Source organism: Eulemur rufifrons, chromosome 7, assembly GCF_041146395.1.
Source record: "Eulemur rufifrons isolate Redbay chromosome 7, OSU_ERuf_1, whole genome shotgun sequence".
Lineage (NCBI taxonomy): Eukaryota > Metazoa > Chordata > Mammalia > Primates > Lemuridae > Eulemur > Eulemur rufifrons.
In genome coordinates, this window is record NC_090989.1 from 267,636,206 (window position 1) to 267,758,101 (window position 121,896).

Here is a 121,896-nt window from a genome sequence, read left to right on the forward strand (position 1 = left end):
AATCCTCTTCTTTAACAGGGCAATTTATATACCATCCATATTTATTGTGATTGCTTAAGTTTCAACTTCTTTCTGCTACCTTATTTTGGTTTTGGTTTTCCATGATTTTTTGTCCAGTTTGTCGCTGAATTACCAAAGTTGTCTTTATTCCAGATTTTCTTTATTTCTCTTTCTTCCTTCCTCTCCCTGCTGCTCCCCCGCCCCTTGTGTTTATTGATTTGGACGTCATAGTCCTATTTCTCATTTCTTACTTATTACGCTTACGTTTTTAACATGTTTAAACTTGGGCAAGAATACATCTCTAACTCCTCACAAGGAATCCCCCCAACATAGTATTTTACCTCTACATGCACTTATATTTTCCTCATCCTCCTTCTATAATCTGTTCTTGGTTAATATGATATAGAATATTTATTTCCAGCTTTTTAAACATTTTTTTTCTGCATTATGTTTTCTGCATTATGTGTTAAGAGCTGCCTTGAGTTTCACGGCTATATTTCTAGTTACTGTTTAGACTTAATTCTATTTTGTTGGGTTACTTTCTCTTCCTTTTTAAATTCTGTCTAACGTCTTCCTTGTTTTTTTCCTTAATGTTTTTCAGAAAAGGTGCTGAGGTGGCACCAGAGTCTTTGTACATCTGAATAGGTTGTTATTTTTCTTGTGCTCAAATGACGGGTTGGTTTGCAGTTGAGTTCTAGGTTCAGAATCCTTTTTCTTGGGATCTTGTAGCTGCCACGCTCTTGTCTTCTGGCTCTTGATCCGCAGGTGAGAAGTCTAATGCTGGACTGAGTCTTGCTTCTCTACAGGTTTTTTTTTCCCCCTTCTGTGGAAGCATTTAGGATTTCTTCTTTGTTCTTGAAGTTGGGAAATTTTATCAGGACATGTCTAGGTGTGGATCTTTTGCTCAGTACTTGGAAGTTTTGCTCTGAAAATTCGAGCCCTTTTTCCTGTTTTGTTCTCTGCTATGGAGAGATGAGTGACTACTGGGTCAGTATTGGGCTTGCAGGGTAGGGAGACAGTGAAGTTCTGGTGGGCCAGGTTGCTTGGGATGCCAAGTGCAGCTGGACAGATGGTTGGCCTGCTCTGGACTCTCTCTCCCCATCTGGAAAAGGCAGATGAGAACAGCTGTACCACATAGTGCTGTTGGGAGATGAAATGGACACAGCTCACAAAACATTTAGGACAGGGTCTGGCATGGAGGAAGTGGTCAATAACAGGAACTGTTCTTTCTGTAATTCCTTGCGGGTATCAGAGGTGGAGGAAGGAATGGGCTTTTGAGCTGGACTTTGAGGGATGGGCAAGATAAGACCTTTTCTGAGCCTCAGTTTCCCCACTACAAGTGATGGAGCTTGACAGGTTAATAGGTAATAGTGCTCCTTTTTTTTTTAGCTTCATATAGAGTAGTGGCTTGATAGGAGATTATTTCTCCTCAATCTTAAGGCTCTCTTCCCCTCCTGCCCTCCTTTTCTTTTTCCCCCATTGTATTTGGTCTTTCTGGTTGGAGTGACTTTGTTGAAGGTAGGATTCAGGGGTTGAAAGAGCCTTTTACTTTGCCATAGACAACAAGCTGCGAACTTGCCCACCTGAGCCTGTTTTGATTTAATAAATGAAAAGTTAGATGGCTCTGTGCTTGGTCTGTATCTGGCATGCCTTCTGGGGTTTTCCTCTGTATCTGTAGCTACTGTGTTGGGCTGTAAGCTTCCCAGTGTGCCCCAGCTCCTGCATGCAGTAGGTGCTCAGAAAATGCTTACGAAGCAGAAGATGAGTGAATGCTTCATTTTTCCTACATGGAGAAATGATTGCATCTCACTTCACTGGGCAGGTCTCCTTTGCATTTGTTGTTTAATAAAAGATTTTATTTGTGGTTGAATGACAATCCTTTCAGGAAAACGAGAAGAACTGGTTTAGAACCATTGTGAAACTCCTTTTTAATAGCAGCAAGACAGGGCCCTGGCAACTTCAAAAAGGGCAATTAAGAAATTCTTGTTTGCTCAACAGAAAGAGCCATTTAGGTGGTTCCACGGGTTCCTGGTCACCCCAAAGTCTCTGTAGTGTTCAACTCCCGGTGAGTTCTTTTTAGCCTCTAAAGTAATTGGCAAAAGTGTTATTTATTAATATTGAGAGGGCTATTTGGGGTTGGTTTCTTCAAGTTGACAACTGTTCCAGTTGCGTCTGGAAACCAGGAAGAGAAGAAATTCAGCTGGGGGGGAGGATGGGATAGGGTGTGATTTCCAACATATCTTGTCTCCTTTTGGCCTGGTTGACAGAGCGAACAGCTTGAGCATCTCTCCTTTGTCTGGACTGGTGAGACAAGCAGGGTGCCATCCTTGCCTTCATATGGCCCAGAGCAGGCGTGGGAATGAATCATCGCAGTAACGTGTGGGAGGTGTGAACTCTGCTCCCTAGCCGGAAGAGCTGGAAGGGCCCAGAGAGCTGTGACTGGGAGAAGAGAGTTGGGTGAGGAGGAGCCGGTCCACAGACCGGAGTAGGGCATCCTGGGCAGTGGTAACTGCGTGTGCTGAGACTCGAAGCATATGCCATACACGTGGCAGCTACATGCCCTCCGTACAGTTGGGGTGCATCAGGCCCATGAGCAGCAGGGCTGGGGAGCGCCCCTATGTCCCGTGTCAGGGGAGCGGTTGCCACTCAGCCACAGCTGACTGTTGCCATGGCAGAACACGGGCCCGGTGTGGCCAGATCTTCTGATTTTCTTTTTTCTTTCAAAGAGAAGCTCTAAATCTAGAGTTTTATGTAAAACTTCTGAAATTTCAAATCATGACAACTAGTTGGAAAAAAAAAGTTAAATAATGTAAAACTCCCAAAACTCCACTGCAGGCCACTAGCTTGTGAAACCTGTTTAGGGGCTGGAGAGAAGCGAGGGTGAGAGGGACTCGGGCCCCGGGTCTGGCCTTGACCGTGCCCTGTCCAGCCTCCCCTTCGCCAGTGTTGGGAGGGCGGGTGCAGGGCCTGGCCTTCAGTTTTGAGATGGAGTGCAGATGACTCTGCGGAACTTTGATCTTCCTTGACCCCACTTTATTATGATGCAGAAAGTGGGAGTTAAAAGAGGTTTAGGTTTTTAGGGTTTCTCCTTTTAATGTCTTTTTCCCCCCTTACTAAGTCTGGATGGGGAGTGTGACGGATGATAGCTGAGGCTGGATCACCTCTTGGAAGCTTTAACCTTCTCTTCCCCTGCCTGTGCCTGGCCTCGCACAGTCTGATCCCTCATGGAATTTCTCCCCTTTCCACCTTCCTCTTCTGGTTTTTTGAGGACTGAGGAGAGGCCAGATCAATGCACTCTTGGCCTAAACTGGCCATCGATGTAGACTTTTCTGCCTTACTAGCCAGTGAATGCTCTTTGTCCCCTGGAGAAGGTGAATAAATCTTTTATTTAAAATTCTTTGTTCTTAGATGCATAACACAGAGCTGTCCAATAGAAATGTCATACAAGCCACATGTATTAGCTTTAAGTTTTCTAATAGCCACATTGAAAAGGAAAAAGACACAGGTGAAATTTTAGTAACATATTTAATCTAACCCATTATCTCTCAAATGTTACCAATTCAACATGTAATCATAATAGAAATCCTTATTAAGGTTTTATACGTTTTTAATTTTGCACGAACTCTTCGAGATCGGTGTGTGTTTTCCCTGTGGCAGCCCATCTCAGTTTGGATATTAGCCACATTTGAAATGCTCAATGGCCACAAGTGGTTAGTAGCAACTGTATCAGCTGGTGTGGCTGTCACAGGTGCACGTCAAGAAGTGTGCAGATAGGAGACATTGTGCAGGCCACGTATGAATCAGTTAATGAAAAGGACATGCTTGATCATGCTTCCCCCTGCTCGAGCCGTGGTCAGTGCTCCATTCTCTCCCGGCTCTGTCCCCTTCCCGGCCCCCTCTCTCATCCCCCGTCCCTCTGTCCTGCTAGGCTGGCCTTCTCTTCCTTCCTCAAACATGCCCAGCGCCTCCTAGCCTCTGAGCACTCACACATGCTGTTCCCACTGCCTGGATTGTGCCCCCTCCCTCGTCTCCTCCCGTTGCTAGGTTTATGCCAAACCATTTTTCAGGTTAAATATCAGTTTCTCCGAGAGGCCCTTCCTCACCTCCCTGTCTCTGACTCCAGACTAGATTACGTTTTCCTGTTTTATGCTGTCATGGGGGAAAGAGAGGGGTCTGTCTGTTCCTTCCCAGCACCTGCCACCATGATGGTTATCTAGTCATCCGTGAGATTGTCATTTAGCATTTCTCTACCATGTTAGATTGTGTGCTCAAGGATGCATGGGCCATGATGGTGTCGTTCACTCATTTTTACCCACAGTAGCTCTTATAGTGGCTACAGAAAATAGATGGTCAGTAAACTTGAAATGAATGATGCAGGTCTGAGACTCAGTCTTGTAGAGTAACCCAGGCCCGTGGGACCCCCAGAGGACCTGGACCCCTAATGGCGAGGCCAGGGCATCAGCCCCCGTGGCCAGCGCTGGGTCTCCCACTTTGTCGTTGGCAGAGTCAGCCTCTCCCTGTCCCTCTCTTGACTGGTTTTCGGTTGCCTGTAAATTATATTTTTGGTGGCTGTTAATAAAAATATAGGGCTGGGGGGAAAAAAAAGACTTCTCCTAATAGAATTTTATTAAATGGCACTAGTTTAAAAATGTCTCGTAAAAAGTTAATTAATTTGGGATTTGGGGATGAAAGGCGTGATATAAATGTCAGTTATTATTATTACAATTTCAACCTCACGCTTATGCTCTTGATCCAGCCCCTGATCTGGAGTCTCTCCTACTCCCAGGGACTGGCGGCTGCGCCGAAATGCCGGAGGCAAATTTGAGCTTTGGGGATCCGTCAGGGACAAAGAGGACCTAGCCAAGTTGGGCTGTCCTGCCTTTTCATCTAGGATAATGCAAGGCCTTGCCCAAGAGTCAGCGCCACTGTCGGGGGCCGAGAGCTGTTCGAGCAGGATGGTCTTGGCGCCCTGCCGAGCTCCCTGCTGAAGCAGCCAGGAACATCAAGGTCACGGGTCTTAGCCTGGTCACAGACCCGGGATGTTCCAGCTGCCGGGACTCCGAGATTGTAGCCCACTCTCATTATACAGAGAGGGAAACTGAGTTTGGAGAGGGATGGTGGCTTGCCTAACCCAAGGTCACATAGCAAGTTAATTAAATTTATGGAGAAAAAGGCAGTGAATGCAATTAGTGAAGTGGGGGAAGCCTTCAAAAAAGAAAGGGGTCAGGCAATTTATTGGTGACAAGTCTAGAAACTGTTTTCCAAGGAAACGAGGAGTCCTGGGACTTCTTGTGAGTTCACAGAGACAGACAGCCCTTCACTCCTTCAAGACGTCCCACCTTCCTTCCCCTGATGGCAGACACTGTGCCTAGAGGGAGCTGTCAGGCCTGACCCAGTGTGTAATTACCAACGCGAGGTGGGGGGCAAGCTGGGATGTTAATCAGCGTCTCAGCCGAGGAGTGAGTATCTGCACGCTTTAGTTTCCTCGTCTCTGAAAAGGGTATGAAAGTACCCCTTGGAGGGGTGCGGTGAGGACCAGGCGGATGGGAAAGGGTGCATTTATGCGCTGTTAAGTGGCAGCGGGCAAGCTGGGCATCTCGCGCTCTTAGACTCAGCTGCAAGGGCGCCCAGTGGTCGGCTATTCCAGAGGCCCTTCCTGGGTGTCCGTTCCCTCTGCAGAACCCCCGACAGGCGCCCACCTATTTCCAGTGTTGGGTTCACCCGCTTCTTCCCTGTGACTCGTTCTGTTTTCAGTGGTTCCAGGGAGGCCTCCTCCTGGGGGCCGCCTTGCTCTATGTTGTGGGCTGCATAGACGGCATCTCCCCTCTCCCCTTCTCAGCGGAGGTCTGTTGCTATCTAGCGCCACCACTGAAATCGCCTACACACAGCACCCGCTTTGGAGGAGGGGCTCGGGGAAGGCTTGCGATATGCAGCAAGGATGCACGCTTCTGCCTTTTTGGCTCTCTTGACAAAGCTTCTGTCCTGGGGCTTTTTAGTGAATCCTCCTCCACTGGTCGGTTGGGAATGTCCAGAGGATTTTGGAATCTGACAGCTGGATCTGAGCCTGGGCTCCTCTCCTTGAGCAAGATACCTAATCTCAGTAATCCTTGGCTTCCTCACCTGGACAGCTGAGCTGCAGAATACCTGCTCCACAGCATTACTGTAATGATTGAACGGGGTAATGTGCATGAAGTCCTTAGAACACTGCCGAACACAGTGATGGTGGAAGTAACTAGATACACTCAGGACATGCAACAACCCCCAAAGTCCAGCATGACACACAGACCCCTTCTGGAACCTTCCAGTTCCCACAGCCAATGCCACCATCAGAGTTTATTAAATGACTGTTGGATTGAACTGGACTGCATTGAGAGTTCTGGCCTGTGTTTTATGAAACTCAACATCAGGCCCTCGGGAGGCCCCTTGGGACCTGGCTGGCCACGTCCCCCTGAGGCTGCACGGTCCCTGCTGTGGAGGCTTCTGAGCACGTTCAAGTTCTCAGCCTTTTAGAATGTGAACGCAGCCAATAATGGTCTCAACTAGAAAAACAAGTGCTGCAGTTCTATTGTTATGTTTTATTATAAATAAAATTTTTACTCTCTTCCCCTCCCCCTTGTCCCTCTAAGGAAACCACAGCTGCCTGAGACTTTGAAGTCCTCTCAGTGGAAGGCCTGGGGGAACGGGAGGGAGAGGGGAGGTCCAGGCCACCCCTTCAGTCTCCATCTTGTCGCCCTCGACAAAGAGCATCAGAATGGCAGCTTGTTCCCCCGTCAGTGCGGAGCCGGGCAGATCTCGTGGAAGGAGATGCTCCCGGCCTCTCCAGGAGCAGAGCGGCCTCCCCCACCCTCATCTTTATTGGATTTCAATGAGTCTTTCTGCTCTGGGTCATCCATGCAGGGGGACCTCATAAATGGAGCCGTGGAATTTTCGCTCCCTTTGTACTGAGAGCCTCAAGCACACTCCATCGCCATTTTCCAACCCGGATGGGGAAGGCGCAGAGAACCCCGCAGCCTTGATTTCTCCAACGTGGCCCTGGGATCTGGGATGTTACAGCTCGGTTCATAGGCACAGGCCAGTCAGAAGGTGGGTGGGGAAAGAGCGGAAACGGCCTCTCCCACCACCGTGGCACCGGAGTGGCGTCTTTGCGTGGAAGTACAAATCCTCACGCTTTTCTGTGGAATGTGTCAGGGCCTTAAAGAGAATTGCTGAAGCCCCAGGAATCACAGCTTTGCAGTTGTTGGATCAGAGGAGGGGTCAGAGGAGGCATGTGGCTGTGGGTGTTAGAAAGTTCTAGAAAGATTGGAGAGGTCTTCTCCAGCTGAAATGTTTTCCATCAAAACTTAGTTGATTAAAAGGTCACATGTAATTTCACCACACCCACCTGGTAATTGCCAGTTAGGTGCCTGTCCTGTGCCATCCATCCATCCACATACCTTTGCGTGCCCACTGTGTGCCAGCCATGTGCCAGCCACCTGTGCCGGGGGAGCAGATGGGAGTCCCTGATGCCATCCTGGTGGTTACAGAAGGCGGTGCCTGTAATAGCACAGCTGTGGCCCCCTGCAGATTGAGGTGTGTACCCAGGGTCGGATCTGTTGACGGCATTATCTCTGCACTTACTGGCTTGGTAGGGGAAGCTTCCTGCTCTTCTGCATTTTGGAACTGGGAGGTCTCTCTGAACTCCTCTTTCTCCCCCAAGACGGGGAACTGAAGGACAGTGGGTAATTGATCTCTGCCTATTTTCTCAACCTCTGAGTGGCAGAAATAGAGTCTGGGGTTCAGGCTTCCCAGTCGCCCGTCCAGATGTTGTGAATGGGTTGATGGAGGGGTGAGGCCACGTGGGGTGGCCATGATCACCCACGAGGTTGGCTTCCTTTTGACTTTTGCATCGGAGCTTCACTTCTCCCACATGGAGGAAGCTGCTGGTTGTTACAAATTGCTGCTTGCATTTGGAAAAATACACTTAGAGAAGGAGCATTTCTATTGCAGCCTTCCATTGAGGGCGAGGTCTTCGTGGTGGAAGTCCTATCGCTCAAGAGATCAGTGGCAGAGATGGTCTCTGATGTGACGAGAACCTTTCTGTCCCCACCATCCCTCCAGACCCTTTCCCCCTGTGGTCTGGAGTCAGAAGTCATTTGTACAGTCCCTCAGAGGTATTTGGTTCTTCCTTACGGCTGGTTCCTCCACATCTTCACCACAGGATCGTCCAACTTGAATGCCTCTGTTGCTGAGGTGCTCACTACCTCTCAATCAGACTCTTTCCCTGAAGGAGGATGTGCCTCTTCCTCCTGAGCTCAGAGCTACCTCCCTTTGATTTCTGTCCCCAGGGACCATGTGCTCACCCCCCCACCCCATAGTGAAGGGCAGGTCTCTGGTCCCACACGGGTCAACTCTGTCAGCCGCCACCACGCTGGCTCCGCCTGGGAAAATACTGCCCGCCGATGTGTTAAGTGTGTCACTGCCAATAATAGTGCGAAGGCTCCAAATCTGAGGGCCTTTCTAGGATCGTTTCCTGATTAATTAGGTCACCATCTCCAAAATCAATTTCCAGTGAAGTCGCGCCGCCTGGTAGCTCCGTTCCCCGCCCAGCCGGGTGAGGGAGTTGGCAGGAGCGGCAATTCCCCGGCCTCCGGCGTGGTTCAGGCCTTGTCTCTACCTGGGAAGAAAGTCGCAGCACACGTCTCTTCTGTGATTATCCTGACTTTTTATTTTATCTGCCCCCCTCAAATCTTCCATTAAACCCCCATAGATCCTGCTTCAAACAGGCAATTAGACTAACAACGTAATTATATCCCTCGATGCTAATTGTAACTGGTTTAGGGGAAAAACAAAGAGAAAGAGGCTTCAAAATCTCTGAAAGCTAAGAGCAGCGGTTCTAATTTCCAGGTATTTCTCTTCCCTGTGTGTTTCTTTGAGAGCCCTGGTCGCCGGCTGGCTGGCTGGCGTCTCGTCGGTGTGGCTTACCTTTGGCTCAGAACACTTGAGGACGGCCTTACTCCCGTCTCCCCTGAATGTGCGCTGGTGGGCACCCTGTCCCCATCCCTGCCCTTCCGTGGCTTCCTGCCTCTGCTGGCTCTGACTGTGTCTCAACTCCGTTCACCCTGTTAGAGGAGTTGCAGGTGCTGGAGGAAATGGCATTTCCTCCCGCTCTTGCTGGCACTTCATCATCCCTGGTCACCATGGATGGATGATCCATGTGATTCTCCCTTGGAGGGATTGGGGGAGGCTGGGCAGAGCTGGACCTGGTCCCAGGGTTAGAGCCCAGGGTTGTGTGACAAGGATGCTGGAGGGACACATCTCCTCCCACCTTCCTATTCTCAGTGTTTTCCAAGTCTCTTTTGGGCGCCCGGTGCACAAGCTTTGGTCTCTGTCTCTGGGCTGCCCTCAGTCTGGGGAAGGAGGCCGGCAGGTTGTTGAGCAGTGGGTCTATTGGGAAGAGTGTACATCAGGGTGAGATGGGAGGTGGAACAGGGCAGGGGGGCATGTCCGAGAGGTTTCCTGGTGGAAGACGTGAAATATGGGGAGAGCTAGCCAAGCAGTGGGCGTGGGAGCAGGTCCAGGAGCCCTGGTGTGGCTGGAGCATCAGGTGTGAGGATGGCCATGGTGGGAGCTGTGGCTGGAGCAGGGCAGGGGCCATGTCGCAGAGGAGGAAGAGGAGTGTGGTTTTCACCTAGGTGGGAAAAGGGAGTCAGTGAAGTAAAGGTTTAAGCAAGGAGATGACAGAGTCAGACTTATGTCTCAGAAAGACGAACACGCTACAGATGGCGGTTGTTGGATGGGAGGGGGCTTGAATGGCAGCTAGAAGTCTTGTTAGGAGGCGTAACTACCTGCCGTAATGGGGCTGGACTAGCTGTGTGATTTGGAGGTGGTTGCTTAACCTCTCTGAGCTCCCTTTCCTCACCAGATTAAAGTGAAGGCATCCATATTTAACTTCCCATGATGTAGGAGGCATATCAGAAATAAGGTCTATAAAGGTTCTTGCTCAATGTCTGTCATAGAGTAGGCATCAAAGCAGTACTTCTGAAAAGGGAGCTTATATCAGGGTGGCTTGGGGCACTTTTCCAAAATACACACACCCCTCTCCCGTCAACACTAGCATTTCCAGAGGAGGGGAACTTAGGCAGTTATATGTTGATGGGTCTCTTGGGCACATGGTGGCTTTTCAGGTTTCGTGACATCACCCATTTTGGAGTCCTGTTCCAAACCTTGCCCTCATGCCTCAGGAGAACAACTGTGGTTCTGCGCCATCTTCCTTTCCTCAGAAACAAAGTTTCCCAGTTGGATGATTGAATGTGTTGACATGTTTCCCTTTGGGCAGATGTACCTCAAGTTGCCACTTTGAAGCCTGGAGTGGAGACTTGGTCATCTTTCAGACATCAGTGCGCTTGGAGCCCCACAGGCTTCTGTGGCACCCAGCCTGGGCCGTGACAGTGCCCGATCGGTATTCCAACCCTGGGTTGGCCATCAGTTATGTGGACAGGGCGTTTCATTAAAATTTCCATTAACTGTTTTTTCTTTTTTTAAGCCAGTGAACAATTTATAGATTCATTAACTTTTTACTACACGTGTGAAGCCAGGAAGAGGGGAATAAAGGAAATGAAATATTTGGTCCACAGCATTTCACTAAAAGATGGTGGCCCTTAAATATGGAGGACAAAAGCTGGATCATTAGGGCTGGTCTGAAGAAGCATTTAGCAAGCACTGGGATCCTCCAGAAGGATCCAGAACTAGAATATCCTGGCAAGGAACACTGCCTCTTTCCCCACCCCTTCCCTGCACACCAGGTAGCTGGTCTGTCTTTTTCCTCAAAACTACTGTTTTGTTTTGTTTTTTCACCAAGTGTCTGTCCACCCTCTGACAACAGCCTCATTCTCACCGGGGGGTCACCACTTTGGGGCAAACTCTGACCATGACTCTGAATATATTTCCTTATGTTGAGGTGCAGTCTGACTCCCTGTAGCTCTCATTTCATTTCCTTTGGGGAGGGACGGCATGATGCTTGAGTGCATGGGATTTGGGGCCACATGAGCTTGGCTTCAAATACTGGCCCTTTGCTTACTGGCTGTGTGGTTTCCAACAGGTGGCTTCACCAACTCTCTGAGCCTCGGTTTGTTATCTATAAAATCACAATAGTTGCAGGAACTCTGGGCAGTCCCAAGAAAGTGGCAGTGGTATTCTTCCTCAGACAGTTAAGTGGTGAGGATAAAATGGAAATGGTTTACTAAAGATGCCTGACCCACATTCACTTCCCAGACTGCGGTGCGGTTGGACTGCTCAGCTACACATGTTCTCAATTGAATTCAGTTCCCTAAAACAGCAAGTCACGTCTCAGGACATCAGTTTCCCCAGTTGTAAAGTAGATGAATAATCCCTAGTTAATGAGGATGTTGGATGAGATCAAACACATTTAATGAGCCTTTTAGAGTTGCTGGCACATAATAGTATCTTAATACATAATAGCAGTCATATATCTATTGTGGTTGCAACTACATACAGTATAAAAGCTCCATTCCCAGGGTCTACTGTATTAAAAAGGCAATAGGCTTAAAGATTACTTCCCCCAAGAGCCCCTTAGAAAGAGAAAATCTCCGTGCTTCAAGGTATTCTGAGGTCATCTTGTTCAGCTCCCAGGTGGAGCTTGAGTGCCCTGAGTGTTGAACTTCCCACTGGCTGAGTGTGCACCTAGGCCCGTCCTGAGGACAGATGGTAGATGTGGGTCTTTGTAGAGTCACAGGTCTTCAATCTGGAGTAGGGTGGAACTCCAGGAAATCACCTTGTCCAGATACCTGCTTTTGTGGATGTATAGCATGAGTATTTCAGAGTATGAGTTTGTCCTCAAAAGTAGTGATAATGGAAAGCTAAGCAGGAAAGAGGAAAAAAAATCATCCATTAGTGAGCCATTCAGGGCAAGTGCTTTTGGGGGTGCTGTACATGTGTGTGTAGTTGTTTGTTTCTATAAACTTTATATAAGTTGTATATGTAGTTTTGATTCTGTTCTTGTCACTTCAGTTTAGTACGTATTTTTTATGAAGCGCTGCACCATTCGTGGGCACCCACTCTAATGGCGTTGTATGTAAATATTTGTTTATATTGTTGTGCATATTGGTCGTTCCCAGATTTGTGTTATAAATAATGCAGTGGACATCTTTGTGCATGAAAGGTTCTCCTCCTTTTGTACAATATTCATAGAATTTGTTCCCCAAAGTGGAACCACCAGGCCACGGGCTGTGGGAGTTGGTAAGGCTGTTGTGGCAGTGTCGAGTTAAGATGAGAGAAAGGTGGCAGGGGGTGAGAGCTGAGGGTGCACAGCTGCTTTGGAGATTCTTGTGCAAGAACCCCTGTGGGGGGCAGTGAGGGTTGACATGGCAGTGTGACCGTAGCGCTGCCTCCTCATCCTCTGCATTAGCTGAGGTTCGTAGCTACTGACTTGTTTTATTCGTTTAAAGACTTTGGGCCAAACCGTGAGTTGGTGGCTGGAATATTAATTTTTGCATGCCTGGCCAGCAGTACATATTTGGTGCCCATGATTGTAGAGCCCCCAGCTGGACCCAACAAAGGAGGGATAAGGCCAACACCATGAAAGGGGCTTACAAATTGCGTTCAGACACGTGATGTGCATGTTACTTCCACTTCCAGGCCTTTATTTTCCCTCCGTACAGCAGGTCTTCTGGCTCAAAAGGCTGTGTACATCGATGAGAAAGTCCTGTAGTTCATACACCGAAGGCATTCAGCAATGAAGTCAATCAGAACAGGAGACTCAAGCGTAGCTTTGAAGAAAGTGGTGGTGCTTGCCTGGTACAAGGGAGGTCAGTGCTTTGGGTATACTTCTGAGAATCATACAAGGTTTTCATATATCATGAGCCATGTAATTTTCTGTAATTTCCCAGTTTGAATTAAATGTGTGCATTTTCCGTGTTCTGCATTGGCTGTGAAGTTTGCTAACTATGGGTGTTGTGATGAGTTGACTTTTTGAAGTAGGCTCATTGGTGATGGAGAAATAATAAGGATGGTAACGACCAAGATGATGGTTGAAAGAGAAGTAAGACATGGGATCTTGGGTGGGGAAGGAGGTTGGTATTTGTCTTGGAAGAAGACATAGGTGTGAATCTCAGCCCTGCCGGCAACTATGCGTCTTTTGGGCAAAGTCACTTAACCGCTGCTTCCTCCCCTCTGGAAGGGAAACCATGAGTGCTACCTTGTGAAGAATTAAATGAAGTAATGAGTATAAAAGTCCTGCCAGTCACTAAACAAACGTATGTGGGGATTGATAGGTATGGTATGTTATTCTATCACCTCACCCCAGACTCAAGCTTCTGGGAACCTGAGTCGTCTTCCCCTTTAAGGATGCTGTGTAGATGCTGTCTGTGTGCTGGGCTGTCTGGTGGGCACAGGGAGTCCAGAGGCACGGCCCCTGCCCAGGGAAGATGGATGGTCCAGCTGGGAAGACAGGTCATAAAAAGATGACTGAGTATACCAGCTGGTTGATCAATATCGTTTGAATGGCCCAGGCAATAAGTGCTTTAAGAAAACAGGGGAGGGAGATCGCCCCTGTGGCCTGGGAATGGAGTCCTGAAGGAAGGGGAAGGGCCCTTTCTGTCTTTGCAGAGTGTAGTTAAATCAAGCTGTTAGTAACAACCGGGACAAAGAGGTTCTCAGGGTTGAGTCTGTGTGGGGTAGGAATGCTTTTGCATTTTATGATACTGTTCAAAAAACAACAGAAGGTTCCAGTATGCATCTGGAGTGGTCTTGATGATGGAAAGTTCTAGGGTCCCAGGAGTGGGTTTCCCCCAGCCCGGCTGTCCTCAGACTTTGATATCCAGAGCCTCTGCTCCTGATCTCTATAGGTCTGGGCAAGGGATGCTTCCAGAGTGTCCACTGAGTGCTTGAGTCTTCTTGGGTGATGGGTATTCTGTCAATAACAGGTTCTCAGCAAAAGCTGGAAGTACAGTATGTCAGGGGCCACCCAAGCAACCGTCATGTTGGGGGACTGGGCTAGATGGCCAGGCTTCCATTCTTGAGCTCTGAGTCCTTTACACTCTGAGGTGCAATTCCACTAGGTAGTGCAAAGGATGGTGCAGTTTAAGGCAAGACAGCCCTTGCCCACGAGGAAGCTGGAGCCCAGATGGGAGAGCTGGAGCCCAGATGGGAGAGCTGGACTCAGGTGCACTCCTTGGTTAGCTGCGCAAGACAGTGTCATCAAGCACCTCCGCCCTCTGGAGTTTCCCACCTGAACTGATCTGTTGATGTGACCTCAGGGACATCTCTTCCTTTTCCCTGCTGTGCTCTGCACTGCGAGGAACTGCATTTCCTAGGTGCCCTTGCTTTCTGGCTGTCAGACAGTTTAGCCAGTAGGATGTTCAGCAGGGAGATTAGAATGAGAGAAGGAAGGAGAAGCCTGGGGTATTTCTCCTGCTTCATTCTCTGCCTCTGGTGGTGTTTTTTGTGTAGCTCCTGACCCTCCCGCTGTGGTCCATGCCCAGTGGGCAGCCCTGGCCATAATTTTACCTCTTGCTGGACAGCCTTGACTTCTTATCACATCATTGCTTCCCTTTTATCTTTGCAGGCCTATAGGTGGTAGCAGAAGCTTCCTCATAGGCTAATCCCTGCTTGCCTCTCTGTTTCATGTTTGGCTTTTCAAGTTTCATCACCTGTATTCTCAGATCCCTGTATTAAATTGTTTCTATTTAAAAGACCTAGAGTGACTTCTGTTTTTTCTGGCCCAGGCCCTGAAGGACATTCCCAAGTCAGACCCCTTAGAGTGTTTGGCTGTTACTACCCTGAGTAATCCTGTGGAAGCCATTGTGAGCTCATGGCTGCCCTAATGAATTCAGGGTACCAGATTTTCTTTCCCCCTTGCAAAGAAAACAAAATTGTAGAATAATTTCAAAATAGTCTGGCTGGCTTGATTTCTCTGCAGGCGCCCATTGGGATGTGTTAAATTTCTTCCTGGGCCTCTCATTTTGTAGGAAAATGAGTGACTCCTTCCTATCTGTGAGAGAGGAACTTTTGATTTTGAAAAAATTTATGCAGTTGTTCTCCCCCTCCCCCTATTTGCCCGGGCTGTTGATCTTGTGATATATTTATAGAGATTGTGGTTGGCTGACCAGGAGTTATTTTGCAATAGGAATTTGTAAGATTTCTACTTTGAGCATGTGTTCCAGACTTTTCCTTCTTAAAAAAAAAGAAAAGAAAAGAAAAGAAAACTTTCTTAGAACATCTACTTTGCCCTTCTGTGATTATTTTTCTTTCGCAACAAAAGTAAGCCCTGTGCTTTAAGCGTATTTTTTTCTGTGTATATATCTTTTGTCTCTGGTCTTCTCTCTTCCTTAACGTCTCTTTTTACTCCAAATTTTAAAAGGCCATAGCCTCTTCCTTCGTGTAGGAATGTTTTTGGAAGGGAGAACCTGGGAAGAAGAGTGCTTTAGGGGTTAGGAACCTCAGTGTCTCTGTCTGTAAAAGGAAGGTGCTGGACTGCATTGGAGGAAGGGGCACGTGTGCTACCATGCCCAGTTTTACCACACTCACTGCAGACATCAATAATCAATCACAGCACTCTTTCTAGCTGAGCTTTGATGTAGCTCCAGAATCCTTCATAACATGTTGTCCCAGGCAGCCACTATTAATTGCTTAGAAGAGGCCTTTCTTGGACTAGATGATTCCATAGACCCCGTTCACCACCATGGTTCTCTACGTATTGGCACTACAATTCCTTTAAGTTTTAAACCAGTGGACCTTTATGAAGCCCTAGCCCTGGGTACTGTGTAGCCATGGAGGAGCTCAAAAAAGCAAGCCACCCTCTTGGAGCCTCCAGTTTGGTTGAGAGCAATGTTGCAAAGAGTGGTGTTGTTCTCAGTTGTGCTCAGGCGTGTCCTTGGTGCTCTAGGATGTTGTCCTTGTGGTTAGGAAGACTTCCTGGAGGTGGTTAGAGTAGACTGCATTCTAGGCAGTGAGACAGCATGAGCAAAGACAGAGACAACAGAATCAGCATGTTTTAAACTAGGAGGGTCCTGAGAGTCCATCTGGCCAAAATTCTCTAATTTATAGCTAGGGGAACTGAGGCTCAGAGGAAAAAGGGACTTGCCTGAATTTTAATAAATGATCATTATATAGCTAAAGTTTATTACTGCTAAATCATTTTAATAAAAGATAACTATATGGGGAATATTTATGTAGCACCTACTATGCACCAGGCATTGCTCTGAGAGCTTTATGTATATTAACTGATTTGGAGCCCAGTAACCTTGTCAGGTGAGTACTGTTATCATCCCCACTTGACAGATGAGGAAACTGAGTCACAGAGGTTCGATCACTTACCCATTGTCATACAGCTTGTAAATGCTGGAGCCAGGATTTGAACCCAGCCCATCTGCCTGTAGATTCTATGTGGGAAACTGCCATGCCGAATAAATTATGCTGGAGTGATCAGAATAGGCTTGGCTTTTCTTTTTTAATGTATTAATTTTACTTACCACTATCAGTCTGATCATAATGACGTCATCCAGATCTGTGGCTCCTACAGTGTTGTTAGCACTGGCTGAGGTTCCAGACTTCATATCGTTTCATCCACCCAGCAGCCATGTGATGGGGGTGGGGGGGGCCATATCTCTATTTTACATCGTAGGAAACTGAGGCTCAAAGATGTGGTATGACTTGAGCAAGGTCCCAGAGCTACTTAGTGGCCCAGGGAGAATTTGAATCTGGGTCTGCCTGGCTCCGGATGTCAGACTTGGAAGGTTTCGGAGAGACTATCAGTCCCTGAGGGCCAGAAACTGCCTCTCCCAGCAAGTCAGAAGTCCTGGGGCCAGTGTGGGTCTCCAGGAGCGCGACGCTCTTGCTCCTTCCTGGTAAGGCTCTCGGGCATGCAGACGTTACCTTGGCCATCGCAAAGGAGGCTCGAGCCTTCGATCCCCTTGAGCAGATTTGAGGAGAGCCTCTTCCTCTGCTGCCTCACTTAAAAATACCTAAGAGGGCGACTTAAAACCCCCTCACCCAATTTTGAGTTCACCCCATTTGGAGTTTGCGACCCTTTGTATTTATAATGTTGTCTTCCCCACGAAGCCAAAAAGTTTTCTTTTTGTGTGACCCCCCCCCCCCCCGCTTCCTGCTGATCTGAAGTGAATATTTATCACATATTTAATGAGTAATCTGAGTCTTGGCTTGGTGAGGCTGTACCAGGACGTGGTTTATGGCTGATCTGGTTTTAACTCGCTCCAGGCGGTTTTCCCTGGAGTTTTCTGTAAAATCATAAACCTGGAGAGAGAATTTTTGCGGAATCCAGTCACATGACTTGCTCTTTTGTAAATTGAGAGATTAACTGCGTGACTGTAAAGAACCGAGATGCATTTCTTTTTTGAAAAGAAAACAGGCAGAGCAGCATTTATGCACCCGGAGGAGCGTGTCCACTCTGAGAGACAGGGAAAGTCACTCTCCAAGGTCACTCACCCTGCTGGTCTTGCAGGCAGGTCTTGCAGAGGGTTTAAACGTGTGGCTTTGGACTGGGAGCAGCTCGGTTGGGGGACTGGCTGAGCTTCTCCCAGGTGGTCCCTCGCCCTCCCCTGGACACGGGGGCGGCGGGGGGGGGGGGGGGGCTGGTGAGGTCCCCACCTCTTTGAGTTGTTGAGGACATTAAATGAGATGGTGCATGCCACGCCCTGAGCCAGGGCTGGCATACAGGAGGAGCTCAGTAGCTGCTGGCTGCTCCTGGATTGCTGGTATTAATATTATCCTCATTTGACGCCCTTTATGCAGAATTCGTAATCCCAGCTGGCACTGTGTAGCTGGGAAGGCCCCGTTCCAAGCATGACTAGCCCTCATTTTACCCTCACAACTGGGATCACCCCCATTTTACAGGGGAAGGAACTAAGGCCCTGAGAGATCATCACTTGTCCAAGGTCGCGCTAGCAAGTGGCGCACCTTGTGCCTGGCTAACTGGTGGTGACAGCCACCCCTGATTTTGCTGCTGGCTTCTTTCTTCCTGGTGTAGTCCTGGAGCCTGAGGGCTTTTTGACTGCTGGTCCCCAGGAGGGAGACCCGGCCTCACCCTGCCTTAGCTCAGACCTCAGCTGACCCTCCCTGGACTCTGACATCAGCCGCTTAAATGGCCTTAGTGCCGCTGTTACCACCCCCGCTGGCAGCCCTTTTGAAGACAGGGCTCTGACTGTTACTCCCCTCCCTGAAGCCCCTGATGGTAAGCGAAGGGTATATGGGAGTTCCTTACTATCTCTGAGAAGCTCTTTTGTACATGTAAAAATGACTTCAATATTAAAAGCTAAAAAAAAAAAAAAACCAAACATAACACCTCACTGGGCCTGATCCAGGAAAAACCTCATCTTTTTGAAGCGGAATTTAGAACTGTCTCTGATCCAGCCCAGCTGGGGGAATGGAATGAACACACATGAAACAACCAAAAGTTGTCGTAGCACCCTTTGGGTTCACGTGGGCTCCAGCCATGGTGGCATTGGTGCCCTGGAATGGGAACCGGGCTGTATTATGGCTGGGGAGCCCCCGTGACTACGCAGGGGAAGCTGCTCCCCACCTCTCTGAGGCCAGGACCCCGCCTTCTTTAAAGTTTGTGACTCAGGTCCCAGGTTTGCAGGTGAATTTTTCCTTTAATTCCATCCCTCCCAGGTGCCAGGTCTGTGCATGGAGGAGAGCAGACACTGCACACAGTCTAAGACTGGCAGAGGCTTCTCAACAGCTGCAGCAGTTTATTTTGAACAACAACAACAAAAATACCTGTGCCATTCACTGAGCGTCACACTGGGTGTTTGCCTCACGTTATCCCTGTTGATCCTTGCCGCTCCTAATAGCTCTCAGTCCTGGAGCTTTCTCTCCTCCTCCGCCTTCCCCAGACGCCATCCTCTCTTCCCTGGAAGAGGCCAGTGTCCTCTTGGATGGCTACTGCCGCCAGTCTGCATACTGCAGTTGCTTCAAGGGTGTGTGCGCCTTCCAGGGCTGCCATAAGCCTCCCTTACTTAGCCTAACTTACAGGTACATGCTAATTCCTGACTGTTGGTGATAGTGACAAAGACAGTGACGATGACGATGATGACAGTACTAAGGTCTGGATGCAGTCTGCATGGCTGCCCACCAGAGAGAGGACAAGAACCCACCTGTGCCGGGAAACTCACAGGGCTGTGCTGGTTTCGTTCCAGGGAAGCCTGATTTATTTCTTGACAATTGACCTCAGAGAGCAAGGGCTACTGAGGAGGGTGGAAGGGGTTTGGAACCGAGAGGGGTGAAGAACCTTGTCCTTTCCCCTAGCTTTTCCTTGCAGTTGGAAACCTGGCCTCTGGGGCCTCCCTCAGAGAGGCTGCCTGGACCTGGTTTGGGGACGGTCCCCCATTTCTGTTCTGTGGAGCACTGTGGCCACCCCACAGCAAAATAAAAGGCAGGGGAGGGAAATCAAACCACTGTTCCTTCCCCCGCAGAGCTGGAAGCTGCCAAGTCCAGATGGAGGTGTGAGCTCTGGCCTAAGGGTCTAGTCGGGAACTCCGTGTGTGAGCCTGGGCATATCGGGTGGGCTGGTCCTCCCCTCCAGAGGCAAAGCCTGGAGACTGCAGCCCAGCCAGGCTCTGTGACCCAGGCCTCGCAGCTGGGCAAGGCGGCACCCTTCTCCTCGCTGCCCTGTGCAGGGTGGGTGTTGCTCCCTGGCACCCAGCCTGTGTTAGCTTCACTTGCGTCTAGATTTTATGTCCCTCCCATTGAGGGTGAGCTCTGTGCTCTCTGTTCCAGGGCCCTGTAGTCTGTTCTCATTGTCAAAGATGCTCAGGAACCTGGACCTTTTCCTTTGAGCACGCATATCAGTTGGTAATTACAAATTGATAGCTTGAAGTCACTAAGTAGTCACCGCCTGTCCCATCCACTGTTCTGGTTGCTGTTTTGTCCCCAGTAACTTTCCTGGGGCCCAGCACATAGTAGGCACTTAACTTAGGCAATAACATAGTGGTATGGGAGTGAATGAATGAGGAGCCATGTCTGATTCATCTTAGTGTCAGTCCTCCTCAAGGATTAACTTCACTAATGTTTATGGAAAAATGGCGCACACCTATGTGAGCTCCAGTTCTTTTAGCCTAGAGGTCTTCTCTGGCAGCCTCTGCCCACCCCTCAAGCCTGGAACCCAGGGCAGTCAGTGGCTTTGAGTAACTGTGTTCAGTTGGGAAAGAAAACAAAAAATTAAATACCAAATACCACGTGTTAGAAATATATCACTGCATACGATCTAAGAGGCAAGGTCTAATTAGAGAATTTATCATATACTTAGTTTCCTAGGAACAGGATCCTCTTTATAACTTGCAATGCTATTGTTCAGCATTGGCCCGGTCACCCTTAAATGGTGTTTTTCAGGAACACCTGGTAAATAAATGCCGGAACTGCCTGTGCCCGAGTTGGGGCCCAGCAGTTAGATAGGAAAACAGTCCAAGCACATTGTTTGGGGCCAGGTTTGATTCTTTAGTCCTCGAGATGAAGGACAGGTGTGTAGAGGAAATGGCCGTGAACTGGGGGTGAAAAGACGTGTGAGCTCTGGCCAAGCCACTGGCCAGCTGTGTGACCTTGGGCGGGTCACTTGGCCCCTTTGGGTGCTTGGTTAATTCTTGGTCAAAGGGGGATCGTTAAACTGCGGTGTCTCCTCTGCAGGCAGAGCCCATTCACGGAACCACCCATAAAGTGCGGGGCCCACAGTTACCATTCTCATATACCGGAGAGTTGTGGTTCTGTTTTTATTGGTGCTAAGGCCCAGGATGTTTGGAATCTTCCTAGACTCTTTCCTACCCCACATTCGATTTTATCGGCAAGTCCGGTTGGTTCTGCCTTCCAGTATATTCAGAGCCCCGCCCTTCCCCACCACCTGGACGGCTGCAGGAGCCTCACTGGCCTCCTGCTTCCACCTCAGTCTCACGGTCTGTTTTCAACACAGCAGTCAGAGTGATCTTTCTAAAATGGAAGTCAAATTATGTCACTTTGCCAAAACCTTCCAGTGGCTCCCCAGAGGAAAAGCCAAGGCTGTTCAGCGGCCCGCCAGGCCCTGCACAAGCCGACCTCTTATTACTTCTCCTCGTCTGGTCCTCACTCACCCCACCCCAGATACGCTAGCACGCTTGCCATTCGCTCCTGCCCGGAGGTCTTGGCCCTGGCTGTTCACTGTTCCCCTGACACCACGTGGCCAACTCTCTCACTGCCTAGTGTTCTCCCAGTGGTGCCTACTCTGACCACCCTATGTAAAACTGCAACCCGCAGCTCCTCCCTTGTCCCCAGCATCGCTGACCACCCCTGTCCTTCTCTGTCCCACCACTCCCATAGAACTGGCCACTTCAAGCATGCTGTATGTTTTACTTTTTATCACCCCTAATGTTACCGTCTCCCCCCACTTGAATGTATATCCCAACTGCCTAGAACGATGCCTGGCTCAGTTCATAGAAGGAGCTCAGTAAGTTTGTGTTGCATGAGTGAATGACTTCTCCTTATTTGAATCTTGTGCTTCTGGAGGACAAAATGTTAGAGGTTAAATTTTAGGGATCCACTGGCTGTTGGAAGGGAAAAAGAGCTACAGATTAAGCTTGAGTTGTTTCATATCCACTGACCTTCATACACATTCGGGGACAGTGCCTCCCTCCGGCCTCCAGGTTGAACGCACTTTGTTGCACCCACCGCTGAGGTCGCGCATCTTCATGCAGGGTTAGTGGTACCAGTTGGTCATTTAAAACAATTTTTATATTTGAATTAACGTACATATATATGAAAAACACTCATATTTTGGTGTGATATGCATTTGGTACTTGTGAATGTAACAGTCGAATGAATTGGTAAGAATTAGTAAACTAACAAGACTAACAAGACTTCAAAAGGCGTTTGAGCACACGGAGAACTTCCCTGTTCTCTCCGGGTTCACGTTCATGCCTCCCTTCCATAAGGTGCAGAGAAGCCCAGGAAGTACTGATCCCTGGGCATTTGGAATTGCCCCCAGTGGATTTGAGGCTGTGCACCTAGAGCCCAGCACAGTGCTCAACACATAGTAGGTTTTCAAGAAATATCTGCTGAGTGAATAAAGGAATGATTGATTATTTAAGATATATTTCATCCAAGTATAATTGCCAAGACCATTCATCATTCATCTAAGCAACCTCATTGTCAGTATTTCCTGAGAAATAATCATAATTAACGGATTCAACCATATTTGCTTAATATTTGCCCCGTGCCAGACCCTGAGCTGGGTGCAGGAGACATGGTCAGATAGGGATGTGGTCTTTGCCCAGGAGGGACAGTGGACAGCTTGGGCAGTGACAGCCACTCCAGGAACCGTGGTCCCAGTCTCATATTGTTGGTGGGAGGCACTCATGGCTCTGTGTTAGCAGTGTTGGTAGAACAATGAACAGGGACAAATTAAATCTAGTGGGGGGGGAGGGAGGAGCCATTCAATTCTCCAGAGAGAAAGAGATTTTTGAGTTGCAGTGGGGGAGGGAAAAGGCAAGATCCTAATTATACTACCTCGGAAATGTGCTGTGCCGGGTCCATCCTGGGCTTGACTGGCTGAGGCGCCATCTTGGAAATGCCCCCTCCAAGATGGTGGCCCCCTCCATCCTCACAGAGCTGGTGGGGACCGGGAGGCCCCCACATTTGCGGTGACACCTCAGCCTCCCTGAGCCTCTGGCTCAGCTCTTATCTAAGAAAGGCATTTCATTCTTCGAGATCAGGCAGCCAGGACCCAAGGAGCTGTTTTTCCTCCATTGTGCAAGCATGACAAATCATTAATTTTTGATTGATTTGCTTAGAATTATGGGCGCCCCAGCATTCTTTCCGCCGCTGAACAGCTGTATAACAAATGAATATATCAGTGTGCACAAAAGATTGGAGATCTAAGAGAAGCAATTACATTGGCCACCCTCCCCCACCCTCACCCCTTCCCGGGCAATGAAGGGAGGAAATTTTTACCAGAAATTCCTCAAGTGGCTTAAAAAAAAAAAAAAATGCCTTTTTATAATTGAATTAAATCTTTATCTCTTCATCTTTTGCAGCAGGTTTCCAAACACACCGGTTCCCCCATGCGCTTGGGTTTTCTACCCATCCAGGAGGAATCTTTAATAATGAAATTTCAACTTGTGAATTAAAACCAAAATGAAAAAAAGGAAAAAAAGAAAAGAGCAAATTCCACCCCACCTTTTTGCCTTTTTTTTTTTTTTGGTCGCTGCTATTCCTTTAAGATTTTGGAACCGTACCAGTGCACTAAATGTGACCTCCATAACTTTTAAATTAAGAATTTATGCTGGCTTGAAATTTATGAAATATTTCAGCATGAAAGAAAGCCTTTTTCCCTCAGGAAAATTGAGCAATAAATCACAGCACTGTGGATTTACTGCCCTAGAGCCAGCGAGAGATAGGATTTTTTTTTTTTTTTTTTGCTTCATTCTGAAAAAAAAAAAAAATGTAATCATATAAGACAGCTTAGCTGCTATCCTCCCACTCTCTAGAATTTTTAATTTCAGCTGTTTCTGCTTGGATTTATTTCCAATATTCCTGCTCGGCTTTTCAATTTCCTCAGTTATTAAATTTTAATTCAGTGCATTAGCATTTAAATTAAAAAAGGGTTTATTTTATCGAAATCGTTGGCCAGCCCCCATCCCGGAGCACACGAATTGCCTGTTTCTGCCATTTGCACAAAATGTGAAATGCAGCTAATGTCTTACAACTTACATTTGCACAAATTTAGAAATAAAATTTCTGGGTTTGGAATAATATTTTCTTTCCAAGAAAACCCTTAATAAGAGAATGGAAAGGAAAACTTCACATTCATTTGGGAGGGAAGAGGAGGGTCGAATGAAACCAAAAATAGCCTCGCCCAGGTCCTGAGGGGAAGCTGGTGAATGAGGAACGGGTGGGGCTGGAAAAGGGGGGCGGGCACCCTTGTGGGGGGCTGGAGGGCTTGGATACCTTCACTGCAGCTGCGTAGGAGTAGAAGGAGGGTCTCCCTTGGGCCCTCCTTATTTCACTGGCCATAGAAGGGTCTGGTTAAGTTTGGGGTCAGCCCAACACGGGGGTAGAGATGGAAGGGAGGGGCAGGTGAGCTGACTTAACCCCCTGGCCCCAACCCCATATTCGCCTATGGAGAACCTCAGGTCCAGAGAGGGGAGAGCCTGTCTAAGGTTCACAGTGAGACCCAGACAGAGCTAGGGCGAGAAGCTACATCCTTTAGGATCCAGTGGCAGAAGACAGTGGTACAACAGCTCCTGCGGTAGGGGTTTCCATTACTTCAGTGATTGCTGCATGGCATGGGCTTACTTTACTTACATTATTGTATTCAACATCATCCTGACTGGACTGTTGGAGAAGGCCTTGGGGCTGTGCTGCTGGGCGCACGTGAGATGCCAGCTTGTAGCATGGGATTCTTGGCAGGCTCTGGGGCAGAAGACCCAAGGTCCAGTCTAGGCTGGCTCTGTGACTCGTTCCTCTGCTGTGTAATCTTGTACATGTCATTCTGTTTTTCTGTTCCTCGGTTTCCTAGAGCCAATAAATGGTGGCCTCTATAACCATATGTAGGGTTGTTAATGATTATTATAATTATTACATCCGAGCCCACACTAAGTACTTTTGCATAAGTTACTTTATTTAAGTTATCTTGTTTAAGTCTCACCCCAGTCTGGTGAGGTAGGTCCTAGGATTTGCATCCTGCCATTTTGTAGATGAGGAAACTGAGGCCTTGGAAGTACAGATGACTCGCTGAAGTTCACACAGCGAGAAAATGGCAGATCCAGGACCTGAACTTGGACTGTCTGACTCTAAACCCTGTGCTCTTAAGCTTCAGTTCAAGTTGAGAATGAGATCAGCTTACACCAGGTAAGGGTGAGTTTGTGGTTTAGGTCGAATCATATGAAATGGCTGATGTTAGACCGTTTTGGCTGCAGAAAGTGGCAACATCAGAGGTTCAGCTTAATCCACACAGAGGAAATGGCTCTAATATATTTGTGAGGATGCAGACCAAGCCAGCCTGGCATCACAGGGGTCTCTGCCCTGGGAGTTGGTTCTCCTAGCACTTCGGGCTTTGGCCCTGTCATAAGACGCCATGATTGCCTGTTCTGTGACAGTGACACATGCGTCCTGGGCATCTCCCACTCTGTCATCCGCCAGTACCCCAGTGAGATGACCCTCATCTGCCGGGACATCCCACACCTGCCCAGGTAGAACACCTTCCTCCCGTCACCCCACTATACCCCAGCCGCCACCTTAGGCTCCGCAAAAGGATTTGTGTCTATAACTCTTTGAATATTTTTAGCATTTTGTCTTTGTTTTATAAAAATGAGTGGAAAACAGAAATGAGTGCAGCTACCAGTGATGCACAGCTGAAGTATCACCCCCTCAATAAAAGAGAAACAAAGGTGGAGACTATTGGGTGTGCTGAAAACGGGGAATCTTTTGCCCACTCTGTCACGTGTTCGCTGCACTTGAGCTGGTCAACTCTGTGTGAAATTGTGAGGGAAAAGGACAAAAAAGACAACTGAAAAAGTACGTATGAAATGCTAAAAATACACACCCAGAATTAAGTCTGGAAGGTGGAGAGATCATTTGGGATTTTGTAATTTTTAAAGCTCTCTGGGGCAGCAGCAGTTCCACCCCCACCACTTCTGCTTATGATCCGAACATGAGAACAACTTCTGCCCGTCCGCTTAGCCTGGTTTTCAGGAATGCAAGGTGTCGGGAAGGCTGTGATTGGTCCGTTCCTTTCCTCTCAGTGAGGTGATAGCAAACTGTTTGCCGCTTTCTCGGTTCTGCCGTTGAAATAATACAGCGGCATCCCGTTAATTTCCCCCTCCCAGGCCTCACGTTTCCCCCTCCTAAGTCTTTAACCTTTCCGTTCCCCTCGTGTGGGAAGTGGGGACTGCGTGGTGTCACCGTTTCCCGATCGGCCCTCCCAAATGTTAGTGGGGGATAAGATAGTCCAGAGCTGAGGAAGGGGGGCTTTGGAGTGACCCAGACCACGGCTGGCAACTGTGAAACTTTCCATAAATAATTTAAGTTCTTTGACCTTCAGTGTTCTTAATCTGTAAAATGGGGATATTGTGTGTGGGGGGGGCGGCCTGTGGTAAGGATTAAATGACACAAGGCATTGATGTCCCTACACTAGGGCCTGATGGGACGTTCTCTGGGTGAGCATATGTGAATACCCACAGGGGCGTAAGGCGAGAGGGCGGGGTGGGGACTGCAGAGAACCAGGTGTGTCAGCTCTAACTGCCTGTTACCGCGTGTGACTGGGTGTCGCTGGGTTATCCAGTTTTTTAAGAGAAGCTGGAAATCTGGCCTTTTTGCGGTACGATCCTTTTGTTTCCTATGTTGCCGATTGGTTCGAATCAAAGCCTGCCATCTGATCTTGCCAGTTTGCAACTTCTTGTAAGCACTCATCAAAAGGTAGCTGCTGTTTTTATTTTAGATCCTCAGTCCTTCATCTGAAATCCTGAGATTTGAAAAGCATGAAAACAAAAAAATGTTTCGTAAGTGATGAGGCAGCAGAACTTGACCTGAAGGGAGACGAGGCTAGTTATCATTGTCACTGTCGTCATTTAGCCCAAGTAGGGTCACCTGGGCACGTGCCTCACCACAGAACTATCAATGTGCTTGATTACCGGAGGTTCCGCAGTCCCCGCCAGGGTTGTTTCAAAATATAGGACATATGTAATACATTACCTTTCTGAAACTGGAAGAACTCTGTATTTGGAAACATGTGCACCTGCCTGTCAGACCCGCATTGTCTTGTGATTCTTATTATAAACGTTTGGACAAAGCCAAGGAACACATCTTCAGCCGGTTGGTGGGGGGGGCACGGATGTAGACATTATTCCTGTGACTGCGGCTTCCTTTGGCCTCTGCCTCGAGGTCCCCCGGATACTGGCCTACAAGCCAGGACCCCCAGGTGTTTGTTTTCACGAGACTTCAGGCTGCTCCCCTGGCACTGAGGACCTCAGTCTCTTCATCTGAACCAGAATTTTATGATTTCTGAAAATTTCATTTGGTCAGCCTTCTCTCCCCCTCCCCCCATGGCCAAATAAAAGAGATTAAGACCCAGCGCTCTCTTGCCTTCCCCTGCTCATAGGGTTGGGGCACAGAATATTTTAACATAATAGGATTTTTCCCCTCTGGTTGGTAGGAATAAATCTGCAGCTACTGTTTTATTGGAAATCCCAGCTGAAAATAAAAATGGTGCAATTCAATCTCAGATTTAGCTGGTTACTTACTTTTCACTGAGTCCCCAGGGCTCTGTGGTTGCTGGGTTTGTGTTGGCAGTGGGTGTTCAGCGGGATTTAAAGAGCCAAGCAGATGGGGTTGGGGGAGGTGTCCTGACTCCCTGTTACCACTGGGGGCAGGTTTTTCCAGCCTGGAGGCATGGGGCAGGGGGCTGTGGCCGGCTCGCCCCTCTGTCTGAAGGTGGGTGTTCAGCGGGAGCTTGGTGGGGTGGCAGCGGGTGGAATCTGTGCACCTTCTGCCTTGGCTGATGCAGGTGTTTCTTTTGCAGGCTGACGGAGCCAGTGCGGCTGGAAGGAAAAGCACTCCAAGCAGGTACACCTCCCACCCCCAGCTTGTGTCCTCCTCCCCGGCCCAGGCCTTCACAACCAACAGCCACTCTGGTCCTCACCTTCTACTGAAAGGATGGATGGGCCAGGCCAGCTGTCTTGGCTGAGAAGTGTCCACACTTCCCCTGGGGACGTCAAGTCGTAGGCAGCGTTTTCCATGGGCCTTCTGTAGGTGTCTGTGACAAGAATCCAAGGACGACTCATTCCTGAACTGGCCTTGGCCGCTCAATTTGGGGAGAATTTGGGGGCAAGCACAAGACCAGGCAGAAAGACCTGGGCTTGAATTTCAGCTGGGCTGCCGCATGGTGAACTCCAGAGGGAGCCAGTCCCATCCTTGCCTGGAATTCATGGGTCCGTGTGCTTGGGTTGTGAGCTCCTCTCCCCGGAACAGAGAAGGGGGGTGGGGTACCCTGATTAGTCACACCGGAGGTCTGTCCTCACCCTTGGAGCTGGCATGAGATGGGAGAGGGGAGGTCCCCACAGGAAAGCTGGGCTGTTGTTAGCAAAAACAGATGAAAGAGATACCAGACAAGGCTAAGCTGTGGGTGTCACCGCAGGTGGCACAGGTGGGTACTTGGTAAATGTTAGCACCAGTGCTGCTGCTGCTGTTCCATTGGGTGGAGCAGAGCTGGAGTGGCCGTGTGACCCTTATGTGGGGCATTGGAGGCGGGAAGAAGGCAAGGGACAGATGCGAGAGATGGCTCCCCAGAACATGTACATAAAATCTGGAATAGGCCCTAGGGGTCACCTCTTAGAGTTGAGGGTCTCATTGCAAATGCCAAGCAGAAGAATTTGCCCTTTAGCTTATGGAACGCTAGCTCTTTAAAATGTTAATAGATTTTTTTTGTGCGTGTGTGGGAAAGAAAAGGGTTCTTTCTGTGGCCGAATAAGTTCAGAGGACAGTGGGTTAAACAAAGTCAAACAGGTTCCTTTGCTGTGGGACTTTTCAGAGGCTTCAGTGTACTAATGTGCATGCTTGAGAACATCCAAGAGGGAGATGAGAATGTCACGCTTCTCAGCCTTCTTAACCTTGGGACCCTTTTATTGATGTTCATTCCATTGAGCGAGTGTTCCTTGGAACACACTTTGGGAAACTATGAAGAGGTGTTGAAGTTCTTTGAGCAGAAGAGTAACGTGCTTGGCTTTGTGTTTCAGGAAGATCCCGTCAGCCATTTGTCGGGTGGATTGGAGGCCGTGACACCAGGCCGGAGGTCCCTGAGACCCCGCATGGCCTGGCAAATGTTTTATGCTTTACAGCCATGTGGTCTCTGTGGCAGTTTCTCAGCTCAGCCGGTGTACTGCTGACGTAGCCATAGATGACATAAATATGTATGTAAATGGCTGTCGTTTGCCAGCCCCCGGTCTACTCTACCTCCTGCCTGAGAGCCCTTGCAGCTGCTGTTCCCTATGCCTGGAATGTTCTTTCTCTGGTTTTCCTGTGATTCGTGCCCTTTCGTCTTTTGGGGTCTCAATTCAGTCATCCCCTTGGGGGAGCTTTCCCTGACTCCCTGTTTGGGGGACCCACCACCCCATTCTGTGGCCAGTGGCCTTTCCAGCCTGTTCATGCTGTTTAATGATTCCGTTTATTTCTGTACCTTGTTTCCTGTCTCCCTGAGTGTGCCAGCTCCATAGGGTGGGACCATGGCTGTGTCGTTCGCTGCCGTGGGCTGGGCCCCTAGCCGGCACTCTGCACTTGTTCGTGGGGTGGGTGCACTGGATGAGAGGGCCGGTGTGGGAGCGATGTAGGAGCAGGCAGTGTGGGCAGGGATGGAGGGGGAAGAGCCCAGACGGAGGTGAGACAGTGGCCGTGGGCCTGTGGATGTTGGCAGTGACCCACCCAGCAGCTAGCCAGCATCTTGTGTTTTTCTCCTGGGCTCCTGGTAGTGGGATTCTCTGTAAGAACTGTGTATGAGGCTGTGGCGGTCCTCAGACTGGAGGTGTCGGGAAGCATTTCTTGGATCAGAACATCAGGACTGGAAGGGGCCTCGGGGTTTGTCTGGTTCACCCTCTCATTGTACAGTGGGAAGATCAAGGCCTTGCAGAGGAAAGGCTGTGCACAGGGTCACGTGATGAGCGAGTGGCTGTGTCGGCCCCTGAACCTGCCACAGCCACTTCCTTCTCCACTCAGAGATGCTGGGCCCCAGTGAGGGTCTCCCAGCCTCTCCCACCTTCCTCCCACGTTTACTGAGGACCTGCTGGGGCAGGCCCAGTGCTGTGGGCCCAGATGGATTGGATGCTAATTTATTCCTCCAGCAGCCATTTGAGGGTCCTTTGTGTGGCAGGCACTGTTCTAAGTGCTGGGTCTGCAGCAGTGAGCGGGAGGCAAAGCTCCATCCACCCCTCGTCACTCTCGTGGGGTTGTGGCCCTTGCCCTCACTCTCCCATGCACAGATCTCTCCCTCACCGGCATCTCTGCCTGGCGACTGTAGCCAGAGAACAGCAGGCAGGTTTCCCCATGGTGGTCATGGCTGCCTGAAGCTCTGAATTGAGTATTATCAGCCTAAGGCTGCAGTCAGTGGGAGAATAGTGCTGAGGTTGATTAGAGATGCCTTCCTGGTCAGGGGAAGAGGAGGTGGCATGTGTGCCATCGCTTTGTCTCCCTGGCTGGCCTGGGCTCTCCGGCACGCATGCTCAGTGACCGAGCCCCCGTGTTAGTACCAGAACATGCACCAGGGAGGGCCGGCCCGAACCTCAGGGTCGTGTATGACTTGAGGTGTAAAGACAAACTTTCTAATAATAGTGGCCACCGTTTAGTCAGCCCTTCCTTGTCAGGCTCTGAGCTAAGTGATTTACGGGTATTAATTTATCAGTTGTATGCAATTTTATAACAGCCCCACCAGGAGGTACTGTTATTGTCCCCATTTTACAGACAGGGAAGCCGAGGCACAGAGAGGGTCACGAGCCTACGGTTGCCTAGCTGGAAGTAAGCAGGAGAGCCAGGGTGCCCACCCAGGTCTGACTTCTGTGACACGTGCACTCAGCCACTGCGCCCTCCTGCTCCTTGGCGGAAATGGTGCCTGTTACAGGAGCCCGTTTGGGGCCGGGGACCGTGCTGTCAGCTGGGAGCCTGTCAAGAAGGCAGGACTCTGGTGGAGCTCACAGGCAGGTTGATACTGATTCTGTATTTCAAACTCATCCTTTGAAAGACTAACACGGTATTACCGTATTGTGACTGGTTGTTCAGTCCGAGAAGTGAATTACGCATTAAACGTCAAGACGTGAGCGGTGGCCTTACCAATAACCACTGGTGAATTTGCCCCTGGCCAGGTGGGGTTTGGAAGAGTAGATGCTTTGCTCATTTAGTCCCTGTTTTAGATGGAGAAATGAAGGTCCTGATGTTTCCCAAAAGTCAGAATTAGGCTCCATAGCCCAGGGCAGGAATGACCCTGAAGGACCCCGAACCCTGACATGGGCCTCACCCCCAGCTCTGCCCTGGGACACTCTGTTATTACACCAGGGTCTGCTTTCATCCCAGCGCCTTCCTCTTGGCCTGGAACACGTCATTTTGTTATTTCTCCAGAGGGCCTCTGGCTAACCCCCAAAATCAACAGCATGGGCTGCTAAGGAATTAGTGTTAAATTGAGGGGGACAAGGAGAGGTGGTGTTTCTGATTTTAAGGAACAACCGAATGTGGTTTGGTTTACTTCCTTGTAACCCAACCTGGGTCGATTTTACAAGAGCAGTGATCCCAGCACTTGAGGTTAATCTTGACCTGGTGTGCAGGTTACAAATCCACGTAGCACAACTGCAGCCAAGCCTCACTTACTCTAAGGGGTGTGGGGGCTGGGGGGCCTTAACTGTGCATTCTAAAGGAAATGCAGTTTTTATTATCAAGTAAATGCAGTTACAGGCTTGCTGTAATGAAGAATGATGCCTGTTTTTGTCAGCTGAAGGTTTTCTGAGCTGGAAGGACTCTGTAGATAATCTAGTCCAACCCTCCCGTTTTGGAGACAAGGAAACTGGAGCTAGAGTAGGTTAAAGGACTGATTTCTTTGTTGTATGTTTCCTTTACCTAACAAGTGGACAGGCTCTTACCGACGGGCTCTTTTAGGCAGGGAGGTTGGGTAGGGGAGAAGATGATAAAACCAAGTTTCATTCATTCATTCCACAAATATTTACTGAGTGCCTACTAAGTGCTGGGCGCTGTCCTAGGTGCTGGAGATACAGCAGTAAACAAAACAGAAATCCCCGCCTTCATAGAGCTGATGTTCCAGTTGGAGTGGAGCAGTCATAAGAAATCGTAAAGTATGTGCTTGTTAGATGGTAACAAATGCTAGCGGGGGAGAAGCTGAGAGGGAGATGGGGAGAGCTGGAGAGGGTAATTTGAGTGGTCAGAAAAGGCATCGTTGGGAAAGCAACTCCTGAACAAGGAGCTGAGGGGCCATTTGGGGGTGACACATCCCAGGCAGAACAGCAGGTGCAAAGGCCCTGGAGCTGGAGCAGCAGTCAGGAGGCCGGTGTGGCTGCGTAGGCCGTTGGAGACCATTGTCAGCACTTTGGCCCTCACTCTGCGTGAGATCAGGGGCCACTGGGAAGTTTGAGCAGAGAAGTGACACGATGTAATTTGCTTTTAAAAGGATCATTATGGCTTCCAGGAGGAGAACAAACAACGGTGGTGGGGGTGGGGGCGGTTAGATGTTACAAGAGATGGATCTGAGGGTTCTGGACAGACAGGACCTTAGAAAGCAGGCTTAGCAGTGACTTTCTGAAGGGTCACTTTCTTCAAGCTTGAGGACTCTAGTCCAGCAGAGGATGGTGTGAAGCCTGCGTCCCAAACTGCACAGCCCCCTGCTTGGTCCTGGGGTGGCCCCCGAGTGGAGCAGCCGTGCTCCTGTGGCCCGCACGCTCCACGCACCCCCTGCATTCCCTGTCTGGTCTGTCGGGCATCTTCTTTGTCCCCTCCTCAGTCCTGTTACGGGCCCCGCAGCCTAGCGCAGAGTTGAAGAGCTCAGAACGGCTGGATTCAGATTCTAGCACTGTCTACTGCCTGGTTGTACGACCTTGGGCTCCGTACCTGACTTCCTGTTTCAGTTTCCTCATCCGTACGCTGGGGATTATGTTGGTGTTGGTATTTCCTTCACCGTGTTGCCAGTGAGGATTAAGTGTAATGATAACATATATACCCTTAGCACAACGCCTGGCCCACAGTAGGTGTTCAGCAAACATTTATTTTTGTCACCACCATGCGAGGTTCCAGTTGGCCATAACAGTGACGTGATTGATTCCTCGCAGAGTGTGGACGTTGGAGGGGGGAGAGTGCGGATGAGCCCGTATTTGTTGAGGGCCACCACGACCCGCTTGGTGTGTCCTGTGTCTCATTAGATCTCAGGCAGCCCTCTGAGGTGGTGACTGGTATTTCTCTTTCTCAGAGGGAATTGAGAAAGTGACTTGTCCAGGGTCACCCATATGGTAAAATGGCTTTGGACCTAGCTGGGTCTTATCTTTTAAGCCTAGGTTTTCCCTGGTGCACCATTTTATCAGATAACCACAGGTGTGCAGCTACATAATTATTCTTTAAATAATACCTTCTTACTTAGCATTTTGGTTTTCACCAGTAAAATAAAAGCAGCCCTAAACCAATTGATTTCATTTGCACAAAATTCCATAGTAATACAGCTTGAGTATTCCTGATCCGAAAATCGGAAATCTTTTGAAATGTTCCAAAATCTGAAACTTTCTGAGCGCCAATATGATGCTCAATGGAAATGCCCACGGAAGGGTTTCAGATTTTGGCTTTTCGGGTTAGGGATGCCGAACTGGTAAGTATAATGCAAATATTCCCAAATCTGAAACACTTCTGGCCCCGAGCATTTCAGATAAGGGCCACTCAACCTGTGGTAGCCAGTGCCAGTCAGTGAGCAGTATGGTATTAGCAGAATGAATCATTTGAGAACTGGGTATGTTTTAGTCAGGAGGCACATTTGTCTTGACTTTAGGTTTATATTTGATTTCCAGAAGTGTATTTTCAGAGATATTCTCACCCTACCAAAATTTGAGCCAAGTTTTCTTGTCCACAGAAATCATAAATGCATGTTGATCTGGGGGCTCACGTGCATGTTCCAAAGGGGCCAGTTACTGTTTTGGTGGGCAGAGTTCACTCTGCTTAATCAGTTACCGTTAAACCTAGACTCTGTAAACAGGGCAGATTCTTGAAAATTCATTCTTAGTCTTAGGTTTGTCCTCTGGAGAGAGCCAGAGGAGTGCAAAGCACAGCTCACATCAAAATCCGTAAGTGACTTTCTCGAGATGGCGCTCACATGGGTGCCGCAGCCCAGGGAGTTGGTTGGCGTCTCCGGGGAGCCCCTGCTCGGTCTGCACACCCGGCACGTCCCCCACTTGTGCCTCGTGAGCAAAGTAAGCAAGTTCTTCTTGTGAACCTTTGGCTGTTAGTTCAGAGCGTTCAGAGTCTTGCCTTGTCCTAAGGAAGCACGGTCTTGAGAATGGTCCCTGACCTGCGTGCTGCTTAAGGCTTTTATAAATGAAGGCCTTGGCCAGAGAAGGCAGCTCGGGAAATCGGCATGACCTCACCATCTGTCTGCTTCTGCTACCGAAAGAGAAACTCCTCACGCTCTGAGCCGCCTCCAGACTCCGTGCAGAGTGTGGTGGTTAAGAATGTGGGGACACCCAGACCACCTTCCGGCTCCTTCCTGCCTGTCCCTCTCGCAGCAGACCTGGCTGCAGCAGGTGTCTCCCATCTCTCCTCTTCCTCCTCCTCCCCCTCCTCCTCCTCCTCGCTGCTGCAGGGAGGGTGGCCTTGCCACTCCTTTATTTTGATAGGGGCTAAACATTCCTCCTCTACTCTCGTGTATGAGTCCTCCACCAATGGCCTGGGAGCTCCTCTTTTTCATAGTTCAACCAAACTTCTCACATTTCGTCTGGCACGGGTTCAGCAGGGACAGGAGAAAAGAACTGCCATTTATTGAGTCCCTACTACGTATCTGGCACCATGCTAGAGGCTTAACAGACATCCATCCTTTCATCTTACAAACCACCCCGTGGTGGGGAACATTAACATCCCAGTGTACACGTGAGGAAGGGGAGGTGTGGCAGGTTAGGAAGCCTGGCCACGGTCCCTGCATCTACTTTGTCATCCCCAGATACCTCTCCAGGACTGGGCCATGCATGTAGTTGGGACAGTCTCGTGTGTGTCCAAGGGCAGCGTGGCTCCAGGCAGTAAGTAAGCCAGGGCGGGGTTTTCACCCTCGGGTGTTATGGACGGAGCTGGCTGGCTGTCACCCGCTGGTCCTAGGACTGCAGGGTGGAGTGTGGAAGGGAGGAGGTCACTTGTAATGCCAGGACGGGGACAGCGCTGTGGAGGGACGGCAAAGCTTTGTCAGCAGCTGGGCACGCCGGGCATCAGCGGGCGACGTGGGCAGGAAGGTGGAGGGTTTGTATTCCCACTGCGGAGCTTCTTGGTCTTTTCATTCCTAGGAAGAAAACGGCCAGAGGAGTTGGGCCTCGGAGAATGAGAGAAAGGGATAGTTGCAAGTCGCAGCCTTGGCAGGGAATGATGGTGGACAGAAGGAGTGTGTTTGTCCTGTGTTCACACGTCCAGCGTGAGGGCTTAGGGATGGCCTCAGTCCTCACTGGTTGAGCTTCCTGCCCGCTGGGGTCTTTGTGGGGCCCCCTGTGTGCCCTGGAGGGAGGGTCTCTGCAGGACAGGGGCATGGGCGCCTCGTTGGCCTCCACTCCCCACCTGCCTCTTGGGGGTTTCTATCTGGGTGAGAGTTCTGGGTCTGCAGTGTCCCCGTGGCTGCGGAGAAATGGCACGGTAGCTCTTCAGAGCAGTGCGCATTGCTAACGGATCGGAATTGCGCCACTGCCAGACCCACTGGAAAGCAAAGGCAGGAGCTCTGTGTAAAATGCTGCTAAAGTTCTTCTTGATGACCTGGGCCAACCTTCCACGTGCCACTGTACCCACAAAAGAGGTTCCCGGTTTTAACAGGAGAGCCCCACCTTGCTAAATTTTAGAGTTTGCGACTCGATAGGGTTGCTCGAGACTCTTGCTTTTCCCTGTCGTAGGTTTACATTAACCAGGAAATTTACTCTTAATATTTAAACCCCTTTGCTGTCTTTCTGAACTACAATATTACCCAGCCTGTGGCTGACTGACACCGCACACTGACGAAAATTAAGTGCCTAAGAATTATCTCAAACTAATGATATATTTATGCATTGTAGGTTATTTTGAATTTCTAGACTGTTAAGAGTTGCTTAATAGGTTAATAGTTTTAATCTATTAATCTAATCTTTTCTGCTTGACTGTTTATTAAAACATATCAGTGATACATGACAGAAATGGAAGTGCAGATAATGCTGGGGGTTATTAAGGAACGGGTGATGCAGGAGGGTGGGAAACTTGGGCAGAACGGTAAGTGCAGACACAGGCCTCCTGCGGTGACCGTGGCCCTGGGTGTTACTCCACGTTCTCTGTCCCGGCTCTCCCGGCCGGCTTTCCCCCGTTATGGTCTCTGTCCTGGTTGCTAAATACAGGAAACTTTATATCTGAAGGACACGTCGGAGCACAGCAGCGTTTGAGACACACGAGGGAGACGGAGAGGTTCTAACAGCAAGCACCAAGCCCAGGCACTCTTGCCGTGGAAAACACAGAACCCTTCATTCTCTTTAAATTTCATTTCTCTGTTACTTTTAGCATCTAGTACGTACCCGGTGCTGTCTGGATACTAAAGAGACAGCAGGAAACAAGGGAATACACTTCTCATTTCTTGGAGCTTCTGGCGTTTAATCATTTATTTGTTCATTCATTCAATGAGTGTTTTTATTATTTTCTCTTCTTTTGAGAAAGGAAAACAAAAATTATCCAAATGGGTAAAAAGCCCTGACTTTGGAGTCAGGCAGACCTGGTGGGATTCTGCTTCTGTCCCTAGGAAGCTGTGAGACAGTGAAAAAGTCACTCTTTTTCTCTGATCTTTGGTTTTCTTATCTGAAAAACAAAAAATGCCTACTGTGTAAGGCATTGTGCAAAGCAGTGAGCCGGTGTGTGTGGGGGGTGTGTAAAGCACTGCCCCTGGCATGTCATAGCACTTAATATGTCAGAGCTGCCCTTGGCATCACCCTCCATGTTATTTGTGTCATTCGCGCCATCACTGTCGTCACCACTGGCATCACCTGCGCCCTGTGTGCTGGTGTGTTTACGTCTGGTCATTTTCTGTTTGTAGCAGTCGGCAGACCTTAGCTGACACCTGCCAGGTGGCCAGGCACAGGGACACAGAAAGCAGTGGGTAGAGCCCTGGCCCCTGGAGGTCTCCAGGACCACATGGAATCAGCATCTTTTGTGAAATGGTACAGAAATTGTGCCCAGAAACAAAGTTGTCTGACTCCCGGGCGCCCAGCATTACCTAGGACTCTTCCTCCAACATGCCTGGCCCGTGGCACGTCTTTGGGCCTCAGATCCACTGTTAAGTTATTGGTTGTGTTGTCCCAGGCTGCAGGGTTTAGTGGCAGTGGCACCAGGACAGGAGCCAGAATTGTTTTCAGACTCAGCTTATCACTGAAGGTTGTGTGGCCTTGGGCGTGCCCTTCCTCCACCTGTGTGCCCGGCATCGCGCTGGGGTGGGGGATACGGACGTGAACAAAATAGACCCGGACCTTTCTGGGCTTGGGTTTCCCCGTCTGGCCCCAGGGCTCTTGTGGCAGAGTGGGACTGGGCACTGTTCGGTGAGACCCAGAGGAGGAGATTTGTTTCTGAAACCTCCCCAGGCAGATTCTGCAGGCACATTGGGCTCACCAGGCACACTAGCAGTGAAGAGCAAGAACAAAGCCGGAGAAAACCAAAGGTAGCGTCCGTGGTTTACAGACTTCACGGCTTCGGAGCCATTTCTCCAAATTTGGTCTCACAGAGTCCATTGGTTTCCAGCGGCTGCTGAAATAAATTCCCACAAATGGGGTCACTTTAAACAACAGAAGTTTATTCTGTCACAGTTCTTGGGGCCAGAAGTCCAAGATCAAGGTGTCAGCAGGGTTGAATTCCCTCTGGAAGCTCTAGTGGAAAATGTGATCTTTGCCACTTCTGTTTGGGCGGCTGTCGGCATTCCTTGACTTGTGGCCGTATCATTCCAGTCTCTACCTCCGTGGGCATGTTGCTGCCGCCTCTTCTCTGTAACTTCTCTTCTGTCTGTCCCAAATCTTTTTTTGTCTTATAAGGACACTTGGTATTGCATTTAGGGGCCACCTAGATAATCCAAGGAAAAGCTCAATCTCAAGATCCTTAACTTAATTATACCTGTAAAGGCCCTTTTTCCAAATAAGGTTAACATTCGCAGTTTCTGGGGATTAGGATGTGGGCATATCTTTTAGGGGGGCACCGTTCACCCCACTACAGGGAGAAAGAAGCCCACATCTTTGTAAAGCAAGAAGCAAAGCTGTGCACATTGAAGAAGGAGGTAATAGGCGTCTTAGAGCCCTTTTCAACACCACCCTTCCCATTCTGGCCTCATGGGTGCTTTTGAGAGCCACTGCTGTGGAACTCCTGACCTTCGAGGAACTTACTTTGAGAATCATTGCCGTAGAGAAAGGCCAGCACTCCTGGAGAGCTTCCTGGGCAGGGACCAACTTGGCCTGGCTTCTCTCCCGACAGACTGGTGCAGTTAGTAACCAGTGACCACAGCACGTACGTACTGAAAAATATCATTTTAATGCCCGAGTTTGGATTTTATGTTGAAGTGTGACTCGGGTTAAATATAAAATTCATAGCATATCTTGAGCAACTATTTTGTAGTTATCTATATATAAATCTATTTTACAGCGACACAAATAGAATAGATTATGGAGTGTCAGCATGTAGATAGATTCCAAGTGCTTTTTCACTAATATACCTAATGATTCGTGCTGAGAATATCCAAGGGCTCCACTGTACATTTAAATGGATATAATTAAAATAATGAGCTCTATTTTAAAAAATGATATATGAAAAAAAATTTTTAAAGAAGTTAGAAGGAGCTGCACCACTAATTCAAAGTGATATAAGTACTTCTGCAATTCCATTGTTATTAGGACACCTAATTAAATGGAAAGCATCTGAGAAAAGCAACATTTGGGCTTGTAAATCTAAAGTGTGAAAGCCGGGGAAAGAGCAGTTGCCTGAGTCCTCGGCGAGGCAAAAACTCAAGGGCTTCAGGTTCAAGGCAGTGGATGGTTGTGTGCTGTCGTGCCCGTGGGTGACAGAGGGTGGCTTACATAGTCCCCACCTTCTGGGGGCTAAGTCGGGAGTCTGGCTGGTCGTAAGCTGCAGCTGCATTTGTTAGTGTGGCCTCTGATTCATTCGGAGTGGGTCGTGTCGTGTGGGTGCAAGAACTAAGGGGCAGCTGTTTTCCCATGGGAGGAAGCCATTCCCCTGTCCCCACCCCTAAACCCTAGGTGTTAGAGGCACTCCAGGTGACCTGAGGCAGGTAGATCAGTGGAAAGGACAAACGATGGGATGTCAGGAGACATGGGTTTGAGTTCGGCTTTGCTCCATACTCTGTGCTTTGGCGAGGGCCTCTCCTGTGATACGTTTATGTCTGGGCCTGGTGCAAGGATGGCCGTCCATTTTGCAAACCCGTCCCAAGGACCCACTCACCTGTTCGGTGGGCCCCATAGGGGTGTGCATACCAGGAGGCAGGTATTCTTTTGGTCATTCAGCAAATACAGCACTTATGGAGTACTTACTGTGCGCCTACTGGATGCCGGGAGTACAGCAGTGCACAAGACTCCCAAGGGCCCACCTGATCTTAGGGCAACTTGGTGAGTCAATTAACAGACAAGGTATTTTCAGAGAGCTGCCAGGGCTGCAAAGGAAATAAAACGAGACAGTGAGCTAGAAGCTAGACTGGAAGGGCAGAAAGGTGACCAGTGAGCTGAGATGAGGCCATTAGAACGCCGTGGGAGGACGGCTGTCAGAACGTACCTAGGTGTTTAAGGAAGACCCGAGCAATCCGGGAAGGCTTCCCAGAGGCGATGATATCATCGTGAACCAGTATCGCCATCACAATGGCAGCTGCCATCTGTGGTGCCAGCCCCAGCTGGGTTCCTTGTAGGCATCGTCTCCCACCCCCACAGCTGGCAAGGGTCATGGTCCTCCTCTAACAGACGGGGAAACTGAGGCCCGGAGAGGACAGTCTCTTGCTCAAGGTTGTAAGGTGTGTGGGTGGGCGGATGAGAGTTCGGCCCAGCCTCCGGCTCCAGCAGATCCTCCTTCCCCAGCAGGGGGCCGTGGTGCTGGGGGGGACCTCAAAGTGGGCGGGGACACTGAGTCTGTTCAGGTGGGATGGTAAGGTGCCCTCAAGGCCTCAGGCTGAACTTCAGAATGTCGGCCGTGAGGGGGTTCTGGGTGGGGGGCCTGTCCTGTCCCCTCCCCTCCCGTCTCTGTGCCCAGCAAGCCTCAAGGACTAACTGACACTGGCTCCCACGTGGTCTCCACTGGGGAACAGGAATGTCAGCAGCTTCCTTGACCGCCCAGCTGGGATGTTGCTAAACGTGGTTCGCTACCAGCTTCCACCAGCCGGCCACCTCTGCTCCATGAGTGGCTCTGGGCAGGGTCCGCACGCCCTCACAGGCCTATATCCCATGACCAAGAGTGGTAGAGCTGGGATTCGAACCCCCACCCATCTAACTCCACAGCCCATGCACGGACACTGTGCCATGTAAGATCCTTCCCTTGGGTCCTCTGCACGCTCCCCTCCCCTCCCCTCCCCTCCGTGATAAGGTCGTAGGTGCCCAGAGAACATCTCTGCTGGTAGCAGTGTTCCGGGTCCTATTTAGACATCACCTTGTTGTCTCTGCATCGCGGTGCTGGGGGTGCGGACCATGGTTGTCCCCATTTCATGGATGTGAAGACTGAGGCTCTGAGGGGTGAAGTCACTTACATAGGAACCAGCAACTGTAGAGTGGCCGTTCCCAGATCTGACCCAGGGATGACCTGACTTCCAGACGTGGTATCCATCTTGTGTCACTTCATGACATCACGTGAGGCTCTAATGCCTATCCCGATGGGAACTCTCCACCCCCAGGACATCCCCTTTTGCTGGCCTGCAGGGATCTCCTCCCTCTCTAATTCCACATCTGTCCTCTTGTGACTTGTCAGACCTGCCGATTCTGCTTATTTCTTGGGGCCTCACAGATCTTAGGGGCTTCTCTGCCCTGTGGTGACCCTGCAGCCAGGCGGGGCCGCGCTCCCCCGAGATGGGGTCGGGGGTGGCTCTAGCTTTGGACACTGTTCCCCCACAGAGGCAGCAAAGCCAGGGAGCCCCATCCTCCCGCTCGCCCACGTGCACCTTGCTGTGAACTCTCTTCTGGATGCTGGAGGTCGGGCGTGGGTGGCGTGGGGCGGCCGCGGCTGTGGGTGGGGAGGCTCTGCAGGCTTCTCTCCCCGTACAGCTGCGTCTCAGCTAAGAGCCAGGATGGCTGCGCCAGGTCCCAGGCTCACCTCTGGCCGCACACATGACTTTGGACATGTTACTACACTGCCCACGTGCACCTTGCTGTGAACTCTCTTCTGGATGCTGGAGGTCGGGCGTGGGTGGCGTGGGGCGGCCGCGGCTGTGGGTGGGGAGCCTCTGCAGGCTTCTCTCCCCGTACAGCTGCGTCTCGGCTAAGAGCCAGGATGGCTGCGCCAGGTCCCAGGCTCACCTCTGGCCGCACACATGACTTTGGACATGTTACTACACTGCTCAGTGCCTCAGTTTCCTGGACTGTAAAATGGAGGTGGTACCGAGACTTACCCCGCAGGGTCGCTACCGAGAATGAGGGGAGTTAGTTGGTTAGAGCAGCGCCTGGCACACGGGAGGCTCTGTTGAAGTGTTTCTTAAATAAATTAAGGAAATGAATTCTGAGGCGATGGAATCATGCAATTTTATATTTCCGGCTGCAGAGAAGGGCAAACGTTCAGACAGTGTCTGGTGGCCTTGACGTGGCAGACACACGAGGAGGTGGCATCACTGGGCCCCCTGCGTGCCAAAGGTGCTCCCAGCGTGTCATTAATAGTAACAGTGACCGTGTCTCGAGGGCAGTTACAGGCCAGGCACTGTGCTGAGTGCTTAGTTGACTGAAATGTGCGTGACAGCCCTGTTAGCTCCGTTTGCAGTTGGGGAAACTGAGGCTCAGGGGTCGGGTGTCTAGCTCAAGGCACACAGTGAGGAAGTGGCTGCCTGGTTTTCCCCTGCGTGCCTCTTCACTCCTGTTCCGTCCGTCTGCGTCCTGGCCTCCCGTGTTAGTCCGCTTGGGCTGCGGTAGCAATACCGTAGACTGGTGGCTTGATTAAACAACAGAAATGTGCTTGCTCACGGTTCTGGAGCCTGGAGGTCCATGGTCAGGGTGCCAGCCCGGTTGGGATCTGGTGAGGGCCCCTTCCTGGCTGCAGAGGGCCACCTTCTCGCTGCGTCCTCAGATGAAGGACAGAGCAGTCTCTCTCTTCTTACAAAGCCACTAATCCTATCGTGAGGCTTCTACCCAGATGACTCATTTAACCTCAGTTATTTCCTAAAGACCCTGTCTCCAGATACAGTCACACTGGGGGATAGGGCTTCACATGAATTTTGGGGAGGGACACAGTTCAGTTCCTAGTACTTCCCTGTGGTCTTTCTCTCTCCACTTGTTAGCTGAGGCCTTCCGTCTCGCCCTCTCTCTCTTTGCTCAGTTTCCCAACTTTTCTCCACCCTGGGAGAGAGCTGAAGCTGGGAGGGACAGCAGACATGGTAAAACCCGTGCTCCCGTGATAGGGGGAGCTGCTGCCCGAGGCCACACAGCAAGCCCACGTACATCCAAGGTCAGGGCCCAGGTCTCTGCCTCCTGGCCCGGCACCTCCACTGTGCTCCAGTTGGTGCTGGTGTCCCTGGAGTCTGGGCCTTGAAATTCACGCTCCACGTTCTTCTCCAGAGGAGGGGACAGGGCTGGATGTGTTAGTGCAGCATCCCCAGGGCTGGATCCTGACTCAGTTTCCCTGTATGTGTGTGCCTTGGCTTCCCCACCTCAAAAACAGCAGTCATGGAGACACTTCCCTTTGCCAGAAGCCTGTGGGGCCCTTAGAGTAACACAAGAGTCACGTTGGAAGGGGATGGTTCAGGAGTGGATGGTAGGGACCCGGTTTCATGCCTTGGCCTGCCTCCAATTTTGTGTACAGCCTGAGCAAGTCACAGCTCTGCTCTAGGCCCAGTGTCCCTGTCACGAAGCTTTATGACACATGCCTTGCTCACTTCAATACTGACCTCATTATCTTGATATTTTCTGATGTTTGAAGAGCCACCTACATGCTGAAACATTGGCTCCGTGACACTTCAGCCACGTGAGCTTTCTGTTGCACTGTGGTTTCCCTGTGTATAGAACAGGAGCGGGGAAGAGCGTGGATGCCCTCGGGAGCCCTCCTGCCTGGGAACAAAGGCACCAGCACTGGACACTTTGTGGGCAGCAAATCACTTAAGCCCTTGCTGCTTGAAGTGCAGTTGGAGCACCGGCAGCGCTGGTCCCACCCGGGAGCTTGTTAGAAATGCAGACTCTCAGGCCTCACCCCGCACCGGCTGTGCCAGAATCTGCATTTTGCCAAGATCCCCAGCCAGTCTGTAAGCACATCAAGGTTTGACAAGAACTGATTTCAACCAGCCAGAGGTGCCCTTTTAGGTCTCTCGTAATTCCAGTTGTGATTAAGTACAAATAAGTGGCAGGTGAGGCAGCTGGGCACATCTGTACCTCTTCAGACCTCAGTTTCCCCAACTGTAAGATGGATGGAGTTGGAGCCGTATCAGCCCAGTGGTTTTCAAACTGTGTTCCCTGGAGCCCCAGAGTTCCCTGGAGGCGCCTCGGGGGCTGCCATGGGGGCGTGTAGGAAGCTAATTGGGCTGGGGGCCTGCCATTCACTATATACACAGCCTTGCGTGTCTCTGTGGTGTCCTGGGCTGGTAGGCTCCCTTGTAGGTCTGGGAGTGGGTCTCGGGTCCACCCTGAACATACTCTCTTCTTCTCCAGGGAGCGCTTGAAGCGCAGCCAAAAGAGCACCAAGGTGGAGGGTCCAGAGCCGGTGCCGGCTGAGGCCTCGCTGAGTGCCGAGCAGGGGACGATGACGGAGGTGAAAGTGAAGACGGAGCTGCCCGATGACTACATCCAGGAGGTGATCTGGCAGGGCGAGGCCAAGGAGGAGAAGAAGGCGGTTGGCAAGGATGGGACCGGCGACGTGCCTGCCGAGATCTGCGTGGTGATCGGTGGCGTCCGCAACCAGCAGACCCTTGGTGAGTGCCGGTCCTTGACGGTTGGGGCTGGGGCCAGGGTGGGAACATGGAGCCTGGCATCTCTGCCGCTTCCCTGGCTGAGGGCTCCCCTCCGCCTTCAGGGGGAGATCTAGGCTCCTCAGCCCTTGCCTTTGCTTGTGCAGCTCTCGTCTGGAGAGTTCTTCTCTTTCTTTCTAATGTGGCACAACCCTACCCATTGCTCAAGACCTTGTTTAAGTCAAATGCCTGGCACCTTCTGTGGGCCCAGCGAATCCCTATGCGTGGGGGCTCCCACAGCCCTGGCGGGTCTAGCACAGCCCTTCTCGCTCGCTGTGCTAAATGCCTGTCGGCTTTCCCCCTGCCTTGAGGGAGGGAGGTCCCAGCGCAGGTCCTGCCCAGAGCAGATACCCAGTCAGGGTCGGATCAGTGACAGACGGCCCCTGCCCCTGCCTCTCCTGGCCGGGGCCAGGCCCCGAGGAGCTCCGCGGAAACTGGCATCTCAGTAACGATTTCTCGCCCTCAGGTCCCCAGCACGAGCCAGGGCTCCCCATCAGGGGTCCCTGCACGACTGCCAGGTTCACAGGCACAACCGCCCACAAGGCCCAACAAATAGGAGGATTTAGCGTAACAGAGATGAGCCAGCGGGACAGGTGGCGGGGACCGCGTCCAGCCGGAGAAGGCAGGCTGCGTGTGTGGGGGGCTGCCGCTCTCCGTCCGCTGTGCTGGTGGCGGCTAGGTGGGGTTACAGGCACAGCGCTGCCACATCTCTGGGCAAGCCACACCCTAGAAATGAAAATTTGATGTGAATTCTTTTGGCTTTAGATGTTGGCAACTAATTCATCTTTTGAGATCGGCCAAACAGAACGCATCTGTGGGTCGGAGTGTCTGTGGGCGCAAGTTTGCAAGCCTGGTCTGTGAAATGAAGTCCACGTTCCTCAGCCAGAGGCCTTGCCTGGTCCTGGCCCCAGACTTCCATCGTCTGCGCCCTCCTCTGCGTTTCCCATGCCCGGTGTGTTCCTAGAAGTGTTGCCGCCGCCTTCCTCTCCGCTGCCCTTCCCGGCCCAGCTCTGGCTCACCTCCGCCCGACGTGCAGGCGTCTCTGTCTTCCTGTGTGTGGCACCCCGGGCCTCATGGGGACGTTCACTGTGTCTGTTTCTGGGAGTTTAGACTCAAGTCCTGTTGCCTGTTCTTCCCAGCTGCTGTGAATCAGCCTGGAACTCCCTTTCCCAGCTGTTCCTCTGCTCCTGGTGGCCGTCATCAGCCCCACCTGGGGCATTGCACACTTCCCCTGACCCCCAAAGGCCATGTCTTTGTGTCTCCCTGCCCGGTATTACCTGCCCTCCGCTCTGGCCACCAGGAGGGAAAAACAAAACACTGACCGTGTCGCTCCCTTACTTCTAAACCTTGGAACTCTCCACTGTCTCTAGAGTCTGGAATGTGTCATCTAGACCCTCCATAACCTGGGCCTTCTAGCCCGTTTCTTGCTTCTGATCTTCCCAGGACTTTCATTTAGTGCAGTCTACTCTTCCTCTACTTTCCTCATGCTGTTCCCTCTCCCAGGAAGGCCTTGCCCATTTCCACATGCCCAAATCTAACCCATCCTTTAAGGCCAACTCTAGTGCCGCCTCCTCCCAGAAGCCTTCCTTGGTCTCTTCTGGTCAGACTGGTCTGTTTCTATCCTGCCCTTCACTTGCGGCACTTCCCACTATCTCTTTAGATTACAGAGGCCCTGTCTGTGCCTGGAGATTGGGAGCCCCTAGAGGTTGGAGCTCCAGGACCTGCCTGATTCATGTCTCCATGCTCCCCCCGTCCCCGTCCACCTCACAGTGCCTTGTAAAGTATTGGCTTCTGGGAATGCTGATGCTGACATCGGTGCTGTAACTGTTAGGATGGGACTGGGTTATGCTGCAGTAACAACAGACCCTCAGAGTAACAAGAGATCTTGATAGCTCAGCACCACAAAGGTTTATTTCTAGCTCGCACTGCACGTCCACACCACACGTCCACCGTGAACACGGGCCTCCCCTCTGCTCTGGACCCAGGCTAAATGCAGTCATCGTGTGGAATGTTGCCAGCCCAGTGACGGAGGGAAGGCGAGCTCTGGAAGGACTTGAGCTGGCAATTAACTGCCGTAGCCACAGTGAGAGATGTTAACTCCGCTCACAGTCATTGGCCGCACAAGTCACAAGGCCCCACCCAACCTCAGAGAGGCCAGGAAATGCCATCCTGCCACGTGACAGAAAGGGAGTGAAGCAGGAATGTTTGGGGAGGAGCAGGAGTGACAGCAGTGCTGAATGAGAGAGCGAGTGTTTTCAGGGGCCCTCGCCTGACCTCCCCTCATCAGTAGTGACTCCCTGAGGCCAAGGACGGTGCTAATCACTCGGGGATTTGTTAGCTAATGGAAGAGAGGACGTGCGCCTGCTCCCTTCGGTGTGTGTGTGTTAAGACGCTAAGCTGTGAGCTAACCCGGTAGCTGTCTATGCCCTCCACCGGGAGGTGCCAGGGAAGGGGCGTTGCATCTGAATCTTGGGATGGAGCCAGCGGTCAGGATTCAGCGGGGAAAGCGGCCCGGGAAATGTTGGGAGTCTTCCCTGGGCCAGCTGCCCGCACGGTGCAAGCCCCGGGGCCCTCCAGCCTCGTGCCAGCCGCCGAAGCTGGTGTCCAGCTCAGCTGCCGCTCACCAGCAGGGTCCTCGCGGAGCTGTGCCTTAGTGTCCTCATCTGTTAAATGAGGTGTGTCCCCTGTCCTGGCCACCTCACAGGTGTGGGCACGCAGAGCAGCCGTGGGAGGGAACCGTGTTGCATGCAGAGGATGAGCTGGGGTCCTCGGGCTCGGAGTGACTCAGGTTCTAGGACTTAGTAGGTGTGCTACCTCTGGCCGGTTCCTTGTCCTGTCTGTGCCTCAGTTCCCACAATTGCAAATTCTTGGGGTTATCTGAGGCCACAAGAAGATAATGCATGCAGAGGCTCAGCATCATGCTTAGTAAACGGTGAGCTGTTATTCTTGGTAGCACCAGTATTAATAGCATAAAGTATCTCTTCAAGGGGAAGGAGTAGTAACCGTTTCTGCTTTTCTTCCCGTCTTAGAAGGAAGTCGGTGTGAAACAGACAAACAGTGGCGCGGGGAAGAAAGTTGGTGCTGGGTAAGGTGTCAGAAGACGCGGGTTCTAAGTGGGCTTCAGCTTTCTCACCTAGCTGGACAGCGAAGCCTGCTCAGCCCCTGCCGTCCTTCTAGAACTGCCTCCCTCGGATTCAGGGACTTGGAGCACCTTGTCAAACTTTGGGGTAACCTGTTTGTGGCAGGCCCTTGTGAAAAAGATATATAAGCCCCAGTGGCAAGTTATAAGTGGAGCCACCGGTTTGGAGTCCTACCAAAGCAGGGCCTGGTGTTCCCCGCTGGTCATGGTGGCTCATCTTGCATGGTGAAGGCAGGCCTTCCTGCCCGAGGGTGTCAGAGGAAGCCAGCTTGACCTCATCATAAAAAATCAATGTTAGCGTTGAGCCTTTTGAACTCATTCATCTCAAGATGGCAAGTAGATTTGTCTTGTGGTCCAAGTCCAAGCAGTTGCTACTGGCTGTTCTGTGTTAAAGATTCTAAAGGGTAGTGTGATCGATTGTTGATGTCTGCCCTGGATGTAGAAGTGGGTAGTGGGGCTACACATGCTATCAATTGGACACACTTGAGCCCCTCATTTTATAGAGGGGCAGGCAAAAAGAGCTGCCCAGGGTCACTCAGCAGGTCGGGGACATTTTCTTCCATGTCAGGAAGGGCCCACTCTACCTCATGGCACCAGCCTCCTACCCGCTTCTGAAAGTACAGCAAGTAGAGAAAGCACTCCTGGGACCCAGCTGGGGGTGGGATGCTGGTTACAGCCGTGCCTTTAAGCAAGCTCATGCCACAGTGTGCTTCTGTGCCCTGGGGCTGGGCGTGGGGGAGTTAGCATGTTCCTGAGGCTCTTGGCAGGGGAGTGCCTGGTTAGCAGAGCCAAGGGCCTCCTGAGTACTTTGCTCGCCCAGCCTCACTCAGGCCTCAGAGACGGGGCTCTGTTGCTGAATAGAATGGTGTCCCTGTTTGGTCACCCAGTGCTGTGCCGTGAGGGAGCCTCCCCAAGTCCACACTGGCCCTTTAATAGCCATCAGACAAACAATGTTCCCAGTGACACAAACATTATCTAAGGCACTTCCCTTGGAGGAGCTCGGGTCATGGGCACGTGGATGGCATTTGGCAGCTCCTCGGGCTGGGACTGTGGAGGGGCGTCAGTGCCCAGGAGGCTGGCTGCCAAGTCTGCAGTGGCTGCTGCTACTTCCCTGCTGCCCAGAGAATCCTTGTCTGAGAAGGGCGTCTCTCACTCTTAGAAAGAACGTCACTGCCATTGGAGCTGCTGTAGGGTTTAGGGGCAAGACCCAGAGCTTCCTTTTTTAGCAAGAAGAACAGAGGTCATACTAAACTTGCTGACTTTGTTGGATAAAACCAGAAGTGAAAGGAAGTGAGTTAACAGTTGCCTTTGCCCTCCTGACAAGCTGCACGAGCAGCTCTGCACAGCGGCCCCAAGAAGGAGCAGCAGAGCCACACTTGAGGTTGCAGGAGCTCCTCCTCTGTGAGGAACGATAAAGTGTAAGACGCTGCCATTGCTACTGCCCGATTCCATGTTCATGGCAGGCATTGCTAATTGATTACTGTACACTGCTCCAACAATGTACCTCAGAATCCTTCTCAACACAGTGCACTGAGAAGTCACAGCCAGTCAGCTAGAATTGAAAAACTGGAAAACCTACTTGCCATGCTTGTCCTTGAGGAAGACAAGGCAAGCTGGGTTTACAATGAGGGCATCAGGGATAGTTTCCTGGCTCCAAGAGACAGGGATGCCAGGATCTCATTATGATGGTCAAAATGTACTTTCAAGCAGTGTGTGTTCTTCCCTGTGCTGTGAGACTGTTGGTCCTTGATCTGGAGGTGGTTCCAGGTGAGGGAGCCCAGGGAGAGCCGCAGGGGCCTAGAGACCTGGGGGAGGGGTCCCGAGATTCCCCAGTGGCGGTGCAGGAGCCCGTGGAGGGAGGGAGTGGCCCAGACTCAGCTGGGCTCCTCTTCGGATGAGGGTCATGGGCCAACCATGGTATTTCCAGAGAGTTAGCTCAGTGTGGGAGGAGCCCCCCAGAAAAGCCATGGGCTGTTTGTCCTGGGAGGAGAGACTAAGGACAGTGAGGGGATGAGGAGATGTATGGTAGAGTTTAAATGGTCACAGCGTGTAGTATTTTGCAGGGGACAGACGGAGCAGGCACATTCCAGGTAGCTCCAACCGATACAGAGAAGTCACCAGGAGGGGGGATTTCAACTCAGTGAAAGGAGTGACTTTGTGATTGTGGGAGCTGTTCGGCAACTGGGAACAGGCCTGCGAAGGAGTGGGTTCCCTGTCCCCGACGTAGGTGGTCGGGGAGGTCACTGGACGGGTGCAGGAAGCGGGAAGTCAGGGTTCGGATAGGCGGGAGATTGGATTCTACAAGGATGTTTCTAGGCAGTGAGCTTTGGGCACCAAGGCATGGGGGTGTTTCCCCACACATGGGGCTGTCTGGGGAGCCGGGCAAGGAGGAGGAAGGTGGTGGCTGGGCCATGGCCCTGGAAGGAGCAACGGAAGAGCGTGACAGCCATTCAGACATGGCCACGTGGGTCTCAGCCCGCGACAAACCCAAGCGGCGTAGGTGCCAGGTCCTGCTTCACAGTGCCAGCTGATAGTTCGTTTCCTGTTTCAATAGGTTGTTGGCAGAGCTTCGCGCCTGAGCCTGCCAGAACCAACACTCAGCTCTTTGCTGCAGCCGCTTGGAAAGGAAGGCTCCTGGCCCTCCTCCCGGGCGCGTCCTGTCTTTGCTACTGACTCTTCGTCTGTGCTCTGAGGTGGGAAGGGGGTCCTGGTTGGAGGGCCCCTGTTGGAAAGGGCCCCTGGGCTGTAAGTCAAGAGATCCAGGATCTACCCTGCTGTGGGGCCTTAGATAAATCCCTTAACCTCTCTGAGCCACAGTGTCTTGAATGGTGAGTGGGTATAGTAAAAATCTGCCCATCGTGACAGCAGAATTGTTGGGGGCAGAGTGAAGTCATACGTATGAAAGTGTTTTTAAACGGGAACAAAAAGTGCAAAACAGATGCTACGGGTATTAGCTGAAGCCTCAGGCTGCAGGTACCGCGGGGGTTACCTCTGGAGGGACAGGAATCTAAAAGGCCAGTGGTTTCAGACACTCTTTGTTCACTGCCACCTAAAACAATTTTGAAAAACTGTATATCCTCTTTCACATGTTTGAGTTGATATCTAACATTTTTATCCAAAGTTTAATCGCAAAGGATATCATTTCCAGAATATTCTGTAAAGAAAGAAAAAGGTGGCATTTTGGAAATAAAACTGTGAACCACTCTTTTAAATGTATCCAAGGGATTCAAACACCTCTGCTATTTGATAGCCGCCATCATCGCTTAAAAAACATACGAAAAAGCTCATCTTTAGCAGTCAGAAATTTTACGTCTTTCCTTCTCTCCTTGAACTCATATTTCCAGTCCACTTCCCCCACAGGATTTCATCCTAATGTAATATATTTTTTATGCTTGAAAGTCCTTTATTGATCAGTGTTTCACACTCATCTGCCACAATAAGATGTACATAAATTGAAATTTCTAAAAAAAAAAAATTTCCTGGGATCATAAAGCTCTACATTCTAAAGCACTTTTTTTCCCCAGATTGAGTTGTTGTTGTTAGCATATAATTCATCAAAAACAAATTTGGATAAATAGTAAACGTAAAAGTAAAAGAATTATTGAAAACGCACCCCTTAATGAAATGAATAGGGCTTTCTTTCTTTCTCAGTTGGCTCATGTATCTGTGAATTAATATTTCTTACTGCTAGAAGGAGACAGGATTCGGCATTAATTCCTGTGTTTGGGGTTTTGTGGGTGTGAGTGCCTGGAAAGCCCGATCACATTTGCGGAGCTGGCGCCGAATGGAGTTCCGTGTTGCAGTGTCACTCAATTCTTTGAACTGCTTCCAAGTTGTACGCCAAAAATCACACGGGGGTCTATCATCAGACAGTATTTTTAATGGTCTCTTCACTGACAACTCCATTATATCCTCCTCCAATTTTGTTGAAAGCAGAGAATTGGAAACGACCCGATTCAAAAGAGGAGAGTTGTTCCTGGTCATTAGATCCGCTCACTTTCTGTGCCTGACGCTGATATTTTGGGTCATCTCTTTGCTCAGAGCCCCGAGCTTTTCATCCCCTGGGGGAAGTCACCATGGCAGGATTGGGGCGGGGGGTGAAAGAATTACCTTTTGTTTGTAACGTGGGAGAAGGGTGACCGTGCAGATGGAAAAGAGAACGGGTGAGTGGAGTCTCCCCACCTGCCATGTTCTCTGGCGTGTTGATTTTAGGAAAGAACGTGTTTGGAAATTGACAGTTTTTCCAAGACTGCTTGTGCTCACATACCCCTGGGAGCAGCCTCGACACATCCCCAGGGCATTGTGTTTTACTGGGAAGACCCCGCGCCAGAGGACATTCAGTCTGAGGCCAAGCCCCAGAGAGCCTCAGGAAACCCACTTGTCCACGACTTCCCTCTCCAAGTCCCCCGTCCTCCGGCAAGCCCTGGGCGCAGCTCCTCTTACACCTTCAAACCAAGAGGGCTGGGTGCTCCTAAATGTTTGATCTGTGAGCAGCGGCTCCTGGAAGACTCCCAGCTGAATGCAACACCACGGGTCGTAAGGAACCGTCTCTGTCCCCACCCTCGGTTGCTCTTCTCTCCCGCACCTGCTTTGGCTCTCTGTCTTGTTGCCTTGTGTATCCTGAGAGGTGTCCATGCTTCTCTGGAGCCAGCGGGTGCTAATGGTAGGAGTGGAGGGCTGCTGCCCCACGTTGCTCCTCAGAGGACTGTCTTCTCCTAGCTGTCTGCCCACTTCTCCCTTCCATGACCTCGGGCACTAGACCCGCCTGGCCTCTCCTGGTTTGTCCAGTGCTCCAGGGAGGGAGCCAAGGTCTCTGCCAGGTGCTTATGAAAAGTGCCGGCCGGGAGCTGTTAACGCTGATTTGTCGGGATGGGAACTGTGGATCCTTGTTGCATCACCAGTGGCAGCAGGGGTGGGAGAGGAAAAGGCTAAGCTCCATGTGCTTGCCAGCCCTGCCCGCTGTCCCTAGCAGCCCATCCCTGAAGGAGGCACAGAGCTCACCTGGCATCTAGCAAGTGACATGGCATGGTGTCAGTAGGATGGCTCTGGGGCCCTGAGGGTTCCTCACCAGCCACTAGCTGAGTGACGCCAGCCCTAGACGGCCTGGCTGCTGGAACCCTACGCTCATCCTGGAAACGGGTGTTGAGTTGCCCCAGCCTCCCGAGGACTTCCGGGAAGAGGGAGGATGGAAACGAGACCCGATGTGCTCCGTCAGTGGTAACGTCCCCAAGCACCGTATCTGCCTGGCACTTTCCAAGGGGCTGTGTGGCTCGGGAGCAAGTCAGATCTCAGCGGTCTTGCGCTATGTGTCCCCTCTCTGCTTCTTGCTTCCTTCATCTGAAAATGGGGATAAAGATCGCCTGTATCTGCTGGCGTTGTGAGGGTGACCTGAGTCTGGGTCCTGCTGCTACGAGTTGGCAGTGTGAACCGGGGAGTTGCGGCTCACACCTGCCCCAGCCTCCGCTTCCTCACCTGGGCAGTGGGGTCAGAGGCCAGTCCGTGCAGAGACACTTGGCGCTTAGCAGACAGGTGGTGATGGTGGCTGCCGTGCGTGGTTCACAGAGGAGAGTGCCTGGGGGTGTGGCAGCCACAGAGGAAGCGTGCCGGGCAGGGAGCCAGGTGTGTCCCCGAGAAGGCCCTCCAGAGCCCCACTGGACCAACCTGGGGTCCCTGGTGTCCACGGGCCAGGGGCACACAAGGCCACTGCATGTCTGGGGCACATCTCCTTGGAGAGCAATTTTGCTGGAAGGGTTTTAGGGAGAAATTTTATGTTCTAGCCAAGTGATGACTCAGAATACAGAGAAAACACAAAACTTCACGGGGGTTGTGGCCTTTGCTGCCTCTTTCTGCCCTATCCCAGCCTCCCTGGGGAACACATGGATGCCCCTCGGCCAGCACAAGTTCTTTAGTGAAGGCGTAGACAGTGTGATCTTGTCCACCCTTCTCGAAGTGCAGCTGGGGAGACCGAGGCCCTGAAAGCGCAGGTGGCTAGCCAGCCCTAGACGCAGACCCCCTCCCCAGCTGACTTTGCTTCACCCCTAACATCCCAGGCATTCTCCGACTTTAAGGGCTCTTTCTGATTTCTTACGTAATTCAGATGGAAAAGCGCCCGAAGGCAGCCCCCACGGTGGATCTGTGCGAAGCCGGTATTCAGGGACCTGGATTTTTGACCAAGCATTGAGATATGCATCTGGTACGTGATGGCCGAGGGGCAGGGCCTGATCTGGGGCCAGCGTGGGGGGAGGCACAGCCGGACGTAGCCATCCGCTGCAGGTCCCACTGGCGTGTCAGGGCCAAGAGGGGCCACCCTCGCCAGCACCCTGTCCTTGCTACATGGGAGCAAACCCGAGCCTGCCCTGGGGACCCTGGAAGCACGTGGGTCTTGGCGGGATGGGAGAGCATTTGGGAATCTGGAAGTCTAGAATGTCCGGACCATTTTGGCCGCACTTCCTGTGGGCTGCGACTCTGTGAAACAGCCAAGAGGGCAAATGGTTCCGGGGCCAGATGTGTTTGGGAGCCGCGAGTTAAACACTGGCTGGCTCCCTGTGCGGCCGGGCTCCTCCCAGCTGCGGCCTCTGCCGCGCACTGTGTCTTCCCAGCGGGCCTGCCGTGAGGCCTTCCTCACACCCACTTGGCCAAGCTCCTCTTCTTCCTGGGAGGCATTTAGGGAGTTGGGTTCCAAAGAAAACACTTTGGAAAATGCTGATGTTAACAGCAGCTGTCATTTATTGAGTGCCCGCAGCATACCCAGCACTGTGCTAAGGACCCAGAGTATCATTGCTCACGCCCCCGCCCCCGAGGTGGGCACGGTTTTACAGCCAGGAAGCCTGAGGTGTAGTTGTTCCGTGACTTGTTGGGGGCTCCCTCGCTGGTATGTGGTGGGATTTGAACCCAGGTTTGCTGATATCACTGCACTGTGGGCTGCCACTCAGCTAAACTCTGCCCACACCCCACCTCCCACCTCTCTGCCCGTCTGGGCCCATCCACAGATAGGGAAACCGGAGCCTGGGGTCTTAGGGTGAGTGAGTGGTAGGCGGGGCCTGGGGTCCTAAGGAGGGTGAGGGGCGGACTGAGGGCCCCTCCTGGCAGCACCCAGTGCACAGTCTGGATGGGCAAGGTCCCTCACCCTGCATGAGGAGGTCAGGAGATGGCTGAGGAGCCATCGTGGCCCCCAGAGCTCCCTGTATGGGGTGAGACCCATGAGCGAGGTTGGCTGTGCCCTCAGCTCTCTGCATGGGCTGGTGGGGGACCCCGTAAAGCCCATCGGGACTTGGGTTGGTTATGAACAGTATCAGCTCCACTGACTTGGTCCCTCACTGTGGCTGGGCAGTGTCCTGCCTCTGTGCCCCCAGGGCCTGCACTTGCTGTCCTAACGTCGTCATCCTGGTGCCTGGTGGCCTGTCCATTTCCCATTCGACAGAGGGCAGGGAGCACGTCTTGCTCACTGCTGGAGCCTCAGTGCTGGGCACGTGGCAGATGCTCAGTAAGTTCCCAGCTGGTTTTCAGAAGGGAGCTGGCAGAGGCTGCTGAAGAGTGGAAGAGGCAGCGGGAAGGGCCGGAGGCATCAGCACTTGGTGACAGATGAGCACAACAGCGAGACACTGCGAGTTTGCTGGGCCCTCGCTGTGTGCCAGTCGCGGGGCGGGTGACTGCAGAGAAATATGCGGCCTGATCTTTGCCGTCCACATGATTGTGTTTTCCCTGTGTGACAAGGTAACACATACACAAACCACTGAATAGCAGACTGCTAAATCCCACGCTGCTGTTAGGATGACAGCAGCCCCTGGAGTGACCCAAGGAGTCACAGTGGCACTGGCTACTGTCCCTCGGTACCTGCTGTGTGCTGGCTGACTAACAAGGTCAGTCCTGTTGATCCTGGCCTAATCATGACATGCAGGAATCATAGTCCTGTTTTACAGGTGGGGAAACTGCGGCTCAGACAGGTAAAGGAACGTGTCTTAGGTGTCTGAGCTCAGACAGCTACGGAGTGGCAGAGCTAAGCTAACCTGCAGACTCCACATCCCGCCCTCTTTTGGCTTAATCCAGTACGTCAGGCGCACACCTAGTAAATGGGCCCCTATTCTAGCCGGGTCCAAAGAGAGCGTGGGCTGAGATCTCCACCCTCACCAGGGGTCTGCTGCTGTGCGGGGAACGCCATTCACACCTAGTCTCCACGCCAGCCCTCCCGCATCATCCACGTTTTCCCAAGGAGGACGCTGAGGCCCCGCCAGTAAGTGGCAGGGCTGACTCCATCGCAGATGTGACTGTAAACCAGCGCTTCCCACGCCCGGACACCGGGTGCTGGAGTCCGCGGAGGACCTTGTTGGAAGCGGCGGATTCCTAGGCCTCCACCCCAGCCGCTCTAGAGCACTAAGCTAGAGTGGGCCAGGGCGTCTGCGTTTGTCCCTGGTCTTTCTGTCAGGCAGAGTGGGGGGCCCTGAGCCCAGGTGGCATTGGGCCGTCATGAGGGTGCCAGTAGATGGGGGATGGGCAGAGCCTCTACTCCTGGGGTCCCTGCCAAGCTGGGTCTGAAGGTCTCTGCTTGGCTTCCTGCCATGGGCCTTAGCACTGGGCTCTGCATGGGTGGGCTCCTCCTTCAGCCTGTCTGCAGCGCCCACTGCGAGTTCAGCCGTTTCGGTCTACCTGCTCCTGGGAGAAGGGCCCGGCACAGGGTTGGAGTCAGGTGTTTGCACCGTGTTGGTCTCTGTATGTCTGAGGGAACAAGGCAGCTCCTCCGCGGGTGTGGGGGTTCCTCTGCTAGCCAGACATACGTGTAGGAGGGCTGGGCACATGCTAGGGGAGGCGTGGGCCACCCCTGTAAGGTAGGTACATTTAGCCCCATTCTGCAGATGGGCAGACTGAGGCTTGGTGTGTCCCAGGAAATTACCGATTTCATGCTGCTGGTAAGTGGCGGGCAGGGACCCAGGTGTGTCTGATTCAAAGTCTGTCCTCTTAACCTCTGTCTCATCCTGGCAAGCAAAAGGGGTAGCTGGAAATTACTGCACTGAAGTGATGATTTCCTTTTGTGGGTGTGACTTATTCCTTTCAGAGCACTTTCATGTCCATCTCCTTTTTCCTTTCAAGGAGTAAGTATGAGGGTTAGCTGAAAAAGTTACCTTCTCCATTTTACAGATTTGGAAACTGAGGCCCAGTGATAGGAGGAGGCTTTCCCCAAGGTCACCCAGAAAGCAGGAGGCAAACCTGGATGCAGACCCTGGGCGTCCTGACTGTCGTCTGACTCGGTGCTGCCTCTTTGCTTGCCAGGGGTCAGCCCTGCCCCGATGCAGAGTCAGCTGTGCTTGGACTCGGGTCCTGGGGCCTTGTGGTCGCGGACGCTGGCTGCCAGCTGACCATTCCTTCCCTGTCCTGTTTTCCAGGGTCCTACGAGTGTGGAATCTGTGGCAAGAAGTACAAGTACTACAACTGCTTCCAGACCCACGTGCGGGCACACCGAGGTGAGTGGGGTGTCCCCGGGGCAGAGCCGAGAGAAATACCCATTTCCCACTTGGGCTCCTCTTGGGCAATCCTAAGGCCCTGAGAGCTCCAGTCTCCCGAGGGCTCCTCCGTCTTTCTTCGGTAGGAGGGCGCCAGGCAGGAGAAGGGCGGCCGCCTGGTGTGGGAGAGCACAGGGGCGGAGGGGAGCCAGCAGGACTCGCCGCCCGGCCTCTCCTGGGGGGCTGCCGCCTGCCCCTGCAGCCTTAGTCCTCCAGGACGCATCGGCACTGCTTGGTGTCAGCGGCTCCCATGGGGCACGTGAGCGAGTCATCACGTGTTACTCAAGGCAACCTTGGGCAAGGGGCCAGGCAGCTGCTTCCCGTTCTGAAGATGAGGAAACTGAGGCACAGGAGGGATGGCTGCTGCCTCTCCCTGAGCCTGGCAGGCAGGGAGGAAAGAAAGGCACGGGTCGGGGCCCAGGGAGGACCGTGAGGCTCTCCCCCTGCAGCTCCCGTGGGAGGAGCCCTCTTGGGCTCTCCCTTGCGCTTGGCGCCAGCTCACCATCCGCTCACCGCCTTCCCCTCTCTCTCTGCAGACACTGAAGCCACCTCGGGGGAGGGAGCCTCCCAAAGCAGTGAGTACTGTTTCCCCTCGTGGCTGGTGGGGGCTGAGGGCTGGGAGAGAAGAAGAGAAGACACTTGTCCCCTCCCCCTGGACTGCCCTGAGTGGCCTCTGGGGTCCAGGCTTTGGGCCAGAGAGTCCTTGTGAAACTGGAGCACGGCACCTCAGAGCAGCCCTTCCCAAAGTGTGTTCCGTGGCAAGAAAGGCTGCTCTGGCCACATAACCTTGGGCAACCTGAGTTGTACTAGGATGGGTGGGTTTCTTTGCACCCCAGGGGTGCAAAGGGACGTGTTGTGACCCTTCACTGGCAGATGTGCCTGTGTGTCCCCAGTGGGAACCCAGTGTGTGCAGTTTCCTGTGTGGTTTGATGCTGACTCAGGGCCCTGGGGCTCCGTAGCTGACCTTTGGGAAACGCTGCTTCAGAGTCATCTGATGGGCACCCACAGCCACGGGCACCAATTGCTTATTGGCGATCTGCCCCGGGTGCCTTATCCCAGCTGTGGCGGCACGGGGCCCTGCCGCCTGGGGACAGCGCCCTGCTTTGCTGCACACAGGCCCTCCTTCCAGCTCCAGACCCCAAGGGCCTGGGGAGCAGCCTGCCAGGTGGGTGTACGACACCGAGCTTCAGAAGCCAGCAGTTCTGCCCCAGGTGTGTGTCCACAGAAACCTGTGCCCACGTCCGCCTAAAGGTGTAAATTAGAGTGTTCTTAGCACACTGTTCCTAACAGCTCCAAACCAGAGACTGCCCAAATGCCCAGTGCTAGTTGGAGGGATGAACAAGTACATTCACACGAAGGACTCCTGTGGGGTAGTAAGAAAGAACGATACATAGCCACACACGGCCACATGGATGACTCCCGTTCACAACCACGGTGAGCGAAGTAAGCCGGACGCAGAAGTTCATCCTCTAAGGTCCCGTGTATAGAAAGTGCAGAAGCAGCTGAAACTAACGCTGGTAGAGGTCCGAAGAGTGGTTGCCCTGGGGAAGGGGCGTCTGTGTTCTGTTTCTTGAGCTGGGTGCTGGTTACGTGCGTGTTTGTAGTTTGCAGAAGTTGAACGAAGTATACATTTATGATTTGTAAACTTTTCCATATCGGGGGTTAGCAAACTTTTTCTGTCGAGGGCCAGCTGGTGAGTATTTTAGACTTTATAGGCCAGACGTCTCTGTCACAACAACTCGGCCCTGCGCTTATAACAGGAACACGCCAGAGACGTGATGTAAATGAATCCCTGACCAAAACAGGTGCTGGGCAGGATTTGGCCATCGTGTGCCAACCCCTGTTCTATGTGTTTGTTATTCCACCGTAAACGGTTTTTAAGATGATAAATAGTACCCCCCAAACCCCAAATCAGCAGTTTGAAGAGGTGCCTGTGGCTGAAGAAGGTTTTTAAGCGGCCTGGTCCTAGAGATGTTCCTTGTGGGGCACTTCCCGTCCACTCTCTGGATTCTTCACCGGAGGAGAGGCAGGCAGGGCTGCGAGGATTCCTCCGTGTTCTGCAGGGGAATCCAAGGCCCAGGCTGGCCAGACACCTGCCACAGCCCCCAGCTGGGAGGAGGCAGAAGCCTGGCCCTCCCCTCCCAGGCCCACACCCTGCCCCGGCCTGGCCCTTGCCTCCCGTGTCCCTCAATAGTGCCATTCTTTTCTGGCTCCCATGGTCTGCCTGCGGTCAGCCACACATTTAAAGAACTTCCCTATTTATCTTTCCTTCCTCGGCTATTCTGGGCCCCTGGCCTCTCCGGCAGCCCCTCAATGAGCCGTTGTGTTCCGCCTGCTTCCGCTGTGCGCGGGCTGCCGGTTGTTGAGGGCTGTGCAGCCGGGGGTATTTTTAGTTCTTCCATCGCTTTTCCTTTTCTGCCTGTGGAGTTTTCTCCCCGGGGTCGGTGTGCTCTATTTTATTCTCAGCCCCACACCCCCACCCTGACCCAGGCCAGCAGCGCCTACTTGGATGGCCTGGCCGTGGGGTCTTGGAGCCAAAAGGGTCCAATTTGAGAGGACTGACTCCAGCCTACCCATTTTGCAGATGAGGACACTAAGTCCCAGAGAGGGGGGGAGCTTGTTAGTGGTGGAGGTGGGCCTAGAAATGAGGTCTCACACATTCTAGTCCAGAGACCTTTCATTTATTTATTAGGAAAATGGTACAGTCACACATAGAAGCATAAAGACCCACCTCTCAACTAACAAAATACGAGATGAGCCCCACATGGGATTCTCTTGCTTCTGTCACGTTGATGCACTTTGTAAACAAATTGGGTAACATTTCCAAGGTTGTTTATTGGATGTCAGACATTATGCTCTTTTATTACAACGTGGGAGCTGAAGAATCTGTCATTATTCCCATTTTACAGATGAGAAGACCGAGGCCCAGGGGTTAGGGAGCGTGTCTGAGGTCTGTCACACTTGGTGGTGGTAGAGCTGGGTTTGAGCTCGAGCAGCCTGACTCCAGGGCCCGCCTCCCAGAGTGGGTTTGCAGCGGCATTCCCAGAGACACCGAGCTCTCGTGAGGTTTCACTGACAAGAACGTGTTTTGCCCTCCTCGTCTGAGGATCTCTCTCTTGCCCTAATCGACTCCAGCCTGAGGAGGGCCCAGGAGTGGGGTCCCCGTCTAGGTCAGGTGGCCGTCGTGGTGTGGGGGTGCTTCTCAGCAGCAGAGCGTTGGCGGTTCTCGTGGCCCTGAAGTGAGGGGCAGCCCGCTGGCCGGGCAGGTGTGTGGCAGAGATGAGCAAGAGGGCAGGTGGCAGCGGACCTCGAGCAGCACTGGTCAGCGTAGGAGACGCTGGGATTGCGTCCGCGTGGGACCTGATGGGGGAGCTTGTAGTCGCGGCTGGATCGCTGGCCGTGAGAAAGGAAGGAGGCCTGAGCCAGGCATGGATCCTGGAGCCACCAGCGGGGCAGAGGCCCCGGGGTTCAGTGCATCTGCAGCCCTCTCCCCACCCCCGCCACCTCTCCCACTTCTGCTGTCTGTTCATTAGAGGCAAGTCTCGAGGTCCAGCCCAGGCTCACAGGGAAGGAGTCACACAGGGTGTGAACACCAGGAAGCGAGGATCACTGGGTGCCATCTCCAAAGCTGTGGGATGTGGGACAGGTCCCTTCTGTTCCTCAGTTTCCCCACGTGTAAAATGAGAGACTGCTTCCTCCCTGTGTTGTGAGAAGTAACCGAGGCAACGCAGGGGAGGAGCGTGGCCTGGCACCTTGCACGTCGTGATGCCTTGTGCGTGGTGGCGCAGTGATTGTTATTCTCGTGGGACCTGTGAGGGTCTGTGGGACCAGTGATGAACCGGGCCCTTAGGAGCTCGGCCCACACAGGCCAGGGTTGGGGGTTGGCTGGGGAGTCACTTCCAGGCTGCCTGGTCACCTTGTGTGGTCTGGATCTCTGCAGAGGACCCCGGGCTCCCCAGCGTCCACCCTGTGGACCCACGAAGCAGCACTGGCTGCACAAGGGGAGGACAGGCTGGGCGGTCCAGGCAGTGGCTGTGCCGTGGCCGTCCCTGGTCCAGAAGAGCTGGGCAGTGCCACGGTGCAGACGGGCTCAGGGACCAAGTCTCCATGAGGTCATCCAGTTGGGGCCAGACTGGGCTAGTCCCATCTTTGGTTCCTGAGGCAGATGATCCGGCCAGAAAAACCCCACCCCAAATGACCTAGTAACCACAGGCGTCTTTCCATCCCTTGCAGACAATTTCAGGTACACGTGTGACATCTGCGGGAAGAAGTACAAATACTACAGCTGTTTCCAAGAGCACCGAGACCTGCACGCAGTGGATGGTGAGTCGGGCCCCCCAGTCCTTGGAGTTGTGCAAAGAGATGCCCTTCCTTGGGGTCACCAGACCCCAGCCCACCTTCCGCCTTCCCTCCCTCCTACCCAGAGGAAGGTCTGGCAGCAGCCAGAACCTCGAGGGGAGGGAACACCCCTGTCATACTCCACAAACGCTCCTGTTTAGGTTAACCCAGGTGAAATCGCTGTTTTTGTAGGTCAAAATCAGAAGAATACTGGGATTTCATATCGAGTCATTTTACAGTTTCGTCTGATATTTTAGCATTCACATGTTCTGGTGAAATTAAACCAATTTTTAAAAATGAATCATGGCATTTTAGCCTCTTAGATTATAGAGTTAGAAATTAGAACAATAAATTGAGGTAACACGTTTTAAGAGTGTTAAAAATCCCAGAAAGAGGGTCTTGGACCTGGAAAGGACCCTGGGGGTTCCCTCTCTGGCCCCACCCCCAGCCCATCTTGAGCCCTGACAACCAGGCCGCCACTGGTTGCCGCTGGCTCACCCTTTTTCTCACCCCCTCTTTGTCTCTCCTCCTAATCTCTTCCTTTCCCTCCGTCCTGGCCCCTCAAGTGCATGCTGGGGACCTACAGCGTCTGCCTGCCCAGGGGTGGGAGCCTGTCCGCAGCCGAGTCCTGGCTCCCTGGGGCTTCCACGCTGGCCGGGTGGCCCTCCCCGGCCCTGGGGGGAAACTCCCTGGGACGGAGACAGGGAGCAGCGGTCAGGCAGCTCTGGGCAGGCACTAACGGGGCTCCTGTTTGCTTCTTTCCTCCTGCGGCTGCCGCCTCCCGCCCGGGCGCAGTGTTTAGCGTGGAAGGGGCCCCTGAGAACCGGGCAGGTAAGTCCTCGTGGTTGCTCACCTCCCCCATCCCTGGCTGGGCCCCTGAGACCCAGGGGCCCCGGGTGCTAAGGGCCATATGTTCTCCCACAGACCCCTTCGACCAAGGTGTCGTGGCCACTGATGAGGTGAAGGAGGAGCCCCCAGAACCGTTCCAGAAAATCGGGCCAAGTATGCGGGACTCTCTCTGGGGCCAAGGGCTGGGTGGGGGCGGCAGGGCTGGGTCCCCCTGCTGGGGTGCGGGGAGGGCGTGTGGCATCACTCACCCTGTAGCAGCGGCACCCACCTGTCAGTTAGGCTGGTCGGTCTTAGGACTTCAGCTTCCGAGGAGCTGCAGGACAGCACAGGGCCAGGGTCAGGGCGGTGACGGCGGCCGGGCCTGGGGCTGAGTCCCGGCTCACTGGCTGTGCGCTGGGCGCCCTCGTGGTCTGTTAGCCCTCCTGAACCTCAGCCTCCCCGCCTGTGGAGCGAGGGTGACGTTTCCCCGCAGGTTTGTTGGGGGATTAAATGAGATCATGGATGTAAACCACTTGTTAGCACAGTGCCTGGTACATAGTAGGTGCTCAGAAAATAACTTGTTACAGTCATCCGAAGGGGTTTACCAGCAAACGGAGCTGTCCAGGGCAGCCACATGCAGACACTCTGTCCTTGTCCCAGGAAAACCCCCTGAGGGCAGGAGCCACACACGTGACTGGCCTGTTCCCGGCAGACTTGTATTGAGTGTTGTGGGGGACGCAGCAGTGACCAGGACAGAGGTGTCCCTGCCCTTGGGTAATTCACACTGGGGTTGGGGATGGGGACAGTATACAATCAAGCAGAGGTACCACACAGAGAGAGTGCAGGGAGCTGCAGGAGGCTTTCAGAGTGGGGATGAGGGTCGGGCATGAGCCCACATGTCACATGCAGAACCAGGGCAGTGTTGGTTCTGAGAATCGATGATGGGTTCGGGTCTTAGAGAGCCTCGAATGCCAGGAGGCAGCATCTAGACTTCATCCAGAGAGGAGTGAGCCAGAGAGTTTACTAAGTGGGGAGGGGACTCGATCAGATTTGCCGTTTAGGAAGACCAGTGTGGCTGCTGGGAAGGATGGGCTGGGGGGACCCTGTGGCCAGCTTGGGGCAGGTGTGATGGGACCACAAGTGAGGGGGACTTGTCCTTCCCGGCCCTGTAGGAATGTCCATGCTTACTCATCTCTCTGTTTCCTGTGCCTCAATTACTACCAGCAAGGAGAGAGAGACCTTTATGGTCTCTGCCTCATTACAAGGATCTAAGGCAGCTTGCAAAAATACACACAGAAACATAAAACAAGTGGAGAAAGCAGAGGCGCTGAAACACTAAGTTGGGTACATTCCTCAGAGGGCAGAGCTCTGTTCCTGCCCTTGGAAGGTGCTGGGTGGGCGCCCCCCCCCCACCCCCCTACCCCAAATGCTTTCTCTTCCTCCTCCCTTGTCTGTGGTCAGAGCATGAGTCTTTGCTTTCTTCTTAACTCTCCTGAAAGCATCCAGGAAACTGAAGATGAGATAATGTCTATAAAGTGGTTAGCACAGTGCTTGTCACATGCATAGTAAACACTCGGTAAACAGGAGCATCAAAATAATCTTAAAGATGAAAATGATTAAATCTTCGACATTCAAACTGCTGGAAGTTAGACTCTGCTGGGGAAGCACAGATGTGAATCAGACATGTTCGTGGCAATCAAAGAATTCATAGTCTGGTGGGAGAGACAGACATTCATAGACAGATACAGGACAGGGACAGAGGGATCTGTGACCTGCTTCAGTATCTGTCCAGTCTCTGCCAGCGGATCCAACGTAGCACCACCCTTCTGACTGTAGCGTTATCATTGTAGGGTTTGGAATCAGACAGGCCTGGGTTCGAATGCGTCATCACCAGTTTACTACTTACCCCTTGTGAGTGTCCCTTGGCTCATCTGTAATTTGGGGACAAGCATATCTGTTAGTTCTCCAGGGCTGTTGGAGGATCAGGCATAGAGTGTCTGGCCGAGCACCTGGCTCATGTTCAGGTTACAGTAAGCGGGAGATGTTACTGAGAGCATCACAGGCAAGCATTTTAGAGCCAGCCCAAATATGAGTCCCTGCTCTACACTTAAGAGCTGCATGATGTCCTGGAAGTTTTCTAATCTGTCTAATCCACAGTTTCTTTAACTCTCAAATGGGGTGATGACAGTAAAACTCACCTTTTAGGATTGTCATGGGGTTTAGGTGAGATTATATTTGTAAAGGAATTAGTCCTTGACATGTGCCTGGAAAGCCTTGAATAAGTGGTACCTGTTAATTACCCGAGAAGGTGCAGAACAAGGTGAAACTTGTCCTGTGTGTCAGTAAATAAGTCTGACAGAGGCCTGGGAGGAATGATCACAGAGGACGAGGAGTGTAGAATGGCACTGAGAACGCCCAGCTGGGTCTGGCTGCCAGCGTGCTCCTCCTGCCTTGATGGAGCTGAGATTGCGGGAGCCATGTGAGCTCGTTCCGTGCTACCACTCACGAGCTGCCGTGTGAGACAAGAATGCTGCTGCCTGGGCCTCTGCCACTTCTTGTCAGCAGGCCAATGCCACAGACCCTAAAAACGTGGACCTAAAACAAGGGAAGCCAGTAGAGGCAGCCTGCACTGTGAAGGGACTAGTCGCCCCAAGTAAAGCTCCGCAGGTCAGAGGAGGAGGAAACACGCTGGCAGCAGTGCGTGCCGGCAGGTGCAGATTCGAAGTCGGCATCAGCTGAGCAAATTAGAGAATCAGGCAAAGCCAGAGCCGTGGCAGAGCAGAGGGATCCTGCTAGAAGGAGGGAGTTGGCCTAAGGAGCCTGCGCGTCAGCTCGCTCCTCAGCTGTAGATCTGAGAGTTAACTACCGTGATCGTGGGCACAGGGAGGGTCCAGCAGAATTCATTCGTGTTGTCTGTTGAAACAGTAAGTCTGGAGCCATGTATAGGCGACTTGATTTTATGCCTGGATAAGAAAGAGTACCTTGAAAAATTAAAAAAACAAAAACAAAACGTGAGAACTATGAAAATTCCACATAAGAAAAAGAGAATTTACGAGAGTCAGAGGAAGAGCCTCTGAAAATGATCTACCGCAAAGTCTAGAAGAAAATTCTGTTTGACAAGCTCAATTGCGTGTAAGAAATTATGACCTGTCTTAGTCCACTTAGGCTACCATAACGAAATACCATAGACTGGGTGATATAAACAGCAGACATTCATTTCTGACAGGTCTGGAAGCTAGAAAGTCTGAGATCAGGGTGCCAACTTGGTTGGGTTTGGGTGAGGCCTCTCTTCCTGGCTTGCAGGTAGCAGCTGTGTGTCCTCACATTATGGTGAGAGAGAGGGAGAGAGCACAGCACGCACGCATGCCCAAGGCTTCTGGCATCTCCTCTTACAAGGGCACTAACCCCATCCCGAGGGCCCCACCTTCATGACTTCATCTAACCTTAATCACTTCCCAAAGGCCCTGTCTCCAAATACCATCACATTGGGGGGTGAGGTTTCAACATATGAAATTTGGGGTGGGAGCACGATTCCTTTTTCCCTTGTGAAAAAGGAGCCTGCAGGTCTGTGGTGAAAATGCAACAAAATAAGATAAAAAGGCAAGGAAAGGAGTGAGATGAGGAAAGATTGCAGGGAAGCAAAAACAAGAACGGAATTAAAACCGACATTATAGATAGTAAAGAGCAGGATTGGTCTGCAGAAATAGAATTAGTGACGTGAAGAACAGACTTGAACAAATGAAGGTAATGAGAGGAAAACATGATAAATATGGAGAATAGGAGGCCAGTTCCAGGGAATTGGTGCTGCAGACAAGTGGGCAGAAGCTGTACTCCTAAGATCTATTAGAAGAAAAATTTGCTCAGCTAAAGGAAAACCTATATAAGCAGATTTAAAGGTCTGTTCATGTTTCAGAGTCAGTATAAAAAGACCCTTACCTAAATATTAGGTTATTAAATATGAAATGTCTGATTTCCTTAAGTACTATTTGACAGCTGACATCTCTGACATTTCACTTTGACACTTCTTGTTTTATGTTTATTGTGAAGGTACATCCTCAGTCTTTCAAAAGCACATTTTGGCTTGTAACTGTCTTCCACATTTTTTAGAGCAATTTTTGTGAAACCCTGGCTAAGTCAAAAATGTGTGTTATTTGCGAATACGAGTTCTGTTGTACAACCTATGCAGCGCAGACAGCTCAAAATATCAATGAAGTGTTTGGGAAGGATGTGGCTAATGAAAACACAGTATGTCGATAGTTTGAGAAGTTCCGTCCTGGTGATTTTAGTCTTGAAAATGAGCCATGTGGGTGCCCTGAGACCAAGGTGGATAATGATGAGCTGAAAGCTGTAGTGGAAGCGAATGCATCTCAACCTACGTGTGAATTAGCAGCAAGGTTTGACGTTACTATTCCGACAATATTGGACCATTTGAAACAAACTGGCGAGGTAAAGAAGCTGGATAGATGGGTTTTGCATGAATTAAACAAGCGTCAGCAGAGACAGCTTCGAAGCTTGCATGTCTTTGCTGTCACGACATACAGGCGAACCATTTCTACACTGTATTGTTACATGTGATGAAAAATGAATTCGTTTTGACAATTGCAAGCATTCGGCACAGTGGTTGGATAAAGATGAAGTGCCGAAACACAGTCCAAAACCGAATATTCATCAAAAAAAGCTAATGGTGTCTGTTTGGTGGTCCAGCACTGGTATTAGCCACTACAGCTTTACGAAACCTGGTCAGTCGATTACATCGGATGTCCGCGGCAACCAATTGGATAAATTGATGAGGATGCTTATGATTAAGCAGCCAAGATTAGTCAATAGAGACAGGCCATTCCTCTTGCAAGATAATGCTCAACCACATGTTGTACAAACAATGCTGCTCAAACTACAGAGGCTGGACTTGGAAACTCTCTGTCATCCATTGTATTCACCAGCCCTTGAAGCAACTGACTACCACTTCTTCCAGGCTTTGGACCACTTCTTGCAAGGAAAAATATTCAATTCTCGACAAGCTGTGGAAAATGCCTTTCATGATTTCATTGCCACTTGCTCTCCAGGCTTCTTTGCTGCCAGCATAAATAAGTTACTGTTATGATGGCAAAACTATGTTGATATTTTAGGCGCATGCTTTAATTGTATTACTTCTTGTTTGAGATATAATAAACTACACTTTTTATTTGAAATCAGATAGTTCATATTTAATGACCTAATAGATCTGTGACTTTTTAAAACTATAAATATAAAGGAAAAAAAAACTATACAGGCATCCAGGTATAAAAAAGCATGTCACCTATACATAAGTTCAAGGTAGACTCGCCTCAGACTTCTCTGAAATACTAAATCCCAGGAGATAATGGATTAAGTTTTGAAGGGAAAAGGTTGTGATCTAAGAATTTTTTTATCTGGACAAGTTGTGATTTGTGTATAAAGAGTAAAGCAAGGGCTCAAAAACATGCTACTTTTCCTGTGTACCCGCCTTCACAAAATTGTTTGAAGATACACTCTGGTGAACTGCGTCGTGGAGCACGTTTATAGGCTCATTTATGAGGAATTTGTAGTCTAAGAAGACTTGTGAATACTAGTAAACCAGACAAACTAGAAGTCTAAAATGTTCCAAATCTGATTATAAAATTGAATGCAAAAGACAAAGATTTTTCTATAATATTAAAAATGAGTTTTTAAAAAAGAGGAGGAATTGGTGAAGGATACAGTGCAGTAGGTTTTAAACCAGTCCTGCTCCTAGTGTGGTCCCAGACCAGCAAGATTAGCATTTCCCGGAAGCTTATTAGAAATGTAAATTCATAGACCCCCATCCCAGACCTATGGGATCAGAATCTCTGGGGCGGAGCCCGCCAATCTATGCTGTAACTGTCTTTCTGGATGTTTCTTACACATGCTAAAGTTTGAGAAGCCTGGGTTAAACTACCTTTCTCACTCGTGATAGACTTAAAGATATCATTTCCCACTTGGCTATTAACAGTTAGAGAAGTATATCTTATCTACTGTCTAAAACAGTGGAGAATATTGGAAAATAATGGAATATTGGAGAATAATGGAAAAGCAAAGAGTTCATATATCAAACAGCTGAAAACTGGGAGCAAATCAGAAGGATGGAGCATGAAAAAGTCATAAAACCAAATCAATTACAGCAATAAAAGCAAATGGCATAATCTCCTTTATTAGAAGACAAAGATTGTCAGGTTGATTTAAAATAATCCAGTTATTAATCATTTATTAGAGTCAAGGTTAATTCCTTACTCCACTCTGCATTTGAGCTTCTCTTTTCTTCCTTAACTAGATTAAAGTTCCTATCGTGGGTTTTTATAGCACCGTATGTGTCTCCTGAGAGCACCTGTTATGGTTGCAGTTTTAAATTTGTTTGGGTCATTATTTGATTTTTGTTTCCTTTTTTAGACTATGAGCTCTTTGAGCTATACCTGTTTTTGCTCAGCATTTTGTGCCAGAACTTAGCACAGTACATACCTGTTTAATGAATGAAAGAAAATTTAGGGAAATATCTTTAGGCACATGCAAACAATAGAAAGCAGGACCTGACAAAATAATTATCGATTAATATTAGTGCCAGACAACCTAATAAAGCAGAATAATTAAATGTTAGAAATACTGGTTCTTAAACTTTCCCATGCATCAGAATTTTCTGGAGGGCTTGTTAAAACACAGTTTGCTAAACCCAGCCCCTAAGGTTTTTCTTTCATTTGGTCTTGAATAAGTCCTAAGAATTTGCATTTCTAACAGCTTCCCAGGTGATGTTGCTGGTCCAGGGACCAGACTTTGGAGGTGCACTTTGTTGGAAAATAGTTCTGTGTTAATGAAGGGTACACTTCACGGTGCAGACTTTCATCCCATGGGCTTTATCCACCAAATGACGCTGTATCTAAACATACAAAATAAATTTAGAAATACGGTGAAATGGAAGGATTTATCACAATATTTAGTATTTGCCAGAGCAAGTAGACAGACAAGGTTATATAGAATTTAAATAGTGTAATTGATACAGTTGATCCAACAACTATGAAGCATACAGCAAATAGCAAATAATATACCTTTTCCAGTGTGCATGAATCAGTTACAAAAATTACTTAACTACCAAAAATTCCAAATCTTCTATGTTGGGAGGGGAGAAAACCCTAAACAGACTGAGAAACCAGTGAAGAAAAAATTAATTGTAACACATATAACAAAATGTTGATATCCTTAATCTGCAAAGAGTTTAATGATTTTGAAAAGGTAAATATACCTATAGAAGCACTGCTTGTAAACACAAAAGGAAAGTCCCAAAAGAAAAACTGCAGGTAATTAAACATGAAAAATAGTTAATTTCCTTAGAAATCAAAGAAATGGAAGATAAAATCAGTAGTGCACTATAGTTCCCCTAATCAAAGAGGCAAAATTTAAGAAGACCGTGATACTTAATGCTGGCTTCAGAGTGGAGAAACAGTCACTTTCACACCTTTCTGGTTGGGATGATGGTGCTGCGGTTATCAAAAGCCTTAAAAATACATCCCCTCTTCCCACCTTTTGGAATGTTTCCTGAGGAAATACTGTGCAGATGATGTGAGATAATCTTTGTTTTGCAATAATGGGCAAAACTCATGAGGGAACGTGCAAAAATTTCTACAGGGATGTGGATCACAGCATTTTTTAACAGAGAAAAATTCTTGAAACAATCTCAATGTCCCCGGGTGTTGGGGACTGGCTCAGCAAATTCCAAAGTCCAGTAGGAACCTTGCAGCCAATAAATGCAGTAGAGATCGATATTTATTGATTGGGCAAGACGTCCACAAAGTTATTGTCGATTGACTACACCGGGTTACAAAGGGGATATTGATCAGGGCTGGCTAATTCAGGGCCCACGGGAGCCAGACAGGGGGAATCAGCTGGAGGAGCAGGCCCCAGACGAGATGCAGGGAAGGGTGGGGCGGGGCAGATGGCAGGGTGCACGCCCTACCCCAGGCGGGTAGATACTGCTCTTTGGGGATTACAGATGCTTGAAATTTCTCTTTATTTTTTTAATTTTATATTTGTATTTATCCGTATTTTATAATTTTCCCCCAGTGAACAATATTACATCAGACATTTTTAAGAAGAAAGAAGTTAGGCAGTGCCAAAAGAGAGGTAAAGATAAAGTGTGGCGGGGCCCGAGAGGAAGAAGTGACCCCCTGCTGCCAGTGGGTGGGGGTGTTCTTGGGGACAGGGAAGGTCCTGCAGATGAGGGGACCCAGGTGTGACCATTGCAGAGGGCAGGGCTTGCAAAAGGGCTGTTGGCGTGGTTGGCGTTGGAGGTCAGCTCAGGTCCCCAGGCATTTCTCGAGCACCGGGGCTGGGGGTGGAGCGATGGGGAGAACAGCATGTGCCAGGTACTGTTCTAAGCACTTGCCATATAAATTTAATCCTCACAGCAATCCTATGAGGTGGTCCTGTTATTACCTCCGTTTTACAGATAGGAAAACTGAGGCACAGAGAGGTTAAGAGACTTGCCCGAGGTTACACAGGTCGACGTGGCCGAGCTGGGACGTGAACGGAGGCGTTCTGACTCCAGAGTCAGAGTTGATTCCACTTGGTGGGCCCAGAATGAGGAGGAGTGTGTTGGGGGGGTGGGAGCATGCTGATGCTTCTGGGGGGGGCAGGTGCCTGTTCTTACACGCCCCTCTCCTTGGACAGAAACTGGCAATTACACGTGTGAATTCTGCGGGAAGCAGTACAAGTACTACACGCCCTACCAGGAGCACGTGGCCTTGCACGCCCCCATCAGTGAGTACCTCCTCTGGCTGGGGAAGGGGCTGTGGGCAGAGTGGAGTGGCCGGCCATTGGCCAGGGATTGGTGAAAGCAGTGCGAGCTCGGTTCTGGGTCAGCCTCTAGGTGTCCAGGTCTGACCCAGGGCCACCTGTCTGCAGTGGCTGCAAGAGGTGGGAAGCCCGCTCTGTCCCCTTAAGCCAGCAGAGGCAGAGGCCTCTGCTTTAGTGGACTCAGAGAGGCCCAGGCCCATGTGGATTTGGGGTTAGGAGGGTGGGCAGCACTTGTCCAAGTTCTTCAGTGGCCCTGTCCCCACCTCCTCTGGGCACCTCCAAATCATGTGGTTCCTGTATCTCTACCCCCAAAGCCAGTGCCCTGTGATACATCTTCAGTCTGAACTAATGCAGGAAGAACCCACGCCACAGGTATGGTTAACTAGACAAAGTAGCTCCTCTTTGTCCTCGTTGGTGGGAAGCTAAGGAGGGAGCAGGAGCACTGAGATGGGAGCTGGAAGCCCTGAGTATTAATCCCCACAGGGCCCCAGCCTGTCCCTGGCCCACCATCTCTCACTCTTCCCCTGGCAGGGGAGGGAAAGGGCACTAAGGACACTTCCCCTGGGGACATCCTGGCCCTCCATCCTCCTGACGCCTGTGGGCCTGCCTCCTGATTTCCCAGCTCCCCCTTTCTTGGACATCAAAAGGGTATCCGTCCTTAGATCCCTGAGTATACGAGCTGGGGGGCTTCAGTCTTCCACTCTTTCTCGTACAGGTGCAGAAACCAAAGTTCTGGCAGGGGCGGGACTTGTGCAGCGTCTCAGGACAGCAGGGCTGGATGTTAGGAGCCTGTCTGGGAGTGTTTCTCACAGCAGAGCTGTGGGTATCCCATGCCCCAGTCTATGGATGGGAGAAGACTTGGGTCCAGAGAGAGGGGGAGAGTTTATGCAAGGTCACTGGGGGTTCACGCCACTTTCAAGTCTGGGAAGGCCCATGACCCTCCTGGAGACCTGACAACAGCAGCACAGGCAGGTGGCTTCCGCCAGGGTATTTGGGTGGGGAGGAGCCGTGTCCAGAGCTTTCCTCCCTGCTGGGCAGAGTGGCAGGGGCTGAGGGGTCTCCCCAGGGGCGATGGCTCCAGTGCCCAGGTCGAGCACTGGGCTGGGATTCTCATCCTAGCTTGCCCTTGACTGCTGTGTGACCTTTTGCCTGTCGCTCACCTTCTCTGGGCTCAAGTTTCCCATCTGTGAGAGCTCTCGAGGTCTTCCCAGCCCCAGGTCTGGATTCCAGGTAGCTCCAATGTGAGGTGACCCTCAGGCAGGCACCTGCTGTGGCCCAACTAGACGAACCCCTCCCACCACCCAAGCTGGAAATGTATAGTTCATTGAGTGCCCTCCATGTAGCCAGCCAGGTGGTGTGTGGGGTGAGGATGTGAAGGTTCCACTGGGTGGGTACTGACTCGTCCAGTTGACCCACTCGTGGTGCTGATTGCCAGGCATCAGGGCTGTAGCTGGGCTTGAACTCCACAGCCCGGGCCCCTCTGGGAATCCAGCTTTCCATGGGCAGGGGCGGGGCAGCTGTGTCCGTGCCCTCCAGTGACGCAGTGAATGGTGCCCAGAGCACATGCTACCCATGATGCACTTTCACTGGGGGGTTAGGTCCGAGGCCAGCTGCAGCCTTGGTGTCAGCCCTTGGAGAGTATCTTCAGTGCTGCCTCTGCTCTTCTGGGATAAGTTGAGTAAAGTCATAGGGTTAGTAAGGGGGGGGCTTGGCTTTGAATCCTGGCAGGCAGGCTTCAGGCCCGTACCTGACCTTGAAGCTGTCCCGCATCACATGTCAGATGGTACAGCAGGAAGGGGTGTGTCGCTTGTACCCTAATTTCTTCCCGACAGCCTGGTGCTGCTTTCCTGAAGGTCAGTCTACTTCTTTTTCTCTGGTCCTCATTTTCTTCTGTCCTCTGTTGTGGACTCTCTCTTTGTCCTTCTGCATTTGTTTGTTGACCGAATCTCTCTATCACCCACTGAAGTCTGGGGACTCTAGGAGCATCTGTGTTTAAAATACAGCATGAGAGATTTAGGCTACACCCAACAGAGGACTAACTCCAAAGCTGACCCAAGAGACATCCCCCGTGGTGGCCTCTGGATCTAGAGATTTGTGGGCTGATGGGTTCTGTGTGGAGGCCGGGACTGGACTTGGGGCTTCATCAGGTGTTATCCACGGCCAGGGCTTGCGACCCTGGGCCTGTGAGAGTATCTAGAAGGATATGGGTCAAGTATAGAAAAAGTTCTTACAAACGGAGCCATGTAATATATATTCTTTTATGCCTGGCTCATAAAATGTTTTTAAGACTTGTAACATGTTATCGTATGTAGTGGCTGTGCATTCTCTTTCAGCTGAGCAATATTCCACTGTATGAAAATACCACCGCTTGTTTGGCCATTTACCAATTCATTTGGGTTGGTTTCGTATTTAGGTTATTATAAAGCTGCTATGAAAATGCTTGTATGAGGCTTTTTGTGGGCACATGTGTTCATTTCTCTTGGATAAATAAATACCAAGCAGTGGAATTACTGGGCCATGGGGGATAGTGTGTTTAACTTTTTAATAACTGACAAACCATGTTCCAAAATGACTGTAGCATCTTACACTCCCCCCAGCCATGTCTGGGAATGCCACTTGCTCTGTGTTCTTGCACATGTTTGGTGGCATCGGGCTATTTAATCCTAGTTATTCTAGAGAATGGGTAGTGGTATGTCACTGTGGTGTTAATTTGTATTTTCCTAATGAAAATGACTGTATTTTCCTAATGATGTTGACCATCTCTGCATTTGCTTTTTTGACCATTTATATATTTTACTTTGGAAATTGTTTTGGCCTTTTTGCCTGTGTTTTGATTGGGCTGTTGGTCTTTTTATTATTACGTTGTAGGAGTTCTTTATTCAAATAGGTCTGGGTTGTCTGTCAGATATATGTATTATGGAGATTTTCACCTGGTCTCTGGCATGCCTGTTGATGTGCATATAGTATCATTTGATGAGCAGATGTTTTTCATTTTGTTGATGTCCATTTTATCATTTTTTTCTATAGTTAGTGCTTTCTAGGTTCTACTTCAAGGCTATCCTTGCCTCCCTCGAGATGGCGAAGATAGCCTCTCCTTCCTTACCTTTTAGAAGTTTTATAGTTTTAGCTTTTGCATTTAGATCTGTGGTCCGAGTTAACTCCTGGGAATGATGTGAGGTATGAGTTGGGATTCATTTTATTCCATACAGATACCTGGTTGTTCAGTACCATTTGTTGGAAAGATTATTTTTTCCTATTGCATTGCATTGTACCTTTGCTGAAAGTATTTAAATGTGTAAGTGTGAGTTTATATCTCTCCCACTGATGTGTTTGTCTGTCTTCATGCCAATTCCGCATGCTCTTATTTACCGAAGCTTTGTAGTAAGTCTTAAATCAGCTCCTCTTAGTTTTTCAACTTTGTTCTTCTGTTTGAAGAATATTTGGCTATTCTGAGAACTTTATTTTTCCATATAAATGTTAGTTTTCTCCAATTTCCACCAAAAAAATCCAGCTGGGATTTTGTTTGGGATTACATCGAATCTATAGAACACTTTAGGGAGAACAGACATTGCAATAATATTGAATCTTCCAGTCCTTGAGCATAGAATATTTCTCCAAGTATTTAGGGCTTATTTAATTTCTCTCAGCAATAGTTTGTACTTTTCAGAGAAGTCTTGCATGTGTTTATTGATGGTACTGTGATTTTTAAATTTAATTTTTCAATTGTTGCTATTACATATAAACAAGCAATTTTTGTATATTGAATTTGTATCCTGGAAATTTACTAAATTCACTTATTCTAATAGATTTTTTGTACACTTCTCAGGATTTTCCTTGTATATGCAGATGTCGTCTGTTAATAAAGACAGCTTTACTTCTTTCCGATCTGTATTCTCTTTATTATTTTTTTCTTCCTCACTATTCTGGTTAGGACCCTCCAGTACAATGTTGAGTAGAAGAAATGAGTGGGTATCTCTACTTTGTTCCTGATCATAGAGTTCAGTTTTTTATTAAGTAGTGTGTTAGCTAAAGTAGATTTTCATAGATGCCCTTTATTAGTTGAGGAAGTTACCTTCTATTCATAGTTTTCTGAAAGTTTTTATTATAAATTCGTGTCACATGGTTTTTTCCTACATCTATTGAGATGATTCTATGGATTCTTAGCTTTTATTTTGTTAGGGTGGTAAATTACATGGTTTTTAAGAAAATAAGTCACTGTGCCTATACTTTATTAAAATATATTAAGAATATCAGAAAGTCAAACAGTGAAATGAACTGAAATAAGTTACAACATGAGGATGTTTATTCTTTGCCACAGAATGACTTCCTTCTTCAAAGCTTCTTTTCTTTTTAAATAGGATCTATTTAAGGTATATAACTGGATGATTTGATATACATATGCATTGTGAAACAATCACCACAATCAAGTTTTTGCATGGGCATCTAAATTACTTAAAGAGCCAGGGTAGTTTGTATAGTTCATTTGTTTTCAAGAACATGTTTTCCACCCACTTCTATCTAAAGGATTTTAAACTGGCTTTTAATATCACTCCCCAGACTGCCCCCTCAAGGGCAGGGAACTACAGTCCTAAGATTAGCAGAGTGCCCCATACTCAATCAGTGATGTTTTAATTATGGTCATAATCAAGACCATCTGGTGAATTTTTTTTTAAACCTGCATTGAGGTATATTGTCATACAATAAAGTGCCCATAATTTAAAGTACACAGTTTGATAAGTTTCAACCGACATGTGACCCATGAAACTGTCACCACAGTGTAATGAACATATCCACCACCGCTGTCTCCTCCAGCCCTTCTGTAATCCCTCACTTACCACTTCGTCCCCAGGCAAACACTGACCCACTTCCTGTTAATGTAGACTAGTTTGCATTTCCTAGAATTTTACATATATGCAATCTTACAGGATGAACTTCTTTTGGTCTGGCTTTCACTTTCAGATTGGGTCTGAATCTCACTTGGTTTGAGATTCATCCATGTTTACATTGCATCAGTAGTTCATACCTTTTAATTGATAAGTAGTATTCCATTGTCTAGATCTACATGCCACAATTCCTTTATCTGTTCACATATGGATGGACATTTGGGTTGTTTCCAGTGTGGAGCCAGTGCAAATAAAGCTGCTGTGAACGTTTGTGCACGTGTCTTTGGAAGGACAAATGCTTCCATTTCTCTGGGGTAAACAACCTAGGAGTGGAATGGCCGGATCATATGGTAGGTGTATGTTGAACTTTTAAGAAACAGCCAAATTATTTTCCAAAGTGGTTCTGCTATTTTACATTCCAACCAGCACTGTACTTTTCTCATAATGTTCTTGTCTACATTGGATATCAGAGGAGTGCTGGCCTCATAGAGTGAGTAGGGAAGAATATTCCCTCCTCTTCAGTTCTCTGAAGAGTTTGTATAGAATTGGTATTATTTTACTTAAATGTTCTATAGAATTCAACAGGAAAGCCATCAAGTCTGAAATTTTCTTTGTGGGAAGGATTATTTAAACATATAAGCATCAAAATTCTCAACTGTAATTATGGATTTGTCTGTTTCCCCTCTTTGGTCTGTCAGTTTTTGATTCATGTAATTTGAAACTCTGTTATTAGGTACATACACTTGGGATCATTGTGTCTTGATACATTGACCTTTTTTGAAATTGTGCAATGCGCTTTTTTATCTCTGGTGGTACCTGTTGTCCTGAAATCTACTTTATCTGATATTATAGCCATTACAGCTTTTTTAGGATTAGCAGTTGCATGGTATAGTTCTTTTCGTCATTTTCTTTTAATCGATCTGTATCTTTATATTTGAAGTGTGTACATATAGTTTATTCTTACTCCTTTATCCGGTCTGGCAGTCCCTGCCTTTTAATTGAAGTATTTAATCCATTTACACTTAATATAATTTATTGATATGGTTGGATTTAAGTTTACCATCCTGTATTTTTTTCTATAGGTCCCCTTTGTTCTTATTACTCATTTTTTCTTATTTTCTTGCCTTCTAGTATTAAGTATTTTTAAAAATTTCCTCTTAGCTTTCTAGCCAGAACTCTTTTTCTTTAGTGGTTACTCTGTGGTTTAGAATATACATCTTTAATATATTACAATCTGCCATGAATATATATCATGAGACATCATAATGTAAACTCCTCAGAGAGTTTATTAATGTAAAAGCCTTCCAGCAGTACACTTCCCATTTACTACCCTCCTATCCTTTGTGTTTTTCTTGTACCTTTGTGCCTACATCTGTTATACACGCAAGTTACTCTTTTAGCTTAAAACAGTCAATTATTTGTTAAAGCAATTAAGAAATGAGAAAATGCCTTTTATATTTACATATTTACTGTTTATAAACTGTAATTTTTTTTCTTTCGTGCAAATCAGAATTCCATCTATTATCATTTTCCTTTATTGCAGAAGAACTTTCTTTGACATTTCTTATGTTGTAGGTTTGTTAGTGAAAGATTCTCTCAACTGAAGATGTTTTCATTACATCTTCTCTGTTGAGGGATATTTTCTCTGGATATGGAATTCTAGGCAGAGAAATTTTTGTTTCAGCATTTTAAAAATGTCATTCCTTTATCTTCTGCCTTATATTGTTTCTGATGAGAAGTCAGAGATCATTCTGATTGTTGTTCTCCTATATTTAATGTGTCTTTTTTCTCAGGATATTTTAAAATATTTCTCTGTATGACTGGTGTTTAGAAATTTGATTATGATGTGTAGTTTTCTTTGTGTTTATCCTGTTTGAGAGATTCATTGAGCTTCTTGGATCCTGAGTTTGTATTTTTTATCAAACTTGGAAATTTTTCAGCCAATATTTTTTCAAATATTTGTCTTTTCTATTGAGACTGTAATTACATATATGTTAGACATTTGATAATGTTCACAGATCAACTGAAGCCCTGTTCATGTTTTTCAGCCTGGTTTTCCATTTGTGCTTCAGGTTGGACAGATTTTATTGCCCTGTCTTCAGGTTCATTGATCTTTTCTTATGTAGTGTCCAATCTGCTTTATTAGAAAAATTCATTAAGTAAATTTTTTATTTCGCCTATCAAATTTTTCATCTCTGTAAGTTACATTTGGTTCCTTTTTATAGCTTTCATGACTCTCTTTGTTATGTTCATGTTCTCCTTTAAATCTTTGAGCATATTTATAGCAGCTGTTTTAAGGTCCTTGTCCCCTAATTCCATCATCTCTGTCATTTCTGTGTGTTTCTGTTGACTGGTTTTTCTCTTGATTATTGGTCAAGTTTTCCTGCTTTACCTGAAAAAGAACTGTTCATACTGTGCTACATGTTGCAGATACTGTGTTGTTGACTGGAATTTTGTTGTTGTCTTTTGAAAAGAGTTTTGTTCTGGCAGGCAGTTATTTCACTTACAGATGAGCCTGATACTTCAAAAGCTGGTTTTTATGCTGTGTTGGGGCAAGTCTAGAATAGTTCTTATTCCAGGGTGAGAGTAGTTTCTCTAAGGCCTGGCCTTTCTGGGTCTGAACTGAAAGCCTGAAGTATTCGTATTCAGCGAGTCTTTCCTCTCTGACAGGTGGGAACTCCAAAACATCTCTAGCCTTGTGTGACCTCTGAATCTGCACTGAGCCACAGCCCTCCAGTAGCTGTTTTCTGCTCGGCTTTGCAGAGACTCCCTCTGCACAGATGCAGTTTGGTATGCAGCCAAAGACTTCGAGGGGGCCTCTGTGCACATTTCTGAAGTTCCTTTTTGTTGCACAATTCTCTTTCCTCTTTGTTATTCTGCCCTGAAAATTTGAGCCACCTCAGAAACCCTGAACTCTCAGCACTGCCTCATTGGTTCAGCAGGATGGCGTGCTCTGTTTGGGCTCCACCTCTCTCCGCCCTGGTGCAGAGGGCTGGAGTCACCAAGGGTCTCACATCTTGTCTTCTCTCGTGAGTCACAGTTCTGCACCACCTTTGTCCAGCCTTGCAGTCGAATATGGCGGGAGGGCTGGTCCTATAGCAGTTATGTAAGTGTTCCAGTTCCCTTTCTAAGAGGAGAATCCACAAGAAGGAGTCTCCGGTTTGACTCCTGCCATCACACCTCCCATTCACTCCCACCTCCGGCCTGTGAGCACGTGACCCCACTTGCCCTGAATGCGTTTTCACCCTCCTCCACCTTGTGGAGGTTTTCTGGGAGCCTGTCTCCCTGGTCTCTCCACCCTCTCAGTTATATGATTACTTTTCTTGAATCCTTACACTTTCTGAATTGTTTTTGCTCTGGTTAAATTTTCAGCTTTCCAGAAAGAGAAGACCACAGTGCTTTGTGACTTTTTAACTATCTCTTGGGTGCAAATACCGCATGTGTATTTCTTCTAAGCGCAGTCAGCCAGTCTGTCTGAGACTTTCTTTCTTGGTGAGAGCTGGGGTAGGAATTCCAGCGTGCTAATGTGCTAATGTTCCACGTGAGGTCAACGGATGCAGCAGACTGTTGAGTGAAATGAGCCGGGAGCCTGGGAAATTCATCCTGGCTCAGCCCTGGCCCACTCTGTGATCCTGAAGTGGTGCCCACACCTCTCTGAGCCTCCGTGGCCCCCTCCACCTTCCACCCTTGGGGCCAGTGGGAGGATAACATGTCAGATAGCTTCATGGCACAGTTATGTCGCTTCGTGCATCCCATCTTCGATGTGCTCTACTTCAGCAGTGCCGGGTTTTACTCTGCTGGCCATTCACGCATCAGTTCACAGATTCCACAGTATCTGTTGGGCACTGCATTTCAGGGCCTGCGCCAGGCACTCAGTGCATGGTGGGCCAAACTGGCAGAGTTCCTGCCTCCCGGAGCACACAGGCTCATGGGGAAAGAGTCATTGATCAAAGGTCTCTCCATGTGTTGTTACTGTGGTGATCAGTTCTTGGATGGGAAGAGGGAGGGGACTGAGATAAGTGGCCAGGTGGGGAGGTATCAGGGGCGACTCCCCAAGCAAGTGATGTTTATGTGTAATAATTAGGACCAGCAGTCAAAAATTTGAGGGAAGAATGTTCCAGGCCGAGGGAATAGCATGTGCAGAGGCTGTGCTCTTGGAAGAGAAACAGGCATTGTAGGATGTCAGACGGCGAGGTGAGTGGCCGGGAGGAGACTGGGAGTCCCAGGCAGGGGAGTTGGAGCACACGGGTGATACCCCCAGGTCATGCGCTCCCTGAGCTCCCTGCCCCAGGGAAAGAGGGGCACTCCCTTGTGGAATTCTAGGGTTCTCACAGCAGGAACTGTAGGCCATGACGGGGTCTGATTCCCAGGGGATCCTAGAAACCATTCTGCAGGGGTGGAGATGGAGGCTCAGAGGAAAGCAGCTTGCTGGCACTATTGTTAGAAACTCTGTTCCTTGGGGCAGGTTGCCAGAATGTGTGGGTGAGTGCCACAGGGTGGCAGTGGGACTCGGGGGCACGTGACCTCGTGCAGAGGTGTCCCCGAGTAGCTGGCACACTCAAGCTCCTGTCTCATCCCTGCGCTAACATTCCTTGTGGCCAGAAACAAACGTATTATGTCTATAGCCAGAATCGACCTCTGGGCCTTGGTTTCCTTATCTCTAAAAAAAATCCCAGCCGTAGCTGCTCACACCGGGAGAGCAGGTTGCCATTCAGGGTGCTGCTCTGGCTTCCCTGGACGCCCACAAACCCCTGCAAGGCCGGCCGTGCAGGGACAGGCGTCCGTTGCTATCGGTGGGGTGAGGCGGGCAAGCAAGGCCAAGAAAGGGGAGTAGAGTCCAGGACTGCATTGGCCCAAAGGAACGGAGCTGGGATTCAGAGGCGGGTTTGCCTCACTCCGGACTCAGTGCTGGTTCTGTACGGTGAGCCATTTGCTGTGGTCGCCACGCTGTGCCTAACACGGGGACAGCAGAGAAACCAGAGATGAACTCTGGACACCTATCACAACATGACTGTGTAGGTTTATTCCATGGTTAAAAAAAAAAAATTGGAATCTCTCAGATGAGCCGGCCTCTGGTTGGACTCCGGGGCCTCTGAGCTCAGAAAGAGGAGGGAGAGTGGGAGTCCTGGTTCAGAACGCGAGAGGCCAGAAAGCGCGAGTTCGGGGAAGGGGACACTCAGGCCGTGGGGATTTCCTTCTGGGCCTGGGGTAGGGCCGATGAGGGCTTGTTTAAGAGGTCACAACTGAAGCGTTCCCCAGCTCCTGGCACCTGGCCACCACTGTCAGTGGAGGAGTGGGTGACCCTCCCAAAGGGGCAAGGGGCAGCCCTTGAGTCGCTGGAGCTTCCCTGAGTGCCTCAGGGAAGTGATCGGAGACCGGCAGAGTGGTCCTGTGTGACCTTGGGCAAGGCCCCTGAACTGTTCCCCACCTGCCAGGGTGGACAGAGGTGGGGGGGGGCTTCGAAAGCAGTGCGTGGAGTCTTAGACACCCAGGGGAGCTCGGGGGCCACCTCCACCCCAGGGGCGAGGAGGCAGCAGCCAGGGCTGCTGTAGGCAGGCCCCTGCTGTGGCCAGGCACTGAGGCAAGAGGGTGCCCCCGGTGTTAATCCCTGGGGGTCTCTGAGCCCCTGGGCAGCACCAGAGGGGCCCTTCTTGCTGCCTAGTCCTGTTCCTGCCTCCAGGGGACAGCTGCAGACGTCCTGTGATCTCTGAGCGGGAAGACCCCTGCCTCCTCCTCTTTAGTTGTTACCGTGGAGTGTGGCCAGGTTCAGGGACTTGCCACCACTGGTGGTGGCTCAGGGCAGTGTGAAGGAGGCTGGCCACTGCCCACCCGAGACCACCAGAGGTGGAAGCCACTCGAGACCAGCCCGCAGTATCCGTTGACCCCAGCTTCTGCATAATAGGGAAGGGAGACGGGGGCCCTGAGTAGTGGGGTCCCAAGCTTCCCCAGACATCCGGGGACTGCTGCACTTATTTCCATGAAAGCATCAGACGCTGGGTTAAGCACTGTCCCCTGCAAGCAGCAGTTCCCAGTCGGGGCCCACAAGGTGCCACAGAGCCCCTTCTCCTGTGCTCCCCCCACCCCCACCGATCAACCCCCGCCCGCCCCTACCTGTCTGCTTTCTGTCATTCCTTCTGAGCCACCTTCCTTTGGAGGAAAAGCGGCTTAGAAGCCAACATTCTAGAAGATGCCATTTGGGCCTGAGATACTAATTCAGGTGCCCTAGGCATGGGTCACAGGCTGAGTTCTTGGGCTGGTCAGGATTACGGGTGACCTACCCAGTGGGCTGCCAGTGGCCTCCAGGTGACTCTGAGTGTGAGCTGGTGGCCAGGCTTCCCTCGAGAGGCTGGGGAAGGCTCTAGATCTCAGCCCCTGGTGGAAGCAAGAGTCCTTGCTCTCTGTGGCACGAGAAGAGGTTGGGCAGAGACGGTCCCAACCCTCAAACGTGGGGGCCTGTGGCCAAATTAGCCACTCACTTTGCCCGCTCTGAGGGCCCTCGGGGACTGAGAGCGTGACCCTCTCAGGTACTGCCCCCGGGTGGGAGCCGCCGGACGATCCAGACACGGGCTCTGAGTGTTCACATCCAGAGGTCTCCCCGTCTCCACGCTTCGTGGCAGCGAAGACCCAGACGAACCAGTCGGGGAAAAAAGCTCCGGCCTCCGTGGTCCGATGCGCCACCCTCTTACACCGCACCCCTCCAGCCACCCAAACCCAGACGTTCCGCACTCCAAATTCGGGATCTCCGGCAAGCAAGGCAACTGCAGGTACCAATGGCCTCCGTTACCCCACACTTCCTCCACGCCCGTTCTCGCCACCTGCCACAGCTGTGCCCGGGGTCATGGTTCCCTTGCAAGAGCAAGGCAGAAGGTCCCATAGTGTTCTGGGACAGATCTGGGTCCCACCTCTGGCTCTGGCTGGCTCTGGGACCATGGCCAGCCACGTGGCTTCTCTGAGCCAGGTTTTCTCCTCCTAAATCAGAAGGGGTTTACAAGGATATGTGCAAACCTTTTTTTTTTTTAAGTAGTAGAATATTTTTTCCCAAATCATGGCCTAACAGGCCTGTTTTATTTGGCCTTCTCAAGGTTTAAAAAAAAAAATTTTTAATTAACATTTGAACATTAGGAGATTTTATGTAAAACTTTTGATTTCTAGCTGACATTGAAAAGTCAGATCTCACAGTCCTGGGCCCACTTTCCTAAAGGGCAGCAATCAGCTGCCTCCTTTAATAGGGCATGTGCTCTCCAGTTTTCCGAAGTCCCCACCACTCCCTACTGCCTCCCCAACACAATGGCCATGTGGCAGGTGTCATTTCTCATTGTGATCACACTGTTGTCTGTCTTACATCCAGCCCAGTTCATCCATTTATGTCACCTGCCTGGACTGTCGGCATGAGTTTGCATCTCCCACCTTTCAGAAAACTCAAACAAAAATCTCATTTCAACAAGGATCTGCTCTCCATGAAACAGGATGGTTGTGGTTGACCTAGAGCCTTGGTTTCTTGGCCTTCCCCTACCTGGCACTACCCGTGAAACCCCTCCATGAGAGATAGAACCGGCAGGAAACTGGTGGCTGCCAGCTTCAGCATTTTCCAGTCCATGCAGCAAAGGGCTCGGCTCCAGAAGAGTGAACAGATAGTAAGAAGTTCCCAGCAGTCATTTCCTCCAGGAAACCTGATCAGACACGCTGTGCTGAGCAGCAGCTGTCAGGAATCCTTAGATTCATACTTAGATGGAACAAGTCTCAAGCTACCTGCCTGCAATGTGTGGGTTGTAGGGTGGAGTGATGGTTGGTGCTTCTGGGACTGTGGGCCTTTCGGTTGCCCTCAGGAGACCAAAGCCACTTCTTGAATGCGTAAACGATCAAGCTGAGAACTCAGGTAAAGGAACCACTTGGTTCATCTAGGGACTCACGACCAAGCTGCGTGACTAGCTGTGCTTGTCTTTACTGTTTAGTTCAGGAGGCTAATTTTGGGTAATAGTGTGGTTCTTGGAAGATGTGTTTATTGTGCTTAGATCTCCCAAAAGGATAGTAGTTAATCACCCTTGAAGGTATGGTTTTTTAGGTACCATGTTGAGAAACTTCAGTAACGGTTGTGTTTTTCCAACAGTAGTCAAAAATTAGTTAGAAATAGACTGATCATGATGGTGTCATTGGTGGTAAATATTGGCTCAACTAAATAATGGAGTCATGGCTTTTGAATCTTGCTTTTACTCTTGTGCTTTGTGGCTAGGAGTTTTTACGCCTGCAATTTTTGCAGAGAACTGCCCACAGGGGCTGGTGTGGTATGTGGCAGGTCTGGAACCTCAGCATCTCCCACATGAGCATCCAGTGAGCTACAGGGCATGCCTTGGGCTGTTTCGTGTGCCTGGGAAAACGTGCATGGGGGGGGTCACATCTGGGCAGGTCAGAGGGCACCAGGTTGGGAGCAGGAACCTGCAGGGCATATAAGATGGTGCATGCTGGAGGTAGAAGTTTTCACTGCCCTCATTGTCCTGGAATGAGTGGCTCTTCATGTGTTTATGAACATGCTGGTACATGGGACCTCATCTCTGGTACCGCACGTTGGTTTTCAGCCAAAGGTGCTTGTGGCAGGGAAAACCGTTCACAGTTTGCATTATCACCTGAGCAACAGAGACTAATTTAAGAGTTTGCATCCTCAGTTGTGCTAAGTTCTACCAACGTGTGGATCAGAACAGAAATCCTCTGTAGAGGGGTACCAGTGTCCCATTCGTACACAAGGATCAGGGTGGAGAAGGGAGTCACTTTCATACCCCAGACATTTTTAAAAAGGCAGCGTCTGCCCCAAGTCGAAGTCTTAGTCTGCTATCTTAGAGGGTTAGGAACACATCCAGCCCCGGGAACTTGACTATCTCACTCTTTACTCTGTTTTTTCATCTGTGAAATGAGAATGACAACATAACCCTCTTAGGGCTCTTGGGAGGATTAAGGGAGACCATGGGTGTAAAGTATCTGAACCAGTGCCTAGCACATAGTAGGTGCTCAGTAAACAAGCCCCCCACTCCCACCCTCACCCCAGACAGAGAACTGAGCTTTCTTTGCCAGTTTACAGATGCTGTCTTGAGGCCCTCAGCCCTGGCATTTTACAGACACATTTTGAAGGGAGGATCGTCCTTGTGAAGTTAGCAACAGCCTCTGTGAGAAGGAGGCTGTATCGGAGGCCCTGTTACGGGTGGGAGGACTGGGATCGAGCAGGGCCTGGAGGAGCTGCCTCTGGCTTCCTTCCTCATCGTCCCTACGACCATCTGGAACCTCCGCCCCGGCGTCTGAGCACTTTCCCTTCTGCAGTAGGGTGGACCAGCAAGAGTGGCATTTCCCAAAGCGGCTTCCTGGGATCACCAATTTTGTGGGATATTATGGAATCTAATATTTTTTAAAACGGGGATCTGTAGGAACCCCTATTATGTTTGGGGAAGGCTAGTTAAATAATGCTAAATGGGTCTCTTCCCGGTTGAACTTCCCAGAGCCTTGGATGTCTCTGTGCAAGTTGTTCCTCCTTAAGAAAGGGACAGGTCGGCTGCACAGCCCGATTTGACTTAGTCTCTGAGGCCTTCATCTCCTGGGCCATCCAGCGTCCCGTCGTGCCAAGAGCACGTTGGAAAGGCTGGGTGTCTTCCAACTCAGGTGTTCTGTCTCAGTACGTTCTGCAGGTGGGCGGGGGGCGGCTAAATTCATGGTCGTGGTTTCCCACCTGCTGGGACCTTATCTCTGCATCTTGGGGGTTTCCAGAGAGCACCTGGGAGAGGCTGAGCCCCTTTGGAAGGTTCCAGCCTGTGAGCAGAGACGTCCCAGATGTCACTCGGGGAGCCAGTCCCTTCATGAGTGAACTCTGACCAGACCTCACCTGGGCTTTGGCTGCCAGGGATGTGGGGCTGCCCGGGCTCTCCCAGTCATGCCTTTTGTCCCAGGTTGCCCTCCCTGCCACCAGGGACCATCGAGCTGATGGAGCTGGAATCACCAGAGCCAGGCTGTCATCGTCCCTGCTCCTTTGTGGGGGCTGTGGCCGCAGAACCTGACAGGAGTGGTGGGCGGTAGATCCAGATGACTTGATGTCACAAATGTGGGAGCCCCAGGCCCATCTGCCATCTGCTCTCTGGCAGGCTTTCATCTGTGTGCTCTTGGGCAGGTCACCCCACCCCCACCCCCACCCCTTGCCTGGACCTCCTGAGCACCGCCGGGAGGGTCTCTTGGGGCCCCGGCAAGGGATCAGGCCACTCAGGTGGGCCTGGCGAGCTAGGGAGGTCTGGCTTGGGGTCCCGGGACCCTCACTCTGCCCAGCCCAGGGGCCGTCTCCTGCATGCCCCTCCCCAGAGACCCAGTGCTGGCCAGTCACCACTGTTTCCTCCCTCCCTCTCCTGGCCCCCACCCAGCAGAAAGCGCCTTCAGTCGGAGAGTAGAAGGCAAAGCACAAAACCACTTTGAGGAGACGAACAGCAGCTCGCAGAACTCCAGCGGTGAGTGTGCCCACGACAGCCATCCCGTGGGGCAGCTGCCACCCCCGCCCGCCCCACCTGGCAGCAGCACAGGCCCTCCGTGGGCTGGGGTCTTCGCAGCACATGACGGATCTTGTTGGGAGGAGGCTGGGGGTGGGGGATTAGAGGGAGGGGCCTTTTCCTCCAGGGACGTCCCGCTGGGCCTTGGGCATCACGGGGACTGTAGCTCCTCTGTCTCCCCGTGGAGAGAGGAACTGCCCTCTCCCCATCGCCTGCCTGTAGCATCAGCTCAGCCGGCCCCCGATGGTTGGCCTAAGAGAGCCATTGCCGTGTTTTTAAGGTAAACGTCTCAGCCGGTTTCTTTCCAGGAGAGGCAAAGGGGGTGCAGTCGAGAGAGCTCTAAGAGACCCTACTTGGGACCTGGGGCCATTAGAACAAAGGTTCCCTTACAGCGCCTACCACTCAAGTGCCTTTGCCGGAGGTTCCCAGTGGTGTTTGGCGCCCCCTGATGGCTGGCACCTGCAGGACCTCGGCCGAGCCCTAGATCCTCAAGAACAGCAGCCGAGGGCCACTGTCCCCACCAGACCTGGGGTCAGCCTGGCAGGGCGGTGGCTGCGTCCAGGAGAGGCACAGCGAGCCAGTCTGTGCAGTGAGAGCCAGGGCGGGCGAGGAGAGGAGTTCTGACATTGGGTTTACACTGGGGTAAGGCGCCCACTCACTTTCTCACACAGTTGAAGTCGAATTCACCCACTGCTGGGTGTCAGCCTGTGGCCAGGCACTGTGCTAGGCACCGCCTGGGCGTAGACAGGTGACCGACGAGGCTCACCTGTCAGGGCCTTGATGAGATACCTCGGAGCACAGACTGCAGCGTGCACGTGTGTGCCTAGCAGTAGGAGCCCGCCGTCGGGCTCTGGCCCCTGTTTGAACCCCAGCTGCACCACTCACTAGCTGGTGACTTAGGCTACAGTCTCTTCATTTCTGCTCTGCTGGAAAGCGGCTTGAAGAACACACGTGGCCCCGTGGTGGTCGTAAACATCCGGCGAGTGCCCGCACAGATTCCGCACTCCGAGGTCAGGGGTGTTTCTTTTTGTGGTTATTGTTGGGTTTTTTCGTTTTATTTGTTTTTAAGTAAACCAAGTGATTTGATGACTGCCCTGCGGAAGGGGGTGAGATTTTGAGCAATGTAATCCACATCCCCTCTCCAAGAGTTGGGCCTCAGAGGGGTGGAGTGACTTGCCCAAGGCCAGGCAGGGATAGGTAGCCGTGCCAGGCGTGGAACCGAGGTCTCCGGGTGTGCCCTGTGCCCCCAGTCAAGCCATGCTGCACCCCCTGTGCATCTCCCGCCACCAGAGCTGGTAATCACGATTGGGAACAGTAGTACGAGTACTGCTACCGGTAGCCACCATTTATTGAGCGCTTACTATGTGCCTGGCTTGTGTTCAGAGCTCTGTGTGTCTTATCTGTCTCCATCCTTACCACAGCCCCGTGGGGGTCGGTGTTACTGTGATCCCTGCTTTCGGATGAGGAAACTGAGGCTCAGGAGAGGTCGATTGTTGTCCCAGGCCCCCCATGTTGTAAGTGGTGGAGGCAGGACTCCCTGTCTAGTCCATCTGGGCCTGCTCTGCTGCCTGCATTTGGGCCTCGCCAACCTCCGGCAATGCCAGAAAGCGAAGGGGAGATGCCAGCGAGCAGGAGGCCTCGAAAGCACAGCCCCTCCCCGTGGCTGCTCTGGTGTTTGGTACCAAACACTCCCATCCTGGTGCCAGAACCTAGAAGCAGCTTCCAGCTCCCTGTCCTGCAGTAAGCCACCACGTGGCATCCGTCACCAGTTTTCCTGTGGCCTTGCTCTGCAGAGTTGGGGTGTCCTAGAAGAATGGCCCTCCTGGTATCCCCAGCACCCAGGGGAAACCAGGATTCTCGAAGGGCCTGGCCTCCGCGTCCAGCCTCCCCCGGCCCCAGCCCAGACTGTGAGCTGCCTCTCAGCTGCTCCCCTCTTCTGAGAGCCCCATCTGGCTCCCCGGTTATTAAGAATAAAAATTATAACAATCATCACAGGACAGCAGAACTGGAAGAGACTTAGCTAAACTGTTTCTCTTTTGCAGAAACTGCAAGTCCCCTGATTTCCAATCCTTTCCCTCTCCTACAGAGTAAGTGATGGTCCCGTCGGGGGGCTGGAGAGGGCGAGGCAGGGCAGGGAATGAACTCGGCCGGCCACATGCGCCCAGAACCTCCCCAGAACGTCTGACCTGGGCTGTGTGCGACGAGCCCTGGGCCGCCCTCCCGGGCGGACCCAGCAGCTGTTAGAGACAGGCGGAGGGGCCAGCCCCGGGCGGGTGGAGGAGTTTGCACAAGGATGGGGCAGAGCCCGGGCGGGCAGAAAGCCTGCCGCCCGCAGCCCCTGCAGGAACTCAGGCCTTCCCAGTCGGGGTCCCCGGCAGCCTCAGGACACCTCTCCCGAGCCCCATCTCAGCTGTCCTCTTCCCTCCATTCCCTCGCTCTGCTTCCCACCCCTCTGGCTTTTTCTTCTTCCTCTCCTCTGCGCCCTTCTCTGCCAGGCACTGGCGTGAGTGCTGGGAGTAGAGAGCAGAACGCTGGGGCCCGTGTGCACCGTCGCTCCTGTCCACACCTGCCTTCTCCCCTCCCTGTCTCTCTCCTCCTGTTCCCTTTCCCCGCCTGGTCCCCGTTTCTTCCTTCCTTTCCACAGCCTTCTCCACTCCTTGCCCTTCTCTCTTCCTGCTTGTTCCCCTCTCTCCTCTGCCCTCGTGTCCGTTACCTTGGCTTGTGTTCATTCACTCATTCATGTGTTTACTCGGCAAACGGTGACCTCCGTGTGGCTCCACAGGCAGAGACCTGGGCTGTGACGCAAATGCGACTCGGTCCCTGCCCTGACGGGCTCTTGGTCTGTTGTCCCCCTGCCCCCATCTCAGGTGCCCAGAACAGCGGCTGGCACGCAGTAAGCACTCAATAAATGCCCACTCGATTGAGTTAAATGGTCTCTCTCTGCATGGCTTCCTCTCTCCATCGCTCCTTTCTCCCCCGTCTCTCCCTCATGGGTCTGGTGACAAGGGAGGCAGACAGGCTAGGCCCAGAGCCCCGAGCACAGAGACCCGGTGTGTGTTTGGGTTCCTACTTCCAACGCTGCCTGCAGCGCAGCGGAAAGGCGTCCGCGTCGGGTCTGCCCCTCACGTGGCTGCCTCGGTTCTCCCCGCAGAACCCTACACCTGCGGCGCCTGCGGGATCCAGTTCCAGTTCTACAACAACCTGTTGGAGCACATGCAGTCCCATGCAGGTAAGGGGCCCGGCGGTGCACTGGGCGTGGGGCTCTTGTCCCCTCCCCTTCCTCAATTCCTGCCAGTGGAAGAGACGCCAGAGTCTGGCCGGAGGCCCCTGGGGAAGGCCACTCCGTCCTGGAAAATGGTCACTGGACATGGAACCTGCCCCCAGGGAGCTCCAGTCAGTCAGTCTTTGTCACAGGGTGGTCTTTGCCCTGGGCACAGCATAGTCCTGTGGGGGTGGGGAGGAGGACAGAGTTGATTGAAGAAGGCTTCCTGGAGGTGGTGGCTCCTGGGCTTGGGCCTAAAGGCCAGGTGGGAGCTAACTTGGAAAAGACATCCAGGTGGAAATGGAATGTGTTTGAGATCAAGGTGAGCAGAGGCAGAAGGTGGAAGCGGAGAGGTGTGTGGCCCGAGGCCCGTGGGCTAGGGCCCATCTCAGAACAGCCTCGTTCATCATAGCACCCCGTGGCCTGGAAAGCAGGTGTCCTTAACCTTGAGCACGCGTCAGAAGCGAGGGCCTCCCAGATTCCGAGGCCCCACCCTGAGTGTCTGATTCTGTAGGTCTAGGGGTGGGGGACTAGGTTTTGTACTCACAAGTCCTCGGGCAGTGCTGCCGCTGCTGCTCCGGGTCCGCACTTTGAGAACCACTGCTCTGCAGCCGCAGGCTCTGTCACGTGCACCCAGGCAGCCTTTTCACCGAGCGCTTCACACCGTGTGACACAGGTGTCCATCGCTCCAGCTTGCGGCGTCAGTTCCCTTACTGCGTACCGACCAGCCTCTAAACCACACCTCAGTTGTGGGTTTTTGTCACAGCAGGACCCACCTGCTGGTATGTCTGTTTTAGCCAGGGAGACACTATTTGCTGAAACAAATCTTAGTGGATTAACGTACAAATCATTTATTTCTCACCCCGTTACAGCCTAGCAAGTGACCTAGTTGGGTGGCTTCCATGCGGTGATTCAGGGATCCAGGCTTCTTCCCTCTTGTGGCTCCACCCACACCCAGCTCCTCAGGGTCCTCTCTCTCTGGTGGGGGGGGGGATTGAGGCTGTGGGGAAGGCACAGTGCTTTGCCACTTCAGAGCACAAGTGACACATGTCCTAGATGCTTAAATTCCAGTGGCTAGAATTAGTCACATGGCCAGCCCGAATCCATAGACAACAGTCTGCCCAGAGCCACTGCCCAGGGACAGCTAGACACTCTGCAAAGGAAAACGAGCTGTCCCTCCCTCACCTTCCTCAGAGTAATCCTCTAGAGACACTAGAAGTGACGTATGAGAAGTGCCTGGCACGTAATGGTGGTTCAACAATTGATAGCTACCGTTACTTCTCCTGTTGTTATTGTTGTCATTATTATTTGTATCCATCTTAGGTTTACAGATCTTTTGTATTAATATCATCTTCCAGGTCTGGCCTCACCAGCACCTCTTTTAGGCTAGGTGCTGTTCTATTAGTGTAACCTCTATCATTCATTCATTCAGCATAAATTTATGGGTATCTGCTGTATACTCGACACTAATTCAGATGATCTTTTGGGAAGGTTGTTATTTGTTTCTGTTGAACTCTTTAAAATCAGGACAGAGCCCTGGAGTAGCAGCCAAGACACCTGAGCCCCAGCCTTGCACTAACTGCTGTGCCTTGGTGCTGTGTGACTTCCAGCAGGAAAGTCTTGTCTCTGTCTCCCAAACAAGAACCCTAGATCTCCAGCTGCCCTCCTCACACCAAGCGTCCCATGTCTCCTGCCTCCCTCTTGCCTTTGTCGTCAGCCAGCCCTCACCAGGGAAGGCCTTGAATGCCAGCTCAAGGCATTTGGACTTGACCCCGTGGGGAGCCAAGAGCCCCAGGCTAGTGGCAGCTGTGGGCGGGCTGCTTGAGGACCACGGCCTGAACATATCTCTTGGTCCTGAGACTCCCATAGCCCAACCTCCTGTGTTCCTCCTCCGAAGCCTCTTGCGCCCCACCTGTGCCCCCTCCCGGCTTCTGGAAGCTGACGGGTAATGAGGGGTAGAGTCTGGGTGCCAGCGCTTTCCCATCCCTCAGGCAGGCGGAGGACCAAGGCCATTAAAATGCAAATCAAGGCTGAGCCTTGCCGTGGGCCCACCTCTCCCAAGCATCTTGACTTGTTTTCCACACGGAGCTGTGGGCTGCTTTGTTCTGGTCCGGCGCTGCCAGAGAATGCCTTGCCCGCAAATCCAGTGCAAAGCCAGGCGGAAGCCCAGCCGCACTGAATCGGGATTAAAGGATTGGCTCCATAGAGAGAAATTAAGCGTCATGAGCCACGCAGTTCACAGCGCCGCCGATAAGGAGGATCAGCCTCGAATAACACCAATCTCATTAAGAGGCTGCTGAATGGCACAGGGTAATTCCCACTAATAAACGTCCTTTCTCTGCTGCAGGGACGCTGTCTTACCTTGGTGACAGTTGAGCATGCTGTGGCAATAATATACTAACGAGAGCGAGCATTTAGTGAAGTGCTTTCTGTGTGTCAGGTGTTGTCCTGAGAGCTTTCCGTGGGCTTTTTCACCAGGTTCTCCTGAACAAACCTATTGGGTAGTTGACACATTCGTCCCCATTATATAGATGACGAAACTGAGGCTCAGAGAACGTAAATCGCTGGCCCACAGTTGCATAGCTCATAAAAGTATCTAATATTGTTGGTGCTTTTACTTGGTGCCAGACCTTGTTCTAAGAGTTTCACACATACTTGCTCATTTAATTCTCAGAACAACCCTTGGAGTTAAATCCCCATATTAGCTCTAATATGCAGATGAGGAAACTGAGGCACAAGATGGTTTTTGTGACTTGTCCAAGGCTATGCAGTCAACAGTGGCAGGACCAGGATCCAAACCCTCGCAGTGTACTCCAAAGCCCATGCTCTCTGCGTCCACCCTGTGCAGCCTTGGGTGGACCCTGGCGGAAGATGAGCAGAGATAGAGGAAGCCCCATGGTTAAAGTGCAGGCAGGAGGGACGTGGGGATGCTCCAAGCAGCAAGCAGGTTGGCAACTTGGTGGTTTTAGGATTTTGGAGGTGGCCACACCTGGTTTTGAACGCTTTGAGTCTCATCACCTCTTTGGGCCTCAGTTTCTTACCTGTGAGGCAGGTTTATTCAGTATTCTCTGTGGGGCTGGGTGAGGGTTCCAGAGATGCCGGACGTAAAGTGTTATGGGCTGTGGCACATTCTAAGACCTGACAACAGCACGTGCCTCTTTTTCCATCCCCTGCTGGAAATATCTGCCTTCTCCTCCCTGCAAAGGTCTCTCTCTGGGAAACCCTTAATTCCAGCTTTGCACCCGGCCCTTTGCAGACACAGATGGGACAGGGAGGACACACAGGGGTAGCCACAGGTAAGCCTTATTTCAGCTCAAGCTATAAATCAAGCCTTTTCACAGAGCTTTTACCCGGTACTTCACTTATACCAGGACTGGTATCTATGGGATATGGAGAAAAAAAAAAATGTTTTAAATCAACCAATACTGCACATTGTTCTCTAATAGTAGCTTGAATAATCTCAATTCTAAGTCCTGCAGAAAGACAGAGAATGAGAGAATTATCCTACAATTTACCCAGCCCCAGAGGAGGGGAAACTGAGACCCAGAGAATTAAAGTGACTAACTTGGTGTCACACCCATAGCCATGGCAGAATTGGGTTCAGATCCAGGGCTCTCATATCCCTGTACTTTAATGGAAAAAGTCAACAAGAAAGGTTGCTTGTTTTCATTGTAAAGCTAGTTTCCTGTTTGTGAATGTCAGGTCTGTCCATGAAAGGAAATGCATTCTCTGCATCGGGAAAATGCAGGGAAGTGAGAAAATGCAGAATCAGCCTAAGCTCACTATTCAGAGCTAATCACTGTTTGCAACTTTTAATGGATTTTTTTACAGTCTATTTTAAAATTGGATTTATGGAGCTATAATTTACGTAAATAAAATTTACCAGTTTGAAGAGTACAGTTTGATGGGTTTTGACAAATGCATACGGTTGTTTAACCACCATCACGATCAAAATATGTAACATGACCATCAGCCTAGAAAGTTCCCCCTTCCCCCTACCCCAGCCACTGGCAACCACCGTCTGCTTTCTTTTGCTGTAGTTTTGTCTTTATATGGAGCTATTGGCATTTAATCTCTTAGGTCCGACTTCTTTCACTTAGCATACCTCGGAGATTCATGCATGTTCTATGTTGTCAGTATAACTCCTCTATATTGCTGAGTAGTGTGGATGTATCACTGTTTGTTTATCCATTCACCAACTGATAGACATTTAGGTCTCCAGTTTGGGGCTATTATGAATAAAGCTGCTGTGAACATTCATGTCCAAGTCCTTGTGTGGACATATATTTTTAACTCTCTTAGGTATATACCTAGGAGTGGAAATGCTGGCTCATATGATTACTCTATGTTTGCCCATTTGAGGAATTGCCAGACCATTTTCCAAAGTGGTTGCACCATTTTTACATTTTGTCCAACAGTGTACGAGGGTTTCGATTTCTCCACATTCTTGCCAGCACTTTTTAGTATCTTTAGGATTATATATTATTATTTCCATGAGCAGTCAGTTGTTTTTTAAAGAAATAAAAAGAGAGGGGATATGTTTTTTATATTTATCCACACTCATATAGTTTCCAGGACTCATTTCTTTCTGTATATTCAGAATCTTACATGATGTCATTTTTTTTAGACCTGAAGAACTTCCTTTAATATTTCTTATAAGACAAGTCTGAGGTTGGGTTTGTTTGTTTGGTTGATTGGTTTTTTTGTTTGTTTGTTTGTTTGTTTTTATTTTGTTTTGTCTTAAAGTCTTCATTTCATCTTTATTTGTGAAAGATACTATCACTAGATTTAGAATTTTAGGTTGCCATTTTCTTTTAGTACTTCTGTTGTCCTCTGGGTTGCATAATTTCTGGTGAGAGGTCTGCTGTCATTCTTTTTTCTTTTTGTTGTTGTTGTTTTTTTTTTTTGTTGTTGTTGTTCATCTATATATAATCCCCCCCCCCGCCCCCAGCTACTTCTAAGATTTTCTCTTTTCATTGGTTTTCAACAATTTTATGATGCAGTGCTGTGTGCATTAGTGGTGTTTTCTTCATGTTTATTTTCCTTGGGGTTTTTTAATCTAGTTTATAGTTTTCAGTCTAGTTTATAGTTTTCATCTAGTTTTGAAAATTTTGACCATTTTTTCAAATATTTTTTTCCACCCCACTCTCCTTTTCTGGGACTCTTATTTTATATTTGCATGTTTGTGTGCATGTGTGTGTGTATTAAACTGCTTGATACTGTCCATGCTCTGTTCATTTACTTTCATCCTTTTACCCTGTTTTTCTTGTTGAATAGTTAGTTGACCCTGTCTCCAAGTTCAGTGATCTTTTCTTCCATGGCATCTAATATACTTTTATTGTATATGTTATATTTTTATATACATTTTCTAGAAGTTCTACTTTAGTTGGTTACTTTAGATTTTGTTGGGGTTTTGTTTTTTTTTTTTTTTTTTACATTTTTCATTTCTGTCCTCCTGATCATATTTTCCTTCATTGAGCATATTTATGATATTTACAACAGCTGTTTTTAAGGTCCTTATTGGCTAATTCCATCATTTCTGTAATTTCTGGGTCTGTTTCTGTTGATTAGTTTTTCTCCTGAGTATAAGTCATATTTCCTACTGCTTATTGAATACTTGATATTGTGAATTTTACAATGTGGGGTTCTGGATTTTGTTGCATTTCTTTAAATAGTGTTGAACTTTGTTTTGGTTTGCAGTTTAGTTACTTGATGATCACTTTTATATTTTTGAGGCTTGCGCTTAGGATATTAGGGCAGATGTGGAGCACCCTTTAATGTGTGGCAGATTTAGCCCCAGTGATATAAAGGGGACTCTACCCAATTCCTCATGCATTGAAGTCTCTCCATCCTGACTGATGGCAGTACACATTGTTCCCACCCATGTGTGTGAATCCTGGGAATTTTTCAGCTTACTGCTTTCTATTAATAGTAATTCTTTCTCACGTCTTATGGAATTTGGCCCTGCAGATTAATGTTCAGCCGAGACTCAGGGGAGCCCTACTGAAGGCCTGAAACGATCCTATACATGTCCAGGAATGGCCATGCGTAGAGGAGAATAGGCATGTGCCAAATACTTACAACTGGATACAACTGCATGGGTACAAGTTTAGAAATATACAGAGGATACACCCAGGAACTGGGGACCTGGGATTATGTGCTGGCCCGGCCGCTGTTTTCTGTGTGATCTTGAGTAAATCCTTTTCTATATCTGAACTTCAGTTTCCATATCTTACAGTGAGAGGTTTGATAATTTAGTACTTTGCGTCTTGTAAAGGGCTTTGGTTTTGTTTTGTTCATTTAATAAAATCTCTAGTAAATATACTAAATAGACAAAAAAGCACGCTTTAAAGAAGTGGGCGTGTGTGGGGTGCTTTTGGCCACTTGGAGCATGACTGGTGCCCCTTCCTCCTGTAGCGGAGCCGGAGCTCTGTGGCTGTGGAGGGTGAAGGCGTAGGGTTCCCAGCCAGACCTCCCATTCACTGAGAGTTTACCCTCTAGGCGGCGCTGTGCGCGGCTTTCTGGCATTATGTCTTGTTAGTCCTACCAGCAGTCATGCAATGTCATGTCATTACCTTCATTTTTTCCATATGATAAAAATGAGGCTTTGTACGCACACACAGTTGTCTGAGGAGGAGCCAGGGTTTTAACCTAGGCTTGGGTCCCAAAGGCCACGTTTTGCTGTCACCCACCACCCTCTAGTTCTCACCCTTCAAGGTAACACACTGTCCCCTCTGTGCCTACAGCGGACAATGAAAACAACATCGCCTCCAACCAGTCCCGATCGCCACCCGCTGTTGTGGAAGAGAAGTGGAAACCGCAGGCCCAGAGGAACAGTGCCAATAACAGTAGGTCCCCTCAACTAGGGTGGCCCTGGGGGCTTGTGGAGGTCCTTGCAGCCCCTGCTCTGATCTTTCTGCTCTGCCCCCACTCCCACCACTTGTGCCTTCTGTGATAATGCAGGGTGGTGCGTAACAGCTTCCAAAGCACTTTTACACCTGAGACCTCATTTGCAGGAATTCTCAACTCACAGGATGAGCTGAAGGAGGCCCAGGGAGAGGAGGTGATTTTTTATTTTTGTGATCAGAGCGCACCTATTAGTGCCAGAATCAGAGCTAGAACCCATCTCTCCACAATTTCTATTGGTTACTCCTTCCTGACCCTATGGTCCTATGTATCTTATTTCCTAAAGATTCCTATGTTAGGGGCAATTGAAGAGGAAAAAGTGTAGACTAGTTGGCTTCAAAGGTCTGAATGAATGACACATACCGCAGGTATGCTGCACACATACCACATACTCTATTCCTATGCTCATGACAGGCATTACTAATCAATCGTAGAATGTTATCCCTGTGAGGTCAGCACATGTTAAAATCAGCCAGCACCACCAATTTGTGTGCAAGAGGAAATCTATTCGTCATTCCTAATACTAGATGCTTAGAGTATTAGGCTGCTGTCAAACCAAACAGTCCCAAAGGCCAGACTTAATCCCATCTCTCTTTGTGTCCCCTGCCAGCCACTACTAGTGGTTTAACACCCAACAGCATGATCCCCGAGAAGGAGCGGCAGAACATCGCAGAGCGGCTGCTGCGGGTCATGTGCGCGGACCTGGGTGCGCTGAGCGTGGTCAGCGGGAAGGAGTTCCTAAAGTTGGCCCAGACCTTGGTGGACAGTGGCGCCCGCTATGGGGCCTTCTCGGTCACTGAGATCCTGGGCAACTTCAACACGCTGGCGCTGAAGCACCTGCCGCGCATGTACAACCAGGTGAAGGTGAAGGTGACCTGTGCCTTGGGCAGCAATGCCTGCCTGGGCATTGGCGTCACCTGCCACTCGCAGAGTGTCGGCCCTGACTCCTGCTACATCCTCACGGCCTACCAGGCCGAGGGCAACCACATCAAGAGCTACGTGCTGGGCGTGAAGGGCGCGGACATTCGTGACAGCGGCGACCTGGTGCACCACTGGGTGCAGAACGTGCTGTCGGAGTTCGTGATGTCGGAGATCAGGACAGTGTACGTGACGGATTGCCGCGTGAGCGCGTCCGCCTTCTCCAAGGCCGGCATGTGCCTTCGCTGCTCGGCCTGTGCCTTGAACTCGGTGGTGCAGAGCGTGCTGAGCAAGCGGACGCTGCAGGCCCGCAGCATGCACGAGGTCATCGAGCTGCTCAACGTGTGCGAGGACCTGGCGGGCTCCACGGGCCTCGCCAAGGAGACCTTCGGGTCGCTGGAGGAGACGTCGCCGCCGCCCTGCTGGAACTCGGTGACGGACTCACTGCTGCTGGTGCACGAGCGCTACGAGCAGATCTGCGAGTTCTACAGCCGGGCCAAGAAGATGAACCTCATCCAGAGCCTCAACAAACACCTGCTGAGCAACCTGGCGGCCATCCTGACGCCGGTGAAGCAGGCCGTCATCGAGCTGAGCAACGAGAGCCAGCCCACCCTGCAGCTCGTGCTGCCCACCTACGTCAGGCTGGAGAAGCTGTTCACGGCCAAGGCCAACGACGCGGGCACCGTCAGCAAGCTGTGCCACCTCTTCCTGGAGGCACTCAAGGAGAACTTCAAAGTGCACCCAGCCCACAAGGTGGCCATGATCTTGGACCCGCAGCAGAAGCTGCGGCCCGTGCCGCCGTACCAGCACGAGGAGATCATCGGCAAGGTGTGCGAGCTCATCAATGAGGTGAAGGAGTCCTGGACCGAGGAGGCTGACTTCGAGCCCAGCGCCAAGAAGCCCCGCTCCGCCCCCGGCGACAACCCCGCAGCTCAGGAAGACGACCGGCTTGGGAAAAACGAAGTGTACGATTACCTGCAGGAACCCCTCTTCCAGGCCACCCCCGATCTCTTCCAGTACTGGTCGTGCGTCACCCAGAAGCACACAAAACTCGCCAAGCTCGCCTTCTGGCTCCTGGCAGTCCCAGCCGTGGGGGCCAGAAGCGGGTGTGTAAATATGTGTGAACAAGCACTTCTAATCAAAAGGAGGCGACTGCTCAGTCCAGAAGATATGAACAAACTCATGTTTCTGAAATCCAACATGCTTTAAGACTTCGGGGGGGAAAAAAAGAAAGAAAACGAAACAAAAAGAGAAGAGAACATTAGAAAAAAAAAAAAAAAAACACGCAACACTGTCACAAACAAAGAAAAGGAATTTAAGTTCTAAACACTGTGGACCTCATTATAAATGCCCCCTGGAAACATAAGTGCTTTTTTTCCGTGTGTGCGTGCATGTGTGTACACACCCACACGTGTGTGTGTATGTCTGAACACACATGCTGTGGTTGTGGGGGTGTGCGGGGCTCTGTGCTCATCTGCACAGCCAGAGAAGCTTCGCCCACGCGTGCACGCGCACACAACCCTGGTGCGTGCACACACGCCTGTCCGCGGGTGTGTGTGCATCGAACTGGGTGTGTCAGGAAAGCCGAGCGACTGGGAAAGAGGGAGCTGTTCCACCTCGTTTTCTCAGTGAGGGGGCTTTAAAGACTGTTTTCAGGTGTGCAGATTGGTAGAACGCTGATGTTGTGAAATGTTCAGGCAGCTGAGATCTGAAGTGACTTGACGCGCTCTGTCCTTCCCCCCCTAGTCCCCCGTCTCCCTCCCTGCCCCCGTCCCAGCCCTCCTGACCTCACTGTACAAACCCTCCCCACCCCACCCCACCCCCAGCTGCTCTGCCGTGGATTCTCCAAACTGCATCAGACGGACAGTTGCTGCACTGGACTTTGTTTCTCGTTCATCTTCAGGGCATTGAGCTGCTGCCTTTGTGACACCCCCGGGTGTCCCGGGGCAGCCGCCTTAGAAACACACCTATCTATCTCCCCAAATCAGGAAAGGAGACTTTAAAAATATAAAGCTGACATTTTGCTTTATAATATAAGAGAGAAAAAAAAAGACATTTTTCAGAAAAGTATAGACACTGTCTCCACTCCTTAATATTTTTTCCTAACATTTTAGCAATTTTTACCTTGTTTCGGGGACTCGTTTTATTTCTGCAAATTTGGTTTAGACTCTGCTAGGAGGCACTGAATGTCTATAACTTATGTTTTTTGGAGTTTTGTTTTTGACTTGCCCGTTTTGTTCCTCAAGTCACACTGTAAACTAGCTCATCTCAGTGGTATACTCAGAATCCTAAGGTTTTGCTTGGCCTTCCCTGCACAGTTCAGTTTTCGTGTATTTGGGCAGCCGACACCAAGATCTTGCTGTTTGGAGACTGGGGTGGGGGAGGAGTCGCAGATTCCACAGGTGTGGGGTTTGGCAGAAGCCATAGGGGAAGCAGGTGGCTTAGGAGTCCTGAATGTAGGTGGAAGAGCCGCCCTCCTGGTCCGCTGCGTCTGGTGCGGCGAATGTCTGATTTCTGTACCCAGAGTGCATTACACTACTCCCACCTCTCTGACCCTCGCAGTGCCACAGGGCCCCCTGAGTCGATCTGCAATCACGTCCGCCACACCTCAGACCCGCCATGGCCTCTCCTCCCTTCCCAGGACCCCAGGGGTCCTGGGTTCCCCACGTGCGCCCCAGACCTCCTTCCAGGCCAGTGGTTGAGCGCGGTGCCTTGTGGGCCAAACAGCTGATGTTGCAAGGGTGGCGAGGCGTTCGGCCGCATTCAACTTGATGCTGTGAAAGGTGTCGTTAGGCTTGTCTGTCCTGTGCCCCCCCGGCCATCGCAATATAGGTTCTGCACACGCAGTCCGGTGCCGAAAGGGTGGCACTGCACTCCCATCAGGAGAGGGGGTTCCAGCAGGATCGACGCTCAACCCCCATCACTGCTCCCAGTGGATAAAGTTCTGGTGGTGTCATGTGCCCTGAGGTGGTCCCACGCACCCCAGTGACCGTGGCCGTGGGACAGGGATGGTTACACTCAGGGCTTCAGGCTGAGCATGACCACCACTGTGGGGGGCTGTTTGCAAAGGCACCGTCTGCCATGCTGGGGGGCGGCAGAGCCAATTCCACCCCTTCCCAACAGTAAAGCATTACTCAACTGCGAGATACCTCGACTACAAAAGCACTGTACTGCAGCCCTCTCCCCCGGTCCGTGGCAGGAGGAGGAGTGAAGTTGACTTAAAAACTCAAGAAGGCTGAGGATCGTGGACCCAGAACACTGTCCTGGGGGCCAGGTCTGCACCCTTCGCCTCATGAGAACTGACCCAGCTCTCCTCCCCTCCGGAGTCTTGGACATGCTGAGATGGATCTAATGACCATCTCCACGTTCGCTCCAGCAAGCCGTGGTCTCAGGAACCACCATGCCATTTCCTCTCCTGGAGAATTCTAGGTATTTCCTCCTGGGGGCCCACCCTCAAATGAGCCTCCATCCGCACTAGCAGGAACAGGGCGAAATCTGAACAGGAACCTAACGTCACTTCCTGAGAGTATGGAAACATCAACAGACTTTTCGATTGGATCTTCGGGGCTGTTCCACAAGGTGACCTCGGGGTTGCTGATGATTGACAGATGCCTACAGCAAAAGGGCCCGCCAGCCTCGCTTGACTGCCAGGGAAGGGGCCATGGCCTGGAGACTTTGAACCACGCAGGGAGGATGGGAGCTGCCCACGCTGTGGGAGCAGAGCCTTGGCGCCCGTCCTCCCCTACTCGGAGCGCAGCTGTGCTGGGGGTGCCCTGTTCTTGGCCAGTTAATTAGAAAGTAGGCATTTCACTGTCTTGCAAGGCCGGCAGAAACCGAACCCAGGTGTGTGTTTAGAGCACTCACCACTGTCTGTGGAACGTGGGATGTCAGCCCTCCAGAAAGACAGAGTCAGTCATATTAAACTCTAGGAATCTGGTCATAGGTTGTCACCTCCTGTCCCATTCTTCTTTCCACCTCAGTTCAGTGCTTAGGGTTGGGCTTGCCTCTGCAGGTTCCGTGTGATGCCACTGGCTACTCAGAAAGCTGTCTTCTGGGGCTGCCTCATCCAGAGAACGGAGTGGCAGTGGTCATTTCTCTCTTGCAGCCTCTGGGTCCCCAGAAACTGATGTTGCCAACAGGAAAGGCTGTACCAAGGTGCCCTCTCAGTCTGCTTCTCACGCAGACCACTCTCATGCAGGTCCTGCTGCAGCGAACAGCTTAATAGAACCCAAAGATCTGACAGGTCCAGCCGCCGGCCCCCTCGTCTCCAGCAATATCCACCTTACCAAATTCTAGTTCAGCCAAAGGATTGAGACTGGCTCTTCCAGCTCACCTCCCAGCGCCCGGCCTGGCCTTCACTTTTGGGAGGATTTTGTCATCTGCCCACCCTGTTCTGAAGCCACTGTAGGTCCGTCCACCACAGCCCACTAGGGGATTGGGGACCAGGAAGTTGGGCCATTTCTACCATGTTCTCGGCAGATCAAGTTGGTTGCCTGCTGACTCGGGTTAGCTCACCTCAAGACAGGTGATCCCCAGGACAGAATGGCCTTCGTTTTGACATACAGCGAGCCAAGAGGGGAGGTGAAGAAAACACGTCTCCACTTAGCAGGCCCTTCCCCCTTCCCTGAGGTCAGCTTGCTTCACCAGCAAAGCCCAAGCCAAGGACCGCAGCATCATGGGGGGGGTCCCTCGGGTCTGCAGTAGCCCGAGGAGTCTCAGGTCCACCAAGAGCAGTGGTGCCATCCTGGTCAAGGGTGGATGCCCTTGTCTCAGCACTGTTCTCCCCCTCCTGATGCCCAGGCCAGCCAGCCAGGCCTCCTTCCCATGGCATTTGGAAACCAAGAAACAGGTGCCACCTGAGCAAAATGGCCTGTGCGTCATCTCTGAGGTCTCGCAGCACTGACGTCACCTGCTGCATCGCGAGTGAGGAAGCTTCACCACCATCCCCCTTGGAGCTCCACGCTTGGCATTTGGGGATTGGCTCTTGGCTGGGAAAGGGTCCCAAGATTTCCTGGCAAGGACAGAAGGGCAGTCCAGTGACACAGATGAGAAGCTGTGGTCTCCAGGTCTCTAGGAAGACACCAGGTGCGCAGGCTGGCCAGAGTCCTCCCTCTCAGTTTGACCTTTTATTTCCTGCACTTTCAAGAAACACCAGAGAAAAATTCTACAGGGCATGTTTTCCACTGTGAAGCTGAACCTCTGTCTTTAGGAGTCCACTGTTCTTGAGCAGTGCCACCTGCTTCCCCTGCACTGGGGTGGACTCTTTGAAGAGTGGGCACCTGGAGAGATGTCAGGGATGTGGCACATGCTCTCTGGGGGGGCCACAGAGTCATCAGAAGATTTGCAATGAAGATGGGACATGGAGGGAGAAGGGAGGGCCTACAAGATTGGCCCAGCAGGGGACACTGCCCAGATCTTGTCATTGTGATGGATGTGCTCAAGGAGAAGGTGCACAGGGCATGGCACCGGCACGCAGCCATCTGCCCGACGAGCGGCACCAAGTTCGTAGCTTTGCCCTTGCCTGGGGGGCAGTGGCAGTGCCTGTCTCTGCGATGCATCTGGCAGACGGCTCCTGGGAAGGCGGATGGTTTAGACAGAACCAAGAGACTAAGGAAGGCCCAGCTGTCCCCTGGAGCCAGTGGACGGGAGCTCCTGTCCCGGCCAGCGGGGCCAGCGGGAGAACCGGGAAGGAGGCTGCCCCTCCCTTCACTGTGGCTAATGTTTGCTAGGCCAGTTATGGTGAACCAATGATACAGTGTTTTCCCTCTTATGTTTCCCTCCTGGTTTCCCCTTTTCAGGGTTTTCTGGGGGATTTCATTGTCGTAGTAGTTGTTTTTCTTTCTCTCTCATTTGGGTTTGAGGATCGTGGTTGGGGGCGCCCTGGCCTTTGCAGAAGGAGCCCTGTGGTTTCTGTGGAAGAGGCACCCGCCGAGGGTGAGAAGATCGTCAGGTCACTGTTGGACACGTCCGTGCCCCGACCCACCACCGTGGGTGTCGCTTTAAAGATTCGATTCGTGGATGGAGAAGGATTTGCTAGGTTTGCAGTCGGGCCCCACCCACCCAGGGCCCCACCCACCCAGGCGTCCCACTGGGCACCTTGACTCTTCAAACCAAAATTCCTTAAAGGGGCACAGCCCAGCCTTGTCCTCAACCTCAGGGGCCTGGCATTCTCGTGGCGCTTCCTGAAGTCCAGGTTGGCACAGACGGGGTCTGAGGCCAGCCGGAAGGAGGCCCTCCTCCCACAACCCAGGTGCCAACCGGTCTCTGCCTAGGACCCTCCCTCCGGCCCGGCCAGGCTTCCCGAGCGGTGAGCGAGCACGTGGACTGACACGGGGCCGGGCCTCGCCCACCCGGAGGGTGCACGGGCCACGCTGCAGACCCCGGCAGCTCATCCAGGGCCCTTCGGATCCCAAGCATCAGGAAATCATTTTGTAAAACCACCTGAAGCAGAGATATTTTTTAAAGTGCGTAAATTATTTTCAGTTTTCTGATCCTACCTTTTTCTTTCCACGTCATGCGTTCACATCAGGTAAATCTTGAGAAAGCCTTGGTGCCCCCCTGCCCCCACTCAGAACCCACGTGCGTGCACACCCACCCGTTCTCAGTAGTTAAGACGTTCTAGGCAATACCGTGGACACGTCTGTGTCTCTCTCTTCGAGTGCAAGAAACTCAAGTCATCTTAAAAAAATACAAAAAAAAAAATTTACAAAAAAACAAACACAAAAAAAAATATCTTTTTTAGGCCAGAGTTTTCTACAGGTATTAATGAATATTTTTCTTAATCCTTATAAGTTTTATGTGTTTAATATTTCTTAATACCGGTAGCATTAATTTATACTTTTGTAGCAACACAATATTTTTATAAACAGCCAGTGCTTGGCTCAAGTCTTCACGAGGGGTTTATGCAGGGCCATCTTGGGGACCCTGTGTACCATGTACTGTATTTAAAAAAAAAAAAAAGTTACCTAGTGTCACACTTGCTGTGTTAATTAAAAAAAAAAAAAAAAGACGTTGTGTGCGGTCTCCTGTACCGTTGGTGTGGATCCAGCAGCTCTCCAAGGAGTCAAACTGCATGGGGGTTGAGTTGACGGTTCTTGTTCTGATATGTAAACCCCCGAGACCAAACTTGAGGGTTCTTTTAGGGTTTTCTGTTTGTCCTTTGGGTTTTTGTTTCACTTTGTTTTGGTGCCATTTCTCCATTTACAGCCAGATCAGTTTCATGATGTTTAAACCTTTTACTGATGTCAAATGGAGGAAAGGAATAGAGAAAAAAAAAAAAAAAAAAAAACATTTGTTTTTACAAAGTAATAAAATTTAAAACTGAGCTGTTTAAATGTTGCTGTTTTTTACCTGTCTGTTTTTGTCCAAAAGTGGAACACTCCCAGGGAGAAGAGGAAGGTTCCACTGGGTTCCTTAAATCGCCAAAAGCCCCAGCCCAGGATTCAGTACCTCCCCCACCCCCTGAATTCTTGCAGCATTATTTCCCAGTTGGTTGATGCCAAGGCAAAAAGACGTCCTTTTAACGGTTAGAGAGGATCAGTTGCATAAATGATTTCATGTCAGTGTTGTATTTATGGTTTTACAATAAAACGACCTTTAGGAAGATGCAGTGTGTGGTGTTTTTTCTTGGGTTTGGGAATGGGCCGTGCTGTCCAGTTAGGAGCAGAGCCCCTGCAGGGCGCTGGGGGTGACGGCTCACTCCATCCCGAGGGGGAGGCTGCGTGGGGCCGGGGTTGTCGGCTTCTCATCTGGGAGCTCCTGGCTCCTCTCCGGCACCAGGCCCAGCTCAGCCACACTTGATAAATGAGGGAGGGACGTAGCCAAGGAAGATGTGACCCCTGGTGGGATGCGGAGCACTGCTCCATGGAGGCAGGGAAGGATTTAGTCCGAGTCCTCCAGACCCAATGCCCAAGGTACACGTCCAGGTTCGCCCTGCCCCGCGGACCCCCGTGAGGCTCTCGTGCCCCAATTCCCAACGGCTTTGGCCTCCCTAACTGTGTGACATTACAGCTGTTGTAAATATCGTCCATGTCCTGGGGGAGAGTGTCTGTGGCTTTTGCCAAATTCCTGATGGCGCGAGGGACTCCATGGTGAGCTGTGGGAGGCCAGCCCCGGTGGCCTCGCCCAGAGCCCGACACCGTGCGGACAGGAACCACACCAGAGGCAAGCTGAGGACAGAGGACGCCACCAGGGGGTCTCCTGCTGCCAAGACAGCCCGTTAGGAGGCGAAGCTGCCATCCTGCCATCAAGGTGAGTGACAGACACCCCAAGCCCCGTCTTTACCAGGTGTGGGTAACTCCTAAAAGTAGAGGCTGTGTTAACTCCCATCACCTGAAAAACTTCCCTCAGGTCACACCTGTCACGGTGTGAAGAGGCTGGTCAACCCGGGCCAGCCTCCCCAAGGGCCGCCCTGCCCGCAGACCACCGTCCTGCGTGGGGCTCCCTGCTGAGCCAGCCGTGGGGCGTCCCTGAGCGAGCAGCTGCAGCTTAACCGAGGCGGGCTGTGGCCCCCACGCTGAAAGTCTCGGCTCGTGCTGTGGCCTAAGGAATCCTCCCCCACGCCTGGGACGTCACAGTCAGATAAGGCCCGGAAGCCCTCGCAGCTGAAGGACCAGCCTCTGGATTTTTAAAAAATGGTTTTAAAAAGGAAAAACAAAAGATACGTTTCTTGATTAAGCGGCCACATTTATTTTGTAACAAATAAGTTGAGTGGGACCAGTAACTTCGAGGGAAAAACTTGAGGTGAGACTGTTTAAGACTCGAGTGACTGTTCAGGCTGTGCTGAGAAGGACGCCTGGTGCCTTCCGAGAGGAGCAGTGTGAATTCCTGTGACGCGGGGTCCCAGGTGTGCTGTACCCATCCCACCCCCAAGGGATAAAGTCAGGATACATTGATTTTTTTTTTTTTTTTTTTTTTGGTTTTTAGTGACAAGTTGTAGCAGGTGTCACAGAGACAAATGCCTCGGGGACCAGGCAGGTTGGCGAGCAGGGCTAGTGAACCACCAGGTAAGGCCCTTCTGGGGGTAGGGGGCAGACGTCTGTCCCTACTAAGCTCTGGCCCGCTGTTGGCATCATGATGCAGGCCCAGGGCTGCCAGGGCGTCTGTTTGCAAGAAAGTTGAGAAACCCAGATGTTTAGGGGGAAGCTCAGGTTTTAAATGGTAAATTCATAGCTGTACAAAAACACCCTGAGCGCCAGACATGCACCCGTTGGCTGAGCTGGCCCGCGCGCCTGTAGCTCGCACCCTCTGGTTTAAGCATCTTTCATTTCAGGTCACCTCCAAATACTACTCTTCAGAGTGGCCCCTTCACACTGCCATGGACGGCTGGCCCTGGTGGGAGGCACACGTGGAGGGGACAGGGTATGGACAGGGCCAGGGGGACATTTGCTGGTCGAAGGCCTCTATCACATCACTCTGAACAGTTGCCGCCTCCCTGCTCTTGTCCCAGAGTCCTGGCCACGACCACAAATGCTGTTCCTCAGGACCATCCTCTGTTGGAACCCGAAAGCCCCAAGATCAGGACCTTGGGGGAGACAAAGGGAGGGTCTTGATGCACCGGACCCAGGGGGCTGCAAAGCTTTTTACACCCAGATCCTGGCCTCCGAGCTCATCCTCTCGACAAGAGGCGTGGGAGCCTCTCGTTCCTCCTGACGGCTCTCTTAACAAATGGGCCAAGGGTACGAGAGGCAAACCCTGGACTGAACTAGCCACTGGCCCTTGGGACACAGGTCACCCCTTGGAGGAAAGTGGGTCCTGCCTGGGCGCCTGCTGCCAGGGTCAGCTGTCCACTTCACAGCACGTGGAGCCGGGCAGCGTCCATCAGGCCTCCAGGCGGATGCAGTTAGCGAGAGATGTTTATAAATTGGCCAGGCACAGAGGCTCACACCTGTAATCCCAGCACTTCAGGAGGCCAAGGTGGGAGGATCCTTGAACCCAGGAGTTCGAGACCAGCCTGGGCAACATAGCAAGACCCTATCTCTATAAAAAATTTAAAAATTAGTCAAGCGTGGTGGCATGTACTTGCAGTTCCAGCTACTCGAGAGGCTGAGGCAGGGGGAATCGCTTAAACCCAGGAGTTTGAGGCTGCAGTGAGCTATGATCAGGCCACTGCACTGTAGCATAGGCAACAGAGAGCGAGACGCTGTCTCAAATAAATAAATAAATAAATCAGATGTTTTTAAGTCCAGTGTGAATTTACAAACCGGAGGTTCCCAGTTGTGTCCTTGGAGCAATGTGGTCCTGGAGCTGCCCTGGACAGACAGCTCACCTACTCTCTTTCCCAAGGGAGTTGAAGTCAGGTCAGACCAAGGGCTTCTGGCTCTGGGCCAGGGCCCAGCTGGTTGTCCCAGACACAGCGCAAAGGAAGGCTGATGAGCATTCTCTTTCTAGGACAAAGGGCCAGAGTGGGGGTCCCAGGGGTTGGCACCCCGGGGCCATGCGGAGACACAGCGGAGGCTTTCCAGCTCCTGGCAGCTGGTTCTGGGGACTGGGCTACAGTCGAAATAAAACGCTGGAGAGGGATTCTGTGCGGCAAAGGACAGGGGCACTATTTCAGGCATTTGTGGGCTGTGTGCCCTGAGCTCGCTGGCCACACTAAGCACAACCATTTCTCCTGACCCTGGGTCACTGATGACCACCCCCCAGCCTCTCCCAGAAACAGGTGCCCTGGGTTTCTTCCTTTCTCTTCTAGCTTTATTAAAACAAAGCAGAACAATCCCATTTCACACTACTGTGGAGTAAATAGAACTGTGATTTATGTTCCGTAATTTGCATAGCAATTTCATGTACTGAAGGCAGTGCTATTACGTCCCAGCACGTGCCTTTCTCATTGCTGGGGAAAGCTGGGGTACCCAGGCACCCGCCCCAGCTTTGTCCCCGCTCCCCTTCTCCCACCTCGTCATGCTTTGATGACAATGGACACTCAGGACACCGACTTTCAGGAGTTTACAATTTGGGTTTTATTGGGACTCAGGTTGCTTGGCCCCGGCCTGCCATAGGGCCCCGGCCTGCCATAGGGCCCTGGGACAGACACCGGCCACCCTCCGGCTTACAGACGGGCCAGACATCAGCTGGGGATACGCAGCAGGTCCTCGTCCCCTGTGGACACAGACAGGCTCAGGGAGGGAACACCCGGGATGCGGGGAGTGGGGAGGCCTCCCGGGGCAGGGAAGGCAGCCGGAGCCAGGGCCGGAAACTCCTGCTTGCCGAGTGGCTTATCTGCAAAGGGCATTCCACAGCAGAATCTGATTTTTTGCCTTGTCTCTTTTAACATAGGTGCCATTCTCCAGTGGGAAAATCAAGGTACAGAAATCTTGAATGGCTGCTGTTCCCTGGAACGCCGTCACTGTTCTCATTGTATCAGTATGGTCATTAGTAATAGCAGTTGCCATTAGTTGAGTACTGACTCCATGCCAGGTCCTGTGTAGTCTGGGAGGCAGTGGGTACTTTGTCCCATTTTACAAGAAAAAAACTGAGGCTCAAATTGGCACTTGCTCATTGTGGCTGGCCTAAATGTGGCAGCACCAGAATTCGAGCCCAGCTCTGCCCAGCTCCGCAGCCAGCCCTGCACACCTTCTACCCGTGCCTGGCAAAACACCTCCCTGGGTGCCCAGTCCCAGCTGAGGTCGGGCCCCAGGTTTGCCCCATTTCACAGAGGAGAAGTTGAGGCCCAGAGCATGGATGGGCTGCTCACCAGGTACAGAGTCCAGAACTCAGCTCTTCAGACCTCCAGCCCCTACCAGGGCTCTCCCACCTAGACCCTGACAGCCCCTCGACCCCGCCCGCCCAGCACCCCGCAGGGCCTCCTACCATCACCAGGGACACCGCAGTACTCATTGCACTCCTTCTCTGAGTAGAACTTGTTGCCGTTGCCATGGCAGCCCCCATAGATGAACTGGACGCACTTCCCCTGGACAGCATCAAATGCCCAGAGGTGGTGGAAAGCGAGGCAGGGACCACGGACTATGGGAAGATTGCAGGCCGCTGTGGGGTAGAGAGAGACATGGAGCGTCAGTTATCCTTGCAACCGTAGACCGAGCATACACGGGACTGCTGAGCCTGGGGACCCTGCTCATCTAAAACACCTTGTCCCTCTTTGACAGATGGGGAAACTGAGGTCCACAAGAAAAAAGTGACTTGCCTGGGACCCTCCATATCCAAATATGGAATTCCTATGATTTCAGCAAACTTGCCCCGGAATTCCCCCACGGGAACCCTCTCTCCGCTCCCTTTTCAGTTGGCAGGTGGTCTACTGGGAGGACAGGGTCACCAGGTGCAGAGTTCACAGAGGGGGCCCATACTCACCTATGGTTCGGCAGGTCTGCAGACACTCCTTCTCTGAGACGAAGTTGTTGGCATTGCCCATGCAGCCGCCATACTGGAAGACCTCACAGGCCATGGACGTGCCGTTGTAGAAATACCTGTTGGTCATTCCCATGCAGGGACCTGCCGAGTAGGCCAGCTGGCAGGAATCTGAGGAGAGGCAGACAGCGGCACTTCCCCATGTGTACCGAGCACCCACAATCAGCTGGGCACTTAATATGCATCATCTCATTCAGCCTTCACCCCTACACTAAAAGGAAGGATTATCAACTCATTCTCTAGATGAGGAAACTGACCCTCAGAGAGGTGAAGTGACCTGCCCAGAGTCACATGGAGCTAAAATTCAAAACCACGTCTGTTGAACTCCAGCTCCAAGGCTCATTCCACTCCGTGGCATGGGGAGTGACCCACCATCCACCATGTTGGTCATGTCTGCCCCCAAACTCTGTAATAACAGTTGATATCTTCACCAGCCCCCATGCCACCAGCCTGACCCTTCACCGAGTCCCACTCCCTCGCCTTTGCTCCCATTGTCCCTTGCCCCTGGAATGCCTCCCTGGATGCCTGGATGCCTGGACACCTGGACATAGCATGGACTCCCCCTGACCCCTCCATCCTCTGAGCTCCCCAGCCCCTTAGCTGACCCTCCCATTAGGGCCCATCGTGTTCTTCCTTGGGTTCCTCTCCCACTAGACAAGATGATATGGGTGGTCTGTCTCCGTGGCCCCAGTGCCTAGCACAGGGCGTGGGGCAGAGGCAGAGCATGGTTCAGTATTTGCTGAGGGTATTGGAGAGGGAGCTGTTCGCAGACAGTGCCAACTTGCTCCTACAAGAGCACTGACGGTCAGCCTGGCAGGCTGTTACCCCATAGACTAGATGAGGAAACCAAGGGCAGGAGGCCACATGGTCACCCAGGCAAGGACTAGCTTCTCATCATGGAGCTGACAGTCCCTAAGCTCAGGACCAAGCCTTATGCTCCTCTCTCCCAGCTAAACCCCCAGCACAGTGCAGACTACTTGATTTGCCTTTTCTCAGCCCAGCCCTTGAGTTTCTAACAGATAAAGAGACTTCACAGTGACGAGAACATCTAGGGTGCGCCAACCGTGGGCCCTTCCTCTGGAGCATGGCAGAAAGGTTGAAAAGGCAGGTGCTCGCTACCTTCTTTCTTGATGGTATTAATTAGTTGTTGCCCAGCCCCGGATCCTTCATCTTCCTGAGGTAGCACAGCCCGCCGGGCCCTCTGGGGGGAGAAAAGAAGAAGCTGTTCAGATACCTTGTTAGTATTGCTCACCTAAACCCCTGGAATATATAAATAAACCATTTGCTTTGGGAATCAGGGGATAGATAGAAGCACGGCTACTGGACTGGCTAATGGACTGTTCCCAAAGTCATCAACCTGAATTCCAGAAGGGGCATCAAAAGATAGATTTCTGGTCTGAAATGAAAATCAGAACCATGAGGTATAATAATACCCCCATATCCAACTTCCAGTTGAAGTGCCTGAAGAAATATGATAATGGAAAAGAATCTCCCCTGGAGTTGGCAATCAGGGGAAAACAGCATTCCCATGCTAGAAATGTGAAGGCATTTTTGCATGACAGAGTGTGGGTGCAACTGATTTGCAGGAAGGGCTGAACAGACCATCATTAACTGCTTGCAAAGGAAAAAATTCCATCCAGAGAGAAGGAAGGGACTTCAAGACTGACCCTTACTCCTGGCTATGGTAGGGGGGACTGCCGCACAGGGAAGGCTACCAAAGCTGTCAAGAGGGTCTCTGGGTGTAGGTGCCCTGAGGCAGGATCCCAGGGAAATTAAAGAAGGCGTAAGTAGGGAATTGCTGGCCACCAGGTAGCCATCCTGTCCACAGGTAAGACCTGGAACTTGAAATGATAGAACTAAAGTAAACTTAAACTTTCCTTTCTGCTTTTTTAAGTGCAACTGAAAACTGTGAAAACTGCCAGGGACTCCCACTCTCTGCCAGACTCATCTCAAGCTGATGACATATACATCTTCCTTGGTGAGGGTGGAGGAACAGAGAAAAGTTGTGGGACAAGTTAAATGATGCCACTGCTCAGAAGAATTAGACCGAGCTGAAGAAATATCCCCACTAAACACAGGATGACAGAAAGAAACAGTAGAAAATTTAAACCATCAGTGAAATTCAATATGATAGGCACCAATATAACTGAAGCCAACAGTGATGGAAATGAATATGTGGAAGAAGAAAATTATTGGACATAGAAAAGATGTTCAGTTTAAACATATAGTAGAGATAATAAACTGCAGCTTAGATACTATAGGAAATAATCCACATAATGGGGATTCCAGAAGGAGAGGCAATCAATATAGAAATAATAGAAGAAAACTTTTCTGAGTTGAAGAAAGACCTGAGTTGCCCAATCATAAGGGAAAGGGAAGTCAAAAAAATTAACAAAGAGCTCCTTCTTGGACATTCCTAGGAACAAAGGGTAAAGAGCCTGATGGCCCTCAGAGTAAATGACAGCATTTAATGCAGAAGCCCCAGAGCAATATTCTGAGGGTTATGAGGGAAAAGGGATCCTTCACTCATTCAAGCTGTTGACCATATGATATAACCACAGAAAGACATTCTCAGTCATGCAAGGGTGTAGAAGTTTGCCACTCATGTATCTTTCCTGAAAAAATTACTTGTAGGCACATTCCCACCAATTGAGAAGGGAATCTAAATGCCAGACATTGACGATCTTAGAGCAACGAAATGATGGTAAGCTATAAAGACAATAAAATATAGAGTTGAATAACAAATAATTGTTAAAATAGTTATGCAATTTAATGTAAATATTTTCAAATTCTTTTGAAAAATGTAGAAAATGTAAACAATGTCAGATCACATCCACGAAAACAGGCATGTGAGAAACCTGAAAGGATTAAAATAAACAGTAAGAAACAGAAATATAGGTGTGCTATGTTTCTGTCTTGTGCAAGAGGAGTCAGTTGTTTCATTCTTGACATTGATAAAGAAAATAGATTTTGTTGACATCTGGATTAAGATGGCAGATGCCATCTCAAAAGTTCTCTTCCCAAGCTCATGCCTATAATCCTAGCTACTTGGGAAGCTGAGGCAGGAGGATCGCTTGATCCTAGGAGTTTGAGGCTGCGGTGAGCTGTGATCATGCCACTGCACTCCAGCCTGGGTGACAGAGCGAGACCCTGTCTCTAGAAAACAAAAACAAAAACAAAAAAATTCTCTCCCCAATGCCTAACATAGCAAAAAATGATTTTAAAAACACAGCTCCCAAACTGTCATCAATATCACTCATACAAAGAAGGGGGCATAATTTAAAGCCAAAAACTTTAAAACTGGCAATCAAGAAAAGAAACAAAACATTCTGGACCTAACAGAATGGTTCAGCAGGGTGTAGCCCTTAGCTGTTAACTGTACTTTCCAACCTCCAGGGCTGGTAATGTCATCAGATTTATAATTCTTCCTAGTACTTCCAAATCCAGAGAGAAGAAAATTAAGGGGCACCCCATCTTCTCCTTTCCTGACAGAGGAGTAGTAAAATTGGCTTCTGGGTAGGAAGAGTAAAAAAGGAAAATGGATTAGAGTTCCAGTCTAATGGAAGTGAACGTTCTAGGGCTACACAATCTAGTGAAGAATGTGTTGCCTTGGGACAGATGTACATCACAACCTCCCCAACCAGATTATGAGGCTTATATAGAATACTTAGCAGTCCTTCAAAAGAGAAGCAGAGGAAGAATGTTATGAACTGAATTGTGTCCCCCCAAAATTCATATACTGGAGTCATAACCCCCAATACTTCAGAATGTGACCTTATTTTGAAATAGGGTTGTTGCAAATGTAATTACGATGAGGTCATTAGAGTGGGCCCTAATCCAATATGAGTGGTGTCGTTACAAAAAGGGGAAATTTGTACACAGAGACACGCACACATTGAGAACACCATGTGGAGATGAAGGTAGTGGTTGGGGTGATGATTCTACAAGCCAAGGAACACCAAAGACTGCCAGCAAACCACTAGGTGAGAGGTATGGCATGGAGTCTTTCTCCTAGCCCTCAAAAGGAACCGACCCTTCCAACACCTTGATCTTGGACTTCTGGCCTTCAGAACTATGAGACAATAAATTTATGTGGTTTAAACCCTCAGTTTGTGGAACTTTGTTACGGCAGCCCTAGGAAATTAATACATGTGGTATCGGAACCCACATGGTACACCTGGGGGCAGCTTTTCACCCGTCCGCCTCCACCATCCTCTTGGACTTCAGAAAGGTAGATGAACACAAAATACCCAGACCTTATACTAAAGGAGGATGGGGCTGGGGCAAGAGGTGGGATTAGGCTCAAATTTAGTGGGAAGAGGGCCAAGGAGTAAATGACACCCCCTCTGCACCGTATCCGAACAGTCTAGATAAAGCTGACTAAGCAGAGGCAAGCTAAACAGAACTGGTACAGAAACTACCCGAACCACCTTGGAAACGAATACAAAAATAAATAACCTGAACAAAAGGAAGAGCCCAGCTGGGTGGACACTGTCATAAACCGCCGAGATTTCCCCTCAGCAATGGACTTCAGCTGCAGGAAGTGCTGCTGTCAGAGGTCAGCCCTCGGAGGTCGGTCCCTTTTGGAGTCTGCCTCCGCTGAAGGGCGCCATCTGACCCCAGTATATCTCTAAATATGTTCCCCCATTTATCCTTTTTTTCTGTATATCCTTTTATCCACACATCTATATGCCAAGATTCCTGGAATGATGTGAAAGTTGGTGGTGGCTTTGAGATGGTGGTGGGACTTTTAAAAAATGTTTATTTATCTATATACTTTTCTGTATTGTTTTAATTCTTTATAATAAGCATATATTAGTTTTATAAAATCAATGGTCATTTTTCTCTAAAAACATACGAGCAAACATATACTATGTTAACAGTGTTAGTTCTATGTAGGAATAAGGACATTTTGTCTTTTTTTCAATTTTTGAGACGGTTTCTAAATATTACATATGTTTACATACACACATACATACACAGACACACATACACACATGCATACACACATCAGTACAATAAATTAGGATATATAACTTCCAAAAAATCAGAGAAAAAAGAACAAAGAAGGTTTAAACAATATGGCTAAAGGCGGGAAAATAATAGAGTAAGGAAGCCCAAAAACTCAGCAGGCAGCATAGGAGAGGAAGGAGATGGTTTGAGAAGCTGCTTGTTCTCCGTTTGCTGTTCTCCAGGGAAATTAATTGACTTTATTTTCATGTATTGAGTATTGTCATTTCATTATCAAGAGTTTTATTTCTTTTAGAGATTTTTTAGGCACTATGCTAAAAGCTTTTCTGCATGTCACTGAATTCTAGCACAACCCCGGAAGGTAAGTGTAATTATCCCATTTCACAGATGAGAAAAGTGAGGTCCCGACAGGGCAGCGACTAGCCGAAGTGGCAGAATCAAGATCGAGTGCAGGTGGGCGCGACTTCACAACTCACGCCCAACACTGCCTTTGCTGGAGCCCTCTCAGTGAGCAGGGCCGGCCGAAACCCAGCGTGCAGAGCGCCTGGGCTGGGGCTGAGGTACTCACCGAGAGTGGGGTGGGCTCTGGTTCCCGCTGCTCTCCAGGCACACATTCACCTAGGTCAGAGGACAGGAGGGAGGAGTGAAGACGACGACCAGGCTCTGGGGCAATCCTAGTCCCGGATTTCTTTTACAGTGCCAGGCGGGCACTGTACTGGGAACTGTCTTGTCGATTAGCCACTTCATGAATGTCCCTGCCCACATGACTTGCTCAGGGACATTCACTGGAAAAGCAACAGACTGATGGCTGCCACCATCACTACCATCTGTCCACGCCGCCGCACCCCACAAGCATCATTTCTTCCGCATCATCACAGGAACAGCAACAGCTCACATTTATTGAGCACTTACTAGGCACTGTGCTGTTGCTCATGGTGACTGTCTGTATCTCACTGACTCCTCACAGCAACTCATAAGGGAAGAATTATTGTCCCCCTTTTACAGATGAGGGAGATGAGGCTCTGAGAGGTTGACCAGCCAGCAGCCACACAGCTAAGTTTGAACCCAGGAGCTCTGAGTCCAGAGCACATGCTGTGAACCCCAACACTCTGTTGCCTCCTAAGAGGTACCTACGGATTCCAAACACAACCTCCCTGAGACACGTGGCCGTGGAGTGAACACTGACTTGGTTCTAGTCCCGGCTCTGCCAGGTACGAGCTGTGACACTTGGGGCAACTCCAGTGGCTTCCTGATCCTCTGTAAAGAGGGGACGGGGGCTGTGGTCCCTTGTTTATCTCAGAGGGTGACAGTAAAGCCCCAGGGGCTGGGATAGTCTCTGGGGGCCCTGAAGGGTGAGGAGGGGACAGAAATTTGAGGTGGGGCGGGTGCCACGTACCTCTGTCGGCCATGATGAAGATGGAGTCGTCAGGGATGCCCACACCCCGGGCGACCGCTCTGAAGTCCTGCAGGAGGCTGTCCCTCAGCTGCCGCTCCCGCCCTGCAAGTGGGAGGCAGAGGAGACGCCTAGAACACCAGGTATCTCGGCTGGCAGGGCCTGAGACGCCTTTGCCCAGTGATTTGCATTTAGGGAAATTTGAGAACTGTTGACCCAGTTCAACCTCCTTGATACACTTCCGGAAAGACAGGCTCCCAGTGAGGAAGAGGGTCCCTCCCAGGCTCCCACCCAGGCGTCCCCACACGGAGCTCTTCCCAGTGCTTCCTGTAAGGGCCTGGAGGCTCTGGAATTCTCTGGGTGTGGGATTTTAGAGACCAAAAGAGAAGATTCTACCTCAAATGGGAGACTGAGCTCTACCTCCTCCAGGGAGAGTCAACACTTGCACCTTTCTCCCAATTGGAGTTTTGTCAGGAGGAAAAAGCAGAGCTCCCTGCTCCTGTCCACCCCGCTGTGCCTAGACCAGCGGTCCTCTCCCGCCCCCAGTCCTGACGGGCTCGTCTCGTTATAGGACATTACCATAGAGCTTGGCAGAGATGGAGGGCCCGTGGCGGCGGCTGAATTTCTTGGTCAGAAAGATGGCATACTCATCATAGTTGGTGTGGGCCACGTAGGACTCCATGGTTGCACCCCATTCTGCACGGGGCATGCAGGCAGACCAGAGGCATCAGTGGCCTGAAGGCTCTTCCAACTGGAGATCCGTCACCTACTCACCCACCCATCATCATTCCTTCATCCACCTTCTCTCCGCCCATGCCTCCCGCATAACCATTTATCAATTCGTCCATCTTCAGTCTCTCTCTCTCTGCCCACCCGTCTCCTCCATATAATCAGCATTAATTGATCCACCGTCATTCTCTCCATCCATGCTCTGCATACATCAATCCGTCTCCCTCCCTCCCTTCTTTCCCGTCACTCCACCAATTTATCTATGTATTAGGTAACTGATTAACTTGTTCATCCACACATATATCCATTTACCAATCATTTTTGTTCTATCACTCATTTTTTTGGTCCATCCATCCATCTAGCCAAACATTCATATATTCAGCCCTAACACAATTATTTGGCACACAGAGCATATTCGATAAACATGTGCTGAATTAATGAATAAATTCGTGTCCAAATGCCTCTCTCACTTAGTACCATGCACACGGTACGTGGTAGATGCTCAGTCCATTTTTACCAGCTGATTGCAGATGCCTAACAAGACATGAAGACTGGTGAGGTGGCCACCATCACCGTATTCTGGGTGTGTGTGCTGGAGCCAGTGGAGGGGGGGGTGGAGAAGGGAGAGAGGGAGAGGGAGGAGGTGGAGGAAGAAGAGGAGAGGAGGAGGGAAGAGGAAGAGGAGGAGGAAGAAGGGGAGGGAGGAGGAAGAGGGAGGAGGGAGGAGGAAGAGGGAGGAAGGAGAAGGAAGAGGAAGAGGAGGAGGAGGAAGAGGGAGGAGGGAGAAGGAGGAGGAAGAGGAGGAGGAGGAAGAGGAGGAGCTGTTGTTTAGGGGAAGGCCAGCTGACATCCCAGCGGAACAGGAGGAAAGGTATAGAAGCAGAGAGCTGAGGGCATCAAGGTATTTTGAGCACAGGCGAGAACACGGGCGTCTCCTCCCACCCTGCTTACGGGGCTTGTGATAGAGAAACTTCCCCTCGGTGCTTGTTTTCTCATAAGCCCCGGAGATCTCCTCACAGACACCTTTCCTGGAAATGAAGAAACCAAAAGGAAAGTAACTTCGGGTGGGGACCGTGGTCCTGAGGCCCTACCCTCCTGCAGGGCTCTTTCTAGCCTGGGTTGTTTTTTGGGTTTTATTTGCTTTTTAATTTGGAAATTAATATTTCCAAGTATCTTGTTTAACCCTCACACTAGCCCCGAGAGACTCCCACTTTACACATGAGGGAACAGAGGGACAGAGAGAAAGCCACTGTCTATGCCGTCCTCTTGGCAATGCCAGTGCTGAAACCACCTTCCTTCATCAAATGTGCACATTATACCGATGCACAGGCAGTCAGGGTGATGAATTAATGCACTGACTTATTTCTCGTTCTGTGTTGCTCTTGCCCCGGTTTCCTCATCTATGAAATGGGCATAATGATAATTTCTACCTCACGTGGCTGTTGTGAGGATCAAATGAGATACTGTATGAAAAGAGCTGAGAGTACGCGCTGTCCACCTATTCACTATCATTGTTACAGTGATTACTACTCATCCAGTGAACATTTACTGCGCCAAGCCCTGTGCTACATGCCTGGGACACACAGGAGAGCAAGACAGACCTCATTCCCTCACAGAGCTCACGATGGCATGGGGCAGGCAGGCCAGCCAAAGGCAGATGCAAACAATGTGACAAGTGTCACATGAAGGGAAGCACAAGGTGCTCTCAGAGCACAAGGAAGGGCACGTAACCTGAACCTGGGGGCCCAGGAGGGCTTCCTGGAGGAGGTGACATGGAACCTGAGTTGATAGGAATTAGCCCAGGGCAGTAGGGAGAGGTGTTCCAAGCAGAAGGAACATCCAGGTGCAAAGGCCCGGAAGTGTGAGAGGCTGGAGGGTTTCAGGAACCGAGAGAAGATGGGCTTGGAGGCATCTCGGAGCATGTGGGAGAGTGTGGGGCAGGGAGTGGCCTGGAAGGCCAAGTCAAAAGGTTTGAATCTTACTCCCAGGCAATGGGGAGCCATGGAAGGGTCTTGAGCAGGTTTGAGTTTTCAAAAGGTCTTTCTGGTTGCTGGGTGAAGAATGGATTGGGTGAAGGTTCAAGATTAGAAGTGGGGAAAGATTAGAGAGGAGTCCATTTCCTAGGTTGGATCCCTGGGGGCAGAGGTGCCCATCTGGTCTAAGGATTGCCCAACTCGGAGGAGCAGGTTACAAAACAGGCTCCGTGTTGGGGCGTTGCCCTTGAGGTGTGGACAGGACCCTAGAAAGGGCCGTCCTTGCGGAAGACAGTAGAGGGGACTGCGGCTCAGGGGCAAGGTCCCGGCTGCAAGCAGAGATCCGACACTTTCCAGGATGGGCGGGGAGGGTTGGGGCCCCGGTTCCGGTTCCACTTACCGCCACTGAGTGCTGGTCATGCTGACCTCCGCCTCCGTCGCCCCCTCTCCCAGCACCAGCGTGCTTATGCTCAGCCGGTCCTTGATCTTCTTCAGCCACGGGCAGGTGGAGCCCACGGCCAGGTTGTACCATTTCCCGTACATCTAGGGGGCAGCCACGAGGTCTGGGGGTCTGGGTTTGCCTCAGCCCTCAAAGACTTGGCTGATGTCTGGTCCCACCCCCCAACCCATAATAGATCATTCTAAGTGCTAATGTCTCCTGGCTACCTGGAGGCTGTATGTATACCCTCGAGGGAGGACAGAGCCCCAAGGGTGGAGTTGCAGGCCTCACAGCGAGTTTAAGAAGGAAGATGGGCCCGGCGCGGTGGCTCACACCTGTAATCCTAGCACTCTGGGAGGCCAAGGTGGGTGGATCGTTTGAACTCGGGAGTTCAAGACCAACCTGAGCAAGAGCGAGATCCCGTCTCTACTAAAAATAGAAAGAAACTATCTGGCCAACTAAAAATATATATAGAAAAAATTAGCCAGGTATGGTGGCGCACGCCTGTAGTCCCAGCTACTCGGGAGGCTGAGGCTGGAGGATTGCTTGAGCCCAGGAGTTTGAGGTTGCTGTGAGCTAGGCTGATGCCACGGCACTCACTCTAGCCCAGGCAACAGAGCGAGACTCTGTCTCAGAAAAAAAAAAAAAAGGAAGATGGCCCACAGAAGGCCTCGCTGCACTGAGATGTGGGATCTGTCCAAATCTCCATCAACCTCTGCTCCCCAAGTGCTGGAATCCTGTCTTGTACTCCTTTGGTGACGGGCTGCTCACCACCTCACAAGGCAGCCCCACATTTGGAAGTATCTCAAAAGTTTAATGAACAATGGTGGAGTCATGCAGGACAGGCCTGCTGCCTCTTCCTTTTGACAGCACACCGGGGAGCTGAAAGAGCCCTCACGCTCCTGCAGGACGGGCCAACACACCAGGGCCAATGTGCCACCCCAGACCACCACAAGGCCCTGTTCCTCACTGCCCCTGTGCCCACGACAGTTCCCATCCCTGCAAGTCAACAAAATCCACAGGACTCCACAGCTAGAAGCGTCTGAGAGCTCCTCACACAGATGTGGAACCTGAGCCCCGGGTGGGAAGGTCCTGCCCCAGGCCACCCGGTGATTCAGGGCAGAGCGGGGCCTGGGGGCGGCTCTGGGACCCCACACCCACAGCACCATGCCCTGCCCTGGGCTCGCCCTGTGCCCAAGGTTGTGCATCCCCCACCCCCGATCTCCGTTCTGCTCTCCTTCTTCCCATAAGCCCACATCCCAGCCCCAAAGCCACTGGGCACATGCCCACCCTGTGCCTTCCCAGGCCTGGCCCTGAGCAGGGGACCCAGGGTGAGCTACCAGAGACAGGCTGCAGGGAGAGGCGGGTGGCTAAAGAATGCAGGGTGGGAGAGGGGTGAGCAGGGACATTCACGGGAAGCCAGGTGCCCGTGTGGGGACTGCAGCGGGGCGGCCAGCAGGACAAAGCTTTCTCTGGGGTGGGTTCCCACCAAAGCCAGCACTCCCCTTGGAGCCCATGAGGACCATAGAATGTGACGTTTTACATATAGAACGTCAGCCGAGAGAGTCCCATAGAACGGCAGATGGATGGCCGTAGCTTCGAAGAACCCCAGAATCCCAGACGGTCTGAGCAGGAAGGGCCTTTGGGGACTGAGACCCCGAGACAAGCCGGACTTGCCCAGCAAGTCCCAGCTCTTTGGGCACCCGCCCCACCACAGCCACCACCAGCGAGGCCAGCCTTACCCGAGAGACATCGAAGTTTTCCTGCACTTGGATGTCGTCGGGCAGCGGTGCGGGGTCGGCACGCACGGCCAGGCAGGCGGCCAGCAGCAGGAGCAGGGCCCTGGGGCTCCGCATGGCTCCGGGCTCTTCTGCCTCAGACGTCTCTCAGGGCTCGGTCTGACGGCAGAGGGGCCACCACCTCCCTGCCCGGGCAGCTGTGAACTGAGACTGGGGCAGGGGCCTATGGCTCGTAGGTGACCTTGGTGTTTGCCCTTTCAGCTGGGGCCAATCAGGGCCCAAAGTCCAGCTCTGATCGATCCCTGGAGCCTGCCAGGATCAGCGGGACCAAGAAGTCAGGGTGGCCGTTTCAGAAGAGGCGTTGGCCAAACACAGTAGGGCCCGGGTGGGCCAGGGCTGGGCTCGGCCCCCAGAAAGGCTTCTCCACGGGCTCCCCACCTGTCACGAGGGCACACAAGGAGGGCCGAGATGGGTAGCACCTGGCCTTTCTCGCTGGCTCATTCCACCTGGACCTCACTCCCCTGTGCCTGGCTGATTGAGCCCAGCTGGGCCCACTTCTCACATGAGAAGACTGAGGCCCAGAAAGAGGAAGTGACATACCAGAGACCACAGGGCAGTCTAGGGCAGAGCCAAGAGTAGAACCCAGGCCTCCTGTCCCCCGAGTTCCTTCTCTGACCCTCCAGTCTCCCCTGGCCTTGGCAAGTAGTGGAGAAATGATGATGATGAGAATCGCTATCACAGCTTCCCCCCACTGAGCACTGGCTACATGCTGGCTCGGTGCCAGGCACGTCACACACGCCCCAGGACTGAACTGAATCCCCACAGCAACCTCATGAAGCAGGTGCTATTTGTCCCCTTTATAGACAGAGGATTCGAGTCTCCAAGGAGGGAAGTGACTTGCCCGGGTCCCTCCGCTGGGAAGTGGAGTTGCTGGGAAAGGTGGCATTTGGGGAGCCAGACAGCCAGCTGTGGAACTCACTGCTGTGTGACCTCGGGCAGGTCACCTTACCTCCTGGTGCCTCAGTTTCCTCAGCTGTAAATGGGGATGACAATAGTTCCTGGTCCCTCGCATTGCCACCAGGGTCAAAGGCGCTAACGCTTGCAAAGCGCTCACCAAGAGCTGAGTGTGTCTGGAGTGAGCCGAACAGTGTCTTCTCCAAATTCACGTCCACCCAGAACCACGGGAATGTGGCCTTATTGCAGATGCGGTTAGTTAAGATGAGGGTGTACTGGGTGACAGGGGGTCCTACATCCAGTGACTGGTATCTTTACGAGAGAACAGAGAGGGGGACACAGACCCGGAGAGCTGCACAGGGAAGATGGCGTGTGAGGGGGCCGAGGCGGAGATTGGAGGGAGGAAGCTGCACGTCAGGGACCGCCAAGGATGAAGGGCGGCCC

The 121,896-nt window shown here is 50.9% G+C and overlaps 2 protein-coding genes across 3 annotated transcripts; one reads left to right on the forward strand and one right to left on the reverse strand.

Annotated features, from left to right (window-relative positions):
- The first annotated feature begins 43,541 nt into the window (after positions 1-43,541).
- ZNF618 (zinc finger protein 618) lies at positions 43,542-98,666 on the forward strand. The gene is made up of 12 exons (XM_069474580.1): positions 43,542-43,765; positions 56,318-56,395; positions 56,971-57,009; positions 60,668-60,757; positions 61,568-61,603; positions 61,697-61,774; positions 70,289-70,378; positions 85,689-85,769; positions 87,851-87,895; positions 88,960-89,037; positions 95,817-95,918; positions 96,587-98,666. Exons 1-12 carry the CDS (start codon positions 43,597-43,599, stop codon positions 98,101-98,103), a joined length of 2,403 nt encoding a protein of 800 aa, XP_069330681.1. The 5' UTR covers positions 43,542-43,596; the 3' UTR covers positions 98,104-98,666.
- A 9,162-nt stretch (positions 98,667-107,828) lies between these two features.
- On the reverse strand, positions 107,829-120,728 carry AMBP (alpha-1-microglobulin/bikunin precursor). Of its 2 annotated transcripts, none has more exons than XM_069476707.1 (10): positions 120,502-120,727; positions 118,721-118,863; positions 117,299-117,375; positions 116,198-116,314; positions 115,622-115,723; positions 114,794-114,843; positions 110,374-110,455; positions 109,198-109,365; positions 108,703-108,876; positions 107,829-107,991 (listed from the first exon to the last, which is right to left on the reverse strand). In XM_069476707.1, the coding sequence occupies exons 1-10, from the start codon at positions 120,613-120,615 to the stop codon at positions 107,960-107,962; spliced, it is 1,059 nt and encodes a 352-aa protein (XP_069332808.1). In that variant the 5' UTR covers positions 120,616-120,727; the 3' UTR covers positions 107,829-107,959. The 2 variants fall into 2 exon arrangements, with proteins under 2 accessions (XP_069332808.1, XP_069332806.1); XM_069476705.1 differs by lacking the exon at positions 107,829-107,991 and adding an exon at positions 108,244-108,321 and having other exon boundaries at positions 120,502-120,728.
- Between the last annotated feature and the right edge of the window lie 1,168 nt (positions 120,729-121,896).

Excerpts from the sequence above, each read along its gene's own strand:
- ZNF618 (XM_069474580.1), top strand. The coding sequence starts at position 43,597 with ATGACGGAGGTGAAAGTGAAGACGGAGCTGCCCGATGACTACATCCAG. Across the intron at positions 43,766-56,317 it reads CCGCAACCAGCAGACCCTTG|GGTCCTACGAGTGTGGAATC; the intron begins GTGAGTGCCGGT and ends CCTGTTTTCCAG. Across the intron at positions 89,038-95,816 it reads GCACATGCAGTCCCATGCAG|CGGACAATGAAAACAACATC; the intron begins GTAAGGGGCCCG and ends CTGTGCCTACAG.
- AMBP (XM_069476705.1), bottom strand. The coding sequence starts at position 120,615 with ATGCGGAGCCCCAGGGCCCTGCTCCTGCTGCTGGCCGCCTGCCTGGCC. Across the intron at positions 118,864-120,501 it reads AAAACTTCGATGTCTCTCGG|ATGTACGGGAAATGGTACAA; the intron begins GTAAGGCTGGCC and ends GCTGCCCCCTAG. Across the intron at positions 116,315-117,298 it reads GTTTCTCTATCACAAGCCCC|AATGGGGTGCAACCATGGAG; the intron begins GTAAGCAGGGTG and ends TGCCCCGTGCAG.